At 60.8% G+C, this 131,773-nt stretch overlaps 5 protein-coding genes and 1 non-coding gene across 7 annotated transcripts; 2 read left to right on the forward strand and 4 right to left on the reverse strand.

The window, feature by feature from the left end:
• Positions 1 to 9,620: 9,620 nt before the first annotated feature.
• On the reverse strand, positions 9,621 to 26,648 carry NCLN (nicalin). Of its 2 annotated transcripts, none has more exons than XM_044254587.1 (15): positions 26,408 to 26,648; positions 21,809 to 21,999; positions 20,840 to 20,984; positions 20,004 to 20,098; positions 17,400 to 17,480; positions 15,465 to 15,568; positions 15,007 to 15,095; positions 14,782 to 14,921; positions 14,453 to 14,631; positions 13,021 to 13,108; positions 12,900 to 12,938; positions 12,658 to 12,818; positions 11,570 to 11,623; positions 11,406 to 11,484; positions 9,621 to 11,226 (listed from the first exon to the last, which is right to left on the reverse strand). In XM_044254587.1, the coding sequence occupies exons 1-15, from the start codon at positions 26,589 to 26,591 to the stop codon at positions 11,167 to 11,169; spliced, it is 1,689 nt and encodes a 562-aa protein (XP_044110522.1). In that variant the 5' UTR covers positions 26,592 to 26,648; the 3' UTR covers positions 9,621 to 11,166. The 2 variants fall into 2 exon arrangements, with proteins under 2 accessions (XP_044110522.1, XP_044110521.1); XM_044254586.1 differs by having other exon boundaries at positions 12,658 to 12,821.
• Positions 26,649 to 31,026: 4,378 nt separating this feature from the next.
• S1PR4 (sphingosine-1-phosphate receptor 4) lies at positions 31,027 to 32,184 on the reverse strand. Its single transcript, XM_044255461.1, has one exon. The coding sequence runs from the start codon at positions 32,182 to 32,184 to the stop codon at positions 31,027 to 31,029; it is 1,158 nt and encodes a 385-aa protein (XP_044111396.1).
• Positions 32,185 to 41,469: 9,285 nt separating this feature from the next.
• Positions 41,470 to 59,757, reverse strand: GNA15 (G protein subunit alpha 15). The gene is made up of 7 exons (XM_044255462.1): positions 59,598 to 59,757; positions 53,225 to 53,409; positions 48,882 to 49,036; positions 48,131 to 48,259; positions 45,732 to 45,861; positions 44,520 to 44,673; positions 41,470 to 41,696 (listed from the first exon to the last, which is right to left on the reverse strand). The coding sequence occupies exons 1-7, from the start codon at positions 59,740 to 59,742 to the stop codon at positions 41,470 to 41,472; spliced, it is 1,125 nt and encodes a 374-aa protein (XP_044111397.1). The 5' UTR covers positions 59,743 to 59,757.
• Positions 59,758 to 66,537: 6,780 nt separating this feature from the next.
• Positions 66,538 to 87,499, reverse strand: GNA11 (G protein subunit alpha 11). The gene is made up of 7 exons (XM_044254588.1): positions 87,350 to 87,499; positions 76,038 to 76,222; positions 73,858 to 74,012; positions 73,317 to 73,445; positions 70,408 to 70,537; positions 70,021 to 70,174; positions 66,538 to 68,969 (listed from the first exon to the last, which is right to left on the reverse strand). Exons 1-7 carry the CDS (start codon positions 87,483 to 87,485, stop codon positions 68,779 to 68,781), a joined length of 1,080 nt encoding a protein of 359 aa, XP_044110523.1. The 5' UTR covers positions 87,486 to 87,499; the 3' UTR covers positions 66,538 to 68,778.
• Positions 87,500 to 103,371: 15,872 nt separating this feature from the next.
• On the forward strand, positions 103,372 to 103,478 carry LOC122911026. Its single transcript, XR_006385365.1, has one exon. It is a non-coding gene; the product is annotated as a U6 spliceosomal RNA (small nuclear RNA).
• A 7,035-nt stretch (positions 103,479 to 110,513) lies between these two features.
• TLE5 (TLE family member 5, transcriptional modulator) lies at positions 110,514 to 118,861 on the forward strand. The gene is made up of 7 exons (XM_044254592.1): positions 110,514 to 110,620; positions 111,694 to 111,791; positions 114,327 to 114,390; positions 115,666 to 115,710; positions 116,218 to 116,280; positions 117,547 to 117,621; positions 117,706 to 118,861. Exons 1-7 carry the CDS (start codon positions 110,594 to 110,596, stop codon positions 117,925 to 117,927), a joined length of 594 nt encoding a protein of 197 aa, XP_044110527.1. The 5' UTR covers positions 110,514 to 110,593; the 3' UTR covers positions 117,928 to 118,861.
• The last annotated feature ends 12,912 nt before the right edge of the window (positions 118,862 to 131,773 follow it).

Here is a 131,773-nt window from a genome sequence, read left to right on the forward strand (position 1 = left end):
ATGCATACCCCTTTTAACTTAATTCTAATGTGCTACACACTTCTTTACTAATTAACCATATAGCTCTTTCCAGGTGTCAGACTTTATGCTAGGTGCCCAACACGTAGGGACTCATCCAATCCACACAACCCCCTGGGTGGGTGCAAATAAACAGACGCTTACAGACGTGTTTGGTCAGTGAAGCGTGGGATACTTGATCTTGGGATCATGAGTTCAAGTCCCATGTTGAGGGTAGAGATTACGTTAAAAAAAAAATCTTTAAAAAACACTTAATGCAGGGGATCCTGGGTGGCTCAGTTGGTTAAGCATCTGACTCTTGGTCTCGACTCAGGTCATGATCTTAGGGTCCTGGGATAGAGACCCACGTCGGGCTCTGTGCCCGGCTTGAAATTCTCTCTCCCTCTGCCCTCCTCCTGCTTGTGAGCTCTCTCTAGAGTGAATACATAAATCTTTTTTAAAAGCCTTTCTAAAAAAATAAATAAAAAGCACTTAAGGTGCTATTTAAAAGATCAAAATGCAAAAAATTACAATGAACAGGATACCATAATTTTTGAAAAGATTTTATTTATTTTTTTGATAAAGATCACAAGTAGGCAGAGAGGGGGGGGGGCAGCTGGCTCCCTGCTGAGCAGAGAGCCCGATGCGGGACTCGATCCCAGGACCCTGGGATCATGACCTGAGCTGAAGGCAGAGGCTTTAACCCACTGAGTCACCCAGGCGCCCCCAGGATACCATAATTTTAAATAAACACAGAATTAGTATTACTGAGTTTTCTCATTGCTCAGCATGGCACTGTTACTGGTCCTGGTTTTAATTTTTAATTTGTTTTATTTTTATTTTAAATTAAAAATTCTGTTTTAAAACAAAGACAGGACCCGTCACAATGCCAAGGTGAGCCAAAACGGAAACTCGGGATCACTGGTTCTATTTAAAGGGTTGACATTTTGTTCAATTATGGATTTGCTGGTCATCCGTGTAGACTTTTTAAAATTGCATTAAAATAATCTTTATCTTGATGACTGGGTTTTTTGGAGCCCCCCTCCCCCGCCCCCACGCTTAAGCTTTTTCCCCGCGTGAGCTCACCCTGGTCCCTCCAGCACAATCCTCAGAGCAACCAAATGTAGGAGGGGGGTACTGTTTCTATACCCACTCTACAGAGGGGGAAACTGAGGCTCAGAAAGGTCCAGTCACACAGAGAGGACTGGGATTTGAGCACAGCCAGCTGACTCTGGAGCCCACCCGCTTCCCACGATCCCACACCATCTCCTTCACCCTAAGGGTGGCTAAGCCTTGCTTTCCTCATTTGCCAAGTGACACCAAGGAGTGAACAGGGGGCTGTCCCTGCATGGATCCCGTGAGCTAACTGGTGAGGCTTCATGTAGTGCCTGGGACATTCTTAGCACTCAGGGAACGGCTGTTTTCATAATCATCGCCAGTAGCCCCTGTTCAACCGCAGACAGAAGCAGGACGTCAGGGACGGGGCAGGACATCAGGGTTGGCTGAGAGGCAGAGGTGGGGTGGGGTGGGGTGGCGGTGAGTCAGGGGTCCTCCTACGGCATCCCACCCCTCGGCCCTGCCCAGCCCCTGGTTCTCGGCTCAGCCCTAGGACCGGCTGGTGGAGCGGGGCTGGAGACAGGTTCTGTCTCCATGGAGACCAGAGCGCGGCGCCCGAAGCCCTGCGGGCCTCTGATGTGCCAGGAGAGTTGGTAAAAAGGACAAAAATTAAACCCAGCAGGCACCCTGTGAGCTAAAGATGCATTTTCCTCTTGCTTCTACCCACAATGAACTGGTGTGGGGAGGGAAGGGGCTGGAGAGAGCCCAGACCAGCTCCCGGCCGGCCCTGGGGAGCTTAAACTCAGCCACCCACCTTCCGAGACACGCGCGCCCCCAGAGTTCACCCCCTTCCCGGGGCGGACGCAGCTCAGCCCCGGGCAGGGCGGGAAGAGCAGCCGGTGCGTCTGCAGTCCCCACGGCCGCTTCTCTGACTTGCTTCCAGCCGCGGTGCAGGGGGAACGTGGTCGCCATCGGCGTCATGGCAGGGGTCCCGCCGGTGGGGACAACACTGGGGAAGCATCACAGGAGCACAGCCTGCCGCGGGGGGGGGGGGGAGCTCCCAGCAAATCCCTCGGCTCGCTTGTCTTCAGGGCCCGTCCACGCCGCGGCCAGTGTCTCTTCCACCAGGAGGATGGACACATTGTGGATGCCTGGGCTGCTGGGAGCGTGGGTATCTGTTCAAGTCCCTGCAATCAGCTTTTTTAGAAGATTCTATTTGTTTGTTTGTTTAGAGAGCGAGCGGAGGAGGGAGCACGGGGAGGGCAGGGGGAGGGCGGGAGAGCATCTCAAGCAGACGCCCCGCAGAGCGTGGAGCCCGATGCCGGGCGCGATCTCACGAGCCTGAGATCGTCATCTGAATCGAAACCAAGCGCTGGACAGCCCAACCGAATGAGCCACCCAGTGTCTCTCACCAGCTCTTTAAATACAAACCAAAACAAAGCAAACTTACATAAATTGATCTTAAAGGCTGGGGCGCCTGGGGGACTCAGCGGGTGAAGCCTCTGCCTTCGGCTCAGGTCATGATCTCAGGGTGCTGCGTTCGAGCCCCGCAGCGGGCTCCCTGTGCAGCGGGGAGACTGCTTCTCCCTCTGCCCCTCCCTCTGCTTGTGCTCGCTCTCTCTCCCAACAAATGAAAAAACCTTTACAAAATTCATCTTGAAGGCAAAACTACGTTGCTGCCTTAAAAGGGAATGAGGTTGAGCAGATCTATGAGATATTAGAAAACTATACTCATCCGTGGGTTTATTTTATTTTATCCGTGGGTTTATTTTTATTTATTTTTTTAAAAGATTTTATTTATTTATTTGACAGAGATCACAAGCAGGCAGAGGCAGGCAGAGAGAGAGGGCGAAGCAGGCTCCCTGCTGAGCAGAGAGCCCGATGTGGGGCTCGATCCCAGGACCCTGGGACCATGACCTGAGCTGAAGGCAGAGACTTTAACTCACTGAGCCACCCAGGCGCCCCTCATCTATGGGTTTAAACAGGACGGGGATGCTCTTGCTCCTGGTTCAGAAGGGCGACCAGCAGGCATCAGAGGCACGAAAGACCCACTGGCTCCTGAGAGACTTTCTCCTGACTTCAGCGGAACGGCCGTGAGCTGGAAGTTCTCACACTAGAGTCTTTCCATCAGCCCCGCCCCCCATCACGGTTGGAGTCCCACCTTTTGGGAAACCCCGGTTGAGGGGACAGTGCTCTAAGCCTAGCGGAAGGTGCTCTGTGCTGTGTGGCCTTGGGTGACGCCCTGTGCTCTCTGTGCCCCGCGGCATCATCCGTACGCTGTGGGGAGGGGCAGGGACGGTCCTGCCCAGCGGAGCTATGAGGCTCCCGTGATACCGGGGACGGGCAGTGGACTCAGCCCCAGCCCCAAAATAACCCTCAACCTCGAAATAACCAAGAAACACCGAGTTTTTAGACTCTCTTCAAACTCACTTAAATCCCAGTTCTTGCCCCCAGTCCTTCCCCTGGCTGGCGGGAAGCCCTGGGGACGGACATTCTTGTGTCAAGACCTCCTCGTCGGGACGCCCGGGTGGCTCAGTGAGTTAAGCCACGGCCTTAGGCTCAGGTCATGATCCCACGGTCCTGAGATTGAGCCCCGCATCCGGTCCTTGCTCAGCATGGAGCCTGCTTCCCCCCCTGCCTCTGCCTGCTTGTGCTCTCTCTCTCTCATTCTCTCTTTGACAAATAAAATCTTTAAAAAAAAAAAAACCTCCTCGTCCCCAAACATGCAGGAGGTGGCCCTGAGCACTGCCCCCAGCCCCTGCGTGGACCCTGAGAACTCCCCCACGTCGGATTCGGGACCCGTCACTCAGCACCCAGCAGCGTGCACTTTGCAAACCGTAAGGAGACGTCAAGAGGGGGCTGGAAGGCGCCGCAGTAGCTTTCTAAGGGGCGGAGAGCAAAGCCCACAGGAAAACCCCGATGCCAGGCAGGAGGGGGACACCTGCTCACCTTGCATCAGCTGGCCAGGGCCGCGTGGCCGCCTACGGCAGACTCAGTGGCCGGAAACACGTTCACGGTCTCACGGCTTCCCTGGGCCAGTCCCTGGAGCACAGCGAGCCCCTGGGCGCTCTTCCGAGTCTCACGAAGCTGCAGTCGAGCGGGTCGGCCGGGCGGCGTTCGGAACGGGAGACCCTCGTCCAAGCTCCGGGGCTGCCGTTCCCACTGAGTCGCCCAGCTGCGTCCTCACCACGCGGCCCCCTCTCCGGGCAGCGCCGGGGCCAGCAGGCGACGCGCAGAGAATGTCCATGTGCCCATCTGCGCATCCTGCCGGCAGTGTGGAGCCGGAGCCTGCTGAGGCCTGGGGCTCTGCATTCCCAACGAGCCTCCAGGGAGAGGCCTCAGGCCTGGGGCGATATCTGCGCTGTTCCCGTCTGGACTTTTCACCGGATGTGGGCATGAAGAGGGCTGAGCCCCAGGAGGAGGAATGAGAAATGGCTCCTTGTCCTTTCTGGGTACCTGCCCAGCCCCGTCCCCGTCCCCTGCTGCCAACATCCCGGCTTTCTGCTGGTGGGGAAATAGCCAGTCCGCAGGCAGGGGCACGGCGTGCGGGTGACAGGCAGCCTCACCTTGTCCCGTTGGACCCCAATGCCCTTCGGTCCCGCCCCCTCCACACCCCCAGCACCCCCAACCCCCCCCCCAGTGGGCCACAGACCCTGGGTCCAGGGGTGGCCACTTGCCGCACCGGGCCGCTGAATTCTCCCGCTGGGAATCTGAGTGTGAGAGCAGGAGGAGCCCTTTATGGGGCCGCGCGCGCGCTGGGCTGAACCTGGGAGTCATCGATGTTGGGTTGGTTTGTTTTTCTTTTTTTCCAAGTCAGAATGAGAAAGATGGATAATAAACTCTCTTTTCTGAATGAGCCTGCCCCAGTGTGTTCCTGGACTGGTCATCGGAACCACGCGGCTCGGAACCGTAGGATCCTGTGCCTGCAAGGGTCCACGACGGCAAATCCGATGCGGCTGCTGGGGGGTGGAGGTGGGGACAGGGCGTCCCTTGGGGTGATGGAAGATTCTGGAATTAGGGCTGAGGGAGGCGCGACTCTGTGAGTATACTACACACCACTGCGATGTACCCTTGACATGGGTGAATTTTACGGTCGGTGATTCGGTCTTTATGACACCGTTTTGTTTTGAATTTAACCTAAAAGCCAGCCCTGTCTCCCATTTGCCGTTTGACCTCAGGGCAAGACACTCCCCGGGCTTGAATTTCTCTTTTGTCCTCTGTAAACTGGAAACACAAGTGGGCATTTAATCCAGCAGGTAAACGTAGGAGGGACGGAGGGAGAAGCGACCCGGCTTGTCAGCCATCAGAGGATCTCGGTTTCGGGCGGGCATCCCCAGCAGCTGGGTCCTTGGAGGGGCACGGCCCCCCCCATTGCCTGGCCACAAAGGGGACGACGGTTACTCCCCGGTGAGGAAATCCCAGATGCCACATCATCCCCGCCGTCGCGGTTCATGCCCTGGGAATGACACGGCATCTGGGCTGCGGACTCGCCCCCACAGAAGCTGACCCCAATCGTGTGGGCACACCGGGACACTCAGCCTGTGGTCACTGTACATTGTACCTGGCCAGGACCCCTAAAAGGGTCCTGATCGTAAGACACAAAGACAGGGGAACATTCCAGGGTAGAGGAGTGTAAAGAGACAAGACCCAGAACGCAGACGTGATTCGGAACGTTCTTTCCCACGGAGGACGCTGCTGGGGACAACCACCAGCGCTTGTCTGTCATTAATCTGTGTCCACTTCTTGAGCTGGGCGAGGGCTCTGTGAGGAGGGAGGCGCGCCCTGCAGTGAAGGAAATGCCCCGGGACAAATTTAGGAGTGAACCCGGTGGGGACAGACAGGGAAAGGGAAAAAGGGACGACACAGAGGTGACACGTTCGCGTTCCCAGAGCACACGAAGAGGTTAAAGAGCTCTTCGTGGCATTCCCGGAACGTTTCCTGAATCTGAAATTATGGCCAAATAACAAATTAGGAAACAGGGTTTTTTCTTAAAGCCCCGGGTGGCGTCCCCATCTGTCCCTCGAGAGCCCGCCTGGTTTGAGCCCCTCTCCCTGCTCCTCCCGGAGGTCTCCGGTCTGGGGGCAGGTGCCAGGCGTGGACGCAGGATGCCCCTTGTGTCCTGGGCCACCGGTGGAGACATTTCTGCGCCCCCTTGGAGCCACGCGTCCTTGAGCGACCCCTGCCACCCCTCCTGGAGGGATCAGAGCGGCTCTCGGAAGCCAGGAGTGTGTGTTCTTGCCAAAGGACCAGAGGTCCACTCTGCTCTCTGGCAGTGGCCGGTCCCTCCACAATGAAAGAGAGGAAAACCGGAGCGCAGATGGGGGATCACAGGCTGTTCCTGGAAAGAGCTGGGTGGCAAACATTTTGGGTTTGGCAGGGCACAGGGTCCCTACTGCTCAGCTCACCAGCAGCTGCAGGGGAGACATAACCAGGTGGGCGGGCCACGTGCCAATAAAACTTTATTTAGAACCACAAGCAGCAGGCTGGACCAGGCCTGGGGCCCTCCCGCTGCTCCGAAAGGCCCCTGTGAAGGACTGTGTGGCGGAAGTTGGGGAAAGCTGTGTGTCCGTCAGCAGGAAATTGGGTGAGTAACTCCAGGCACCTTCTGGGGACAGAATACCATTCGGTGGCAGAAAGGGTGGTGTATATAAGGAAAACTATAAAAGCCAAGTTAATACAAACCGAGGACAGTATGATGTTTATGCAAAATGTTTAAACCATACACAGAATAGTCCTGAATACGGTCCGTGTGTTCCTAAGGATGAATGTAAAAACGGTCTTTTAAATATTTATTTTATTTCTTTATAATTTTTAAAATATTTTATTTATTTGACAGACAGAGATCACCAGCGGGCAGAGAGGCAGGCAGAGAGAGAGGAGGAAGCAGGCTCCCTGCAGAGCAGAGAGCCTGACGCGGGGCTCGATCCCAGGATCCTGAGATCATGACCTGAGCTGAAGGCAGAGGCTTTAACCCACTGAGCCACCCAGGCACCCCTAAATTTTTATTTTTAAAAAAACACGTTAAGTCCTCTCGACCCGCAACGTGGGCCTCAAGCTTACAACCCCGAGATCAAGAGACCCACGCCCCACCGGCTGAGCCAGCCAGACACCCCTAAAAGTGTTTTTAAACAACAAAAAAGGGGCCCCTGGTCCCTTTTCAGTCGGTTCGGTGTCCAATTCTTGATCTCAGCTCAGGTCTTGATCTTAAGGTCATGAGTTCAAGCCCCACACTGGAGAGTATGGGGGGAAAAAAAGGAACAGAAAAGACAGAGATGGAGAACAGTGTCTCTGGGGAGAGAGAGAGGGGGGGTCTGGAAGGAAGCTCACTTTTGTTTTATCGCCTTAAAACACAGACCCCTGGGGAGAGGTCAAAGCCACCCCCTTGGGGTCCTCATGGAGGCCAAGGGGCCCTTGCTGGAGCACACCTTGGCCCAAGTCATTGGCTGCCGCTGCCCAGGGCTGATGACATTGAAGTTGAAGCTTACCGGCCCTCATCTTCCTAACTGTCCAGGAGCCACTGACCTTTCCAAATGCAAGTCAGGCCACATGGCTCCTCCCCTTGGCCTACCTCCTCCCCACAGTTCCCCATCACATTGGGTGAGAGGCAAACGCCCTGCCAGTTCCCGCCAGCCACTGCGTGGCCCTCCCCTCTCCCGACTCCCTCTCTCCCTATGGCTCACTTGGCTCCAGCTAAACCCACGAGGCACAGTCCTGCCCCAGGGCCTTTGCACAGGCTATGCCCAATGCTTAGACCACTATCCCTAATTTCCACATGGCTTAATCCCTGTCATTCCAATTTCACTCAAAAGCCTCCTGAAAGAATCTCACTGTCCACACCCCATCTGTTTTCACTTGCTCCCCGTCTCCCCCAGTGGACAGTGAGGCCCCCCCACGTATCCCCAGGCCCAGCATGGCCCCTGGCATGGGGCAGGGGGAGGCAAAGGGCAGCAAGGCAACAACTGTTCGAGTGTGACTGGGCCGTTGCCCGCCCCGGGGTGTTGACGGAACCGCGTGTTCTCGCAGGACACGACACCCCCACACGCATGCCTCTCGCGACACGCCCGCCTCGCCTGCAAAACGCCGTCTCGGTCCAAACGTGGGTTTGGACGGCGTGGGGCCACCTGTCCCGGACCTTTTACAGGACGGCCCGGGGATGGTTTCCTCCTCCTGACTGGTTTGGTAACTCTCTCTAGCTGCTTCAGGGACCCGGCAGGTCACACACGGGCCGACCGACGGCTCGTGCCACGGCGAAGGCGGACTCGGGCTCTGGACAGCCAGTGCGAAGGCTCAGCCGTACCCAGAACCACGCGGGAGCCCTGCTCTCCAGATGAGATCCCGCACACCCACCGGCGCTGAGCAGCCGGACGGAAAAAGCCCAGCCGGGGTCCCCGGTGGCTTGTTTTCCTGGCGTCAGTCAGTCAGGGGAACTTTCTGGGTAAAAAGGAAACCTCTGTGTATGTTAACACAAGCAGATCTCGGCTGGTTTTCCCTCCAAAACTTGGGGAGATTGACGCAGGGGGCCAACACTGCCTTCCAGCCCAGGGGGTCAGAAGGGAAATGGCCTGAGTAGAGGTGGCTGTGACCCCAGGGGTGGGGGACCCAAGCCGCCCCGCCCCAGGCCCCAGTCGGCGCACCTTGGTCACGCAGCGCGCTCTGGGAATGCAGAGGCTGCCCACCTCCCCCAGCGGCCAGCCCGGCCCTCAGCCTGCAGCGCGGTCACTGGCGTCCTCCCCGCGGCGGCCACCGGAGGGCGCCCGTGAGCACCCCGCAGGGGGAGCGTCGCACAGCTCACCTCCGGGGTCTCCCCACCGCCCCCCGGAAACCCCAGCAAACCCCGAGACCATGCGTGGTCTGTCCTCCCCCGCACCCAGAACGGTAAGCACCGAGGACAGACCTTTCCTTGTTCTGAGTGTCACAGAGCCGGACACACGGTCACTGCCGGAGGACTGACAGATCAGGGTGACCCCGAGAGGGATAAGCCCCGGATGGGGTCCTCCCCGTGCAGCGGGCAGGCAGTGGGGGCTCCCAGGCCTGGAGCGGAGCGCCGGGCCCCGGACACCCCCTCCACCAACCTTGAGTGACCGCGCCCTGGCCACGACCTCCCTGGAGCCTGGTTTGCGGCTGGGACGGGCCTCTGCACAGCCTGCTGACCCCCTCCTGGGTGGAAAGCGTTCCCCCAAGTCCATCTCCGCAGGAACGTCAGTGCGTGACCTGACCAGGAAGGAGGGTCTGCGGGTGCGACGAGGGGAGGTCGCGGAGCTGCCACGGGTGGGCCCGACACCATGCCGGGGCCCCTACCAGCGAGACACAGGCTGCCTCGCAGAACGTGGAGGCGGAGGCGGGAGCCGAGTGCGCCGAGAAGCCCCCACGGCCTCGGGAGGAAGCAGGCCTGCGCGCTCCCTGACCCCCGACTTCTGGCCTCCCGCACTGGGAGCAGCACCGTCTGCGGCCCGGCGCGGTGCCAGGGGCCGACGAGCTGGTCTGCACCCCCATCTGGCAGCTGGGGGGCAGGAGGGGCTGGGAACAGCCAGAACCTGAGCGCCAGCCCCGGACAGGACACGCGAGGCTCATCATTCGATATGGCTTTATTTTCTGATCGTCCAAGTGTCCCACACCCGGCCGGAGCCGAAGGACACCCACTCGCCAGCAGCCCGCACGGGGGGCCACGAGCCTACACCAGTCCCCGCGTCCTGCCCGCCAGAGGTGGCCGGGCTGGCTGGGCACTCAGTAAACAGTCTGGGGGAAGACGGGCCACCCAGCAGGGCAGAGAAAGCGACACAGGCAGGAAAGGCTGTGGCTCCCGTGCCGGCCGCTCCCCTGGCCTGGGGAGCCGGGACGCGGCCCTACCAGGGAGGGGGCTTGCCGAAGGCAGGAGGCTCAGGATGGAAACGGAGACGCAGCCCCCAGGAGCCTGTCCCCCACAGCGAGCTGGCTTCTGAGGGTTGGCTGGGTACGCATGGGGGGATCTAGTCCCCCTGCTCCTCCCTGGAGGCTCAGGCAGGGGCCCAACCCCCTTCTCCCTCACCCTGAACCCCCGGCACAGAACACCTAATTGATTATATTGCTAATGAATCCGTTCGCCTGGGTCTCCCTGAGATCAGTCTCAGCAGCGCTCGACGGCCCCTCCGTACCCCTTCCCTTCCAAGGAGCCTGACTTGTGGGGTTCACGCCTGACCTTCCTCCCCAGGTCCCAGGCCCCGGGAAGGGCAGCCCTGTGGGGCCCGCAGCTGCACCTTCTCCAGCACAGGCTCTCCCTTGACCCCAAGCCTGGACACCCTCCTGGTGGCCCAGAACACACCCTCCTTTCTGTGGATGAGGAGGCGGAGGCCCAGTGAGCCCGAGGTAAGGGACAAGAGGGGTGGGGCCTTCTCTCTCCTCCAGGGCCGCCTCCTGCCCCAGGGGCTCCGAAGATACCCAGGTTCCTGGGGGACAGGCCCCAGCTCCCCGGGGCCCGGCGGGGCGGGGGCAGCAGGCGGCAAGAAGCACACACGAAGGCGAACGGCACAGGAGCCGGACCGGGAGGCCGCGGGTCTTCAGGGCACCAGTGTCCACTAGGGCTCAAGGGAGTCACGTTCCAAGGCTGCACCCTGAGGCGGCTGCCCTCGGCCCAGGCCAGTGTGGCGGAACGCGGTGCTTCCGAGGGAGGGGCCGGAACCTGGGGTCCTTCTTCAGACAGGACGAGCACCCGCGTCACCAGAGCAGGGTCGGGGCGGGGTGGCGGGCAGACCAGGGCCGGCGAAGGCGGGCCCCTGCCCCGCAGCCTGCGGTTCCCGCTCAGCATCATGGCCAAGAGGAGGGACGTGGAGGACGTGCGGGGGCATCTCCTCGGCCATCCTGCGGCCAGCGAGCCCCGATCAGGGGCAGCGGGGCCGGGAGCTCATCCGCGTACTTGTCCCCAAGTCCAAGGCCCGGGCCCGGGCCCTCCAACAAAAGCTCCTCCGAGGGAGTTCGAGGACAAAAAAGAGAAAGAACCCCCAGGTCCTCAAGAGCAACACAGAAAAGCTCTGTAATTCAGGGCCTCGGCCGCGGAGCCCGGGGTGCAGCCCTGGCCTCCTGCCGGCCGGGAGCGGGGAGGGGCGGCAGGCAGGGGCTCGGCGCCGGCGAGGGGCCACGTCACTGCGTCTTGGCCTTCACGAGCAGTCTCTGAACTGTTTTGTACAGGAGGTCGAAGTGCTGGGGGCAGCGGGGAGGCTCCCGTGAGGCCGGGGCCCCGCCACCGTGAGGAAGGCCCAAGTGCCACCGGGGGGGTCGTCTGCTTCTGGGCAGGGTTAGGGCCGAGGACTTGCCTGGCCTGGTCGACCCCCCGGCAGGGGCCCCGCCTCCCACCTGAGCCTCTACTCAGCAGTGCTCACCTGGACCGCCGTGTAGGCCATCCCGAGGTAGGCGCCGATGCAGACGGCCAGGAGCAGGTCGAAGATGGCGGGCTTGACCCTGGGGGAAGCGGGGCACCAGAGAGTCGGGGGAGGGTCTGCCGCTGGACCACGTGTCCTGGGCCGTGACCCGGGGCACCACTCACCTGTAGGCGTTCATCACCTGCTTCAGCTGGTCATAGAAGACGAACTCGGGGTCCCTGCGAAGACAGCGCGCTCACCCGGCTGCCCCGCGGCCCGCCACAGCCCCCAGACGTCCCACCAGCCCAGGATTGGGAGGCCGCGCGCGTGCCCATCTGTGTGCATGCACGCCCATCTGTGCGCACGCACGAGGCTACGCGGACCCTCCTGGGGCAAGGGCTGGCCTCTACTCCCTGTTGCTTTTTTTGGGTGTCAAATGGTACTCGTTAAAAATGGAATAGGGGTCGCCGGGGTGGCTCAGTCAGTTGGGTGTCCGACTCTTGGTTTCTGCTCCGGTCACGATCACAGGGTTGTGAGATCGAGCCCTCCATCAGGCTCCATGCTCAGTGTGGCGCCTGCTTGAGATTCTCTCTCCCTCTGCCTTGCCCCTCCCCCACCGTGTGCATGTACACTCTCGAGACAAATAAAATCTTTTTTAAAAAAAAGGACTAGTGTCACTGTGTGAGAGTCTAGTGGTCCACAGAACGTTACTACCGAGGGGAGATGGTCAGCATCTGGGTATCGAGACCCTGGCTCCACAGCTGGGGGTCCACTCTGAACCTCAGTTTCTTCTTCTGTCCGAGAGTCCTGTCTCCCAGGCACACCATGAGTAGGGAGAAGGCAGAGGGCCAGCAAGGCGTCCCCAAGCAGTGTGGGCTATCTCCCATCTGTGCACACCTGCAGGTTCCCGCCCTACCACGAGGCCCTGCGGCGCTAGCTCGGCCCGTGGTGGGAGGGGCATAGGCCAGATGAGGGACCCAGGCACAGAAGGACCAGAGAGCGGGTGGTTTAGGGCTGCCCGATGAAACGCAGGATGTTGGTTACGTGTGGATTTCAGATGAAAGACAACTGGCTCCTGGCGTAAGTATATCCCAAATGCTACATGAGATATACTTACACTAAGAACACACTCATTTCCGTGGAACTCCCGTTTAATTGGATCCCCGTACTTCCCATTTTACTCTTCGTCCTCTGCTTTCACCAGCTCGACCTTGCCCCTTGGGGGGCCGGCCGCGCGGCCACGGGGTGCTGGCCAGGGCAGCGGCGGACTCACCGCTTGTCGGCCTTGATGTGGTGCGGCTTGACCTCCTTCAGGTAGCGGCTCAGGTAGTGCTCGAGCGTGCTGAGGAACGTGCCGTCCTTGTCCACGAGCTGCGCGGCCCGCGGCTGGTTGGTGAGCCAGTCCATCACCGAGTCCAGCTGCTCCTGCTGGATCTGCTGCGGGGGGCGCCGAGGTCACGGGAGCCACCCCCCCGCCGCCCCTGCCGCCCCGCCCCGCCCGGCCCCCGCCGTTACCATCTGCTCCGTGAAGACCGGCATGTCTGGGGGGGTCCCCTGTGGAGAGAGAAGGGGCGGCCCTGAGTCCGACCCTCGGGCTGGGGGGCGCCGGAGCCGGGGGGCGCGGGGGGCACCTCACCTTCTCCGTCAGGTTGTAAATGACGCGGGTCAGGGCCTCCGCGATGAGCCTGGTGTTGCGGGTCAGCGTCTTGGAGTCGACCCGGGACCTTAGCACAGGGGTGGGAAAAACGCACGTGGGCATCTGGAACCCGCGGCCGCCAAGCTCACCGGAAGAGCACAGCCGTGTCTCCAACGACAACAGGAGACGGGCCGCGGCCTGCTCGGGGGGCGCCCGCCCTGCGTCTGCTGGAAGGACCGCGGCCCTGGGCCTGCTTTCTCGCTGCGGATGCGGGGGTGGCTGGGGGACCCCCGTCCACCGTTGTCGCAGGCAGGGCTGAGGTGATGCCGCGGGGGCGAACGGCACTACCCACGCTCACCCCGACCGACCCAGAACCCAGGAACGGGGCCTGATTTGGAAGCCAGGCGTCCTCGGACGTGGCGAGTGCCCGAGCACACAGCTCCACGTGGGACGGCGGATGTCCTCATGCGAAAGGCGGAGACCATCTGTGACCGCGGGAGCAGACTGGGGGACCACAGGCCAGGGGTCACCCAGTATAGCTGGCGACATGCAAACCCAGAAAAGGGGCTTGGGTGCAGAACAGAGCCGGCCACTGGTTGCTGCCGGGAGCAGGTGAGGGGGGCTGGACCGCCGGGGGGGAGCCGGGGGAGCGCTCTCCTCGGCTCTCACTCCCTCCACCCTGGAACGCGCTTCTCCAGGGCCATGCCCCTCAGCATCACCTCCTCCAGGAAGCCTCCCTGATGCCCCAGGAATGGTCCACAGCCCTGCCCACAGCTGCTCTCTCTCTGGGCCTCGCCTGGAGCCAGGCAGCGCCTCCTCCAGGCCGACCTGCTCACCCCCCAGCAGACACATGCCAGGAGCTGCGCCAGGCCCAAGGGGGGCCAGAGAGTGCACATGGCCAGACCGGCCCAGCCCCAGCCCCATGGCCACCATAAACCCTGGCCCTGCGGAGCGCTGACACACCACTGGGAGACACGGACGGGAAATGAAATCCTCCACTGGCAGAAGCCAGAGGAGCCCAGCATCTTGACGAGAGCTAACGCGAGGAAGGAGAGGTGGGGCGGGCTCCGAGGAGGTGTGAGGAGACGGGGCACCTTTCCAGGCCTCCGCGTGGCCGTGCAAAGGCCCAGGGGCAGGAACCACAGCCTCTGAGCCACAGGGCAGACCGCAGTGCTCGGCGTCTGAGGGTCCCAGGTGGGGTCTGGATATCACGTGTGGGGGCCAGAAGACCCCAAACCTCTCCCACGTGCCCCCCGTCCCTAGTAAGGGGGGGCTCCGTCACCCGACCCCAGCTGCCCCGTCACTGGGCTCAGGCCCGCCGTCCTCCCCGCCACCCACATTCCACGTCTGCTCCTTCCAGTGTCTGTCCACGCCGCGGCGCCGCAGAGACCCCCGTGGTGGCGGACAGAGGGGAGGCCCGGGCCGCGCTCACCTCACGTCCATGATGCTGCTGCGCTGGCCGTCGCGGTGGCTCTCCAGGTGGGACAGGGTGAAGGCGGGCAGCCGGCGGATGGCGAAGCGCTCGTGCTCCCAGGCCAGGATGTCCTCCGCCAGGTTGATCTTCTTGTGCACCATGGAGAACCGGACCTCCGGGAACTGGTGGGCCGCCACCTGCGTGCGGGGGCCGTCAGGCTGGCGCTCGGCCCCGCGGTCCCGCCCCGGCTCGGCTCGCGCATGCTCACGGGGCCCTGATAGCCGGGAGTGTCCGAGCCCTGGATCCCACCGCGGCCCCGGGCCGGGCTGCGGCGGGAAGGCACCTACCGCCTCCAGCTCGCGCAGGAAGGCGTGCTGCAGCGTCCCCTCCCGCGGCGGCTTGGACACGTGCAGGTGCAGCCGGTCTCCGCGGCCCACGGTGTCCAGGCACAGCACGAAGGCCACGTTGTCCTGGAGCAGACTGGAGTCTGTAGGGCGGCAGCGATGGTCGGGACGGGCGGGGAGCAAGGACCCTGGCACCCCGTCCCCCCAGCTCCCCCGGGGGCCGCTCACCCGTGTGGTCCAGGTTGTCCTCCAGCCACCGCTTCGTGCCCTGGTAGTTGAACTTGCCCCCTCCAGAAGCAAAGAAGAGAAGGTTGTACCTGGCGTGGGGGCAGCAGGGGGTCGGCGGTGAAGGAGAGGAACCAGGACCCCGGCGAGCAGGCGGTCCCCCCCAGGTACTGAATCCCGACCAGCCCCCAGAGCAGGGTCTCCCCGTCCCAGCATGGCTGACTCTCTGGGCGGTGGGGCCGCACCCCTGCCCCCCACTCCCTCGGAGCCAGGAGCGCCCCCAGAGTGGCGACCACAGATGCCCCCAGACAGGACCCTGTGGGCCTGCGGGACAGGATCTGGGCAGGGCTCAGCTCCAGGCCCATGGGGGAGGGGGCCTCAGCACAGACCCTGTTACTCCAGGGTGCCCGACCCCAGCAGGCAGCAGCCCCTCCCACTGCAGCCCCTCCCGCCGGCCGTACGCCGCGTGCGTGCGCTTGTAGGTGTAGAGCCTGGAGAAGAGGCGGGCGAGCTCCAGCAGCACGGAGATGCCGCTCCCGTTCGAGTCCGCACCATGCGACAGCCACTGCGGGCGGGAGACAAGGCCAGTGGTGAGCCCCAGGTCCGGCCCGGCCCCTTGCGGTCCCCATCGCGGCAGCCAGAGTGGGCCCGGACAGCCCCGCCTCGCCACCGGACGGCTCCTGGCTCCGCTCCCACCCCCAGGAGGACGGCACCCCGTGTTGCAGGGCTGAGCCCCCAGGGCCCGGGCCCTTCCAGCTCCCCTGCTGGCTCCCCAGCACTCTGCCCCGGGGCCCTGGAGCCCAGGGGGGCCGTCTCCGTCTGGAGTCAGCGCCTGCCCCAGGAGCACGGCACGCCCATACCACTGCGAGGGGGGTCGGAGCAGGTTCCCTCCACTGGGACAGACCCCGACCCATCCAGCTCCTATGATCTGAACGTGCCCAACCACGTGATAAGGGGACCTTGGAACCCTCCCAAGGTCATGGTCCACATGCCAACATATCCCACATCGACGTATTAAAATTCAGGGGCGTGCACGGGGGGGGGGGAGGGGGACCAGACAGGAGGCCACACGAGTGTGAGTCCACGCGTGACACGCCCCGACCAGGCTCCTCCAGGGACGGGAAGGGGACCGCGGATGCGGTGTGACTTCTGATGGGGACAGGGATTCGTTCAGGGGAGACGGAACCTTCAGGAAGTCAGTGACCATGGCTGCACAACTCTGAGTGTCCCACTAAACTACGCGGTTTAAAGGAACAATTTAAATGTTACAGGGCGCCTGGGTGGCTCGGTGGGTTAAGCCTCTGCCTTCGGCTCAGGTCATAATCTCAGGGTCCTGGGATCGAGCCCCGCTTCGGGCTCTCTGCTCAGCGGGGAGCCTGCTTCCTCCTCTCTCTGCCTCTCTGCCTGCTTGTGATCTCTGTCTGTCTAATAAATAAATAAAATCTTAAAAAAAAAAAAAATACTCTGTGGTAGGAGGCAGAGATTGGGACGAATCATCTCGAAGGGCTGCCGGTCAGGCGGGCGGGAGAGGAGGACCGGGCTGAGCCTTCTGCGCAGACCGCTGAGGCCCTGGCCTCCCAGGCGGGGTAGCGCTTGGGACAGACGCACTGTGGGCCCCTGGTCAGGACCTCAGGCCGCTATTGGCAACCTCTTTGCTCAGGTGGTTTTACTTCCAAAGCAAGACCTTCCTGAGGAAGAGCAGACACCGTTCACGCTCTGGCGTGAGCCCTAACCTCACCGTGGCGGGGCTCGGAGAGCATGGCCCACAGGAGGCAGGTTCGCGAGGCTGACCCTTCGCGGTGTCTGGAACTGGACTGCGGGCTCCGGCCAGCCTCGCTGCGGGGGGGCTCGGGTCCCTGGACCGTCTGTGCAGACGCGAGGTTCGGGCTGAGCACCTGCTCCCCTCCCCACGTCGGGCAGACGGGCCTGCGAGACCGACCCTGCAGAGAACCCGGCGCTGGGTCTCTGCCAGCCCCTGGAGACCGTAACCACACACACACGGTGCGGTCTCGTTTGGAGGGAACTAAGCGTGTCTGGTGGGACACCCCGAGGGAGAGGTCTGGGAGCTCCCGCCTGTGTCCCCCCCCCGCCCCCCCCCACCCAAGGTGAGCTCATTTTGCTTCCTGTCCTCTGCCCTCTGTCTGTACAAACAAGGGCCGTGGGGACGACCATCTGCTGGGCCCTGGGGTCCTCCCGGTACATCCCTGCACCTGGGCCTGGGGACGGACAGGGACACCTGGTCTCGATCCGCGGCCCGGCCACCTATCTGCCGTGGGACTCTGGCCACAGGAGCTGCCTCAGATTAGCCTGTTTCTGCTTCAGGAGAACTCCCGGCCCCGGGGCCCTCCGAGGTTCGGCCAGAGCTGCACGGGGAGGGCGGGCGCTCGCATACGTACAGGGGCCACTCCGAAGGCATCGTAGTGGGCCACGATGACGATGGTCGGAAGGTCTTCTCCGCCTAGCCCAGTCAGCCGCCCCTGCGGAGACACAGTCTGTGAAGGGGCTGCCGGCCGGGGCCCCGGAGGCCAGAAGCAGCCCGGGCCAGGCTCACAGGTAGGGCAGTGCTCCCGACTTTGCGGACTGTCATGGACGATACATGAACGAATAGCTGTGCCCACGTGTCCGTAAAACTTTATTTGCAGAAATGGTCTAGAGGGCCGTGGCCTGCTGCCCCACCCGGAGCCCAGCCCGTCCTTCAGGACGGAGCCGCAGGCCCCCGAGGGTGCTGGCAGGAGCGCTCTGCAGGTGAGGCCAGCTGCCAGGACGGGACGTGGCCACAGTCCAGGTCCCGGCGCCCATGGCCCAGCTGGAGTCTCTTCACATAGGGACTGGCCCTCGCTAAAGTCACGTGTGGGACAAGCGAAAACGACCTCCCGTCGGCAATGCCTCGGCCTCCCCCGTCTGAGAGCTACTCGCAGGGGGGGGCCCACAGCGCGGCCCAGGGGTCTGTGCCGGCGCATGGCTGAGGCCATCTTCCTGTCTCCCATCGGAGGGCGAGCTCTGCGAAGGCCTTGGCCGTGTCAGAGGGAAGGTGCAAGCTCTCTCCGCTACCGCCGGAGACCCGGGACCACATGCTGGCTGCGGATCCTAGCGCGAGACTGTGGACGCGCGAGGCGCGGGCCACACCGCTGCCTCTAGGGGCTCGGGGCCCCTTTCCCAACAGGTAGGCCAAGGCTAGGGCTGGCCAGGTGGCCTGACGGGGCCCAGAGAAGCAGGGGCCAGCCCAGCACCCCCACCTGCGTGCTAACAGCAGGGACGGCGGAGGGCTCAAGCGGAGCAGGGGTTTCCAGAAGTGAACGCCAAGGCAGCCAGGCTGGCAGCTGACGCAGACCCTCTCGTGGCGAGGAGGGTCCCCTGGAGCCAAGCCGGCTCCGGCTGCTACTGACTCCAGCCGACCAGGCCAGCTGCGGCTCGGCCCGACCCAACCTTCAGGAGCCTGACTACGAGGCCTCTGGTCCCTGGGGCCTTCCCTGCCCAGACCACCCCAGTCCCTCACACGGCAGGAAGAGAAGGATTCCTCCTAGTTTCACTGACTGTGTAGATGCTGCGGTGGCCTCCCCACATCCTGGATGGGCCCGTCCAGCTGCACTGACCCGCCCGCCCTCCTCCTGCACCCGGTCTGTGCAGGGCAGCCCAGGAAACCCTGGGCCGGGCACGGTCCTCGCTGCCATAGGCCTGCAGCCTGGACGTCCCCGAGGGCCCCTGCGCATGCCGGACGGGGCCGCTAGGGGACGGGGCTGCTAGGGGAAGGCACCTACTGTCCTGCCAGAGCCCTTCTCCGCTGTGTCTCAGTGCCTGTTTGCTGCCCTCGGACTCCCCACCTGCCAGTGAGGCCTTCACAGAACGAGGGGCACGTTGCCCGCTGCCGCCGCCGGCACACGGGGCAGCTCAGAAGGCGCCCACGGAGAGGCGGACTCAGTCCCGCACAGGGAGGCTGCGAGCCTGGGTCTGCCCAAGTCCCACCTGCGCCGACACCAGGTGGGGGCAGGGCAGCCGGCACCATGGGGCGTGAGCCACCGGGCCGGGGTCCTGCTCGCTCCCTGACGCGCGCTCGCGGAGGGTCCCCGTGCTCCAGAACCCTGGGTAGGCTCCAAGGACACGACGGAGGCCGCGACGTGCGGTCCCAGAGCCTCCGGACTCGGGCTGGCGGCAAAGAAACGGACGACACGCGGCTTCCCGACGTGGGTGGGACCATCACTCGAGAGACTGAAGCCACAGCAGGTGCAGCGCAGGGCTCCGGCCCCAGGCGTGGACAAAGGCCTCGCTGGAGGGCTCCCACAGGGCAGGCCGCCCCCGCTCCAGACTCGGGCACAAGGCACGAGCAGGCGGGCGGGCCGCCACCGAGCCCTCGCCCCTCGCCCCCTCGCCCCCTCGCCCTGCGCCTCCATGGCCGGGGAGACCCCCTCACCGGTGTGCGGACACGACAGACGCGAGGACAGCTCGGAGCAGACACTGCCCGCCCCACGGCGTTCCACCCTCGCCCTCCCCCGCCCAGGGTGCACCCCACCACCGGCCTGCTGTCCGCCCCCCTCCCCAGGTGCACAGGGGAGAGAGAGCCGCAGAGTCGGGGACACCTGTGCCCTGGACGCTAGTTACACCACCACCGGGCGTGAGGACAGGCCCGACTCCTTCACGTCTGGCTTGCGGCTTGAACCGGCTACTTCCCCACCCAGAGCTCGGCTCCCTCCGCCATCAGCAGAGCTCTGAACAACAGGGGGTGTGCGGCCCCAGAAAGTTCCTAGGAATGCAACACTGGGGACGCTGTAACATGACGAGAAGGGGCAGCCGCCGTGCGAGGGAGACCTCTCTGCAAGGCAGGGACCACCGGCGCAAAGGCCCTGAGGCAGGACGAGGAGGCTTGATGTGCGGCGGGGGCTGGTGGGAGACTGGACCGATGTCCCGATCAAAGGTTCCCCCCGGGGGGAGGCGTGGGAGTCAACTCAGGGAGCCCGGAGCCCCCCTCCCCAGGTCTCCGTGTGGCAGGCAGGGCCGGCACTCACCTCCACACTGGTGATGAGCCAGTCACTCACGGCCTTGCTCTGCACCCCGCTAGTGACCATCTGGAAGCCGTTGGCCGTGGCGGTGTGGAGCAGCACTGAGGACAGGTGGGGGAGGTCAGCCCGTGGGGCTTCCTGGGCCCGAGCCGGCCTCCCCGCGGCCCCCATGCCTCAGACGGTAGGGGTGCGGCCTAAGCCCCCCTGTATACATATGTGACCCCGTGACCTGGAGCACAACTTGAGACCGTGCCCGGGGAAGGGCCCGGCGTCCAGCGCGAGAGCTGCTGAGCCACCGCGCAGCCCCAGGCCGGCCGGCAGGGGAGACTCCGAGCGCCGCCCTCCTGTGCCGCCCGCCGCTCTGGGGCGTTTCTTCGACTGCTTCCGCTAGAGCATTCCCCACAGCCACCCACCCCTGCGCCAAGCTCCTGGACGTCCCCAGTCCCCGGAGCAGAAGAAACCTGTGTTCTCCTCTCCCCGAGGACACGGCTGCCCCACCCGACGGGCTCCAGCATGACGGGGACGCCCTGTCCTCAGCAGGTAGAACAGACAAAACCCACCTGATGCCCACAGGTTCGACAAGCCAGAGGCCGGCGGGGACAGCCCTCCCTCCAAACGAGCATTTCCCAAGCTGCTGTTTGCATGCAGTCAGCAGCGGTGGGGGACAGGGGGCCGGAAACCGCACAGCCTCGGCTGCAGCCCTGAGACAGGGGCGTGGTGGGCCGGGGTCGGGCCCGCTGACCCGCACGGCTGGGTACTGCGCCAAGTGCTCGCAGGGAGAGGGGGCCCCGGAAGCGGCCTGGCGTGGCCACAGCCCGCCCGCTCCTGCAGCCCGGGCCTACCTTCGGCGGCGGAGGCAGAGCCCTGGGCGGCGGACGCGGCCTGCGTCTGCTCGTAGATGGACAGCAAGGCCTCGTCCTCCACAGCGAAGTAGACGGGGACCACGGTCTCCATGGCCAGCATCTCCGGCTCGGTCTCCATGAATTGCTGGGGAAGAGATACCCGTTTAGGGGGCTCCGAGGCTGGGCGAGAGGCTGCCCAGGGGCCTGTCCCCAGGGTGCGGGCACACCTCCTCCGCAGTTGGCCAGCAGGGCCAGGATTGTGCTGGAGAACAGGACGGAAGGGGGGCCGAGGGTACAAAGAGGACGAGGACGGAGGGACGGGTGAGGCGGCAATGCCCACGGGCCCCCGGGCGGGACCCATCAGGGAACGAGCAGGTCGGGAGATCGGGCGAGGGCCCAGCCAGGTCGGGGTCAGATCTGGTGTCCCCGTGGGCTGCTCCCAGCCCCACCACCCGTCACACCCGTCGCTGTGGGCGGATGACAGACGCCGGCACCCTGGTCTGATGGCAGGGACCCCCACCACCGATGGGCACACGGTGCCCGGCACTGAACAGGACGTCGGTGAGCATGAAGTCCCCTCTACCACCCGCCACCTGCTCGTCGGCCACAGCGTCTTCAACTGAGCTGACTCCCGGGTCCTGTCAGGACACCCTCTGCCCCGGGCACTGTGACCATCGGGCAGGTCACTCTGTGGGGCGTCCTGGGTGCTGGGGGAACTGAGCAGCGCCCCCCAGCCCCACCCGCTGGATGCCAGGAGCTCCCCAACCCCTGTGCGCACAGATGTGCCCAGACACAGCCCAGTGACCCTCGGGGACAGGATCCGTCTGGACAGGAGGGGGCGATGACCAGAGGTGAGCCGGCACCATCCCACCTCCTGAAGGGAAGAGGAGGTGCAGGGCCGCACCCAGGGCCTCCGACCACCCCCAGCCCAGCGCCCTTCCTCCGGCCGCAGGCGGGGCGGACACTCACCCGGATGACGTCCTGCGGCACAGCGGCCATGGCCCGCGGCAGGATGATGACCACGGCGCCGGCCGACTGCCGCAGGGCCTTCTGGTACCGCCCGTAGGAGAAGTCCAGCAGCCGCATGAGCACGCAGCGGCGGCTCAGCACGTCCGCGTCGATCGTGCGGGCCTCCGTGTTGAGCACTGCGTTCCGCGTGCCTGCGGGAGGGCAGGGAGGGCCTCCCTCAGTGGGGCACCGGGACCCCCAGCCGAAGACCACCACGTCCACCACGGCCAGCCCCTCACTGCCTAGCGGTGCGGGGTCCACTCCAACCCTGGGGAGTCGCGACCCCCTCCCCGGGCACTGTGGGGGTCCGGGCAGCATCCCCCACGTGCTTGGTCCCACTGGCAGCTCTCCCCGGTGCGACTACCACAGATGTCCCCAGACGTCACCCAGGGTCCCCTGGGATAGTATCACCCCGGGCGGGAGCCCCTGCTCCACATCCAAGAGCCCTGCCCCACCTCTCTTCCCACGGCTGAAGAAAGCTCCAGAAAATCAGGAAGAGAGCTCCAGCCGGAGTTCCTGGGGAACCAGACCCCGCCCCCACCCGAAGAGAAGTGGGGACTCAGAACCAGGTTGGTGCACTTTCTGACGGCCAGCGCGGACCTCCCCCCGACACAGGGCACCCCAGCGCGGACGTCAGACGCGGGACGGAGGAGCCACGCCATCGACTGCTTCCCATCGGCGCTGGCACGTGGCTGACCCTGAGGGCCATCTGTCCCCGTTCGCTGCCGGGAAAGCGGGCCCAGCCAGCTCCCAGGGTCCCGGCGCTCAGCTGCCAGAAATCCCAGCTTTAACATCCAGTCACCCAAATGGCAAAGGTAAGCCACGACTCCAAATGCCTCAAAAGCTGCAGGCCGACCCGGGACGCACGAAACAAGCGAACCACGAGGCCCGTCGGAAGGACACGGCCCCCGGCCCCCGCCCCCCGCCATGGGGCCTGCAGTTTGGGATGCGGACAACCAGCCCTCAAAAGAAAGACGCAGGGGTGCCTGGGTGGCTCCGTGGGTTAAGCCGCTGCCTTCGGCTCAGGTCATGATCTCAGGGTCCTGGGATCGAGTCCCACATCGGGCTCTCTGCTCAGCAGGGAGCCTGCTTCCTCCTCTCTCTCTGCCTGCCTCTCTGTCTACTTGTGATTTCTCTCTGTCAAATAAATAAATAAAATCTTTAAAAAAAAAAAAAAAAAAGAAAGACGCAGAGAAGCGGTCCCACTCCCTGACAGGAGCTCGGCCGGCGGTCCTGGAGGTCAAGGCTGTAGGGGGGAGGCATCGCCCGTCCACATAGATGAGGACCTACACAAGGTCACTAGGGGCCCCCTCAGCTCCCCGCCTCTGCTTTCCAGAAAGGTGCCAGGTAGGTGGGAGCGTGGCCAGCTTCCAAGGGAGCGTGGTGTGGGGCAGGGGCAGGGGCAGGCCATCTCAGGAGCGGGGGAGCAAGGGTGGGCCACGGGTCCCAGGGCTGGAGGGGGTAGTCCCTGCCTCTACCCTCCCAGCCCTCCAGAGGCCTCTTCTCTGAGGCCACGGCCGTGAGAGCCCCAGGAGGGCTGAGCAGGGAGAGTGCAGCAGACCTTCAGGCCGTCCTTGAAGCTCCTGGAATGCCGGGAAGGCCGCTCCCCGGGCCCCACCTGTCCCGCCGCTCAGCGTCCCCGGGGCGCTCCCGACCAGCAGGGGGGTGTGGACAGGGAGGGCCACCTGTAGAGCCTACTGTGCGTGTCCCCCGCCGGGTGCCCCTGCAGGGCTGGAATGCCGCCTCTGCTGTCCAGAGGGAGGAAGCCAAGGAAAGGCAAGGGGGAGGGCAGAGCTGGGTGGACGTGGGTCCCCTCAGGGCTGAGACCCTCTCGTGCTGCTGGAAAGCTGCAGCGTGCGCCCCGTCCGGACAGGAGGAGGCAGGCTTGGCAGACGCCACAGGGGAGGGCACCAGGCACCCGGACGGAAGTCACCGCTTCTCTCCACAGGACCAGACCTGAGCAGGGGTGGCGAGCTGCTCCGCCGAGGGCCAGAAGGTCGACCCTCTCACCTTGCTGGCCACACGGGCTTGGTCTCAACGGCCTGAGACGCAGGCCAGACAGTGGGAGAGGCCACGAACCAGCAAAGCTTTACTCACAAAAACGGGGGGACAAGGCGGACGCGGGCGCTGGGGGACCCTGTGTTAGCCCAGGGGATCTGGTGAGACCGTGAGGAGCTGCCACTCTGTGCAGCCCGGTCACCCGGGAGGGCCAGAGTCTGCCGGGCGGAGGCGGGAGCGCTGAGGTCACACCCCATGGCCTTGCACCCGCGGATTACCCTGGCCCCGCTCACCCCGCGGCACAGAGCACACCCTCCCCTTCCCAGCAGCCAGTCAGCCTGCATTTCTCAAGAGGAGTGAACAGGAAGTTAGGAAAGAAGAGAGACCCAGAGCAGGGGTTGCACCAGGGGGCGGGGAGCCTGCAGGCACCGAGAGGGGAGCCCGCACCCGCGGTGACCCAGCAGAGCTGCTCTCGGGGACAACGCCGTCCGGGAGACGCCCGGGCCCCCCTGAGCCCCACTAGGGGCCCCCGCCTCCAACCACCCACCTCCCCCATGGGCAACGGCACCCCCTCGGCTTCTCCCCAGGTGAACGTGCCTGCTGTGCCTGGCCGGGGCCGGGAGGTGTGAGCTGCACGTGGAGAGCCGGGCCATCGCCAGCCCTTGGCTGGGGCAGGTGGCCCTCCGCCCCCAGGCCCTGTGCGCGCCCCCAGAGCCCAAGGTCTCCACAGACGCCGCGCGCGAGCAAGGGACGGGGGCGCGCAGGCGAACATGTCAAGTCACAGAAAGGAATGGGAGGGCACCCCAGGGTTGGGGACAACGGACCCAGGGAAGGGAGGACAAGGAAGAGAAAGCAGTACGGAAACCAGCTCGGATCCCGAGAAATGGGTTATCTCAAGTCCCGGGACCTGGGCCTTGGGGAGGGCGATTCCTCTGGGAAACCCACAAAGGTCTAGACCAGGACAGCAGCCGCTGGCCACACCGGGCGACTTCAGCTCGTCACAACCATCCAGCACTCGAAACTCCCCCCATCCCGCCTTGCCCGGGCCACAGCTCAAGTGCCCAGGGCCCCCTGCGGCTTCCAGGTCCCACATCAGCACACATCCACCACCCCAGAAAGTTCCACCAGACGGCGCCGGTAAAGACCCTCACCCAGGAGAACGGGAAACACCCCGTGAAAACGGGCCCACGACATCGGGGTCTCCTGGTCTTCCCTCCCACCCCTCCAGAGCCTCAGGTTCAAGGCCATCACTCACCCACGGTTGGCATGTGGCACTGCGGGCACGCAGGGCCGGGTGGGTCACTGTGGGGGGCGTCCTGGGCGCTGTGGCATCTCCGGCTCCCACCCACTCAACGCCAGGACCCACGCCCCGACTTGTGACAACCACGAAGTCGTCACCCAGTGACCGACCACGGGGTTGACAACCACTGCTCTAAACAGCAACGGCCTTTGGGGTGAAGAGGGATGTGAGGGGAGGTCTGGACCTGCTCCAGGGACTGGGGCTCCCCAAGGACTTGGCTGGGGGTCCACAGGGCTCAGGCTGAGCCTGAGATGTTCTAACAGGAGGGCCCAGTCCAAGAGCAGATGGGCTCGGAGCGGGAACCGGGGACCAGGGACCGAGGAGGGGGCTCCCTTCTCGCAGGGACATGAGGCCGCAAGCTGGAAAAGCCGGAGGCCGGCAGGTCCGCCAACACCAGATACAGCTCCGGGCGTTCAGAATCCAGGCACAGGGGCTGGGATCAGGACCTCGACAGCAGATGGGACTGGAGGGGACAGCAAGGATCCGTGCTGGATCCAGGCCCGGGGGGGCTGAGGGAGAGGAGAGCAAGGGCCAGAGACCATCCAGGACTCCCAGAGAGAGGGAGCACGCGGGGACCCGGAGGCCGAGACCAGGGGGTGGGTGTGCACAGAAGGAAAGGTCGACACGCAGGGTCCGAGGACCCCCAAGAGCCCACAGGCACGGGGACTAAAATGGGTTACGGGTGCCTGGCTCGTGAGCTGGGCCCGGAGGGCAGGGAGCCTGGAAAGGTGGGCCTTGGCGGGAGCCAGGCCCGGTGAGCGATCAGAGCTCTGAGCCCCCCGCCGCGGAACACGGGCACTGAACAGAATGGCCCGGGGTGCCCCTGGGGGCCGAGGACGGTCAGGGCTGGCGGGACCTGCCCACCGGCTGCCTCCGCCTGGCAGGAACTAAGCGAGGAGGCTTGCCTCCAGCCGGGCTCGCCGAGGGGGAGCTCGGGGCTCGGGGGCACGACCCGGCGAGGACGGACCCCGGTGGCGCGCGGGAAGGGGGTCTGGGCAGTGCGCCTCTGGCCCGGCTGGGCATCGGACAGAGGGGACGAGGCCCGGAGCAGAGCGGGAGCGTGGCCTGGGGGTCGGAGCGCGGGGATCCGGGGCGCGCTGCCCTGTCCGGCGCGGGGGCTGCGGGGTCCGCGCCGGGGGCGCCGAGAGCCGGGCGCGTCGCGGGGCGCAAGCACGCAGGTGACTCGGCGGGGCTCGGCCGGGCTGCAGCCGGGCCGGCGGGCGCGGCGCGTCCCGGGGCCCGCGGGGGCCGGCCGCACGCACCGTAGGGCTGGCCCTGCAGGTCGTACTGCTGCATGCGGTAGACGGTGAACTCGTGCGCCGCGTCGGCCGCGGGCAGCGGCGGCGCCACGAGCAGCAGCACGGCGGGCAGGAAGACGATGAAGCCGAGCGGCAGGCACGACGCCTTCAGCATGTTCTCCAGCACCTCGCCCGCTTCTTCCAGCATCCTGGCCGGCGGCGGGGCCGCGCGGGGCGGCGGCGGGCACGGGACGGCGGCGGCGGCGGCGGCTCCCGCGGACTCACCTCAGCATGGGTAGCCGCCGGGGTCCTGCGGGCGCCGCGCCGGGGTCCTGCGGGCACCGCCACGGGCAGCCCCACCCGCCGCGCTGCCTCCCGGGAGTCGTAGTCCTCCGGGCGCGCGCGGTGCCTCCTGGGAGTGGTAGGCCCGCTGGGTTACCTCCCTGTGGAGGACGCTGTGAAGTACCGTATGGCTAAACCTGAGGATGAAGTTTGACGTAACACGCGAGTCAGAAAAATACGGAGACTTTAAGGCAACTATTTGAAGTGGAACTTTCTCAAAAGCTGTCTTTGTGGCGGGGGGGGGGGGGTGCGCGAGAGGTGGAGGCAGGACGTAACCTTGCGACCCGGAAGGAAGTTGGAATGAGAGCCGAGTGGGGCCAGCCTGGGGCGCGCAATCTCCTGGGAATTGTAGTCCGGTGGCGCGGCGCAGGGCCTCATGGGAGCTGTAGTCTTCCTGGCCGAAGTCAGAAATCCCTTAAAACTCCCAAGGAACATAGATGCTGAACTCCACGAGGACAAAGACTTTTGTCTGCTTCCTGCGTTCGTGTATCCCCAGAACCCAGTGCGAGGCCTGGCACGCAGTGAGTGGGTTGTAGCGTTTTTGGAAGAATGAATGAAAGAAGAATAAAGAAATCATGATAGACGTTTCCTAAAGGGATGGCGCGGTGGGTTATGGGACTTGTAGTCTGGCGCGTGGCGTTGGGGAAAGGGTTGGTGATCGGCTTCCTTATACCCGTGTATACCTAAGGCTCACTCGTATTTGGGGCATACGCATAGGAAGAAATAAATTTCGTTGCTCATCAGAAATGCAAATTTAACTGGGGGTCCCAAACTTCTATTTTCGAATCTGGCAACCCAAGAACCCGCTGTGTTCTGCCCAGGGGTCGGAAGGAGCGTCAGTAACGCACCCCCATCCTCCCGATGGGAAGACTGAGGCCACGGCGTGCAGAACGCGAAAACCCTGGTGAGCTGACGTCCAGCCTCCAATACGGCCGCCTCCCTTCTGTCTCCGGTGCGAGGTGGCGCTGACTTGCAGCATTTTGGATTCAGGTCCCTGTGCCTCCCCCGTCCCCGGCTGTGTGACCTTGGGCAGATGGCTGCACCTCTCAGAGCTCCGTTTCCCCAGCTGGTGCATAGGATGACAAATAATCCCACACCCTCCATAACCCCTTACTGAAATGACCTCTGGCTGCTTGTCACCCCCAGCAGAGTGCGACCTTTGTGGGAGCAGGTAGCAAGCTGTGGACAGGCGCAACCGCTGCACGGAGGAGAGCCTGGCAGACGGTGAATGAGTGAGGGAGACAAAGGAGAAGCAAGCCCACCCCTCCGAGTCCTGTCTCGCCCAGGGAGCTCCTGGGCCCGGGGGAGTCAGGGGTGGCCTGGCAGGGTGTGGGGGGGGAAGGACCAGAACTCATTCTGGCCCGTGTTCTCTTCACACCTGTTCCTTCTGCCCGCACACCGGTTCTTCCAGGTCGGGCTATGAGCGCACAAGGTCTGCACACGCTCACCTGGAGACAGCCCGAGAAAGGAGCCCGACCTGGCTCAGCTCACAGGGTGCGGGCCCTAAAGCTGCTCGTGCTTCCTCCTCCCCGGAGGCCAAGTTCTTCTGTCTGGAGAGCGGAGAGATTCAATGAATCCCTAACAGGCAGGGATGAAGAAGTCACCAGCCTGCCGCGGCCACCTTGAATCCCAGTGCTGCCCCTTCCTTGCTGTGTGACCTTGGGTCAGTTACCTAATCTCCCTGGTCCTCAGTCTCTCCATCTGTAAAAGGGAGTTAATAGCGGTATCTTCCTCCTAGCGGATTACAGAGGAGGAAACGAGTTAATACCGAAGCGATGGGAGCCGTCCCACCAGCAGGAGTCAGGATTCTGGGGACAGTTGTGCTGCTGTCAGGGAGGGGGGCTGGGGACTGGAAGAAGGAGAGGAAGAGATTTCTAAGGTTTGTAGGGAGGCATGCTGTTGGGTCCAGTTCTCCCAGAGCTCTGGCTGCAGTCGTGACCCAGAAACTGCCACGGTGTCCATCCTCGTGGAGCATTTAGTCTAGGGGAAGAGGGGGAGGAGTGGCCAGAAGTGAGCAGGGCGGCCATCAGTGCGGGATGGGCAGGCAGCTGTGCGAGCCGAGAAGAAACGTCAGGAGGAGAAGATCAGGGAAGACTTCCTGGAGGAGGTGATGCCAAAGCCCAGACCCGAAGAAAGGGCGGGGGGCAGGCAAGTTAGGACTGAGGGTAGGGACATGCCAGGCAAGGGCGCTATGGTGGGGACAACAAAGCAAGTGCAAAGGCCCCCAGCTGGGCAGGCCCAGCGAATAGTTCAACTCACTCCGAAGAGAGCCTGTGAGAGCAGGGGGGGCAGCCGGGCCCGCGCACACAGGCCCAGAGCACAGGCTGAGCACTTCAGGGTGGCCCAGGCTCTACTGACCCCCCGATTCCACCGAGTCCCTGCCCTGCCTGGTGCTGTCACAGATAAACATGATGACAGGAATCAGGAAAACAAAAATATCCCAATTTATTGTGTACCTGGACACGTGCTTGGAGCTTTATCCAAACTTCTCGGATGATGGACATGTCCCGCGTCTACACTAGCCGAGACAGTGGTCGCAAGCCCCAGGTCACTAAACATTATGGGCTGGATCGTGTCCCCTCAGAGTTCACATGTTGAAATCCTCCGCATGGGACGGGGTTTGGAGGCAGGGTCCTTACGAGGTGATCAAGCTAAAAAGGAGTTCCTTAGGGTAGGCCTGGCATCCTTCTAGAACGGTGGCATTCGGGCACAGATACCCAGGGAGGGCACCACATGAAGGCATGAAGGCGGCAGTTGGGATGGCACTTCCTGGGGCCACGAGCCTCCGAGGACGCCCGCAGAATCCAGGAGAGTGGGGGGCACAGGCTGTACCTCGGAGCTTCAGGTGCACCAGCCCCGCGGGCACCTCGGTGTCAGACTTCCAGCCTCCAGGACCACGAGAGGACCCTTTTCTGCCCAGCCACCTGTTCTGTGGCTCTGAGATGTGGCGCCTCCAGCCGACCAATGCACCAAGAAGGTGAGTGTTTTGTATTTCATTTCGTTTTCCGGCGTCGTGAGCAGCCACACGTGGCTGGTGGCTGCGGGATCGGCCAGCATGGCGAGCAGCTCTGGGCCGGTGCGCCCTCGTCACGCAGAGAAGCCCAGGCTCAGAGAAGAGAGGCCCTGTGCCTAAGTGGCAGGCCAGGTGCTGCCCCCTGAGCCCGGGCAAGACTTACAGGCACTGGCTTGCCTGGAAGGAAGGAGAGAGAGCGAGCTGTCCACCAGGAGAGGTGGCCATGCGCGCAGGGCTCATCCCTGTGCCGTCCGGTATGGTCACCATGAGGGCCACGGGCCATTTAAGCGTGACCAAAACTCAAAGTTCACCTCGACAGTCACACCGGCCACTTGTCAAGCACACCGCAGCCTCCGGGGCTCCCGAGGGGGACAGCATCTACCATCGTCAGAAGTTGGACATGCAGGACGCCATGTGCCACGGCGGGTGCTGAGTGTGTGCCCACAGCCTCGGGCTACGCGGTCCATCCCCGATCCGCCCATTTCACAGGAGGGGAGATTGAGGCAGTTAGCGCTAAAGGGAACAGGAGAGGAGCGGCAAGATCCCCTGAGGCCAGGGGGCCAGGCGGCTGCGACTCTGTCACCCCCAGATGGGGCCCCTGATAGGGCAGAGGCCAGAGATGGGGAAGCGGCCGCAGGGGCCCCAGATGAGCAGAGGGGGAGGGGAAGGGGAAGTGGGCGAGAGGGGTGGGGACCCACCTGGCAGCCCCCAGCAGCTCTCACACACGTGTGCACACACAGACGCGCCCCAGTCTGTGCCCACCTCCCTCCCTCCTTCTCCCTTTCTCTCTCTCCCTCTGTCTCTCTTGCACACACACACTCGCCCACACCCTGCCGCGGCCCCGCACAACCACACCCCCAGTCCCCACAGAACCACAGCCCCCGGCCACGGGTCCCTGTGCTTGCACGTGTCCAGCCGACCCACCGCCCCACACCGTCGCCCCCGAAGCCCACAGGTGAATAGGAGGGAGGCTGGGACAAACCGTTGTTGAACTTCCGTGTTGCCGGGCTGTCCAGCCCCACCGCCCCCGAGGCTGGGCAGGGACTGAGACTCCCCAGAATCACAAGGGAGCTGGGGTGGGGGGAGGGGGCGTTCATCGCAAACCCACTCACCCCCACTCCAGACCCCTCCCCGTTCCCACGAGCAGCCGCCTCCTCCAGGGAGACCTCCAGGGAGACCTCTGTGGGCCCAGGCGCTGTGAGGGGGACCGTGGAGCCTCGGGACCCACCGCCAGCTGGAGACCCTTTTTCCTGCCTCCCCCGGGGAGCCCCCCCACCCCCGCTCCACCTCAGACGCTCCGCACGCTGGAGATGCTGGTCAGGGGCTCTCGCATCCGGAAGCTGAGCGACCGCGAGCCCCGAAAGCTGTCGCGGGGCCTGAGCGAGCTGTCCGTGGTGGAGGCCGCGGAGTGGGCCTCGCCCACCTGGGCCAGGCAGTCCCGGGGCCCCCGCAGGCCCAGCCGGAGGCAGCCGCAGCAGAGGAAGGCCAGCACGGCCTGGCACACCTCCCTGCTGCGGAAGGAGTAGATGACGGGGTTCACGGCCGAGTTGAGCACGGCCAGCGCCAGGATCCAGTCCATGCCGCGCAGGTACTGCTGCGCCCAGTCGGTGGAGCTGAACACGTCGGCCAGCAGCAGGCCGAAGAGCGGGCCCCAGCACAGCATGAAGGCCACCAGGATCATGAGCACCGTCTTGAGCAGCCGGCGGGCCTTGCGGCGGGCCGGGGAGCGCGGCGCCTTCTGGCCGTTGGCGCGCACCACGCGGAAGATGGCCCCGTAGAGCGCGGTGACGGCCGCCAGGATGCAGGCGAAGACGCCCACGCAGAAGAGGATGTAGGCCTTGGAGTAGAGCGGCAGGAGGCTGGAGCAGCGCGCGAAGGCGCACACGCAGTTCCAGCCCAGCAGCGGCAGCAGCCCCAGCAGGCCGGCCAGCAGCCAGCACAGCCCGATGAGGCCGTACACGCGGCCGCGCTTGCTGGCCCCGCGCTCGGCCACCGGCCGCACCATGGTGGCGAAGCGCTCGGCCGCGGTGAACAGGAGGCTGAAGGTGGACGCGGCCAGCGCCATGAAGAGCAGCCCCTCGCGCAGGAACCAGTGCGCCGGGCGCAGGCGGAAGGTGCGCGCGCCCGACAGCAGCACGTTGGCCAGGTACGCGACGCCGGCCAGCAGGTCGCTGAGCGTGATGTTGACCAGGCAGTAGTAGACCCAGCGCCGCGAGCGCATGTGCGTCGCGATGGCCACCAGCACCACCAGGTTCTCCAGCACCACCAGGCAGCTCACGGCCACGAAGACCCCCCGCAGGACCCCCAGGCTCGCCTCCTCGGGGCCCCCCCGCCCGGCCAGCCGGCCCGAGTGGTTGTAGTGCAAGACGATGAGCCGGCTGTGCCCGCTGGCCGCCAGCTGCTGGCAGGACTCGGGGGCCCCTGGCGGGGACCCCGTGCTGTTCATGGCGGTCCCCTGGGGCAGACTGAGGCCCCCGGGGTGGCTGGGGCCCGGGGCAGGGTGGAGCCGCCCGCCACCGCCCGCCGCCTGCCCGGCCTTGGTTTCCTGTTGTTTCGAATTTCCTGTTATGTTCAAGGTACCCCCCAGGCTGGGGTGAGGCCGTGGACAGGGAGGGGCATCCCAACCGTCGGTGGCTCCCACCCAGGCTCCACCCGGCTCCCACCAAGGAACCGTGTCTCTGCCTCCTTGTGGTCCTAGAAAGCCCAGGGAGGGGTGGGGGCACCAGTGGGGCTGGGAAATGGGTCCCCCCTCCCCGGGGCGCTCGCCACCGTTCCCTGGGCTGGGCAACTCCCTCGCCCCCACAAGCCACCCTCTCCAGGCCCCAGCTGCTCTCCTGGACGGCTCCAAGCCTGCCTGGCACACAGTAGGTGCTTAATAAGTGTGTTAAGTGACGGCACACACGCGAGCACCTCATTGGAAGCATAGGTGCCTCCCGTTTCATTCCCAGGATGGACCAGCCGCGTGTCTGTGCGCAGAAGAGGAGGCTGAGGCCTGGAGACTTGGTACCAGTGGTCTCCAGTGGGAGGCAAACACCTGCACAGGGACCCACGTAGGTCTTGGCCAGGACCCTCTTTACTGGGGTGGCCTGCCCTGCCTCCGAGCTGGTTCTGCTAGAGCAGAGCTGCTGTGGACACCCCCCCCCATAATTCCCCCCCCCCTCAAGACAACCCCTCACCTCTGGAGGGGGAGGGGCTCATAGAAAAAATGGGAACTCACTCCCCCCATGCCTATCTGGGGATCTGAGGACTGGAGCTGGGAGGGGAGGGTGCCCGGGGGGGAGGGGTGAGAGTAGAGCCCGTGCTCAGGAGTCTGTGTGGGGGAGGCACAGGGGCCCCATGAGGGGCTCCAGGATCCCCATCAGGGGCAGGGCAGTCAGGGGACTGGGGCTGAGGGCAGCCCAGCTGCCTGTGGCCGCCAAGCAACAGCCCTCCCTTTGCTCACTGGTCAGCCCTGGGAACAGCACAGTTACAGGGAACCACTGGCCGGTGCTGCCTGGCAGAAGCCATCGCGTCTTGTTACTGGGGGTGACCAGGCAGAAGCAGGGACCTGAAGACGAGGCTGTGGGGACAAGGGCTACCCAGGCAGTGGGGCTGTGAGGCTGCAGCAGGGGGGCAAGCAGCCACGTCTCTCTCAAGTACCACCCTGCAGGGCTGAGAACTGTGCCTTGGTCTCAACTTCACAAGGAACCACCCAGTCGGCGCATTTGAAGAGGGACACAGTGTGTTCTGAGGCTGATCCTGGACCCTGAAATGGTACCTGATCCCAGACTGAGCCCTGATCCCAGACTGATCCCTGATCCCTGACTGAACCCTGATCCCTGACTGAGCCCTGTTCCCAGACTGAGCCCTGATCCCTGACTGAACCTTGATCCCAGACTGAGCCCTGATCCCAGACTGAGCTCTGATCCCAGACTGAGCTCTGATCCCAGACTGAGCCCTGATCCCAGACTGAGCCCTGAGTCCAGGCTGAATCCTGATCCTGGACTGAGCCCTGACCCCAGACTGAGCCCTGATCCCAGACTGAGCCCTGATTACTGACTGAGCCCTGAGCCCAGGCTGAGCTCTGATCCTAGACTGAGCCCTGATTCCTGGCTGAAACTTGACCTTGGCTGAGTGTGTGGCTATAGATCAGCCACAACTCTGATCCAAGACCCTGACTGAGACCTGGCCCTGGACTGACCCCTGAGCCCAGGCTGAGCCCTGGTTCTAACTGAGCCTCAAGCCCCACTCCAGCTGCATCCCTGACTCTAGGCTCAGAGCAAATTCAGGACTAAAGTAAATGTAATGAGAGAACAGAGTGTGACTAGCAAGGCCAAGTCATCCAGCAATGATGCCATGAGTTACCTGCTGCCTGGCGGAAGGCCCTGTGCGTATTTTACCTTATTTGATCTCACAATTACCCCACGCTACAGAAGAGAAACCCCCCTCTCTAGAAGCCTGCCCCGGGACAGCTCTGACCATGCACAAGCACGCCTCCAAAAGGTTAGTCGTTGTTGTTTGTAAATGCAAAATATCAGAAGCAGCCCGAGCGTCCGCACACAGGGGAGACACTGACCAGCCACGCGCACCACAGCGTGGAGTACCACACACAGCCACGAAAAAGAGTGGATCAGATCTCCCTCCATGTCGTATTGTTAAGTGGGGGAAAATACGAAAAGGTATATGTGATAAGCTGCCTTCTATGAAACAAAGAAGGGGGAAAGAAATATATACACAGGGGCACCTAGGTGGCTCAGTGGGTTGGGGCCTCTGCCTTCAGCTCAGGTCATGATCCTGGGATCGAGCCCCACGTCGGGCTCTCTGCTCAGCGGGGAGCCTGCTTCCTCCTCTCTCTGCCTACTTGAGATCTCTGTCAAATAAATAAATAATAATAAAAAAATCTTTAAAAAAAAAAGAAATATATACACAGCTGCTTGTTTTCTCGAGAGAAACACAGGAAAGATAAACCAGGAAGCAGCGAGATCGGTTCCCTCTGGGGGTAGTAGAGGGAGCGGAAAGGGGATGACCGCCTCTGGACATCGCTGCTCGCGTGATTTTCAAACTCTGTTTTTGCTCTCTGTATTCTACAATAAAATTAAATCCACAAGGTGCGGGGAGGAAAGGTCGAGAATGGGTCATAAACCGAAAACAGAGGAACCGAACTGTGTTTCAGATGAAAACCACAACCACACAGAAATGGAGGAGAAGGAGCCCATGCAACTCTGGCCACGCACTTGTTCTAAAGACCAAAGGAACTACAGAAAAAGAAATATGAACTTTGTGTTGTCGGCTTGTTTTCAGGAGGGGTAGAGGTGTAGTGATTCTGAAACTCTCGTGTGTATTATGGGACGAGCAAAGTAGCAAGTGTACGGATCTTACTAAGAACCGGGTCCCTTGGCGGCACCTGGGTGGTTCAGTGGGTTAAGCCGCTGCCTTCGGCTCAAGTCATGATCCCAGGTCCTGGGATCGAGCCCCACATCGGGCTCTCTGCTCAGCGGGGAGCCTGCTTCCTCCCCAACCCCTCCTGTCTCTCTGCCTACTTGTGATCTGTGTTTGTCAAATAAATAAATAAAATCTTTAAAAAAAAAATCCGGGTCCACGCTGGGCAGGAAACATGATGTAAATTCGGAATGGGAGCACACATCACTCGACCCCATGGCAAGTATCATCAGCGTGGGCCCATGATTCAAACAAAAATCTGTTGCATCACTCTGTGTGCTGAGACAAGCCAGGAACAACAGGCATAGTTCTCCTGCACCCAGATCTCAGGTTCTAAACACCACCTTTGGGGCTCCTGGGAGAGATGGATGATTCCAGGACCGGGGCAGGCAGGGGGCCTGATGGGCCTGGAACATCTTGGTGTGCCAGAGAGTCAGGAAGTGCCCTGAGAAGGACAGGGACTGGTCAGAGACACAGGAGCCAGCCTGGCGGGGCAGCTGCTGGCTAAGCCTAGAGCCGTGTGGGCATCAATACTGAGTGACCGTAAGGTTGGAGAGACGGGAAGTGGTGGTTGTGCGCTGCAGGGGGGCAGGGGGGATCATCGGTGTTTGCTGGGGACAGAGGTCAGGTTTACAAGATGAAAACAGCCCTGGAGGGGGGCGGGAGGGGGATGGTGTATGACATTATGGACGTGTTTAATGCCACTGACTGAAAATGCTTAAAATGGTGCATTTTATGTAAAGTGCATTTTACCACAATAAAATAAATTAGTTGGCAAAAATAGAACATTCTTTCTGTATGACTCAGCAATCGCACTCCGGGGCAACCCCCAGTAAGCCAACGGTCATCATTTTGTGGCCGGGACAGAGTGACCGGCCCAGGCAACGGTCAGTGCTGGGGGTTAAGTTACCGGGTAGAAGTTGGTTGAGGAGCATGGTCTTTGGGTAATCGCAAAGTGTCTTCCAATGGGTTCCTTTTTTTTTTTTTTAATTTTTAATTTTAATTTTAATTTTTTAAAAGATTTTATTTATTTATTTGACAGAAGGAAATCACAAGTAGGCAGAGGCAGGCAGAGAGAGAGAGGGGGAGGCAGCTGAGCAGAGAGCCCGATGCGGGACTCGATCCCAGGACCCCGAGATCATGACCCGAGCCGAAGGCAGAGGCTTTAACTCACTGAGCCACCCAGGCACCCCTATTCTTAATTTTTAAAAAATATTTTATTTATTTATTTGACAGAGAGAGACACAGCGAGAGAGAGAACACAAGCAGGGGAAGTGGGAGAGGGAGAAGCGGGCTTCCCACCGAGCAGGGAGCCCGATGTCGGGCTCCATCCCAAGACCCTGAGATCATGACCCCAGCTGAAGGCAGATGCTTAACAACTGAGCCACCCAGGCGCCCCAATATTTAATTTTTTTTTTTAAATAGGCTCTGTGCCCAGTGTGGAACCCAACACAGGGCTTGAACCCACGACCCTGAGATCAAGAGTCAGTCCCTTAACCCACTAAACCACTCAGGCGCCCCCTACAGATCACTTTTGAGTTAGAAAGAGGAAACTGTCTTTTTGGGGAAGCCCAGTGAAGATGGTGTTTACATCACTAGGACTGTGATAAATGGGCATCCTGGGCGGGAAAGGGGGGGGTTGCTGCTGGGATGTTCCCACGGGAAGTGTGTATCCCCCATCTGACCGAGGAAATCAGCCCCCAGACCCACCCTGAGGCACATCCCACAGAATAAGTGGCCTGCACCCTTCCAAAGGTCGAGGTCAAGAAAAGTCAAGAAAGACAAAGGAGCACTGCTGCGTGTCAAGTCTGGGATGGAAGGGGACCCCCTTGCCCCCTGACCCCAGCCGCTACGGGGCCCGGAGTTAAGTGCGGGAGTGAACCGGGACGGGACTCGAGCGTGGGGGGAAGGTGCCAGAAAACACGGTGTCAGGACGACTGATGGGATTTTCACTTGGGCTATAAGCTGTATATAAGCGAGATTGCCTGAACTTGACCATCGTCCTTTGCTTACATAGCAGAAGGTGTTTGTTCATGGAAATGCACGGTGTTTTCCAGTGAAGGTTGGTGATGTCTCCAACGCACTCTCAAATTACTTAGAAAAATGGAGAAAAAGGAGGTGGTTTCCTATAGAATATAGTGTATGCTTTTAGATCATGCTTATAGGCAGAGACAAAGCAAAAGGTTAACCCCGGGTGGATCCAGCTCTAGGATCTAGATTTCCTTTCTGAAAAGGGATAAATAGTAAATATTTTGTGCTTTGCGGGCCAGACTGTCTCTGTCACAGTTACTCAACTCTGCTGTCATAGCGGAAGCTGCGGGGGACAGTATGTAAACGAATTAGCGCTGTGCCGGTAACACTTTATTTGCAAAAAACAGGCTTGGCGCAGGTGGTTTGTCCATCCCCGACCTAGATGAGGGGCACACGGAAGTTCATTGTAATCGTTTTGCAACTTCCTTCCTAGCTTTGTGATCAGATTGTGGTCCCTAAATATCGCCTCCCAAGAAGCAGGGCTCCTTGGAGAAATGGCGGGGTCCGGGGCCAGGGCAGGGTGAGCCCACAGCATGCCTCGGGGCTAGAACATGAACTCTGGAGTCTGGCGGGGGCATGTCAGAAGGACTGAGGGGCCCACCTGCTGTCATAGAGCAGGACAGTCACCGTCGTAACCGTTATAACCGTCTTGGAGTGCACGGCTCCGTGGCGTGAAGCACTGTCAACACCCCCACCCTCCATCTCCAGAACTTTCCATCCCCCCACATGGAAACTCTGTCCCCATGAAGCACGGACTCCCCACCCCTGCCCCAGCCCCGGCTCCCACCCTCTCCTCTCTGTCTGTGCGGAGGGGACTCCTCTGGGGCCCTCCCGGGAGTGGGGACCTGCAGGACGGGTCCTTCTGGGTCTGGCTGCTCTCGCTGAGCCCCCTGTCCTTGGAGTCTCTCCGCATCACGGCAGGAGTCCGGGTCCCTTCCTTTCTGAGGCTGGATCGTGTTCCCGCGTGGGGACAGACTGCGCGGGGTTTGTCCTTCCTCCCCAGGTAGACACTCGAGCTGCTCCAACCTCTCGGTGTGCAACGTGGGTGTGCAAGCAGCTCTTCAAGACCCTGCTTTCAATCCTTTCAAGTGTGTGTGTTTTTTTTAATAGAACAGTTCCAGGCAAAAGATGCAGAGAAAATGAAAGCATTAGGATATCACCATTTTTGCGGTCCCAAATGATGTCTCTGAAGAACGTTCCCCAATGGCTGCTAAGACCCTCAAGAGAAAGGCTCGTGGGCGAATTTGTAATCGATGAATCAGACTGATGCCCCCTAAACCCAGGGATCAATTTAAACACAGAAGACAGAGAGAATGAGCTGGATGTTCCACTGTGTGTCTCCTGGAGAGGGGCAGAGACGCAGGGACCGGCGCCGAGAGAACCAAGCAGAGGTTCAGTGTGGAGGCTCGCAGGCCCCCCTGGGAGTCCCGTTTCCAAACAGGTGAGTTTGCAGGGGTTACGGGGGAATGAGGAACACATCTGTTGACACTGCGGCTGCCCCTTGCCCCATCCGGAGGCTGGGAAGTTCTACGGGACAAATGACCTGGGTGGGTTCTTCAACAGAGAAATGACCAAGAAGAAAAGGTAGGGGGCTGCTTCCCGAGGAAGAGAGTTACAGCAGCTAATGCCACGTGCGGGCTTGGTTTGTGAGCAAACGTCTGTGACTTGAGCCCATCAGTGACGAGGGACCCTGTCATCGTGGACCCAGGGAGGGGTCAGTACTGGCCTAGAAGGGCTGGGTCTCTGGCCTGGCTTCGTGGCCAACTTCCCCTTTAGGGATCTGTGCAAATGTTTTTAATTTCTTAATACAGCAATCATGAATACGTAATGAGCCCAGTCTGGGTTTCATTGATCTTTTCTACCAACATGTGCTGAGCCCACAAACGTCCACATGCGGCCCTGACTCTCCTCCCTGCTTTTGTAGGTTTGATATCTTCCATGATTTAAAAAAAAGGGTTTTCAAAAGAGTTGGAGGACTCCTCGGCCAGGTGACCGAGGTCCACAGAGGTGGCAGGCTGACGATGCGGCAGAAATGGCCTTCTGCTTCGGTGGCCCTAAAACCCGTAACCTGAGCCCAATCGAGAGAAGAATGCCAGGCAAACCTTCACCAAGGGACTGTCCAGGAGATATGGTCACGTCCTAACCCCCGGGATGTGGGGATGTGATTTTCTGTGGAAACAGGGTCTTTGCAGACGTCATCAAGTTAAGATGAGGTCATTGGGGTGGGCGCCCATTCAGTATGACTGGTGGCCCTATAAGGGACGAGAATGTGGACACAGATACAGACGCACACAAGAGAGGGGTCCACGCGAAGATGGAGGCTGTGATGGAGGGACAAGTCCACAAGCCAAGGGGTGCCTGGAGCTCCCCGGGAGCAGGGAGCAGGGAGGGGCCCTCCCAGCCACAATTTTTACTTCTGCTCTCCAGAGCTGACAGACCCAGTTTACTTTGTTCTAGAAGCTGGGGGAACAAATGCAGTCCCAGACCAGCGTGCTTTAGAACGCCCAGGATCAGCAAAAACAGGGGAAGTCGGGAGCTTTGGTCTACCCGCTAGACTGGCTGCTCCCCGGTTCATGAATCTCGGGGAAAAAGCCAGGAATTTCTCTAAAACTCACAAACGAGGCAAGTCTGAGAAACTGCCATAGCTCAGAGATGCCTCAGGTTGCGTGGTGTCCCGGCAGGGGTCCTGGGACAGGAAAAGGACACGAGGGGGAAACTGAGGAAATCTGAATCTCGGGGGGACTTCAGTTCATGGCGTGTCAATGTCGGGTCATGGATGATCAAGAAAAGGTGCGTGTGAAGGTCGATGTTTGTAACAGGGAAACGCGCCATTTCACGGGGGGACACTTCTCCTTTCACATTTTTCTCTGTAAATAGGACTATTCTGAAAAATAGTATATACTTTTAAAAATAATAAAAAAAAAGAGGTTCTTGGGTGACTCAGTGGGCAAGCCTCTGCCTTTGGTTCAGGTCATGGTCTCAGGGTCCTGGGATTGAGCCCCAAATCGGAGCCCGCGCTCTCTGCTCAGCGGGGAGCCTGCTTCCCCCCGCCTACTCCGCTCCCTGCCTGCCTCTCTGCCTACTTGTGATCTCTGTCAAATAAATACCTAATGTCTTTTAAAAAAATAAATAAATGAAAGTTTAAAAAAAAAAAAAAGCGTGCAAAGAATCAGTATCTTGATGTCACCAAACCACAGGCGGGAGCCTCGGTCAAACGACTGCATGTCTCTGTGTGGGTCTCCCCGCTGACAACAGAGGTGGGCTGAGGACTCTGGGGCACCGTGGTCTGCGGCAAGTGGGACCATCTCCGTCCGCATCTCCACCTTCATCAGAGGTGGATGGTGGCTCCTGGAATTCGGGGTGAGCAGCAACGCGGCTGGGCTCCAACGCCAGCCCCCATCGCACCCTCCCTACCGCCCCAGGCCGGGCAGAGATGCGACGCCACCTCCACGCTCCAAGCGCGTGGGTCCCGCACCAAGGACGTGCCCTGCACGGGTGGATGGACTCCGGCAACTTGTCCCCACCTTCTCCACGCGGCTACCCCACCTGGGACAGGCGCCCTGAGAAGGGGCCGTGCAGTGAGACCCAGGACGCCCCCAAGAAATCACAGGTGTCCGGCCTGTCCTGTTTTTAATGTCTCGCAGGGGCCCCGCTGGGGGGTGGGGGGGGAATAAATAGAGAAAGGTCGTGAGACGCAGCGCCGGGCCCCCAGCCTGGGAAGTGGGGGAAGCGCGTGGGCCTCGGCCTCCCTGGTCTGTAAACAGGGCGAGACACGCTTGGAGGCACAGACTCTGGAAGGAGCAGCGTTTTCGGGGTCTCTCTTCCCGCCGGGGACAGGGAAGTCCCCGCGCTCTCCGGACTCAGGCCGGCAGGCGCCGCCTCCCGTCCGCCAGGGGGCGCCAGACTCCGTCCCTGGGACCGAAGTCGCCCCCCCGCCCCGCCCCACGCCGCCGCCCCCAACACCGGGCTGGCGCGTCGCCTCCGTGGGGTCCCCGGCCTCCGCCCCGGGGAGACCCTACCCAGGGCAGGGCCCCCTCACTCTGCCTCCGCCCTGCCGTCCCAGGCGGCCCGTGTGCTCCCTCTCCCGGGAGGTAAACGGAGGCAAGGGAGGGCCTGGGGAGGGCCGGGAAAGGGGCAGGCGGCGACCGGCCTTCGACCCGCGACCCACTCGCCGCCCGCACCTGGGGCTGAGCGACGGGGGCATCCGGGCTCCGCGAGCCCCAGGCCGCCCGCAGGTCCCGCCCGCCACGCGCGGGCGAGCCCGGGGGCAGCGGCGCCTGGGTCACAGCAGGTTGATCTCGTCCAGGTAGCGGGCCAGGACCGAGTCCCGCACGTCCTTGAAGACCTTGCGGATGTTCTGCGTGTCCGTGGCGCACGTGTAGTGGCTGAAGAGGCGCCGGGAGCGCGGCCCCCTCCTGCTCCCGTCCGCGCCGTCCACGCAGCCCGCGTACATGCCGGTGTACATGTCCAGGATGAACCTCTTGGCTGCCTCCGCGTCCTGCTTCGGGCCTGCGGGGAGAGGAGTGGCCAGTCAGGGTTCGCGGTCCGCGGCGCGGGCCGGACTCTCCCTCATCAGGGCGGCAGGGCCGGCAAGGACGACGCAGCACGGCGCAGGCGGGCGCCATCTTTGGTCTTTCTACAGGGTCACATGACCATCAGGTCCAGCCAATGGGAGCTTCAAGAATGGACTCAGTTGTGACACATGACCTGGGATGAACCAATAAGACTGGGCTCTGGGACTTTGGGCAGAACCGTGTTAAAGAAAGAAGCTCACGTGTCTGGGTTTGCAACTGAGGGGCTGGGAACCTGGAGCTGCGGACAAAGGTCTCTCTGAGAGGGGCAGATGGGTAAACCGAGGCCAGGAGAAGGGGAGGGATGGCCACCCTGGGGAGGCTGCTGACATGCTCAGCCTCTCTGTGTCTGTCTGCGTCTTTGTCTCAAGCCAGAGCCCACGGCCTGGCTCTGCTACTTCCTAGTTGGGTTGCCTTATTCAGTCGTCCCCGCAACTGCTGCGAGCCTCAGTTCCCTCACTTTTAAAATGGGGATCCCAACCGTCCCCAGCCGCCCAGAGTTGTGAGGATTCAATGCAGTCCTGTAGAGGGCTCTGTACTCAATAATGAGAAAGTTGTTGGCATTCTTCCAGAAAGTTAGGATCCCCAGCGGGTAAGTCTGCTGGCTCCTGATCCAGACTGCCTGGGTTCGAATCTTGCCTCTGCCACTCCCCGGCTGTGTGGCTTTTGGCAAGTGTTTGCACCTCCTTGTGCCTCGGTTTCCCCACCTCTACGTGGTGAGAAGAAGGAATTCTGCTGCACTAGGTGCTTCCAATGGGGTTTGATACGTGAGCTGTTGTTATAATCACAGATGTTATTTAGTACAGAAGAGGGAAGGACTGAGTGCCAGAAGTTGGGAAAGAGTTCTCCAGCCTATGGCTGGGAGAAAAAGGTGAGTCATGAAGGTTTCCTTTGATGTGAAAGAAATAATCCTTCAAAACTCTCCACTTTCTCCACATCCCCAAACTCTCCTGGTCGTGTCTGTCATGCTGGAATAAGCTGACATCTGTCTCCCAGGCCCCCAAATCTGATTGGCTGATTGGTCTGATTGGCTGAGAGGGGCTCCCGTGGGCTCTGAGACCTGACAAGGCCAAAGGTCACACCCATGGTGATGTCACCAAGTTTATAGCGGCATCTGCCATGGTTGCCTGTGTATTGGGGTGACTAGCATTCCCCCAAATCCCTGTCCACCCAGAACCTCAGAGCATGACCTTATTTGGAAATACGGTCTTCGGTTGTCATTAGTTAGCCCGCCATGGCGTCATACTGGATTGCGGTGGGCCTGGTAGCCCATGACTGGCGTCCATATAAGAAGAGGAAACACACACACACACACACACGGCCGCGTGACGGCTGAGGCCAATTGGAACGCTGTGTCTCTAAGTCAAGGAACCCCAAGGATTGCAGGCAGCCCCAGAAGCTAGGGGAGATGCCTAGCTCAGATGTCCCCTCAGAGCCTCCAGAAGGAACCAGTCCTGCTGACGTCTTGATTTCGCACTTCCGGCCTCATTACCTGAGGGGGATACACTTCGGTGGTTTCCTGCCACCTGGTTTTTGGCCCCAGAAAATGAAGCCAGCTTGTCTCCAGGATCAGCCATCACTCCCCTCCCTGTACGTGGGTGCCATCTGGCCATCGAGAAGGGAGTCTCTTTGGCTCCTTTTGAGTATGATCTGGCCCCAGTGACTTGGTTGACCAATAGAGTGAGGCATCTCTTGCCATCTGAGACTTCTGAGGCTCCCCCCTGCCAACCCCCTGAGGTTGGAGTCTGGTCACCCCAAAACAGTCATGCTGTGAGCAAGCCCAAGGTTCATGAAAGGACCTGGATTAGGAGACACCAGATGGGGCCAGGTAGGCATGTAGAGGGAGACGGGGGGAGAAAGAGAGAGCAGGAGAGGGAAGGACGGGGAGGCAGGGAGGAAGAGGGCATAGAGGGATCAGACATACAGTGTTGGAAGTCGAAGGGGTATCTCGCTCGCGGCCACCTCAGCTGATGCCAGGCGCATCAAGGATGAGCCCACCCGCCTCAACCCTTCCCAAGTTCCTGCAGCGCAAAAACTTGAGTGATGTCAAAGGGCTATGTTAAGCCCCGATTTAGCGGGCGGTTTGTCGCTCAGCTGGGGTACTTCCACAAGTCCCTTCACAGTGGCCCTCCAAGGAGAGTTCGAGCCCATTCACCCCTTCCTGGGACGCACCCAAACCCCACTTGCCCTCTCTTTAGAATATAACCTGTTCCTGCCCAGGGTAGGGTTATAGTCCTGATTCACGCACCCTCGCCAAGACACGACCGTTGCTACGGGTACCGCGTGTGAGACGGTTGCCGTATCAATGAAAACTGAGCCCTGTGCCTTGGAAGGACTTGTCCAAAGGTCAGGCACTGGTTTCTTTTTGCATCTTCTATCTTAGATAGAGATGACTACGAAAGATTAAAAAAAAAAAAAGAAATCTCCAAGGTCTAGGCTGATTCTGGAAATAGTTGTTGCCACCTTTCAGGTGTGGCTTATGACAATGAACTCTACGGCAGACCGACACAAGAGATCTATGACACCCGCCTCCTTAGAGGCCCCTGTTTGAAGGCACCGCATCAAGAATGATGGCAGCTGTCACTTTCTCCCCATCCTGTAGAGGGGGGCACTGAGACTCAGGACTTGGGTCTGGACCTCAGGTCTGTCCCATCACATATGAAACTCCACTGACTCTAGCCGAGGTAGAGTCTGAACCAGCATTTGTCTTGGGAGCTGCTTTCGGGAGATGAAGGGTATAGAAAGTTCTAGAACCACTCACCCTGGAAACTGGGGAAGTAGGTGGCCAGGTGGGAGGTGGGGATCTTCTCCTCGAGGATGTCAGTTTTGTTGAGGAAGAGGATGACAGATGTGCTTTTGAACCAGGGCAGTTCCAGGATGGTGCCGAACAGGGCCAGGCTCTCCTTCATTCGGTTCTGGGTCGGGGGAACAGGTAAGTTATTACTCCAGTGGCCAGCTTGGCCCACAGAGGAGCACTCCTCCCCATGGGGAGGTGGGGCTGTCAGCCTAACGTCCAAGAACTTGGGGCTCCCCAGCTCCTGCGTGGGTCAGAGGGGCTGTGCCCATGCTTTTGTGTGCCTCTACTGGCTTGACTAGTGTCCCCACCAAGTTCATTTCCCTCTAGAACTTCAGAATGGGACCTTATTTGGAAATAGGGGTTTTCTAAGATGTAATTAGTTGAGAACAAGTCACAGTAGATTGTCACCTCCCATGACAGAGGTCCTTATAAAGAGGGGACATTTGGACAGAGATACATGGGGCTAAGACCATGTGACCACAGAGGCAGAGATGGGGTGTCGTGTCTCCAGGCCAAGGGACACCAAGGACAGCCAGCGACCCCCAGAAGTAGGGAGAGCTGGGGACAGAGTCTCCCTCACAGGCTCGGAAGAATCAGCTGACATGCCCATCTGGGGTTTGTGGCCTCCAGCCCTGGGACAGGAGATGTCTCTCTGTGGCTCCAGCCCTCAGGCTGTCACACTTTGTCACGGCAGCCCCAGCAAACCAGGACATGGCAGGGGTGGGGGTGGGGCGTGCTGCATTCGACCAAGATTTATAGCAGAATGACCTCAAGTTTATTCTGTTGCATTTGGTCTAACAGTCAAAATTTTAGCATCGACCCTTGGATTCCCGAGACTGGGTGTGTGAAACTTTAACCCCTAAAAGCGCAAATGTCTGAAGCGAGCCAGGTCCTAATGAGGAGAAGGGTTCACAAAGGAGCAATGCCCAGCCTTTCTGAATAAAAGCAGGACGCTCTCCCTGGGGCATGACCCATTTTCCCAGGCCAGCTGCATTGTGCTTCCTGGGGCCATGTCTCAGGATGAGAGAGAGAGAGAGAGAGAGTCCGGGGTGTTTATGGATCTGTATCTTAGACTCCATATTCTGACCACGGAAGAGTGGCGGTGGGGTGTTTTGCTCAGCTCCACATCCCGAGCCAGCAGGAGGCAGCGCATCCTGCACCCGCGGTGGCCCTCACCTCCTGGTTGTTCTCCTCCAGACACTGGTCGTATTCACTCAGCGAGGCCAGGTAGATGAGGGCGATCACGTTCTCGAAGCAGTGGATCCACTTCTTGCGTTCTGACTTCTGGCCCCCGACGTCCACAATCCTGCCAAGGATCACCCCCATCAGACCTCATCAGGACCCCCTGCCATGGCACCCTGGACCCCAGGCACATCTGGGGCGTGTCAAGATCCATATTTAATAGCAGCAGGAATGAGGGCCAGGCTCCGGGCCAATGCCTCTGCTGTGTGAGTGCATTTCAGCCCCGTGGGGCAGGTGTTACTCTTGGGTCATTTACACATGGAGAAACTGAGGCATGGGAGGGAAGACTTTGCTGAGCTTCTGTGCTGGGATGCCTGATTTCCACCCCGTGGCAGAAGACAGCAGGCCAGACACATCCAGGGTCTGCCCTGGTTCTGGCAGGTGACCTGGAACCAACTGCAGAATAGTCCAGGACTCAGTTTCCCCATCTGTGACGTGTGCACTGTTCTGTCGGGACCAACACCATCCTGTCTGTGTGTGGCCCAGGACAAGGGCCCAGACTCCACCTCCACACACCGCAACAAAAGCCTGAGCCCTCCCGTCTTCCTCTTCTCTCCTCTAAGAAATGTGGGTCACTGATAACAAGGCTTGCGTCATTTTCCCAGGGACGGGACTGTTACCCAGGCAGCCAACAGGAAATGCCAGAAGCCCCAGAGCAAGAAGGGACTTGCCCCTTTGTATGGAAAACCGGGCTGGTGCCTGTGGTGCCTGTGGCTCCCTGAGTCCAAACCAAACCCTCTTGGCCCTCTTGGGACTCCCTGAAAGCTCAGAGCGGAACGAGGGGTGCATTGGCTGAGAGCAGGGCTCTGGGGATGGAGACGGGTGTGAGGGATGCCATTGCCAGCCTCCCGTCTCGGAGTCTCAGCTTCCTCTGAGCCCTCACTCCACGGGTTAGCTCTGTCCTTGGCCTAAGAACACACTCAAGGCTTCCCCCCTGAAAATCAGCACCTCAGCGCGGGCTCTCCTGGGAGCTTCCCCAACCTCTATTTTCATTCCTAAACTTTGACCAATTCTTCCACCCACATGCCCACCCCCCCACCCATCCGTGCGTCTGTCCAACCACCCACCGTCTGTCATCCATCACCCGCGCACCCCTCCATCCTTCCATCCAGCCGTCCGCCCATTCATTCGCCCACGCACCCACCTCGGCACACCTGCACGCACAGACACTCCCCCGTCCGTCCACCCGTTCGCGTTCCATCTGTCCATTCATCCCCCCACATTCATCAACTTCCACTCTAATCTTGAGCTGATCACCACTAGCAAAGCAGGAGAATCAAGCTCCTCCCCTGGCCTTCTGCGGCTCTCCCTCAGGGGAGGAGGCCGACAGCAAACGGAAAATGATGAACCATCCTTGTAAAGACTATGAAAAGGCCAAAAGAGCATGTTTGAGGGGTCCATCCGGGGAAGCGTGGGAGTCAACATGGGGGAAGTGAACACAACCCCTGTGTCCGGCCCCCCCTCTGCGCCCTGCACAGCTCCCCGCCAGGAGCCCCCGGACACCGAGCTTGCCGAGATCATCAATCCCAGAAGCCACTTCTCTCAGCGTACTCTTCCTGACCTTGCCTTAGTCTTTGACACTGGCCATCATTCTGCCTGGATAAGCCCCTGTTGCACTGGCTGCTTATACCTCCACCTTCCAGCTAAGGCCTGTGTGTGTCCAGCCACCTGCCAGATGCACCAGACTCCTCAGACCCTAGTGCCCCAAATGACTTCATTGTCTAATCGAATTCCTCCATGCTGCTGCCACCACCATGGACCAACATTGACCCCATCACCTTGATTTTCAGATTCTTCCACTCATCTAGTCCTGCCCCTTCCACATGCAAGACGATTTTTGCACCACCCCTTCAATACCATCCCATGCCCGCTGCGCTTGCCCTTACCAGCCCTTCCTGCTTGGATCATGGTTCCTGCCCCCTCCTGCGTCTCCTGACCTCCATTCTCACCCCCCAAGAGGATCACCCTCTGAGCTTCCCCAGCCCTGAATCAATCCCTCTGGAGTACCACTGACCACAAAGTCGCTGTTCCCCCTAGCCAGCAGCCCTTCAAGATTTATCCTAATGATCTCCTACTCATCCTTCAATGCCCTAATACCAATGTCCTCTCCTTAGGAAAACCTGCCCTCCGAGAGCTCTGGTTGCCCCACTCTGGGATCTTCCAGCCTCAGACTTGGCTGTAAGGGGGCTGAGGGTGTCTAGATCTGGCTCTGCCCCCTTCAGCCTGGAAAGCCCTTGAGGACTGGGACCAGGAAACTCCTCTTCATCCTTCAGGGCCCCAGTTCCTTTGCCCTCCCATAGGAAACTTTTCCCAACTCTGGGCTGTGAGCTCACCGCAGGTTGGTCTTCTGCACGGAGAAGCAGTACTCATTGATGCCAGTGGTAGGCATGCGGCTTCGGAGCACGTCCTGGGCTGTGGGGATGTAGCCCTCCTCAGTGATGCGCTCCAGGTGGGACAGGTAGCTGTGGAGGGAGGAGCCCTGAGGCCCAGTCTTGCAGCCTTAGTTTGTTTCTCAGACCCCCCACCCAAAGCCCAGTGAGGCCCCTGCTCAGGGAGGGGCCAGGATCTCTGGCTCTGCATGTGGCCCAGAGCATCACCCTGACCTGGAGGAGCATCGGGAAGAAGCAGTTTTACCCTCAAGCTGAAAATCAGCATGACCTCAAGGACAGTATGAACTCAAGAACAGTCTCACTTGGCGGGGGGAGGGGGAAGTCACCTTCGGGGAGCTGTCACCCAGTGAATCTGTCCCAAGAAAAGTCTCAACTGTCAAATCACCCTAGAAGCTCAACATCGTACTCAGGACAGTGTCACTGTGTGATGATGAGCAGTGTCACCCCAGGAATGAGGTCACCGCTGGTCAGTGTCCCCCTGAACGACATCACTCTGGAGGAAGACCGTCCACAGCCAGCCCACCCCACAGCATGTCCCACAGCCGGAGCCCACCAGCCTGGAGCCTGACTGTCCAAGAGCGATCCCCGGGAGGAGATCCTCACTGGCTGCATCCCAGCTGAGCCCTGCCCCCCACACCCGCCGCCCGCAGCCCCACACTCACTACACACCCGCCGCCCGCAGCCCCACACTCACTACACCGCCGAATCAAGCAGGTGGAACTCTCGGCGGCGCTCGTAGCACGCCCGGATGCCGGCGTCGCTCCACAGCCACTGCATGGCCACGGCGTAGTGCTTCTCGAAAGTGGTCACCTTGTAGGGGTCCTGGCTCATGACCACACCGGCATAGTGCTGGGGAGGGAAGCACAGGGAACTTCAGGACAGCCTGGCAGGGCAGGGTCACACACATCCCTGCAAGTCACTGCCTCTCTCTGCTAGGGAGCCCCCCACACCCACACTGCAGTCCTGCTCCACCCCTCTGCTCTGCTCCGCACCTGTGTGTCCCCGGACAGAGGGCAGAGAGGCAGCAGAGAACACAGTGGGGACATCAGTTCTAGTTCTTGGATGCCTAGGGGGCAAGTTGCTACGGGACCCCCCACCACAGACCAGGTAGTGCAATGAAGCCCTGTGGCCAGGTCTCTCGGGGAGATGGAGGCACGCGCAGCCCGAGCTGCCTGCCCAGCAGCCCTGCGTGTTTCCCCTTCTTCCTCCCAGCAACCTCCACTCCATCTCTCCTCCTTTCTTTCTAGCAGGAGGGCGTCCGTGCCTCTCAGACTTCCTGTGTTGGCCTGTGCATGTGCGGGTGTGTGCGCTGGTTTGTGCACACACATGGGTGTATGTGCATGTGGGCTTGTAGATGCCTGTGAATCTGCATGTGTGTGGTTGTGCATCTGGGCACATGCATGTGAACTGTGTGTTCCTCCGAGAGTGGGAATGTAACTCAGATTTCCACAATCTCTAATTAACACCATATTGAGGTCCTTGCCAGTGCTATACAACAGGAAAAAAAAAAAAAAAAGGAAAGGTATCAGGTTTGGGAAGGAATATGTTATGCTGTGGTTATTCACAAGTAACATGACTATAGGTAGAAAATCCCAAACAGCCTAGAGATGAGCTGTCAGAATAAACAAGTTAACTTAGCAAGGTCCCTGAATGTGAGATCAATAAACAAAAATCAAACGGGTGGCTGTATATTAACCATTAACCAGTGGAAATTTTTAAAAATGTAAATCTCATTTACATGTTAGTTAGTTAGTTCTGAAAGATATCAAATACTGAGGAATAAATCTAACAGCAGATGTGAAAGCCCTCTACACTGAAATATAGAAAACATGGCTAAGAAAAATTTAAGAGAGCTAAATAATCGGAGGGCTGTGTCATGTTCATGGATTGAAAAACTCAGCATTTTTGAAAGCTTCCAGTTCTCCCCAGATTAATCTACAGATTCCATGCAATTCTACTAAAACCCCAGAAAGATGTGAAGGGGTGTGTGTGTGTGTGTGTGTCTGTAAAAACTGAAAAGGTAATTCTAAACTTTATGTAGAAATGCAAAAGGGCCTGGAGTAGCCCACACAATTCTGGAGAAGAACAAAGTGGCAGGATTTACACTAGCAGGCTCGAAACCTAGATATTAGGAAGCTACAATTGTTAACATGAAGTGATAGTCACTCAAAGGTACATAAAAAGACCAATGGAACAGAACAGTGAGCATTAGTGGGTCCAGGTACATTTGAACACCTGATTCATCACAAAGATAAGACTGTGGTACAGTGGGAAAAGCATAAGAGGTATTAGCATGATTGAATATCTGTCCTGGGGGAAGCAAGGCAAGGGGGGGTGAAAGAAAAGCAACATAATCCCTGCCTCACACCCTACCCCAAAATCAATTTCAGGTGCAATGTAAATCTAGATATGAAACAACAAAGCCCCCTTTAAAAGACAGCAATAGAGAGTTTTATCATGACCTTGGGGTAGAAAAACATCTCAGTCTGGCTTCAACCTCCCTCCCCCACGAACAACACATTATTAACCAGAAGACTGACACGCTTCATTCAAATTAAGAGCTATTCATCCAGACACCATGAAAATGCAAGGAACGGATGGGGAGAAAATATTTGCAAAATACATAACAAAGTTCTCATATCCAGAACACACAAAGAATATGCTACAAATCAGTAAGAAAAAAAACTGATATTCAAAAAAAAAGGAAAGAAAGAAAAAAAATCGGCAAAACTAAAAACAAAAACAAAAATGGGCAAAAGTTTTGAACAGGTGCTTCACAAAAATGGAATATCCAAATGTCCAACACACATATGAAATGGTGTGCAACCGCCTTATTAACCAGGGAAATGCAAATCAGAACCACAATCAAAGATGACCAAGAACGCACCAGAATGGCTACAACGAGGGGACAGCATCAGGTGTTGGCTAGGATTTGGGGCAAGCAGAACTCTTTACACACTCCTGCTTGGAGACAGTTTGGTGTCTCCTCCTGATCTAATCCACTTTCTGACCCACATCGACTTCTATGCAGATACCCAACAGAAATGCACAGGTTTTCATAAACTATATATGGTGGAAAGGAAAAAACCACAAGTATACCCCCAACGATGGAGGAATTACAGATGCGCTGCACTGTGCAGTGCCAGAAGCCAGACATGGCAGAACCTTCCATCTAATTCCATGTAGGAGAAGTTCAAAAATAGGTGAGATGCTGATGGAAGACGGGATAGTGGTTAGCCCTGGGAGGGGGGTTGGGTAGCGATGTTGGGAAGGGGCCTCTCTTCTCCTTCTCGCCCCAGGCAGTGGTTACACACGTGTCTTTGCTTTGTGATGATTCACTGAGCTCACCATCGGGCTTCTCTGGCACGTGTGTTTTATCTCAATAAAAACATTATTCTGTAAAGCAAAGCGGTGTAACCAAAGGTGGTGGGGTGGATAGCAGGTGCTGATCTTTGGTCTTCCACTTGTGGACTGTGAAAATTTAGCCAAGTGTCTCCCCTCCTTGAGCCTCCTGTTTTGCATCGAGGAGATGGGGACGATGGCTCCCAGCCGGAAGGGGTTTCCTGCTTACTGTGCCCTACTACATTCCAGGCACATTTTGAGAGCTTTCATCACTTTTAATAGACCACATTCTTTTACCAGGTGCTACCAGCCCCATTTGGTCTCCCAAAGTCCTTGGACCAGCTCAAATTCAAAATCAGAAGCTTTCTGGTTCGAGAAAGGTGAGGTCATGTCACACCTGTCGGGATGGCTATTATGAAAAGCAAACAAAGGACAGGGCTGGTGTGGATGTGGAGAAGCTGGAGCCCTTGTGCCCCACTGGGGGAAATGCAGACTGGTGGAGCCGCTGTGGAAAACAGCATGGAGCTTCCTCCAAAAAATCAAAATAGAACTACCCCGGGATCCCGCAACTCCACTTCCGAGTGTTTGACCAAAATAATTGAAATCAGGATCTTGGAAAGATATGAGCATGCCCCGTGTTTCCTGTAGCCCCATTCCCAGCTGCCAAGGTGTAGAAACGACCTAAGTGTCCACCAGCAGGTGAATGGATAACGGAAACGTGGTGCGCGCACCCACACACATGCACACGCGCACGCACTCACATGCACATGAGCGTGCACACACACACACACACATCGGAATATTACACGGCCTTACAAAAGAAGGGGATTCTGCATTAGGTAACCGGTCGAAAGAATGTGGGGGCATCACGTTAAGGGAAATAAGTTGGTCACAAAAGGACAAACACTGCAGGGCCCCCACTCACATGAGGCGTCTAGAAAAGGCAACCCCCATGGATGCAGAGAGCAGAATAGGGCTGCGGAGGTGGGATTTGGGGAGCTGCCGTCCAAGGGGCACGACGTTGTAGTTAGGCAAGGTGAATATGTCCCAGGGATCTGCCGTCACCAGCCCTGCCTGCTGCACATGGAGATCGGTTACAAGGGCAGAGCTCGTGGGGAGCGTCACCGAATAAAATTTAATGAGAAAGGGATGTGACATGTGCGTGCGCAGCGGCCCTCCCGCAGCAGGACAGGCAGGACTCAGTCCAACATTCCTCTGGTGAAATAGGGGCTGGTTCAGGACTCCCGCCCTGGCCATCGCGGGGGCCAGAGATGACCGAGCCGGAGGGTCCACGGGGGAGGCAGGAGAGGGGAGCCACTGCCAAGTCACCTGGGATGCACGGAAGACCCCCAGGAAATTGCTGGATGAACCCAACATGATCTGGGGGCCCAAAGGACTCGGCCATGCCCCACATGCTGACCTGGGGATCTGAGGGGACGTGGTCCTGACCTGGAGGATCCGAGGGGACACAGTCCTGACCTGTGGGGGCCTGAGGGGACACAATCCTGACCTGAGGAGTCTGAGGGGACACGGTCCTGGACTTTGGGGTCTGAGGGTGCACTCCTGCCCTGGGGGTCCTAGTGGATACAGCCTGGGTTTGGGAGTCTCCAGGGACGTGGTCCCATCCTGAGGTCCAGGGCCCCCTCCCGCCCCCGCCAGCTTGAAACCCAGGAGGGGGGGCCCCAGGATGCTCACGCTGCTCTCAGGCCTGCTGAACGGGATCTGCAGCCGGTCCATGGCCTCGATCATGGCCCGCATGGAGACGAAGATGTTCTGGTAGACGAGGGGCCGGAAGCCCTTGCGGTCCTCCTCCGAGTAGCCCGCCCCGTGGATGATCCGCATCTGCTTGATGAACGTGCTCTTCCCGCTCTCGCCGGGCCCTGGGGAGGCAGACGGGCAGCTCAGCCTTGGGGCTCCCGCCGCGCTCCCCGCCTCCCCCATGCCTTCACGGCCCCAATCCTGGCTTGGCCAGGGCCGCGCTCTGCGACCCGGGACCATGGCCTTCACCTTCCGGGCCTCAGGCTCCCCCGCTGTAAGCCGGGGTTTGCGACAGACCCTGCCCGCCAGCTCCCAGGAAAGGAGTTCACTGTGAGGGGCTCCCGGGGGTGGGGGGGGCAGCGAACTATCCTGCGGGCCGGGGCTCCCGGGGGTGGGGGGCAGCGAACTATCCTGCGGGCCGTCTGTTTCTGCGTGGCCGGCTTTGAAACCTCGGACGCTTTTTACGGTTATAGTTTTTAAATTTTTAAATGATGGAAAGGAATTTTTTTGAAAAAGTCTATTTTGTCACATACAGAAATGATGTGAAATTCGTGGGTCAGTGTCCACAAATAAAGTTTTATTGGCACACAGTCGTGCCCGTGTGCATACAAACGATCTATGGCTGTGTCCTCGATACAGGTAGATGGGCCGTCCGGCCCCCGGGACTGAGAATATGTACTGTCTGCTTGTACACGAAAATTCGTGGAGCCCTGGCTTACATGATGCCTAGACAGTGCGAGCTAGGTCAGCCTAGGGTTCACTGTTAGCAGCAGTCAATGCCCTGACTACAGTACGAATCACTATTATTACTATTTGCTGTAATTCTGGGGGCAGAAACTTTAATGAAGGAAATAGAATAGAATAAATCGTGTTTAGCTGATTCTAGCTGAATGTCAGAGAAGGCCTCTCAGGGGAGGTAATTTGTAGAATTGAGATCTGAAGTCTGGGAAGCTTGCTCTTGTGCCAAAATGTGGAGGAAAGGCACATCATGCGGAGGGCGCAGCCCGTGCAAAGGCCCTGGGGCAGAATCAGGCCTGGTAGTCTGGAGGAACAGAGAAGAGGCCATTTGGCTGGGGCAGAATGGGGGAGGGAGAAAGAGGGAGAGGGGGAGGGCAGGGAGGGAAGGGGACTGGTGGTGCAGGGCCTGGGGACCAGGAGAGGACTTGGACTTTGACCCCAGGGAGGTAGGAGCCCTGGAGGGTGGTGGGGTGTGGAACACCTGACCCAGGTAGCAAGGATAGACTGTGGCGGGCAAGACAGGCCGGACCCAGGTGGAGAGAAGGGCACATCTGAGAGCTCTTCGGGGGACAGACTCAACAAGACCTTGCTCAGGGATCAGAGGGTCCTTGTAGGGCCGACTGCACGATTCACGGGCCAGGTGCGAGAAGAGGCCCTTCTGAGCCCAGAGCGCTGTGGGCCCACCCTGGTCCCACACCCAGAAAGCCAGCCCTGGGCTTGCGACAGCGTCACTAGGATCTCCAACAGCCTGGGCTGGAAAGTCAGACACACAAGGCTCAACCCCGCCGCTGTCCGAGCTCTGGACCCTCGCTCCCGGTGTGCCTCTGTTTCCTCTTTTGTGCAGTGAGTGTGACAGCCAGGCAGGGCACGTGGTACCAGGAGGTCCCGCCAACACCTTCCTGCCCTGCCCAGCTCCTGGGGGACACTGGCGGTGGGTCCTTCCAGGGACAGGATGGCGGACTGGAAGGAGGAACAGGAAGCAGCAGAAAAGGAAGGGGTGGTCTGGTTGGAGCCCAGAAAGAGGAAACGGAGCAGAGGGAGCAGAGGGAGGTGTGGGGGGGGGAGGTTTTGTCTTGCATCAGCCCCCCAGAAGCTCTGTACCCCCACATATCTGAGGGCAACAAGGGCAGGCTGGGAGAAACCGGTATCTGTTAAGTCCACGGGACTCGAGGTCCAAGAGAAAGACCAGCTTTTCTCTTGCCCTGAGGGACACCAGCAGGGAAAGGGGAGAGCAGCTGCGCCGTGGGTCGGGTGTGCGGGCTGGGCTGGTGCCAGCCTCCGCCGTCACCTGCTCCTGGTCCTTGCTGCTTGGCGGGGGGACCCAAGCCCGTCAAGTATTTAGGGGTAAAAAGCCGTCAGGCCTGCCACTTACTTGCAAGCAGTTCCGGGGGAGACATGAGTACGGATTATTAAAAACGTGAATACATAATAAAACAAATTGTAGATACGATAATGCCTTGTCTAAAGGAGGGCCATACACACATGTCTGGTCACGCAGAGTGTGTGCACATTGAGAGGGGGACCGAGGCCATTCGGTAAAAGGCCAACATTTGCAGAAGAATCGGGCGCCCCTTTTCCACGAGGTTTGAACGTGTCTCAAATTGCAAAGCGAAGGGGGTGGAAAGCTTTCGTGCAGCGTGAGCTGGAGGTGCTGGAGGCGACCGGGGAGCGGAAAGTGGCCCCGTCGGAAAACCAGTGACGTTCTCGGCCGTGACAAGCGTGCTGCCCTCTCCGCTACGCGAGCGCGAGGGGAAGCCGTTTAGGAGTCGACAGAAACTGTCTGCCCTACCTTTGCCATTTTCCTGTACCTCTAAAATTATTCCAAAATAAGGCGTTTCCCCGCTCCCCGAGCACCCGAGCAGCCCACGCCACGGGTCCACGGGCTGAAACTGTCCAGCGCGGAGCCACACGGGTCTGAGGATCACGGGGTGTCTTGGGTTCTACGAAGGGAGGCGTCCAGCTCAGCCAATGTCCCTGCGGGGCAGCGTGGGAGTAACGCAGCCCTGAGCCCAGCACGCACCGCCGCACCAGAGCCTCCCCGACCGGAGGACGGCTCTTGGCTCCCTGTTCGTGTGGGGAAACGGAGTCCCAGGTGGGCTCATGGGCCTGTTGTGGGCCATGCAGCCGACGGTGGCCGAGCTGGGACGCAAACCTCACTCCACCTGAGCCCAGAGCCCCTGGGTTTTAAGTGGGACACCGGGAAGTTCCCATCACGATAATCACGGCGAGCGTCCGCCCGGCCCTGGGCCAAAGCCACCTGCGCCCGTCCTCGGTCAGTCCTCTCGCGACCTCACTGGCTTACCATCTGCAGAAGACGCCCAAGGGTCAGAGAGGGGAGGTGATTTTCCTAGGGCCACACAGCCAGCAGCAGACTTAAGCCCTAACCGCTCTTAAACCAACAAAACGGGGTGCGGCCCGCCAGCCAGGTGAGGTGTCACCCCAGTGTCAGACGACATCATCAGAGTATCAGGTGACATCATCCGGCTTGGGGGGCCTCGGTCTCCCCCGGGGGGTGCGGAGAGCAATCCCAGGCCTCACAAAGCAACAGCTAACTTGATGTTTCTCTCTTCTCCTCTGGTTTGTTAAAGGGAAAAAAAAATCCTGGTCACCACCCGCACCACAGATCCTGTGACTCATGAATGGGTCACAGACAGAAAACTCCAGCCGGTGGAAACCCCTCTTTGCAGCCCAGGACCGTCCTGAAGCCACGAAGGGTGCCGGGACTGCTCAGCCCCAGGCTCCCGGGCGGCTTCGGGAAAGCCCCTGGTGGGGCGGGGGGAGGGGGGCGCAGGGACAGCTCTGCCCACCTGGCGGGCCAGAAGGGAAGTGGCTGCTTCCTTCTGGGGACGGATGAGGAAGTGGAACCTCGCAGACACCGGGAAGAGCTGTGCCAACCCTGGTCATCACGAGACACCCGTGCGGCTCCTTCCCTAGGGGGTGGCAGCTCCAGGAAACGGGGCCTCGGGGGCTCGGGGAGTCAGGTCTGGGCAGCTGGAGGGCCGGCGGCTCAGCGTCCATGTCCAACTCAGGCTCAGGCTGGCTGCCGATCCCAGACCGATCCTGTCACCTCCCTGGGCCTCAGTTTCCCCATCCGTCACTGAGGAATCAGGGCTTTTCTCTCCAGGGGGCACGTTCGCAGGGAGGTCAAGTGCATGGGCTTTGGACCCAGAATTCTAGGTTCTGACCCAGGCTGCGTGACCTTGGGCTCACTGCGTCACCTCTCTGAGCCTCAGTTTCCCCATCTTATCTACCTCCGGCGCTGCGGACAGAGCCAGCTCCTCCGATGGCTTCGTTCGCTCTGATGCGCCTCACTCCCCAACACGTCAATGGCTCCCTGTCAGGGACAGGCTCCTGGCCCCTCAGCCTGCTTCCTCAAAAAGATCAACCACCTCCAGGAAAAAATAACTTTTGGATTCAATTCCTGTTTTCAAGAAGGGAGGGGGGTGTGGAGGCCACCCTCAGGGCTGGGGATGGGGGGCAGGTCAGGATCACAGACCACAGGGCCACCAGCAGCTCATGGGACGCGGACAACCTCCCCTCCCCCCACCTGACTCCAGCAGAAGGGGCTTCCTGAGTGGGGCTGGCTGGGCAGCGGTCTGAGCTGTGGGGGCCGGGGACCTCTCCTCCCCAGGTCTGGCACAGCTCTGGGGATCATCGCCCTGACACAGGACTCACCCATTCCCTTATTCATTTATAAAGTTTACTCTGAGCATCCGCTCTCTGTCGGGGTCACCGTGCTCCTGGGCCGGAAGCTGGGGACCAGGGAATGAACGAGAGAGACACGGTCCCCACCTTCGTGCTGTTTGCTGTGTCCCTGGCGAGACAGACCATGGAAAACAGTGAACCAGTCTAAGAGAGGGTCAGTGAGCGGGTGCTGGGAAGAAAGATCACATGGATCAAGTGGAGGAAAGAGAAGGGTTGGGGGCCTTTGTAGCGGGTGAGTCCGGGAAGACTTCCCGGAGGAGGCGACGCATGGGCCATGCTGCCTGGAGTGAGTGCACCAGCCGTGCAGAGGTGTTCTGCTTCCAGAAGAACAGCACGTGCAAAGGCCCTCAGGTTCGGGCATGTGAACTTCAGGTGTGCAAGGACAAGCTCACCGGCGCTGATAAGCCCGAGCCTGATGGACGGAGGGAAAGCAGGCAGACAGCACCGAAGAGAGGGCACCGCCCCAAAGGCTCACGGCCTGGAAGGGATGATGATGGGTTTGGTGGACAACTGAACGCCCGTAACTTCGACAGCTTCGAAGAAACGGGCAAGGCATTTAAAAGGCATTGACAACCAAAACTCACTCAAGAAGAAATAGCCTACCTAGCCCTAATCATATTATTATTAAAAGGTAATCAATCACACATCACGTACCATACCTACCATTACTGGAACAGCCTACCCGGGCTGAAGAAATCCGAGACAGCTATTAAAGCAATTAAATTCCTAATTAAAAGCTTCCAGGCTCAGACAGCCTCATTGGCGATTTTACCAACATTGAACGAAAACAAAATAGTCCATGAAAAAAAGCAAAGAACCCAAGTGGTCACCCACGGGTTACAGGAGGGAGAAGCAGGAGCTGGGGTCCGAGAGGCCACGGGGCCGGAGGCTGGACCTGAATGGCCAGCTGCCTTGGAAAACTAAATTGCCTTTTACCAGAACTACGTATAAGCCTAGACTGAGAAGGGCCTGAAGCAGGTGCCGTCCCGGGGTCCCATGGCTCTACCGCTCCGGGCCCCGCCCACTGAGCCAGGAAAGAGCGAGGCCACCGCACAGACGGCCAGCCTCCTGGCCCGGGGCCGGCCGGCCAGCCCCCCTGACTCCGGGACACCCCACACCTGCCCAGCCCACCCCCCTCCCGTCCCTGCTAGGGCTCAGGATGTCCCGCGCAGGGTTAGGCCTGTGGGGAGCGGACACGTGAGCTGGACGAGACCGCGAGCTCTCCCGGGCCTCCCTTCCAACGTGCCAGCCCTGTCACTCCTCCCTTCTACCCTGTTTTCTCCTCCTCCTCCTCACTCTTCTTGCTGCGGAAATTATTTTGTCTGTTTGTTGGTGTCTGGGCTAACATCAGTCTCCCTCGTGGCAAGAGATGAGGTCCACGGCGGCTGGGACATTGCCCCTGCCCGTGGCTGCTGTGCCCCAAGAGTCACTCACTGTCTCTTGAATGAACGAATGAACGAAGAGTCCATCAGTCCGTCAGTCCGTCAGAGCCCACTGGCAGTGCTGGGCCCAGGGCACTCGGCGGATAGTCAAGCCCTCCGTGGGGCAGGCCCGCGGCCGGGGAGAGGGCGGGAGGGCCTGAGTAGACGCAGCCGCCGGGAGGGCCTGGGCGGGCTGCAGCGCGGAGCTCATGGCTCCCTCCCCCCCCACACACCGAGGCCGCCGGAGCCGGTAGGGCGGGCTGGGCCTGCTGCCCCGGAGGCCACCTCCACTGCAGCACCTGCCCCTCGAGGTGGCCGGACCCGGATGTCTCTGTGCCTCTGCCTCCTCGTTCCCAGACGCTCCCGGCCTGGTGGGGGGTCTGGTCGGCACCGTGTCCCCGTCCCGGTCCCGATCCCTGTCCCGGTCCGGTCCCCGCCCTGCTCACCCAGCAGCAAGAGCTTCAGCTCCCCACGGTCCCGTTTCTTCTGCTCCAGGAGGATCCTGTTGATCTCCTGGTCGATGCGGGCGGCCGCCTTCTCATCCTCCGTCAGGCACCACGGGCAGCAGCGCCAGGTCAGCGAGCGGGCCATGGCGGGGGTCTCAGCGGGCACGAGGCCGCATGGCCCCGGCCCCCGAGGTAGGGCGCCCCGCCCAGCCGGCCCTGGAGAGGGCTCTTGGCAGTGGCCCGTGGGGGGGGGGGCACCCCTAGAGACCCCTGACGTCCCGGCCTTGGGCACCGGGCGCCCTGAGCGGCGAGGCCTGAGTGCCCGGCACAGGCGGGTGGGGGCAGGAGGAGGAGCCCGGGAAGGTGTGGAGGCTCAGGGCTCCCCGCCCATCTCCAGACCTGCCTGCCCGGCCCTGCCAAACTGGTTGAGGGTGGGTGCCCCCGGGGAGGGCGGGCTGCCTGCGAGGGAAGGACCGGACCGCAGTCTGCCTCCCGCAGCGCCCGCTGGGTCCTCCTTCCTCATTCTGGAGGAGGCGTGGACTCCATCCTCCCTGGCCTCTGACGCCGCCTCCAGGCTGGCCCCAGGTCCACCCCTTCTTCCCCTCCTCCGAGCCAATTAGGAGAGATCATCAGAACGCCAATAACGATATTTTTTGAAAAGCGGTGAAGGCTGGGGGCTCCCATGTGCGGGGGTTCCTGTTACCCGCCCGTGTGCGGATAAGCGAACTGGGGCCCGGGGTCAGGAAGTGACCTGCGGGGGCAGCCCCCGAGGCAGCGGCGGAAGGACACCCGGGCCTGGGAGCGGGTGAGGCCCCAGGCTCTAGACGCTGACCAAGCAGCCCTGGGGAGGGGCCCTTCCTTCTTCCTGAGGACATTTATTGACCGCCTACTGTGTGCCAGGCACCGTTGTATGCAGGACAGGGAACAAAAGGACAAAATCTGCGGCCTCCCCCCCCTAACATCCTAGATAGAGACCCAGACAAAACCCAACCCAGTTCTCAGACATATTCTAGCCTGTCGTCGGATGGTGCTAGGCTCTGAACAAGAAATAAAGCAGAGCAGGCAGAGGGTAGGGGATGTTGGGGTGCTGGGGCTGGGGCTGGGGGCGTTAAATAGGGGGTTAAGGAAGGTCACCTTCACCAGATGACCTGCGGCACTAGGAGAAGGAGCTGGACAGGCAGCCTGGGCACAGGGGGACCTTGGGAATCTAAGCCATGCAGGGAGAGTTCAGGGATTCTCCCAACAAGGGCATGGGGCCACTAGAAGCAGGACAGTGACACAGGGGGAGGGGGGAGTACACAGCTGCTTCCTGGACGGACACTCACAGCAAAAGGGGAGGTCTTGGGTTGTCTCCAATCCCAGAAATCTTTGGGTGCAGCATCCCCTTTGAGAAGTTCTAGAAAGCTCTAGAAAGTTGGTGAAAACCCCTGCCCCCAGAGATATCGGGAGCCTCTGGACACCTCTCAGATGGCGGCAGCAAGGCTCAGAGAGGGTGAGTCAAGCGCCTGGATCACACAGCAGCCGCCGACAGCCCTACCCCCCCGCCCGGCCGGCGAGATCATGCGGTTTTCTCTGCTGTTGATTCATAACGAATGGCAGATGGGAAGTTCGATAGGGGCCCCCAATGGGTCACCGGGGTGCTAGGCGCTGCCCTGCTCACCCGCCCTCCCGCCCACAACCGGATGGCTGTGAGGAGAGGTGCTCCCTGAGGCAGGAGGCCTGAGCAACTGATTTCCCAGTCTTGTGGCAGATGAAGAAAAGCAGAAATAAGTCTGAGCCAGGCAGCGCTGGGAGGGCCGCGGAACAGAAAGAACCAGCTTGGCAAAACTGGGAGACCCGGCTGAGTCACCGACACAGGAGCAGGAGCGGAGGAAAGTGCCAGGTGCAGGACACGGAGGGCCCCCTGGCCCCCCACTGAGTGTTTCCCAAAGGGACACCAGTCCCCCACATGTCACAACAGGACCAGGCTGTGGGGCCTTGGCTTACCATCCTCCGTGGCTCCCAGGGGCTTCAGAGGAAACGACCCAACTCCTCCAACCACCCCAGTCCCTCTGCCAGCCAGAGGCCTGGCCTCTGTGAATCTCTCCAGCTTGAAAAGAAATCTCCCTTCCGGTCCCTTAACACAGGCGAGCTGCTTCCTTTCCCCCACGAAGGCCGCCGTTCAGGGTGTCTGTCACGTTCTGGTTCATTCGGGAATTGTGTACATGTTTTTAAGACACACACAGACACTCACAATGCGTAAAACATGAATGTACCATCTAATAAACTGTTGTGAAACGGACAGCCACGTGATCGGCACCCAGGAGAAGGTGAAGGATGTCATCAGCTCCAGGAGTGTGCCCAGATGTTCCTTCCTTCTGCCCAACGGCCCTCACGGCCCCGACTTCCATGGCACCCTGTGGCCAAGGAAGACTTTTTGGTAATAAGATTTCTCTTGTCCTTCATTTCTAAAATCGACATGGCACTGTATTCACTTTCTTGGGTGTGCAGTCCTAGGAGTTTCGACTAAGGTCAGAGTATGGGAATTATCACCTGCACAGTGGCCAGAATGTGGTTCCAGCCCCTGAAAATCTCCCTCTGGGTACCCCCTCCTGGGTCATCAGACCCTCACCCTGGGGCCCCAGCCCCCAGAAACCACTGATCTTCGTGGCCATGATGTTTAAAATATTTTTCAGGCTGTCGTATCAAGGCAAGCCTGGTCTTAGGTAGCTCTTCAGGTTGGGTTCTCTCCCTTAACGTTTGAGATTCCAAGCGTCTAGGACCCCTAGCTCCTGCAAGCGGGGCGTGGGGCACCTCCCAGCGAGGTTTACGCGCAGAAGACGGCGCAATCTCTCCCGTGCGGAATGATGAAGACGGCTACGACAAACACTGTGCTCGTTTCTCCAGGATAAATCCCTCGAGGTAGGATTTGGGGGCCCAGGGTCTGCACCGCACCGCTCAGGGCTTCCCAAAGCCGCCGCACCACTGCGCGCGGCCCGCTGGGAAGGAGGACACGCCTGGTTGCTCGGCGTCCTCTTCAACACGCCGTGGGGCGCGCACGTTTCATTCTAGCGCTTCTAAGACATGCGCGATGGCGTCTCCTTGGGGAGTTCATCTACCGGACCAGCTAACGGTGTGTAGGCCCCATCCGTGCATCCTCCTGGGGGAAGGATCTAGTCGTGTAATGTACTGTTTCTTTTGTGCGTTGTTGTCTTATGACTGTGTCTGGAGAGTTTCTGTATGGTCTGGATACAAGTCCTTTATTGGGTATGCCGTCGGCAAATATTTCCTCCCGGTTGGCGGGTGGGCTTTTCATCCCCTTAACCCTGTCTTTAGTGGAGCAAACTTTTCAATTTCTATGTTGTTCAAGGTACCCATTTTTTAAACTCTGTGGATCATGCTTTTGGTGTTTTTTCTGAGAACTCTTCCCCAAACCCAAGGCCATGAAGATGTTCTCTGTTCTTTCCTTCTGGGAGTTTTACCATTTTACACATAAAATTAATTAATTAATTAATTAAATTTTAATATTTTATTTATTTGAGAGAGAGGGAGAGCCTGAGCAGGGAGGAGAGGGAAAAGCAGGTTCCCCGTGCAGGAGCCCAGTGCGGGACTTGACCCCAGGACCCTGGAATCATGACCTAAGCTGAAGGCAGTCACTTGACCCACGGAGCCACCCAGGTGCCCCTACAGGTGACATTTGGATCTATGATCCTCCTGCTCATTTTTGTGTAGGTCAAGGTTCTTCCTCTTCTCCCCCTCTTGCTTCCCTCCTCTCCTTCCTCCCATACCCCCTCCCCCTCCCTCTCTGCCCTGCCTGTTGTCCCTCCTCTGCCCTCCCTTCTCCCTCCCTCTCCCTCCTCCTTCCCCTCTTCCTCTCCCTCCTCCTCTTTCTCCTCTTCTCCTCCCCCCCCACCTCTTTCTACACTACTTCTTCTTTTCCTCCTCCTCCTCCCCTTCCTCCTGGTTAAATTCCAGCTTGGGGCTGCCCTGAGGAACCAGCAGTGGGCACTTGGCACACACCATCTGATGACCGTCCTCCATCTGACTTTCTGGGGGTAAATATCTACGTGTGGCAGGGCTAGGTTATGAGATATTTCCCAGATACTATCTTTTTTTTTAAGATTTTTAAAAAATTTATTTGTCAGATATATAGAGAGCGAGCACAGGCAGAGCAGCAGGCAGAGGCAGAGGGAGAAGCAGGCTCCCTGCCGAGCAAGGAGCTCCATGTGGGACTCGATCCCAGAACGCTGGGATCATGACCCAAGCCAAAGGCAGCTGATTAACCAACTGAGCCCCCTGCCGCCCTCCCAGATACTATCTTTTGCCAAAGTGCATGCACCGATTTGCACTCCCACTGGCTCTGGTGAGTTTTCATGGGCTGCACTTACTCCCTCTCTCTCTCCTTTATTCATAGACAACATACTCCTCGCTGCTTCTCTGGTATTAAAAATGTCCTTTCTGCTTGGGGCACATGGGTGGCTCGGTTGGGCGGCCAACTCTTGGGTTTCGGCTCAGGTCATGATCTCAGGGTCCTGGAATCAAGGCCCATGTGGGACTCTGTACTCAGTAGAGAGTCCGCTTGGGATTCTCTCTCCCTCTCCTTCTGCCCCTGCCCCCACCTTGTGCTCCCTCTCCCTCTCAAATAAATAATGTTTTTCAAATGTCTTTTCTGGGGGTGCCTGGGTGGCTCAGTGGGTTAAGCCTCTGCCTTCTGCTCAGGTCATGATCTCAGGGTCCTGGGATCGAGCCCCACATCAGACTCTCTGTTCAGCAGGGAGCCTGCTTCCCCCTCTCTCTCTGCCTGCCTCTGCCTACTTGTGATCTCTGATTCCGTGTCAAAAAAATAAATAAAATCTTAAAAAAAAAAAAAAAGTCTTGGGACGCCTGGGAGGCTTAGTTGGTTAAGCAGCTGCCTTCGGCTCAGGTCATGATCCCAGCGTCCTGGGATCGAGTCCCACATCGGGCTCCTTGCTTGGCAGGGAGCCTGCTTCTCCCTCTGCCTGCCATTCTGCCTGCCTGTGCTCGCTCTCTCTCCCTCTCTCTCTCTCTGATAAATAAATAAAATCTTTGAAGGAAAAAAAAAGTCTTTTCTGCTTAATGAGGAATGAGATATTTACACCATTTCCAAGTACCTCCCACTCCTCCGATGCTGGGTGTATGGCCCCTGAGGGCCATGGCTGTCCGTCCCTGGACCCTGTCCTTGGCCACAGCTGAGGTCATGCGCCGCCGAGGTGGCCCAGAGGCAACCTGGGATACCAGGTTTTCAGTGGATGAATCATTTCTTTGGAGGAGGCAAGAAGTCTTCATCCAGTGGCCCCACTGCTAGTTTTACACTTTAAAGACAGGTTCTCGCACACCTGTGCTCCTGGAAGCATCCTTCCCAGCAGCCCAGGTGTCCGTCCACCGGCCGGCAGGGCAGGCTTCGTGGGCGTGGGAACGCGGCTCCGCAGGCCTCTCGCCTTGAAATTCTCCTGATGGCTCGACAAAGGCCCCGCGCGGCCCTTGAGCCCCGACCTGCGCCAGGCGGGACAGCCGCGGCTGGTGCGCAAGTCTCGCAACCGCGGGCCAGCCGTCAGGGCAGGCGGCTGACCCCTCCGTGCCTCGGTTTCCCTGCGGGAGCGGAGGAGAGGCCCTCCCCGGAAGGACGCGGCCAGGCTGCAGGTGGGCGGGGAAGACCGGAGGCTGGCGAGCGGCGCCTGCCGGCCGCGGGGGGCATGACGTCCAGGTGCGCGGACGCCCGGGCAGGGCCTCCTCCGCCTCCCCGCCGCCCACTGCCCGGATCCTGCCCCGTCCTCTGCCTGCACCGGGTCAGCCCCCACCGCGCCCTCAGGACCAGCGCGGACCCCTTCGCCCGGGATCGCTGGCTCCCGCCCTCGCCCTCGCCCCCGGTCCGGCTTCCCCGCAGCGGCCACCAGAGGGCGCCCACGAGCTCCCGAGTCAGGTTCCCGCACCCCTGCTCTGCCCACACCCAAGGCTCCCCACCTCCTGGAGCCCAAGTCCTTCCCCTGTGACCCCCGAGGCTCTGCACGACCTGCTCCTGCCCTCTCCGTCCGCCCTCCCCTCCTCCCTCTCTAGCCCTCGCTCACTCTGCTCCAGACACACAGGGCCCCTGGCTGTGTATGCCCAATGTTGCCCCAGGACCTTTGCATAGGTTATGCCCTGTACCTGGAATGCCCTGTCCTCATGTCACTATTGTTGCCCATCCTGCCCTCCTACTCTACTTTTCTTCATAGACTAAGCCCTGGTGCTAAGTGCCGGCCACGACACGAAGGGACCCGAGGACACTGTTGAGTGAGAGGACCCCGACACAGGACACATCCCGCGGGACCCCACTCCCAGGAGGGCCCCAGAGGAGTCCCGTTCGCACAGAGAGGAGACTGTGGGAGCCGGGACTAAGGCAGGGGTGGGGAGTCCGGGCTTCGTGGGGACAGAGTCTCCATGAGGGGAGATGGAAGGTTCTGGAGACGGAGGCTGGGGGTGTGGGAGTGCTTCACACCGCTGGGCAGTGCACTTAGAGACGGTTAAGGTGGTGAATTCTAGGTTATGTGTACTCACCATTTTTTAAGAAGGAAAAAGGCCCGAGAGAAGATCGCCGAGACGGACCCAACCTCCTCATTTTACGTAAGTAAATACAGAATGTCCAGGACGCAGGCTCCTCGGCCCGGGACCCCCAGTCAGGAGGCACGTCTGGCCAGATGCTCCAGCCCCACAGTCCAGACGAATGAACCGGAAGTCGGGGCCAAGTCACAGAACCTCAGAGCAGGGGGCCCTGGAGCCCGAGCCCGAGCCCAGGGCGGGAGGCACATCCCAGGGCCGCTGTGGCGGCCGCACCCATGAGCTCACACAGCAGCCGGCCGCGCGGGGGCCAGGCAAGACCCTCCAGAGCTCGGGCGCCCCTGCAGTGCCCACCGCCCGCCTGCTATGGCCAGTGAGAGGAAATAAGCCAGAGGGGGCCACAGCATTTAGGAACAAAATTTATTCCAATTTAAAACAGAATTCATTTCAGGAGAAAGATATGAAAAGTCAATTTCCATCCGCTCTCTCTGGATTAAGGGGTCAGGGCCCCGACGCGCTGAGCGGAGCCTGCTGCCCCGCCCCCGCCCCGCCCTTCCATGGCAGCCTTGGCCCCGGGAGGTTGGCACTGAGCTAATGGGCCTGTCCGCCAGCGCGCACAACAGTACATGCATTTCAAATGACAAAAGGTTTAAAAACAGTATTTTTATATAATATTCTTCTTTAAAATAGGTTAAGGTTGAAACCGTCTGAAATCAGGACTGTATAATATACAAGTATAACCAGAGGGGGCCAGCGGCGGTTGCTCGGGGGCACTGGCACCAGGCTGTCTCTTGGGCGAGCGGGGGATGGGGGACCAGGGCCCCTCTGCTGGGACCTGACACAGTCCGGGAGGGGGATGGAGCTCCCCAGGGAGGAAAACGAGAAAAATAAATCCCACACAATGGGCGAGGGAGGGGCCCGGGCCACCCAGGCTCCACTGGCACTGGCACAGAGTGGGTCTCCGAGCCTCTATGGCACACAGCAGTGTCCCCGTTCTCCAGCCCTGGGCCCTCGGAGTTCCAGAAGCGCAGGGCGGGGGTGGCGCGGCGGTCCAGCCAGACTTTGGCTCTGGGGTGCTTGGCACGCTGCTCCCTCCAGGAAGAAGGAATACTTTGGCCCAGTCACACCCTGCGCCCCCGAGACCCAATCCACCTCCCTTGTGATCTGGGCCCGAGAGGTGCTGAGACCTCCAGGTGCCCACCCTGCGAGGCCCCCCGATGTCCCTGGGCAGGCCCCACCCCAGCAGCACCCAGGGCACACGCTGTGGACTTTGGCACGCCCCCTCCCGGGCAGGACTGTCCCCAGAGAGGGCTGATCACTAGGAATGTCGCCGCCCCACCCTGCAGAAGCTGCCTGCAGTCGCCGCCAGCCCCCTCCTTCCTGTGACAGCATCAGGAGAGTGCAGGGAGCGAGGCCAGGCCTGGCGTCCTGGCGTCCGGCTTGCTGTTGCTTCTCCTGTGGGCGGGCGGCCCGGACCAGATTGGGGGGGAGCAAGGCATCACTGGCAGCTCGTTCCCGCTACGTTGTGCAAATCAAAACAAAACAAAACCCACAAAAAACACTGTAGTGCTCAGTCTGCGTCAGATAAAAACGCATCCCCCCAAACACAGCCCCCGCTTGTTCCCACCCTCCGAGCCCCTCAGAAGGAGGGGGCCCAGGCAAGGCAGCCCGTGGCTCTGGCTCAGTGCGTGGCCATGGCTGTGGCCAGGCCTGGAAGCCACGCGGGGCCGCGGCACCAGCAGCCGCCAGCCCTCCACGGCTCCAGGCAAAGTGCGCGTCGTGCTCGCCTCCCGGGGGCCGGGGGCTCGGGGGGGGGGCAGAAGTGGGAGCAAGGGTTTGCGCCGGAGGCCGCGCCTGGGAACCGCGGGCAAGTCCCTTCTCTGCCGCTCGGGGACTGACCTGAGAATATTCTGAAAGAGCCCCCCGCCCCCACTGCTTCCAAGTTAGCTTCAAAACAGAACACATCGAAACCGACTCCCAGTCCGGCTCCCTGGGCGCAGCAGGGTGCCCACGGCCCCTCGGCGGTGTCTGGACAGCAGCCTTTGGGGCCCCAGGGGAGCCCCCCAGGCCCCCGGACGTCTCCTTAACCATGGAGCCTACGCGCTGCCTTCATCTCCTCACCCAAAAAAAAAAGGTTAGGCACTTCCCAGGGCGGGCAGCGGAGGGCGCCGCCCACCCCCACTTCTTGGAGTCCAGGACGTCAATAACTTAGGGAGCGAGAGAAAGAGAAGTCACAGTCCTGGGGCCTCGGGGTGAAGGCCAGGAGCGAGGGGAGGGCGGGCAGGTGGCTCTGTCCCCGCGGAGCGCTGGGGTGGGGTGGGGGGGCCGCCGGCCCGGGGCGCGGCCTGCAGGGGGGCGCCGCACTCCTGGGCCTCTGCTCCGCCGGTCTTGTCTCTTTCTTTTCCTTCTTTTTCTTTTTTTCTTTTTTTTTTTTTTTAATAGAAAAAAGCGAGCCACGAGTCAAGGCCAGGAAAAGGCGGCCTCGCCGCTGACACAGGTGAGAAGGTGCACGAGGTGTATAGAAAGAAAGACGTAGGTCCCCTGATAACTGTGAAATAAAAACCCTTTGTTAAAAATATGCAAACGAAATCAACTCTTCCGGAGCAGAGCCGGCGGCCGGCGGCCGAGCTGTCCCCGCGGCGGCGGCTCAGACCAGGTTGTACTCCTTCAGGTTCAGCTGCAGGATGGTGTCCTTGACCGCCGCGAACACGAAGCGGATGTTCTCCGTGTCGGTGGCGCAGGTGAAGTGGGAGTAGATGATCTTGTCGCTGTCCGGGTTCAGGTCCACAAACATCTTCAGGATGAACTCCCGGGCGGCCTGCGCGTCCCGCTGTGGCCCTGGGGAGGCGGAGGCAGGGGCGGGTGAGCGAGGCCGGCCTGCACCCGCCGGGAGGTCACAGACACGCACAGGGCGCAGACGGATAGCTGGGCGCACGCAGAGACACCCACCGGGCACGGACAGACACAGGGACAGACACCTGCACGGCGAGGACTGACACCCGCGGTCTACGGCCACTCGCCGAGCACGGACAGGGCACTGGCCAAGCAGGGGCGTCGCCTCCTGCCCCCTCAGTGGGAGCCCCGGGGCTGACGGCCAGGCCCAGAGGGGAGCTGCTGTCCCCCGAGGCAGCTGCTCCGCCACCGCCGGCCGGCCTCCCCCCGGGGGCCCTCGGCCTCTCAGCCGGCAGCTGCCCACAGACACCCCTGACCACCTCCAAACTGCCACGAGCTTCCTGCCCAGCCCCACGTCCCCCCACTGCTTCCCCCCCAACACCCACACCCCAAGACGCACGGGTGCCCACACGCGGGCACATACGGAGCCACGTGCCCCTGCTGCCCTGGCCTTGCGCACACAGCCATCGGGCCACGGGCATGTCCCTGAGGCTCTGGACTGGCCAGGCCCGGACTGCCCTAGAGTCCCTTGTCATTTCCCCGTCCTGCTTGTGGGGAGGCAGCCGCGGCGAGGCCACACAGCAAGGGTGCCGGAGAGGGAGCTGGGGATGGTCCCTGCTGTTCTGGCTTCTCTTAGAGCTCAGACTAACTCAGAGGGGAAGAGGGTCCTGGGTCTCCCCCTCATTCCCAGGACCTCATTCCCCCCCACTCAGGCCCCGGGCAAGCAGGGACCTGGGAGCAGAGTGGCCCCGTGCACCCCTCCGGCGGCTGTGTCCACGAAGCTGCACCCCTGGGAACACAAAGACCTTCCGCTCACCGAGGCTGGGTGGGGGGCGGCACTGAGGTGCGGAGGAACACGGAGGCTCTCCAGCCCCCACTGGCCGTGCCACCAGCCTCCACCAGGGCCCGCATCCCCAAATCACCGACACACGAGGCCCAGAGAGCACCGGGGGCGGCGAGCCCGGCCCCGCCCCGGCCCCCGCGGCCCGCCGCTCACCGTCGAACTCGGGGAAGTAGTCGACCAGGTGGGAGTGCAAGATCTTGTCCTCCAGCAGGTCCTTCTTATTGAGGAACAGGATGACAGAGGAGTTCTGGAACCAGGGGTAGGTGATGATGGTCCGAAACAGGGCTTTGCTCTCCTCCATGCGGTTCTGCAGGAGGAAGTCGTGAGCATGACGGGCGCCCGGGCCGCAGGGTGGGGACGGGAGAACGGGGGACAGCGGGGACGGGGGGACGGGGGACGTGGGGACGGTGGGGACAGCGGGGACGGGGGACGTGGGGACGGTGGGGACAGCGGGGACGAGGGGACGAGGGGACGAGGGGACGAGGGGACGGGGGGACGAGGGGACGAGGGGACGGGGGGACGGGGGGACGGGGGCCTTACCTCGTTGTCCGACTCCACCAGCACCTGGTCGTATTCACTCAGGGCCACGAGGAACATGATGGACGTCACGTTCTCGAAGCAGTGGATCCACTTCCTCCGCTCAGACCGTTGTCCCCCCACATCCACCATCCTGCAGGAAACGGGGGGGCTCAGCACCGCTGTCCCCCCAACCAAACCCTGCCACCAACGAGGCCGGCGTCTGCTAGAGCCTGGAAGGCCCCCGAGTCTGTGAGAACCGGCAGAGCCCCCAGGAGAGCCCCTGCGCCCGCATGTGCCAGAGCCAGGAGGACACGCCGCCCCCAGCAGCTGCACCTGACGGAGGAGTCACAGGACGGGGAGCCTGGGAACCCGGGCGCTTACAGGGACCAGATACAGGCCAACCCTCGGACCCGAGGTCCCACATCTGGAGACCCAACCCCTCGCCTGGGCTACATGCACAACCGTCGGCCAAGCACCGTCCGTGGAACGCAGCAGAACGAGACAAACCAAAGACACCCGCAGGCCGGTCCCGCCTCGCCACTGAGGAGGTGGCCCCTGGAGCGACACGCTTCCCCTGCTGCCAGGAGCAACAGCAGGTCACAGCTCCCGCTGGCACGAAAAGCACATGCCATCTGACAGTCCGGAGGCTGGGCTCCCGGGCAGAGGGGGCAGCCGGGGGACGGGAGCCACACAGACATGGGGCAGGGGCTTGCCGCCTGCTACGGGAGAGTTCCTCGGCTTTCTACGATGAGGAAAGACGCTACTTTTTAAAAGATGCCAAGAGCAGGCAAGCAGAGTGGCCCACAGGAGGCAGGGGTCCCCCCAGCCAGGCCCTGCCAAGGGTGGGGGGATGGTGGACATCAGGGTCGCGCGGGGCACAGCCAACACCAGTGCGGCTGCCTGGCGGGGCTTGCCCCGAGGAGACTCCACCAAGCACAGGCGGACGGTGGGCGTGCCAGGACACCGAAGGGACAGCAGGGTGGTGACAGGAGAGGGTGGTGACGGGCCAAGGGCCCCATGTGAGGCCTCAAGGACCGCAGCAGCTGTGGCCGGTCTGGGGCATGCCACGGGGGCAGACAGGCACCGGGCCCAAGGCCTTTCTGGGCCACATGTCTCTCCAATTAAGGTCCCCTGCCCGGGACCAGATTCATCTCCTCACATGGCCAGGGCAGCTGGGCCATGACCCAATCCCGCTCCGGTCAGGGGACCCTATGGGCGCCCAGCTAAGAAAGGGACTGGCCGGCAAGGGACTGGCAGTGGCAGAGGGTGTGGACCCACGACAGAGCCAAGTGCAGACCGGGGAGGGGCAGCAGGGAAATCCCGCCGGGAGGCGGTGACACGCACAGCCTGAGCTCACAGAGGGGAAGGGCGGGGGCCGGGCACTCCGGGCAGAGGACCAGCAGGCAGAGGCAGCGCCGCAGTCAGGGGGAGGCCCGGGGGAGAGCCCACACGGGGACCGGGAGCGTGCTCGGCCCAAGCCCCAGCCTATGCCCCACAGGCCTCAGCTCCGAATTCAGAGGTGGCAGCCCCACCAAGGACCCAATTAGACAAGAAAGAAAACCCAAACCCTGAACCCTCACCAGGAAAACGCACATCAGACCCGCATAGGGCGGGGGCGTAGGGCTTCCGAGGCTCCTGGGACTCACACAGGGATCTGGCAGAGGCCCAGCCGGTGAGGGAGGGTGCAGAGGGCCAGAGGGGCACCCGGCTCTCTCCCGGCAGGTCCCTGTCGGGGGGGGGGGTGTCTCAGGCCAAAGGCTCCTCAGTGCTCTCCAGAGCCGGCGCTCCGAGGCCGCAGGGCAGAAGGCCATGGCCAGCGACAGCTGCCACAGCTGCCCACCCCTCTGGGACCCCTGCTCCAGGAGCACCAACTCCTTCCCCAGCGGGAGCCTAAGCAGGGAAGCGGGGGCACCGTGATGGGGAGCTGCGGGGCCCTCCCGGCAGGCAGACAGGACCTGCCCCACCTGGGCCTCGGGGCACCGGGCTGAAACCTTTCCTCCAAACTCAGTGCCCCCAGAACCCGGGCCGAGTCCCCACGATGTCATCAGTTCAAGGACACCAGGCTAGAGTGGGGTGGCCCTGCAATCACCAGAGGGAATTCCGGACATGGACACACAAGGACAGGCCGTGTGACCGCGGGGGCAGGGATGGGGCAAGGGACATGGAGGACGGCTGACGACCTCGGGGAGCCGGGAGATGTCCCCTCACCGCCTCAGAAGGAACCGGCCCCGCCCACGCCCTGATCCTCGGCTTGTGACGCTGGGACCACAGAGATGCCTGTGGCTTCAAGACACCCATCCGTGGTCATCCGTGCTGGCCCCAGGCGACACGCTCGCCCTTACCATCCAGCGGCTCCGTGGCCTCACTGCATGGCGGGGCCCGTGTCCTCGAGGATGGCCCCAGGTCTACCCAGGCCACACCCCCTGCCAGGATGGGGCCCCATTCTGCCCACATGCCAGGAACCCCCCATGGGCCCAGGAGCCGGAGTCTGGAACCGCCCGTCACCTGGCTCCGCACAGGTCCCCAGGCCCCTCCACCACCTGAGACACCCGCAGCTCCGGCCCAAGTCCAGACCCCTGCCCCACCGACACACACCGGCGCCCTGCCCCAGCCACAGGCCCGTCACAGAGGCCCCCCAGAAGGCCCTCCCCTCCAGGCTGGCTCTGGCCAGAACAGCCACGGCCCTTACCGCTTCCGGGACATGGCTCACTGCAAAACCTGGCGACATTCATGAGTCTATCTCTCGTCCTGGTTCGGAAGCTCCCCGAGAGCAAAGACCGAGACCCAGCGAACCTGTCGTGGTCCCCACCGCAGGTGCAAACAGCCACCACCGTGGCGCACGGCACCCACGGCAGCCCCGGCGCACAGACCCCGCGCACGGCCACCCCGGCACATGGACCCCCCGCGCACGGCCACCAGGCCACAGGTACCTGAAGATGATGTTCTCCAGGTCGAAAGGGTACTCGATGATACCAGTGGTGGGCACACGGACCCGAAGCACGTCTTGCTGGGTGGGCAGGTAGCCCGAGGTGGCAATGCGGTCTACGTCGGCCAGGTAGCTGCGACACAGAAGGCACCGGTTTGCGCGGGCTGGCAGGCAAGGCAGGGGATTGAGGGGGACAGCCTGGCCACTGTGGTCCCTGAGCAGCAGGAAGGGGCCCAGTGCTGAGCCTCACCAGCAGGGGCGGAACAGCCCGGGGCACTCGGGACAAGGCAGACCCGGGACCCTGCAGAGGCCTCCCCGCCCCGCCCCGGCTCTCATGGGACAGAAGTCAGGCTGGCTCCGGGGGACCCCCACGGGGCTACCCCAGGACAGCCGCGGCGGCGGGAGAAAGGGGACTGGCCGGGCGGCCGGGCTGCAGCCTCGCTTCTCCAGATGAACGTCCCTGCTCCAGCACCGGCGCGGGCCCAGGGAGGGGCTCACCAACGCCGGGAAGCGCGCCCGGCCCTCGGGCCCCCACGGCCACTCACTACTTGGCGGAGTCGGAGAGCTGGTACTCCCGCCGGCGGTCGTAGCACTCCTGGATGCCGGGGTCGTCCCACAGGGTCTTGATGGCGTGCACGTAGCGGTGCTCGAACGTCGTCACCTTCTCCACGTCCACCTCGCGGATCAAGAGCGCGTTGGCCTGCGGGGCAGGAGGGAGAGCCGTGGCTCGCCGGCGCCCGGGCCCCACGGGGCGCCCCACCAAGCGGGGACCGCCGCCCCAGAGAAGCACGGACACACGTGGGCACCGAGCAAGGGGGAGCCGCAGGGGCCGTCCCTCAGTGGGCGGTCCCCGTGCCAGAGCCCGGGAGAGAGGGGGCTCCTGGCACCAGGCCGCGTGCTGTGTGCCCCACACGTGTGCCCCAGCGTGAGGGCAGCAGGCGGCCTGGGAGCAACCACGTAGACGAAGAAGCAGACTCCGCGAAAAGTGACCGAGGGTCAGACCCAAACCAAAACAGGCAGAGCAATGAACCCACCCCCCGCAGCAGCCCCCCGCCCCGTTTCGCAGGTGAGGCGACGGGACCACCTCCGGTGTCTGTCGGGCCTGCACCCCCACCCCCGGCACACGGCTCCTCACACCCCAGCGGCCTCTGAAGGGAGTGGGGGCGGGGCGGGGCGCTGACCGGGGAACCTCCGGGGCTCGAGAATCGGGAGACCCCGCTTGTCCACGTGCCTGTCGGGACAGGGCGGCCCGGCCCACACAGCCGGCCACAGTGGAGGGTCTGGGGAGACACACCTGGGCAGAAGCCCAAGTGGGGAGTGGGGGAGCCCTAGCCCGCGCTCTGAAAGCCGGGAGAGATGCCCCGCACCGGTGCCTGCGGCCGTGGCCTCCAGCCCTCGCCTGCCCCACAGTCTGGAGCTGCAAAGGCCAACGCTGGCCCAGGAAGACGCCCCCAGCTGTCGACGTGTGACAGCCTCAAACATGCCAGGGGACAGTGCCTTCAGCTTTGTGGCTCCATCTCCGTCCCTGTACCCAAAGCCATCAGGGACGACACGTCAAGGAGCAGGCACCGTGTGCAGCAACAAAACCGCACGAACCCAAAGAGGTGCCGTGGGCGACCGCTGCTAGCCACAGAGGGACACGGATGGTCCACACACCGGCCTGCGGTCGGACACTGCGGCGGACCCCAGCTGAGCACACCACCCAAACCCCGCCCCAGAGGGCCGCCCACCCAACACCGGGCCCCGCTGGGGGTCCCTGGTCATCTGTGACCTGGGGACAGAAGGAGGAAGGTGCCAAGTGGAAACGTAGCAGCGGCCTGGCTGACGGCCCTTCTTAAGCCTGAAAGCGAACGGATTCACTGAACGCGCCCGGTGTAAGTACAGACTCCCGTGCCTCACGTCAGCCCAGGGCAAACCTCCAGGGCTGACCAAGAAACCCCCAAAATCAGACCTACAAAAGCCAAGCCAAGAGGGGCCGCCGGCGAGAGCCCACTGCCGCCCGGCCGGGGGCACGCTGCATGGAGGAGCCGGCGGCTCCGCGCGAGGGCGGACACCCCACTGCCCCGTGAGTCCCCGTCTCCCGGGGACACGGCCGGGGCAGTGACGACAGGTGTGCACACAGACGCTGCACGTGAGCGTCACCGCGGCAGCCGTCCAGGAGCCAGACGCGGAAACCCGGCGCCCGTCCGCGGGCGAGCGGATGTGCACAGCACGTCCACCCGCACACGGAGCGTGACGCAGCCCTCGGGCGCCGGACCGACAGACGTGTGAGAACAGCCGGAGCAGGAGCGAGGCCCCCGCACAGCCCCGAGGACGGACCCCGAGGCCACGACATGCAGGAAGGGGACCAGACACAGGAGGCCACATGGGGTGTGAGTCCACGCGTGTGACACGCCCTGACCAGGCCCCTCCATGGACAGGAAGGGGCTCATGGGGGCTGGGGGAGGGACGCTGACAGCTAACGGGGACCCAGGTGCCTGGTGGTGATGGAATGTTCTGGAACTAGACAGAGGTGACGGCTGCACAGCTGTGTGTGTCAGAAAGCCGTGAACTACACACTACGGGGAGACCTGCCCCGTGAGTGACTCTGGTCTCGAGGAGCCGTTACTCTGGAAACAGGAGGGGAGAGGCCCTGCCCACCGGGAGGCACACGGGGCAGACACGGCGCGGTGGGGAAGGCAGGGGCCAGCGGGCGGGCGAGGGTAGGGCGGCCCCCAGGCCTCACCTTGTTCTGCTCGTACTTGTACAGGATCTTCAGGGTCTCCATGGCGCGGATCATGGCCTGCATGGCCGTGAAGATGTTCTGGTACACGAGCTTGGTGAAGCCGCGCTTGTCCTCCTCCGAGTAGCCCGCCCCGTGGATGATCCGCATCTGCTTGATGAACGTGCTCTTCCCGCTCTCGCCGGTGCCTGCGGACAGGGCCGTGTGAGCACCAGGCCGGAGCCCGCCCCCACCCCCTCGCGAAGCAGGGTCACTGGGGTCGGTGCCCGGGGACTTGGCGCTTAGGGGGCCGTGGGGCACCCTTGGCCAGCAGCGGCCGCTTGGCAAGGGGAGTCCCCACTGCAACCTGGTCACACCCCAAAGCGTACGGCCCTTAGACCCAGCGGGAAACCGAGGCCCAGCGTGGGCAGGGGGTGTCTGCAGGGCACCCAGCACCGAGGTGCGGAGCAGGCGGGTACCCCAGGCGTCCGGCCCGGTCACACGGCAGACGACGGGCCTCCACACGCACTCAGCGCCCCAGAGGCCGCCGTGAGGCACAGCCGTGCGTCTCCGCCAGGCACCACGGCCTCCTTGACCAGTCAGGCCCACCGGCCCCATAGGACCGGCCCACTCCCACGGTGGACGGCACGTCCAGTCAGACAACGTCTCTGTGGACCCCAACCACACTCCTCATCCGGGGCCCCATGAGGGTCACCTGCACTTTGGGACAAGAGTTTAGTGTCTGCACGGAAGCCAGGGTGGTCTGAGGACAGAATCTGTCCCTCCCCGTTAGCTGAGACCTCACAGCCCCACCCACCCGGACGAGTGCTAGGCCCGCAGTCCACGCACGGAGGCCCCCAGCTACCCCCGAGCCCGGCGTCTGCTCCCTCCCGTCCGCCGGTGCACACGGTGTCGGACCCCCTCCCTCTGCAGGCGTGAGGGGTGCGGGGCTCACCGGGCTCTTCCAGGCCGCACGCTGACCCCCACCTCAGCCTCGAGGGGTCGGAGGATCGGCCGACAGGCAGGAAGACCACCCGGAAAGTGGCCACCCAGCCACTGTGCCCTCAGCCCAGCCCCGCCGGCGCCTTGAGCCGCGCGCTCTGTTCCACTCCCGCGCCCGCTCAGTGCGGCCCAGCGGCCCCTCCTGCGGCGGCCTCTCCCCACCCCCCTCCCCAGTCCAGGGGCCAAGCGGCACAGGGTCCTCCATGGCACACACCTGGGCCCCAGGTGGAGACGGACCCCCTGCGGGCGGGCGGGCCGGACTCCTCGACTTGCTTCCAGCTGGCAGAGCGGGACAGACGACGGCAGTCGCTTCTTAGACTGGGTCACAAGACGCACCGCGGCTTGCGCCACGCTGTCCAGCACCACGGGCAGAGGGGGATGGGAAAGGGCAGCCGCCAGGCCGTGAGGACTGGAGCAGCGCTGGGGGGGACAGGGGCCGCGGCTACTGCAACCTCGTGAGGGACCCGGAGCCCGGGTGGCCCAGACCCCGGACCCTCGGAGACTGTCCGCCGCGGGAGGCCACGCTGGGGAGCAAAGTGACAGCGGAGGGGAGACAACGTCCAATGTCCAAGCGCGCGTGGCCTCCGACGGCCGCCCGGACCCCCCGCTCACAGGCTCAGAAGCCCCCGCCTCCCCACCTGCTGCCGAGGCTTCCTTCCACCCCGTGCCCCCATCAGCCCCGTGGCTGCCCGCGTCCCTGTACGGCCTGGGCGGGATCCCCCGTGCGGCCGCTGCCGGCTCCCACACCCGTGACGTGGACAGCACTCCGGAAGGCCCCGGCGCCCCGCGGGCAGGCAGCCCTCCCAGGCCCCTGGAGTTGTGACCGTGGCCCGAGGGGGGAGCCTGTCTGCAGGCATCTGCCGCTGGCCTGCTCGAATGACCACGGCCTCTGGGACAGACCAGTTCCGTGGGCCCCACGTGTCCCCCTGTCCTGCAGCCGGGAGACACTCGGCCCACACCCGAGGGACCGACCACACTCGGGGAGACCTGAGCCCCAGGGGCCTGGGCCGTGGTGCCCGTGCCTCTCTGGTGCTTTCACCAACTGCCTCGGGGCCTTCCCGGGCTAAGCACGATGACCGCGGGTCCATCATCAAGGAAGGCGGCTGCCTTCGCGCCGTCCCGGCCGTCCTACTTCAGACGACTCACCTCTGCTCTCCAGGTGACACAGGACACCTGCTCACTCTGACCGACACCCCTGAGTTCCAGGGACAAGAAGAAGTGGAAGGGGCGTGCACAAGACCCCACGTATCCCCAGAGGGACCCACGCTGTGGGGACGCCAGGAATGCAATTTCCAATGCAGTTTCCTCTTGACCCGGGTCTGTGCCCCTGGGTCTGTCCCTCTTGGCGCTGCGGACCCCAGGCACAGTCATTCTTCTGGGAGTGCGGCGGAATGTCCTGGGTACTGCGGGGGGCTGAGCAGCGTCCCCAGCCCCAGCCCAGGACGCCAGGAGCACCGCTGGTGTGCCAAACACAGACCTTCCCAGACACCGTCCAGGGTCCTCTGCGAGGCAGGATGGCCGAGGGTTCGAACTCGTTTTCGACAAAACTCTGTTACAGAAAGGAAACCGCCCCGCCGGTCCATCAGGCCGCGTCCCTCGCAGACAACGGCCGAACAGATGCACACGTGCGAGCCAAACCACGAGACGCAGCCCACGGGTCAGGCCGAAGGGGAGACGAGGCAGGTCCCAGGCGGAGGCCACTCGCCACTGGGAAACGCAGGCCACGGCTCTCGCCACGGGGGGTGGGGAAGACCCACCGAAGAGGGTCTGCGAGCACGTCTGGTGAGAAAGGGACTGGCCTCACCCCTGCTTTTCAAAAAGGAACTGGGAGGCACCACTGGTTAAGCTCGACTCTTGGTTTCGGCTCAGGTTGTGATCTCAGGGTCAAAGATCGAGCCCCACGTCGGGCTCTGAGCTCCGGGTGGTCAGCCTGGGCTTCTGTCCCTCCGTCCGCCCCTCGCCCTCACGTGCGTGAGCTGCTCTCTCAGAAAAACAAACCTTGGAGACAGAAGCAGCCCCCGTTGCACCGCTCCAGGGGCAGTGCACGCCCGCGGAGGGCTCACGCACACGCATGCAGTGGTGTCGGTCAGCGTGACGCCTGCCCCGGGACCCCGGAGGCCATGGAAGGTGTGGGAGGCACGTCTGTGAAGCGGCCCCCGGTCTGGCCAGAGAGTGGGTCAAAGGAAAACGGGCGTCTGGGGCACTCCCCTAAAACTGAAGCCTGAAATGCGGGATCAGCCTCTGGAGATGTCAGTGGGTCCTGGACAGGGGGCATGGCCGAGGTCACCCGGCGTCTGGTCTGCAAAGGCCCCCACGCGGCAGAGTAGCCACAGCAAAGACCACCGCCACGGCTGGCCTGCAGAAGAACCAAAACACAGACACACGGCGCGGCCGTGGGAGGTGACGGGTGTGCGGCCTGACCTAACGGAGGTGACCGTCCCCCGGTTCCTCCACGTATCCAATCAGCGGATCACACCCCACCAACTCGCACGATACTCATGTCAATCAAATGTCGATCAAGCAGGAAGGGAAGGAGGAAGCCAGCGGGCACACCAGGCACCCTGTCTCCATCGGATCAGTGACCCCGCCCGGGGCAGCCACCACTCTGCGGGGAAGGACAGAGAAGGGAGGGTGTGGAGGGGGCGGAGGCAGGGAGGCGCCACCCTGGGAGGAGAGAAGCGCATCTCACGGTGGGTACGCTCCGGACCCACGTCAAGGCCGGGTGCACTGGCGTGGCGGGCAAGGGGGCCCTCCACCCTGGCACAGGCCAGGCCTGCTGCCCACGAGGCGCTGGGCCATCGCAGCGTCCGGGAGGGAGGGAGACAAGGAGACTGGGCTCAGCGCAAGGCTGAGTCGGCCAGAGCAACCCAGTTAGTTTTCCAGATGCCCTGCTTCCCGGGCCAGCTGAACCACGGCCATATCAGTCATCTGGGAGCTGGGACTCAGGCCTGTGACAGGATCCCTGGCCCCGGGAACCGCCGCACACGTGACCCAGTGTCCACCTGCCCAGAAGGGTCTCGGGGCAAGGCCTGCCTGGACATTATGGCCGGGCCCCCCAGCAAGCAGCCGCTCACCCGGCCCCTGGGGCCCGGCCACCCCTGCCCTCCTCGCCTCCCGTTGGATTCTCTCCTACAGACACGCCTGGGGCCCTGGCCCTCCGCCTCCGACTCAACCTGCCTGACCCTCGGTCATGCTCCCCCGCAGAGACCTGGTCCCACGTGCCCTTCCGGCTCAGAGCCCTCGACGGCTGCCCAGCAAGTAGAAAAGCAAGGCTCCAGCTGAGGTACGGGAGGCTCCCAAGCCCGAGGCTCACTGTGCGCACAGGCCCCGGCCCCGCCGGCGCAGCTGCCCCGGGCGCACGAGCTCCTGAACTGTGCGCCCGGCCCACACCGACGTCCACGCCAGCACATGTGTGGCCGTCAGAGCAGCGTTCCCAGAGCCCGAGACGTGGCGTCGGCCCAGAGGTCCCAGTCCAGGCAGATGGTCACAGCAGTGGCCCAGCCGTACCGCGGGGCGCTGCTCAGCCCCGAAAAGGAGCCCCGTGGACACAAGCGACAGCCGGATGGGGCCCAGGGGCCTCTGCCACGCGGGAGGGCGTGGAGGACACGCTGCTGGGGGCCCGGGACGGGGATGGTGTGGAGAGAAGGGGGACAGGAGGGTCCCTGCCGTGGAGGGACGCATGCACCGGGACGAGGGGTGAAACCGCAGCCCCTCCCCGGAGGGAACCGTGGGGCTCCAGGTCCCGGCTGTGCACATCCCACCGGCGGGCTGCCTGGCGTTCACAGACACGTCCACGACCCCACCCGACCAGGAAACAGCCTTCCCGGCATGACAGGCGCCTCCTGCATAGAAACTCAAGCTCCCGCCTCCAAGAAGCCCCCCAGCAGCCGGCACCGCACCTGATCCTTCTCCAGAGGACGCCAGCCCAGCCGCCCCTCCGTGAGGTCTGCTCCTCCCGGTGTGCACACTGGGCTGGGGCTCTGCTCACAGCCCCCGCCCCCGGCCCCTAGCACGGGCCGGCTCATGGAAGGCACAGCACGAGTGTTTTATGAATGAGTGGAATGAACTTGGTCCCAGCCCAACATGCCCGCTCGTCAAGCATCCCCCATGGGGCCTCCGCTACCCTGCGCCGGGCAGGGGACTCGATGGGCCGTCACCTCCCAGAGCAGGGCCCTAGCACACAGCCCAGCCTGGCGCCTGCCCCGCGGGGTCAGTGGGACACAGCAGGGACAGGGAGCCTGTGGACGCCCTCCGGGCACGCTCTGATACATCACCCTCAGGAGGGCCAAGGCTGACCTGTGCCCAGAAGAGACCAGCTGACGAAGAGGGAGGAAAGCAGAAATCCACTGTCCCACCCTCTCCAGGGTGGGGGGGCTGCTGGGGAGAAGGAGTCTGAACCCAAGCCCCAGGCGGGCAGGGAAGGGACTCCGGACGCCAAGGGCCGGGGCCTCTAGGGCAGGAAGCTTGTCTCATCCAGGGGCTTGTCTCATCTCCCTGAGACTCAAAGTAAGCCATGGAGCCCTGGGCCCCAGGGGCAGGCAGCCAGGCTGCCCATGACTGTGGGGTGTGGGCAGTGAAGCCAGTAGCCGCCAGGACCACGGAGAGACCAATGAGAGCCCCCTGGGGACCTGGGACTCCTGAAATCCAACAGGGACCTTGAGTTGTCTGGACAGGCCTGAGATCACAGACGGGACCCAGACCTCTACCTGGGGGGACGGAGAAAATGGAAACCTCCAACGGCTGAGGATGGTGGTTCCCGGCAACTCCCTGGTCACAGCCCCTACGCACTCATTCATTCGGTGACGGAGCTGTCACGGCACCCGGCACCGCCTCTGCGGAGGTGCAGGAACCGAAATGCAGAAAGGGTGGGCAGCTTGGCTGAGGTCACGCCACCAGTGACCTCGACACGGAGCCACCTGGCCCGGGTGCTTGGCGGAGCACCCCTCTGGCGGCAGCGGCTCCTGAGAGAGCACAGGTGCCGGGGGCAGCACCCCCCAGGAGGGAGGGGCGCTGGACACCCGGGCCGTGTCAGCGGGGGGCTTCCACCTTGACAGCGGCCGCCCTCCGGGTAGGCCACGACGCCTACTGTAACCAAGGCCCAAATGTGGGAGTGGCTGTCCCTGCTGGTTTGGGTGGGCGTCCTTCACTTGGCCCATGTCTTCTGAGCCCCCACTTTTGTCCCCAGGTTCCTAGTGCCGCCCTTCCCGGGGCACCCAGGCAGCCGGGATACTGTGACCACCACCCCCCGCCCCCGGCCCGGCCCAGCCCCCCATCCACCCAGCTGAGGCGTGGGGACAGAGCTCACGACTCCTCCTCGGAGGCGTAGCTGAGGGACAGAGAGCAAGACCACAGCGAAGGAGAGACCCTCGGGAGCCCCGCCGGCCCCCCGTCCGCTCCCGCCCGCTGCTCCCGACTCGAAGGCCCGAGCTCCCACCCGGCCCACTGGAGGGGTTTACGCTGCCCCCCCACCCCGCCCCGCACACGGCACCACCAGCGCCAGCAGCCGGAAACCGTACGGAGGAAGGGCATCCAGACTCCCTCACCTCTGCCGACCAAGCTCGAGACCGGAGGCCCTGCTCAGGCACCGAGGGCTCTGCTGGCCAGGGCGGACCATCCCGGGGGAACCCCCTACCCCGTCTGACCCTCGCAATCATCCTGGAAGGTCACCGGGATTCTCTCCATGTCACGGGAGTCAGACCGGAGCAGACACCGCATTCCAGCACTTTCTGGCTCGGCCCTGATGGGGCATAATGCCTCCCAGGGCAGTCGTGGTGGCTTTCGCAAGGGGCTGCCACTAGCAGTGACCAGACAAAACAGCTCCCTCTACCTGCTGAGTGCCCGCCGTGGCCCACGGGCGTCCGTGGCACCATCTCACTTAGCCCCACGACCGTCTTTCGGGCCCAGGGCGCCATCCCACGGGATGGACGGGGAAGCAAGGCTGGCAGACACAGCCTCGCCCCAGAGCGAGTGCCCCCGAACTGCTCCGAGCCGGCTCCACGGGGAGCCCTCAAAGCCAGCCCCCACCCCCCCCCACGGCAGGAGGGCCTCACGAGGAAGGCGGCTGGAAGCTGTGTCCCCAGCGTCCCCGTCTGCTGACATCAGAGCAGAGTGCTGCACGCATGGTGGCAACGGGCACGCGTCCGGGCGGGCTGCGGGCGGGGGCAGCGGCGGTCCACGTCACTCCCACCCCACTTCCCTGGGGGCTTCCAGTCCCACTAGCTAATCGGTCACCGATGGCTCTGGCCTGGGGGCCAGGCTGGCGGGGACCCGGAAGCGGGGAACCGCGGCAGGAACCAGCAGGAGCCCTGCAGCAGATGAGCAGGGGACCACGAAGACGGTCAGACGCCCTCCGGAGGACAGACACACGGCCCCCCAGGACGACAGGGAGACCCGGGAGCACAGCAACTACAAACCCCTGTGAGTGGGGCCACAAACTCCCCGAACCAGCGAGCCTGGGGGCTGGGGTCCCGCCTCTGGGAGCAGCCTGAGTCCCGCCATCCCCCCCACCGAGGAGCGCCCCTCGTCTCCCCCCAGCTGTCGGGGCCCCGGGCAAGCAGGCCACCGAGGCCGCACGTCCTCAGTTGACAGGCCACCACCGGCCGGGACAGCAGCAGCCAGCAGGGCACCCGCGCGGCGACCACTCCTCCCGCTGCCCGATGGCCATCAGGCTCTGGCCACCCCGCCCACCCGGGGCTGAACTTTGCACCCTGCGCCGTCTGGGACGGAGAGGGACAAACACCACCCTCCCTCCTCCCCGAGTGCTCCTGGAAGCTCTGTCTGGCTTCACTGCTGCGCCCAGACACCCGGGGCCGCCCGCCGCAATGCCCGGGGCCACGACGCCGGGCTGCTCAGAGCAGGGCTCCACCGCAAAAATACGAAAGTGAAACCTTCTGCGGTCGAGTATCCAAGACAGAATGCTTCCTCACGGCCCACCGCAGCGACCCGCCCACCAGCGGTCCCCGGCACGCAGGGAGGGGGCAGAGCAGGGAAGCACGGCCAGATCACTGTGCCAGCGGGAGTTCGGAGGCTGGGCCGGCGCCGGCAGCCCCAGCGACCCCAGCGACCCCAGCGGCAGGACACACCCGGCAGCTGAGCCCAGGGGGGCCCCACGCTAGCTGACCTCTACCAGGCCCCACGGCAAGGCGGGGAGAGAGCTGTGGGCGGGCACCGGCATCTCCGGGTTCACGCAGGGAAACCGAGGGAGGAGGAGACCTCAGGGCAATTCTGCGACACTTCCAGACACTGTCCCCAAAGAAAGAGGACCATTTGGACAAAAAAAAAAAAAAAAAAACCAAAATTTAAATTCAGGGGCACACGGCACATCCCGGGGGAGGTCACGGTCCTACCACAGCCCAGGGGTAACCCAAGGGGGCACAAGAGGCTCCCCGAGGGGGCTTCCCGCTCTCCCGGGCAGCAGGAGATGCAGCCCCGACCCCTCTGCCCAGAGCCAGCCGCCGCGCGCCCCTCCGGCCTCCCAGCACTGGGAGGCGCGCCCTTCCCACCGCGGCCACCACACCCCACGCCAGATTCCGGGCCTTCTCGCTGCGCTCTGGGGGCCGGCGCAGCCGACAGGAAGCCTGTGGAGCGGACCGCCCTGCTTTATTTAGAAGTCCCAGAGCCGCCGGCGCGGCCGGGCCAGCGCGCTGCCCCCGCAGTAACACGGTGTCCATGAAGACCAGTTTTCAGACAGGAAGCCTGCCTGCCCTAAGGAACAGAGAAGGCGCCTCCTCCGTGGTTTCCTACCAAGCGACAGACCCACGACAGCAAAAGCCTCGCCCGGCAGAGGTCACAGGAGGCAGAAGCCAGCCAGGCCGGCCTGGGACCCCTGTCCAGGAGCTCCTCACCGGGTCTGCGGCCCCCCGCTCCCCAATCTCGAGTTCTCTTCCATAAAATGGGGGAACGGTAGCTAGTTCTCAGGACCGCAGATCCCGGGGCCTGGCAGGGCGCACTCGCTGCCCGGCCGTGCCCTCAACTCCCGTCCCCAAGCAGACAAAAGCCGAGCAAGACGCCGCCTGGACAACAGCACCTACGGAGCTGGACGCCCGCCTTCTACATGTTCACACGCACAGTGCGAACCCCGTGCACACACACACGCGTGCACACACACGGCTTTGCACACACACGCCCGTGCCCACTCTGTAAGCAGGAAACAGCCGACAAGACAACGTGCACGGTCTACACCCCAGCTCTACAAAGCGCACCTGAGACCCTGTACTCCCGCGGGACACTGGCTGGCGGGGTGGGGTGGGGTGGACAGGTCCCAGACGGGGGCGATTCTGTCTCCAGGGCACTCCAGGCAGTACCGGGGATGTCTGTGGCTGTCACCACCGTGGGTGCTCCTGGCGTCCAGTGGGTCGGGCCAGGGATGCTGCTCAGCCCCCCACCCAGCCTTCACGCCCATCTTCCGGTCGCAGACCCCCACTTTGGACCTGCAAGCTCACTCCTTCCTCCTCTTCCCACCGGCCCCCCCCATACCCAAAACAATCCCCTGAAACGGGGGCATGACTCCCCACAGCGCAGGCTGGCAGGGAGAGGGCCGGGTGCCTCTCCAGGGTCACAGGGCAGCGGCAGTGCGGGACCAGAGACAGGTGCTGCCGTCCACACCCCGCCCCCAGGCAGGCACTGGACCCTTTGGGCAGGTGGCCCCGCTGGGTCTCCCAGTCCAGGGAGACTGGAGACACACACCAAGGCTGCAGGAGCGTGAGCCATGCACTGCTCCCGGAACCCCATGTCCATCCAAACCTCGGGGGCTCAGGACAAGTGCCGGGGCATCCAGAGGCTCACAGGCCCCCAGGAAAAGGCCCTCTGACAGTATCCTTAACACGCCAATCACTTCTCCGGTCCCCTTCCCATAATAAAGTCCGCGTCATGCTGCAAAACCAGCCACAGCCACGCCAGCCTCCCCAGAGGCCCCCAGAACCCACGGCAAGTCTCCTCCAAACTCGGAGCTGACTCTCTGCCTGGATTGTCTGCAAAGCTGGCGTATTTTATAGTCTTTGGGTAAACTGAACGCGTCTGTTTAAAAAAAACACACAAAACAAGGAAGATATTTCATCAAACGGAGGGCCCAGGAGGGCCGCTGCAGGCAGGAGGAGCAAGGCATTCCCGCCAAGACCAGCGGCCGCCCACGAGGCCACGGACACGGCTCGTTCACCGGCAGACTCGGCTCTGGGTGGTCCCCACCCCCCCAGCACAGCCCTCTGAGCCAGCGCCTCCTCCCCCCTGGGCCCGTCCACGCTCCCTCTGAGGGCGAGCAAGCACTTCCAGCCTTCCCTGCACTGCGGGAACCGAGCAGAGCTCAGGAGAAGAGCAGGGCGAGGGTTTCTGTTTTGTAAACGACCTTCCTGCCTTGGGCAGTACAGTCCTTCAACAACCCTCCTCTGGGCGACAGCACTTTGCCAGCAGCTGGGCCGACGTGCTCCCTACAACAGGTGTGCCCTGGGGAGACGGAGACTGGGACCCTGGTGACCGGGACAGGAATCTTCCCCAGGACGGGGAGGACCCGGCAGAGGGGCTCCCCGCAAGACGAAAGGAATGGGTTTGGAGAAGGGTGATGAGCTGGCCGGCTCTGAGGACCCCCACCCAAAACGGGAGCCCTGAGGGAAGGAAGGGCTGTCCTCTCCCGCAGATGGTGTGCCCCGATGAGGAGGGGATGGGGTGCTCCAGGGGGACAGACCCTGCGTGTGCGAACAGCGCTCCACCTGCTGGGAAGAACCAAGGCGAGATCCTGGGAGGTGAGGGGTACGGCTAATGGACTGCAGCCCAGAGGTCTGGCCCTGAGCAGATGCAGGGTCAGCGAGAAGGGAACAACCCGCAGCCCACGGAGGAAGGGCCGGCTCTGCACGGGCAAGGGGCTTGCAGGCTGAGAAGTGGCATAGGACCGGCGCTCCAGGGTTCTGGGGAGCCCCCACCCCCGACAGTGGGGGCAGGGGTCCTCGGTGGAAGGTGCCGGGGCCCTAATCTGGGCAAGAGGGGCAGGGCCGTCCCCACGAGGACCTGGACGCCTGATGTGCACAGAGAAGCCGGGCTGGCTGGCCCCGGGGGACTCCGGAAGCCCCACACGGGCAGCGCAGGCACGGCTGACCCTGGAGGCTCCCGGGCTGACCTGCGCGGCACCGGCAGGGCCGACCCCCGCCGCACACCTCCCCCAGGGACCGGGGCTGGCGGTGGACAGCGCGGGCGGGGGCCGGCCCCCCGGAGCCCGGCGCGCGCTGCGGACGGCGCGGGCAGGGAGCGGCCCGGGCGGCGGGCAGCACGGCGGGGGCGGCCGCGCCCGGCCCGCGCCGACACCCGCGCCCGGCCCGCGGGACCCCGGCAGGCTCGGCCGCACTCACCGAGCAGCAGCAGCTTCAGCTCGCGCCGGGCGTCGCGCTTGTCCCGCCGCAGCTGCTTCTCGATCTCGGCGTTGATCCGCTTGGACTCCTTCACCTCATCGCTGAGGCAGCACGCCATCATGGACTCCAGAGTCATCGTCCCGGCCCCGGCCGCCCGCCGGCCGCCCCCGCCGCCGCCGCCCCCCGGCCCGGGCCTGGCCCGGAGCCGCCCCGGCCGCGCCCGCCTGGCCCTCGGCGTTCGGCCCCCGGGCCGGCCGGTCCACCTCGGCCGCCTGCGAGCGCCGGTCCCCGCCTGGCCGCGCACTCCCGCCCCGCCGCCCTGCGCCCGCGCCCGCGCCCGCGCCGCCGCCGCCAAACCGCAGCCGCCGCGACCAAGCGACAGCGCCGCACAACCTAACCCGCGCCCGGACAGCGCCGACGGGCGGGCGGCGCGGCCAATGGGAGGGGCCGGCGGCCCGCGCGCCCGCGGCGGGGGCGGGACTAGCGGCGGCGCGGGGCGGGGCGACGCGCGGGCGAGGCGGGGCGCGGCGCGGCGGGCGCGCCCGCGGGTTAGGTTGCGCCGACGTGGGAAGGGGGACGCGCAGCCGGGAGCCGGGCGGGGCCGCCCGGGATTGTGGGAATGTGGCGGACTCGGCGGGCCGGCTCGGCGGCGCTCGGCTCCGCTCGGCCCCGCTCGGGTCCCTCGGCCCCGGACCGAGAGGTGTGGACCCCGCCGCGGCAGTAGCGGGACCGGGGGACCTCGCACTTCCCTCCCCCGGGAGGCGCTGGGGCATCAGCCCTCAAGGTCTCCGGGGAGGCGCCCTGGCATGGCCAGACCGGAAATGAACCTTCCTCTTGTCCGTTAAGCATTAAGGGAACGCCTCCTGTATACCGGGCCAGAGTCCAGCATTAATGCAGCACCTGCTATATACCAGATGTGGCCCAGGCGTTAAGGAGTGAACTACCAGACACGGCCAAAGCCTTAGGGAGTGCCTACTGTAAACCCTGCATGGGCCAGGCATTAGTGCAGTGCCTGCTGGGTTCCAGGCGGGGAACAAGCATTAATGAGGTGCCTACTTTATACCAAGCCCCGCTTTAAGCCCTTTAAACCAGCCCTACTACCCGGCTGATTTTATTGGAACGTCGCCAAGCCCTTCCCTGTGCACACGGAGCCCGAGGCTTTCACCCGGTACCCGCCCAGCCGTGCGGTTTCAACAGCCCTAAACCACTTGCCATCTGGCCTCGCACAGAAAGCGACCTAGAGCAAGGTTCAGACACAGAGAAGGCACAGAGAAGGTGCTCAATCAATGCGTTTTGAATGACGGAAAGAGAATAAGAGAGCCTGCAGTGTTCCTAGGACAGCAAACCCATTCTACAGACAAATAAGCTGAGGTTCCCCTGGGCACTGTTCTCTGCTATGGCCCCTCTCCCAGCCCTGACCCGGTGGGACACCCCCCCACACCTGGCCGTGCCCAGACCCCATCACACACCTTCCGGGCTGCACCTGCTGTTCTTGCCTATCTTGAGATAGGAGGTAAGAGGAGGGTCAAAGTCTCCATTTATTAGTTGAGCGGGGGTGTGCGAAGATTCGCTCCTTGAAGCTTTCATCTCTGGGGCTTGCATCTGCCCCTTGCTGGACACACAGCCAGGGCACGGGGGGTGGGGGCGTGGGACTCCCCCCCCACAAACAGAAGCTCCACGTGTTGAGGGCCGTTCTTAGTGACCAGCAGGCCATGAGCTCCAAGAGGGCAGCGACTGTGAGGGTCCAGGTCACGAAGGGGTCCTCTGCCCCTCTGCAGCGACACCCCCGAGCACCAGGTCCAAGATGGAGGGAGGCAAACAGAACCCCTCACCCCTCGTGCAAGTCCCACGCATGCAGGGGACTTTGTCCATCTCCTTCTCTGCGGTGTCCCCGGCCCTAACACGGCACCTGGCAAATACTCCGTATTTGTGCTCTGTGAACATTCCCGAAACCAGAGAAGGAGCCCAGCTGTCTTGCATGCTTCTCTTTCTCTGGAAAAGAAGTAATCACTGTACTTTCTTCCCTTCTGTGCTCCTGGTCTTGCTGCGGTCGGCCTCCTCCTTGTCCAGGGCCTAAACCTCACCACAGACTCCTTTTTTTTTTTTTTTAAAGATTTTATTTATTTATTTGACAGAGAGAGATTACAAGTAGACAGAGAGGCAGGCAGAGAGAGAGAGAGGGAAGCAGGCTCCCTGCTGAGCAGAGAGCCCAATGCGGGACTCGATCCCAGGACCCTGAGATCATGACCTGAGCCGAAGGCAGCGGCTTAACCCACTGAGCCACCCAGGCGCCCCCCACAGACTCCTTTTGCTGCTTACTCTGGGTCCGTCTGTAGGTGGCCGGCTCACCTTTCCCAGGCCTGTGTCCCCACCTGCCAAGTGGGGCATAATATTAGCTCTTGCTGAGAGAGCTACAGTAAATAACCAAGGAGGAGGTTCTTGAGTAGTAGAAGTTTAATGTTTGCTTCAATGTATCAGTCCTAAGGGATGGTGGTAGATAACCTCTAGACTGACCCACAGGGAGACCCGCTTCCCGGTATTCATGGCCAACCCCTCTCCCCCCAGCCTGCCCAGCTACGATGTGGATTGAATGTAGTGATTTACTTCTGAAACAACTATGAAAGATAGGACTTCAACGATTGGGTGACCAAATATTTCTGGGTTCCGGGGGGCTCCTGGGGGGCTCCGTCGGTGAAGCGTCTGCCTTTGGCTCAGGTCCTGATCCCAGGGTCCTGGGATAGAGCCCCGCATCGGGCTTCCTGCTCAGTGGGGAGTCTGCTTCTCCCTCTGCCTGCCGCTCCCCCTGCTGGTACACTCTCTGTCTCCCTCTATCAAATAAATAATTAAGTAAAAATAAAATCTTGAAATTAAAAAAATAAAACAAAATTCTGGAAAAATGTGGATTTCACTACGGAAATCCACACTGACTAAAAGCAGGTTTCTGGTTGCCTGGGGATGGGAATGGGGACGGGCAGGGGCACAAGGGAACGTTCTAGGGTGATGCAAGTGTTTTCCCCGTTTTGACTATGCCAGTGGTGGCACGGGAGTCGACACAGGGCGGAACCCCACTGACGGTGGCTCTTACACATGAGCAAATCATTGCACGTCAGTTACACCTTTATAAAGCTGCAGAAACAAGAAAATGTCCGAAGAGGTGGTACTTGGAGAGTACACAGTAGGTGCTTAATAGATGCTTACGTGTTTACAAGAATCCTGAGGCAGGAGCAGGCAGGAGCATGGGGCTGTGGCAACATGGGCAGGGAGAGCCGTTGCATTTTCATTCACGCCACCCTCTCCCGCCTCAGCTCTGCCCTGGACACTGGGAGGAGGAAGTGGGAGAGGCGGCAGGGAGCAGATCCACAGGGGCTGGGGGGGCTTGGGGGACTGGGGGGTGTCTCCTCCTTCTCATCCACTTGCTGCATGCCTACCACGGGGCCAGGAGCTGGGCAGGCACCAGGAAGGCCCCGATGGGTAAGATACGGAAACAAGGTCTGCGGAGAGATGGTGAACCGGCCCAGGGCCCAGCCAGTGGCTAAATGCTGACTTTGGCTTCCCCACCCAGAGGCCCAGGGAGACAAAGTCCGAGGCTGCCCCACCTTGATGGCTGCGAGGCCCTGCCTTCCGGGCTCCCTGCAGCCTCCTGGCCTCATCTGTCCTTGGAAGTTGGCCTCTCATGCCTTGAGGAGTTCAATTTTATGAGGGGTCCAGAGGCTGGGGAGCAGGCCGTCTCCTGGCACGGAGCAAAGGTGAGGGGGCCCAGGCGGGGGCAGGCAGTTTGCTGGGGCCCCCCAGGCTCCCTGTGCCAGCCCTGGGATTGGGCGACAGGTGTTCCCGCACCCCAGTGCCTGACCTTCTCCAGGGCTCGATGCTGACTTTCTATGAACGAAATCATCCGGATCACGTGGACACTTGGTATCTGAGGAGCCTGCGGGAGCCTGGTATCCTTGTCCTGCCGTGCCCTCGGCAGCGTCCCCAACCCGCTATCATGGAGACTACTGCTTTGTTTACTTTTTCTCTCCCCCCCCCCACCAAAGATAATGCCTGAAATAAAGACTGAACTAAACACTGAGGGGTGCTGCGTCTGTGGGTGCTCCCAGCACCCAACCCTGGGCCGGGGCCGTGCCAGGCACGCAGGGCACCTGCACAGCTCCGTAAACCTGAGTTTGTGCTCTTTAACAAAGAAAGACATTCAGAGGGCCCAGGGGCACTTAGGAAAAAGCAAATTAAAACCACAATGAGATGCCACCTCCCAGAAAGGCTAAGCCGCAAAGTGCATGCTCTCCACTTTCTCTGGAGAAGAAAAAACCCCTGCCCTTTCCAAAAGGCCGAGACCATCCTAAGCGCCGCAGAGAATAGGAGGGAACGGGAAATCCCATCGGCAGCGGGCAGACGTGCAAGGTGGTAGAGCCACGTGGGAAACGGCTGGGTAGGATCTCAAAAGGTGGACCCCTGACCTATCAAGGGATCGAACTGGTTCGTTCCTCAATTTGCCAGCGACAGATGTAAACACATCTGTCCCTACAAACACTTGCCCAAGGATCCTCAGGGCAGTCCCACGTTAAGTGGTCAGCGAATGAGAGTCAGACTGTCCGTCCCATCCCTGCGGGCTGTGGGACACTCGGGAAGCGGCTGTCCTTCTCAGAGTCTGTTTCTTCTTCTGTTAGCATTGCAGGGGGTGGGGGGGGGGTGATAAGAATTTCCACCTACAGATAAGCACGTGAAAAGGAGCTCTGCCCCCTGTAAACACCCCATAAATGCTGGTTTGTGTGATTAAAAAAAAAATGATACCCAATATCATTTGTTATCAGGGAAATAAAAATCAGGACCGCACTGAGACACCATTCCACACCCCCCAGGGGAGCTATAATCAAAAAGACAGATAGCGCCAAGTGCTGACGAGGACGTGGAGAAACCGAGTCCTTGTGCACCTGCTGGTGGGGCTGGAAAAAGGTGAGCTCACGGGGGAAACAATTCGGTCGATCTGCAGGAGTAATGCGCGATTAGCGTCCCACCAGCAACGCTGGCTCTAGGCATCTATCGGCAAGGGTCGAAAGCAAACAGAATTGTGCACACGTGTGTCCCCAACAATGCGATTCATATGGGCCCCAAGTGTCCAGCAAAGGGTGAGCACCTCAACACTGAGTTCCCCGTGCGTGGGCACGCCCCCTCTGCTGGGAGCAGGAGCGAGGCCCCCACGCACGGCCCCAGGGACGGACCCCGAGCCCACGACGCCCGTGACACGCCCAGACCGGGCTCCTCCATGGACGGGAAGGGGGTTCGTGGCGGCCAGGGGCTGGGGAGGGGATGGCTAATGCGGACGGGGCTGCTTTTTCAGGCGATAGAATGTGCTGGAATTATTGGTAATGGTTGCACAACATAGTAAATATACCAAAACCCACTGAATTGTACTATTTAAAATGGTGAATTTTGGAACAGCTTGGGGGCTCCATTGGTGAACTGGCTGCCTTCAGCTCAGGTCGGGATCCCGGGGTCCTGAGATGGGCTCCTTGCTCAGCAGGGAGCCTGCTTCTCCCTCTGCCTGCCCCTCCCCCCCGCTTGTTCAGGCACGTGCTCTCTCTCTCTCTCTCTGACAAATAAATAAAATCTTTAAAAATAAAATAAAATGGTGAATTTTATGGTCCGTAAGCTATATTAAACAATAGCTTAAAAACAGATACATATACAAATCAGTGGTGAAAAGAAAACCTCCCACACGGCCTCACACACAGAAGGCAATAAATGCTCACGATTACCATTACGATGGGCTGGATGAACAGAGTGGAGCCGGTTTTTAATTCTACCATCATTTATTAAGCACCTGCTGTGAGCTGGGTGCTGGGGACACAAATCCAGGCCCTCAGGGAGCTGGCTTGCTTTCTCTCGCTCTCCTTTTAAGATTTTATTCATTTATTTATTTGACAGAGAGAGACACAGCGAGAGAGGGCACACAGGCAGGGGGAGTGGGAGAGGGAGAAGCAGGCTTCTCTTGGAGCAGGGAACCCGATCCTGGGCTCAATCTTAGGACCCTGAGATTATGACCCGAGTCGAAGGCAGACGCTTAATGACTGAGCCACCCAGGCGCCCAGGGGCTGGCTTTCTTAGTGGAGACACACAGATAATAAACATAAATAATTAAAAATACAGTCTATCCTTGGACACAGTCTATCCTTGGGATTAGGGAAGGGTTCTCTGAGGAAGCAAGCAAGGCACGAGTATATCTAGCAGAAGAGCATTCTAGTAGCAGAAAGAGCCAGTGCAAAGGTCCTGGGGCAGGACTGGACCTGGAGTGTTGGAGAAAGCGTGAGGGGGCCCCTGTGGGTGGAGCACAGTGAACAAGGGGGAGAGAAGTAGGAGGGGAGGGCAGGGAGGGGCCCAGGTAAGTCCTGTAGGGTCTTGGGAGCCTCAGGGAGGGTTTGGCTTTCACCCAAGGGGGTGGGAGCCCTGGAGGGCTGTAGACACAGAAGGGTGGAACCGGAGTCAGAGGCCCACAGGCGCCCTCTGGTGGCTGCTGCTGCTGCAGGGAAGATGGACACCATGGTGGCGGAGAGTGGGATCAGGATAGACTCCGCTGCTGGTACAGGCTGGTGAGGATGAGGCTGGACCAGGACGAGACCTGGGCACGACGGGAAGTGGACTGGTCAGTAATGGCCCGGATTCTGCAGCCACAGTTTCTGGACCCACATCTCAGCTCCATGACCTTGAGCCATGACCTTGAGACCTCAATCTCTCTCCATTTCCTTTTTGGTAAAACAGAGCAGTTACCTATCTCAGGAGATTTAATTTATGCAAAACGCTTAAAACAAGGCCTGGTCCACAGTAAACAGGCTGCAAGTGTTGTTTCTGTTCCAATAATAATAATGATCGTGATTGTAACCACTCATAATGTCAGCGGTACAGCTGTCACCCCAGGACCTGGTTCACACTGACCCCTCCTCCCTCAATTTGCCTCCTGGGGAAACTTCAACGACCATTTCCAGGCAAATTCCTGGAGGACAAAGACCAGAGCTTTGTCCTTTTCATGTCCCCAGCTCTCAATTCTGGGCCAGTATCGGGAAGGAGGCACGGCAGGAAGGGATGTGTCCCCTGACTCTTGCAAGCAGAGCCCTGCCTGCCCCTACCGGACCCCACCTGGGTCCCTTTCTATCCTGGATCTTTCCACACAAACTTCCTCCCTAGTTCAGAGGCTGCTCAGAGGGACTAGCAAACTCCTACTCATCCTTCAAAACCTCGGCTCAAAAGCTTGGCAGAAACTTATCCCCTCCCCATGGACTCCCTAAACCCCAGACCCTCCCTCCACCTCAGTCCTGCATGACCAAGCTCCAGAGAATGTTACCACCCTAGCATCCCCCAGAAACTCCCCTCCTAGCCTCTTTCCTCTCAATTAGACTGAACTTACTACAGTCCCCACAAACTCTCCATACAGGCTCATACTTTGAGCATTTGCATATGCTATTCCATCTGCCGGGAACATCCCCTTCACCCTTCCTGCTTTGCCAACATCCAATAGCTCCTTTTCCACATCTTCTCCTCCAGGCAGGCTTCCCTCCCTACCCCTGCACACAGAACCCAATCTTCCGCTCCTGAGGATCCCAGCCCCAAGTCCCACCCTCTGCTCCAGCCCCCACCCTGCAGAGCTGGGAGCATCTGTGACTGACTAGGGTTTCTCCATAGCTAGAAGTGGCGAACTTCTATTTACCCTTCAAAACCCCAACTTGAATGTACACACCTCTGCATCATCTTTGCCAGTCTCCTTCTGACAATTGTTTCATTCTTTCCGTGGAATCTCTCCAGCCTCAGGGGTGGCACATCGGGCTCCACGCTGGCATGGAGTCTGCTTGGGATCCTCTGCCTCTCCCTGCCTCCTGCTTACTCACTAACAAGTAAAATCTTCAAAAAAAAAAAAAAAAAAGGACACGATTAATTTAATCTAGGATCCTTTTGTAGGAGGGCGGTATTTAGAGCCCAACTTCTGGGTACTAAGGGTGCTCATTGGTCCTGGAGTATCTCTCCCAAGGCTGTCTCAGTGAACAGAACTGGAGAACACATCATTGGAAATAAATGTATACAGAGCTGGTCCTCATTATTCATATATTGTATGCTTGCAAATTTGCCTACTCACTACCTTTTATTGGCAGCCCTAAAATCACTACTCAAGGCACTTCTCAGTCACCTGCAGGTGTGCACAGAGAGGCAAAGAGCAGCAGCTGCCCCACGTGCATATTCCTACCTGGGGTGGGCAAAGGTGACACTCTGCCTTCTTGCTTTTTTCTTTTTCTTTTTTTCTTTCTTTTTCTTTTTTTTTTTTTAAGATTTTATTTATTTATTTGTCAGAGAAAGAGAGAGAGCACAAGCAGGGGGAGCGGCAGGCAGAGGGAGAAGCAGAATCCCCGCCAAGCAGGGAGCGGATGCCAGACTCTATCCCAGGACCTCAGGATCATGACCTGAGCTGAAGGCAGGCGCTTCACCTGCAGAGCCCCCCAGGCACCCCTGCCACCTTGTTTTTCCAGTTCAGACTGTAAACCAGCCTCCTTTTCATGGTGCTGAGTGCCACACTGTTTGCCTTTTTGTGCTTTTTGTGGATGATTTTGCTCCCATGCTAGCTGGTGTCCCTAAGCTCCAGAAGGCTGTGACTTGTCTTACAGAGAAAGTGCCACCCTAGGACAAGCTCCATTCATGGAGAGCAACCGCGCTGTTGGCCGCGGGTTCAGGGTTAAGAACGCACAACCCACATTAAATAGGGACTCTTGAAACAGACGCACACATGACCCAAGGTTCCATATCGATGGGCTGATGAAGTGTTGGGACCAGAGGCTCATCGGAAGCACACCCCAAACCTCCTTCTGGAGCCCTTCTTCCACACTCACTTATTCTGTGTGGGCAGCGGCTGGACTTGGCCGCCAATCACAAGCACGGACCCTACTTACCTCTTGTCTGGCTATGGGACGCCCCAAAACAATTGCTAAGCACCCACCAACCTCCCACCGCCGTGTGCATCAGAATCAACACTGCGCTTCCGGGATAACCGTGGCTCATCGCAGAGCACAGTCGTCTGGCCCTGCCCCATTCTCCAGGGAGGGAAACTGAGGCACGGAGGGGGGACATGGGCCTGGCCCGGCATCCGTCCCCAGCCAGCTGGCCGGCCTGGGAGCTCTCCAGGGTGTGACTGCAAAGGCGTTTGGTGCTGGGCTTCCTTAGGACTCCTTATCTGTGACCCCTACAAGTCACCCAGGTTCACGCGCGGGCGGGGCGGCGCGCAGATAAGGACAGACGCTTGCGCCCTGGGCAGGCAGGTGCCGCAAGCTTCCCTGGAGCTCTCCCGCCGGTCGCCTTCCCCACAGCCGCATCTCGTCCTGCGGACCGCCGCGGGCGGCGGCCGGTCTTCCCTTCTTGCCCGAGAATTAGGCCCGCGAGGGGCTCCCGCGGAGTGGGCGCAGGGGTGGGCGCAGTGCAGCCTCGGGAGCACCGCTGGACTGAGCCTGGAAAATCTACTGGACGCCTAGTTACAGGGCGACTCCAGATAAGCAGTGAATAATGCTTTCGAGTAAGAACATCCCTTGCTCATTTAACCGGGTCCCCCGTAGTCCATCTGGCAGCCAGAAGCCCAGGCAAAGTCCTTGCCCCGCCGGCACCCCTCTCCAGCCGCGCCCCAGCCGCACCCCAACCCCAGCCCCTCCCTCGAACCAGCCCGAGTCCTACACAGCTCTTTTCCCCTACCCAAGAAGGGTTTGGGCTTCTTCTTTGTGATAGTTTTTCTTAATACTGTTAAGTTATAGTAAAATATACATAACATAAAACTTACCACTTTAGGGGCGCCTGGGGGGCTCAGTCGTTAGGCATCTGCCTTGGGCTCTGGTCATGATCCCAGGATTCTGGGATGACCCAGCATAGGGCTCCTTGCTCGGCAGAAGGCCTGCTTCTCCCTCTCTCTCTCCCCCTGCTGTGTTCCCGCTCTTGCTCTCTCTCTCTCTCTGACAAATAAATAAAATAAAATCTTTAAAAAAACAAAACAAAACACCAAAACTTACCACTTTAACCATCTCTAAGTGCACAGCTCAGCGGCGGGAAGCTCCCTCACACCGTCCTGTGACCACCCCCACCCTCCGTCTCCAGAACTTTCCATCCCCCCACACGGAGACTCTGTCCCCACAAAGCACAGACTGCCCCAGTCCTGGCTCCCACCCTCTGCTGTCTGTGTGGACGACACTCCTCTGGGGCCCTCCCGGGAGTGGGGTCCTGCGGGATGAGACCTTCTGGGCCTGGCTGCTCTCGCTGAGCCCGTGTCCTTGAGGTCCCTCCACGTCATGGCAGGGGTCAGGGTCCCTTTCTGAGGCTGGACCTGCGTGGGATGCACCCGCCGTGTGTGTCCATCTACCTGTCGACGGAAACATGGTTTGCTTCCGCCTCTCGGCTGTTGTGAGTCATGCTGTGGTGAACACAGGTGTGCAAATATGTCTTCAAGTCCCCGCTTTCTTGTGGGTAGATGCCCGGACCGGAGCTGCCGGGTCAGACCGTCAACTCTGTTTACTCTTTCGAGAGACCGACCACCAGACAGTTTTCCCCAGCGCCGCGTGGTTTTCCATCCCCGGGACTCTGGGTCCTCACCAACCCTTCATCCTTTCTGTTTTTTATTATATTACTATTATTACTATTTCTCTAGCTGCCCTAGTGGGTACGAGGTGGGATCACTAGCGTGAGGACTCATGGTAGTGAACATCTTCTCGTGTGCTTCTCGGACGTGAGTAATCCCTCTGGAGGAAAGTTCTTCGCGTGCATTTTAACCGGGTTAGCCCGACTTGCTGTCGAGCCTCACGAATGGGTCACGGGGCAGCCAGCGTGCAAGACATGTCCACGCGGTCGCCCCATCACGCCGGCCTCTCCTGCAGTCAGAGAGCTTCCGGCCTGGGCTCCCCGTTGGGGTCCCAGCCTGTACGCCGAGCCGTACGTCGTTTTTGTCCATCTGCTGGTCAGGGGATATACGTCGTGAGTCGAGAGCCACCATTTCTCTTTGAAATGACATAGACGAGAAAGCACCCACAGGGCGTCGAGCATCACCAGGGCCAGCGGCGTCTCCTGTAACTCTTCCTGGGGTGACCCATGTGCTGAAATGTACGCCCCGCGTGAGTGCCCATAGGCGTGTATATATGTGTGTGCACATTTTTAAAAGATTTGATTTATTTGAGAGAGAGAGAGAGAAAGAGAGAGAGCACGAGAGGGGAGAAGGTCAGAGGGAGAAGCAGACTCCCCAGGGAGCTGGGACCCAATGCAGGACCCGATGTGGGACTCGATGCGGTACTCGATCCGGGACTCCAGGATCATGACCAGAGCCGAAGGCAGCCGCTTAACCAACTGAGCCACCCGGTGCCCCTGCGTGAACACATTTTTAACTGAGTGGAGAGGGCCTGGCCGAGAACAGCTTGGAGGCTCCCCGCCCCCCAGCTTCTTCTTGAAGAACTTAATCCTCCCGCGTCTGATGGGGTGACTCACTCAAATGGTGATTCTCTGCAGAGACAGTCAGCGATGTTGGTGACCTTCTGACCTCCTGATTCTGCCCGCTGGGGACTCTGGGGCCACCGTGTCCAGGAACATCCACGGTCATCACGACTGGGGTGCTCCAGGCATCCGGTGGGGGGGCGGACGATGCTCGGCCCTCCCCAATGCCCACCCCAGGGCCCAAGGGGATGTCCAGCCCCAGGGTCCAAGTGCAGAGGGGAGTCCCGGGGACCAGACTGCCTGCAGCATGGAGCCCCCGGACCAGGCTTGCGCCAGACCGGGAGGCTCCGGTCGCTGTGCCACGCTGCCCCCGTGTGGACAGTCATGCACACGCCGCCTGCGCGGCCTGACCTGGGGAGGGTCTCCCCGCCCCGCTGCCCCAACTTTTCTCCCTGGATGGAAATAATCCAGCTCCAGGCTGTCTGTCCCACATGCTGGGCTCTTGTGTCCGCCAAGCCCTTGCAATGTGGCCAGGGCAACTGAGGAACTGAGCTTTTAATTTCTTTTTTTTTCTTTTTAAGATTTTATTTATTTGAGACAGAGAGAGACAGAGGGACAGAGAGACAGAGAGCAGGAGCAGCGGGGAGGAGCACGAGAGAGAAGCAGACACTCTGCTGAGCGGGGAGCTGGACACAGGACTCCATCCCAGGACCCCGGGATCCTGACCTGAGCTGCAGGTAGATGCTTAGCGACTGAGCCCCGCAGGCGCCCCTGAGTTCTTAATTTCTTGTCATTGCCATTCATGGACGTTTAAGGGCTAACAGCCGGCGGTGGGGGGAGGGCTGTGGGGACCCAAGCAGACAGAAAGCGGACGTTCGCCCCTGGGCAGCAGGGGTCCACGTGTGCGTGTGGCTGTGGCGTCCCGGAGTGGCAGACACGCGTGCGTTTGGACCCATGTGTTGGAATTCTTCTCTATTTTGCGCGCCCCGGAACCAGACCGTGTTCTGAGCACTGAACTGCCATCACCTCAAGTCTCCACTCAGATAAGGCCCGACAACACGCCCATTTTATAGAAGGAGAAACTGAGTGTCAGAGAGAACAGCAGCCCAAGTGCTCCTGCCGTGGGTCTAACCCCAGCTAAGGGACCCTCAGGCTTATTTCGTTCCATCCCGCGACGTTCCGGAGCTACGGGGATGACTCCCGTTTAGCAGAGGGGAGACTGGGGCCCACTCGCTGGGCAGACAGAAGGCCCGCGGGACGGGCGCCGGGCGGCGTGGTCGGAAGAGTGGGTGACTCTTGATCTCGGGGTTGTGAGTTGGACCCCCATGTTAAGGGTAGAAGTGACTTAAAAATAATTTTTTTTTTTTTTTAAAGAAAAGAAAGAAAAAACAGTGCCAGAGGGAGGATTTCCCACCAGTCTATTAACCATGGCGCTACCTGCCTCCCGGGAATGGTCGCAGGGCCCTGGGGAAGGTCGCGGGGTGGGGGTGGGGGGGTACACAATGGGACGGAGAACGAGGCCGACTGGCGTGGGAACCTCGCCTCTGTCAGTTCCTGGCTGTGTGACCTTACGGAGGCGTCTTGCCCTCTCTGAGCTGCTGGGCCTCCTCAACTGTAACCATGCGCTCCTGGGGCTATTCTGGGGATTAAATCAGATAACTTGTTGTCTTAGTTTGCTGGCCAGCATAACCCAGGCTGGGTGGTTTAAACAACCAACATCTGTTTCCTCTTGGTTCTGGAGGACAAGGAGCCCGGAGGGCCGTTGCCTTTTCGCTGTGTGCTCACATGGAGGGGTCCCTCATCCCCTTCCCAGGGCGCTAATCGCCACCGGTCCCCAGCCTCATGCCCTCATCTGAACCTCAGCACCTCTCAAAGGCCCGACCTCCAAGTACCAGCCGCCCGGGGGCAGGGCTTCCACATAAGCCCGTGGTGGGGGACACAATTCACGACACAGCGCGTGTACGGCTGACCATGCTCCACAGGCATCAGAGGCTGGTGGGCCTGGCACAGTAACTGAGGTTCTAATCCTGACTCTTCCATTTACCAGTCGCGTGCTCTGCGGCCCGTGAGTCAAATTCTCTGGGCCTCTGGGTCTCGGTTTCCTCAGCTGCAGAATGGGAGAGAAGACTGTGCCCACCTCGAGCACTTGGAACAACACTGCGGGCACTTACGTGGGCACTTACGATGGAGGGCGTGTTCACGGGCTGGGGGTGGGTGGAGGGCATCTGGGCACCAGGGAGCCAGGACTGGGGCACTGGGTCCTGCGGGAGAGGCACTGGCTTCTCACCCACTAGATAGCTGAGAAAGAAGCCCAGAGAGGGACAGACCCTTATCCAGAGCCACACAACCCACCAGTCGCAAAGCTGCGGGTGGCCCTTGCCCGTGGTGTCTTTGGGGAGGCAGAAAGGCCCTTTGGAGGGCAGGGCAGGTGGGCAGCCACGCCTCCTGCTCCCCGCAATCCCCGCATGTCCCCATAGGTACCCAGAGACCAGGCCCCTGGCAGCAGCCTCCTAATCGCTGTGCCTAATTACCCCACAGCCCCGGGGAAATGCTGGGAACACCTTTTAAAGGCTCTTAAGCACCCCAAGAGCAGCTCCCGGCCCTGCCTACGCCTGGCTCCCGAGGGTGCCCCCAGAAGCTCCAGGGAAAGGCGGAGGCACGAAAACAAAGCCCAGTCATTGTCAAGGGCAGCCGGGCTGGTGGCAGCTGCCCTAGAGGCTTCGGTGCCCCCCACCGCCCCCAACCAGGTGGGGTGGCCCCCAGCTGGGCCACACTCTCCCCGAGCCTCTACTGCTCTCATGTGCAAAACGGGTTACTAGTGAGTGAATTAACACACGGAGGGGAAGTTGAGAGCGGCTCCCGGCACGCAGGAGACCCAGGCCCCACGTGTCATTAGGACTGTCCTCTGTCTGTCTGTCCCTGCCTGGCAACTGTCGTCTGTCTGTCCCTGCCAGCCACCTGCCTCTTGACGGCCACTCAGGGCCTCCCAGCACCGCGCTGAATCTCCATGACCCTGGCCCCTTCCCTGTACCCTGTGGCCCACCCCCCCAGCAACCCGCTCCCCTCTGCTCTCTGGGCGCTCTTCCTGCCGGCCCAGCAGGTCCACGAGGCAGTGCCCGGGGCTCATGAGAATTTAGGGGCCTATGAAAACGCTTTCATTTCCTCCAGAATCGGAGGCAACAATGAAGACGGTAATCATGAGTCTATCATCACACATCCGCCCTGGGTTGCTTCCGTGTATATTCCGATGCTGTCATGAAACACCATCTTTAATGTATTTTGTGGGGGAAGGGACCCGTGGAAGTCCTGATGGCCCCGCTCCCTGCGTCCTGCTCCCCTGGAAGCAGCCAGAGGGAGGTTTCGAAAGCCAAAGGGACGGTGTTGCCCTCATGACACCTGAAAACCTTCTGTGGCTCCCCAGCAGCCTCCAAAAGAATGCAGTGTCCAAGCTCCTGAGTGGCCTGTCCCCTCCTCTCCTGTCAACCCCATCTCCTCCTCTCTCTGGCCCCCCGCCCACTCCTCTCCAGGCCCTCCTGCTGCCCCTGGGCCTTGGCATGAGCCATCTCTTCCAACCAATCACTTGCCACCTACGTAACCCCCACGCCCTTCATTTTGGGGGAAGCACTCCCCACCAACCTCCAGCCCACAGCCAAGGTCAGTTCCATCGTCATAAACTCTCCTGGAAAGAAGCCCCCGCCCCACGGCCTCCTTCGCTCAGTTGCCATTTGGCTCTCCCTAGAGCCCCAAGGACCCCACCCCAGTGCCGCCGATCCCTCTCTGGGGCGCACACCAGGCTGCGGGAGGGCCGAACAGCGTCCAGGGCCCCACCCCTGTCGTGCCAGGAGCCCTGACCAGGGGGACAACCACAGAGGTCCCCAGATGTTGCCAAACGTGTCCTGCAGGCAGAACCCCCTGGGGACTGAGTTTTCCACCGACCTCAACGGCCACAGGCACCTTGATCATGGACTCTCCAGGCTCCAAGTGGTGAGAAATCAGTTTAGGGCCGTGGCACTCGGTTACGGCTGGGGATGTGGGGGGGTAGGGGGGTGGGGGAGGCGGCCCAGGCTGACCGAGACTCAGCCTGCTTTGCTGCGAGGCCTCATCCTGAGGAAGATGATCTTCTATCGATCAAGACTCACTGAGCACCTACTGTGTGACAGGCTCTGTGCGGGGAATGAAAAAGCTTTAACCCCCCCGCTTGGGGAGCTGACCTTGTGGAGGAGAAAGTAAACACATACAGGAAAATGTCAAGACAGAGCTAGCTGTTCCTATCAAGAAATATACAGACAGGGGACTGAATGCAAGTCAGGCTATTTTAGGGAGGATCACGGCAGCCTGCGTGAGGAGGTGTGGGTGCCGGAGGTGATCTCAAGAGGAAGAGGCTCCCAGGTAGCAGGAACAGCTGGTGCAAAGGCCCTGGGGCAGGACTGTACCTGGTGGGCTGGAGGAACAGCGAAGGGATCCGAGTGGCTGGAACAGAGTGAGCGAGGCAGAGAAAGGCAGGAGGGGAAGGCAGGGAGGGGACGGGCCATGTGCTGAGGGGCATTGGGGACCACAGGGAGAACTTTGGGTCTCGCTGTAGGTACATCAGGGCGCTCTCTTCAGCAACACACACACTAACACCGGACTGATACAGGGAAGATCAGCAGGGCCCTTGCCCAGGAATGTCACGCAGATGCATGAAATGTTCCACATTTTTAAAAATTTAAGTCAAGGGACGCCTGGGTGGCTCAGTGGGTTGGACAACTGCCTTCGGCTCAGGTCATGATCTTGGAGTCCCGGGATCGAGTCCCGCATCGGGCTCCCAGCTCCACAGGGAGTCTGCTTCTCTCTCTGACCTTCTCCTTGCTCAGGCTCTCTCTCACTGTCTCTCTCTCAAATAAATAAATAAAATCTTTAAAAAAAATTTTAAGTCAAAAAAAAATTTTAAGCCAAAAATTATAGGTTTCTTTATTTTTCACTAAACGGCCCATTGCGATACATGGTATAATGAAATGGACGGAATAAATATTCATTTAGTTTTCCCTCCATGAGAATCTCACAGCAAGATCAGTTATTTGGTCAAAAGGAAAGAAAGTAATGAAACCTAGGAGGGGATCCAGGGAGGGACACCACCTCGTCTCTGTTCCAAACTCTCCCTCGGAGCCTTGTCCCCCTGCCGGAGAAGGGGTGAGACTACGGAAAGGAGGGAAGGAGTCATCCTGGGGCTGTGCAGTAGGACTGCAGTGATCAGTGGGAACTCGCTGTTCCTAAGACAGACAGTGAGGGACAGAGGGACGGCCAGCGGGTAATAGATAATACAGTAAGTGGCCGGTGGCCGGAGAGATGGTCCTTAACCACGTGATGGACAACAGATAAAATCAAAAGATGCCTGACAGATTGACAGGTAGGTCGTCGAGGGAGGAGAACGGGAGCCTGTGGACCCGTTAACTCCCCTCTGCTCCCCGGAGACGTCCGGGAACAGCAAATCCCCGAAGTCTGAGCTCACCCAGCTCCCCGTTCTTGGTGCTCGGTTTCCACATACCGTTCTGCAATGAAGGCAAGCAGGCTCTTGGAGAGAGGGCCCAGACCAGGAGCAGAGCGGGAGCGACAAGCAGGGCTCAGAGAGTGGACCGCAGATCCCATGACCCAGTGGGGACAGAGTCGGGGACAACTTGATTCTTGGTGTATTTGTGAAGCTGGACCCACTGGGGTCCAGGGGGTCGCTCATGGATCTGAACAGTTTACCTGCTTTTGGTACTTAGTTAACGTTAAAGGGGCACCTGGGTGGCTTATCAGTGAAGCCTCTTCAGCGGGGAGCCTGCTTCCCCCGCTCCCTCTGCTGCTCCCCACTCTCTCTCTGCCAAATAACTAACTAACTAAAATCTTTTAAAAAATAAATAAAATTTTGAAATTTTGTTCATCATGGACATTTCTTCATTAACTTTGAATTGTTCAGATATTGCCGGAGGCAAGTCAAACTGCAATGAGCTACCTACACCCACCAAAATGGTTATTGTATTTTCTTTTAAGAGGACAACAGGGGCACCTCAGTGGGTTACGCCTCTGCCATCTGCTCAGGTCATGATCTCAGGGTCCTGGGATCGAGCCCCGCATCAGGCTCTCTGCTCAGCGGGGAGCCTGCTTCCCCCTCTCTCTGCCTGCCTCTCTGCCTACTTGTGATCTCTGTCTGTCAAATAAATAAATAAAAGCCTTTAGAAAAATTAAAAAATTAAAATAAAAGAGGACAACAGGGGCACCTGGGTGGCTCAGTTGGTCAAGCATCTGCCTTTGGCTGAGATCATGATCCCGGGGTCCTGGGATTAAGCCCCGCATCCAGCTTCCTGCTTAGTGGGGAGCCTGCTTCTCCCTCTCCCACTCCCCCTGCTTTTGGTTTCTCTCTCTCTCTCTCTCTCACAAATAAGTAAATAAAATATTTATGTTATTTTATACATATTATTTATATATTTTTATATGTATACCCTATTATATGTTAAATATATATTTTTAAAATATTTATATTTATTTTTTAAAAAATAAAAATAAAACACGGGGCACCTGGGTGGCTCCCTTGGTTAAGCGACTGCCTTCTGCCCAGTTCGTGATTTCAGGGTTCTGGGATCTAGCCCGGCATTGGGCCCCCTGCTCAGAGGGGAGCCTGCTTCTCCCTCTCTCTGCGGCTCCCCCTGCTTGTGCTTTTTTACTCTCTCTGTCAAATAAATAAATAAATAAACCATTTTTTAAAAATAAAAAAATAAATAAAAACAAAGAGGACAACAGCAAGTGTTGGCAAAGATGTGGAGAAATCTAACCCTGCCTGCCAGCCTGGGGGGCGGAGTAGGGCGGGAGACGGGCCACCCTGCGGGAAACAGGTGAGCCGGGCCTCACTATTGAAAGCAGAATTACCATGGCGACCCAGCAATCCCACTTCTCCATGTATAGCCAAGAGAAATGAAATGATTCATCCCCGCAAAGACAGAAGCAAACAGCCACAGGATTCACAGGACCCCAAAGTGGGAACGGCCCCAGTGTCCATCAGCTGGTGGATGGACAAGCCTGGCCTGTGCACCCCCGCGGAGGAGGTCTCTCCGCCGGAAGCAGAGGGAGTGGGAGACGTGGGAAGCAGACACAGGAGGCCACACGGGGTGTGAGTCCACGCGTGTGACACGTCCAGGCTCCTCCACGGACAGGAAGGGGGCTTGTGGGGGCTGGGGGCTGGGGAGGGGATGGCTGATGGGGATGGAGCTTCTTTTTGGGGTGACGGAATGTTCTGGAACTAGGTAGAGATGATCACTGCACAACATGGTGAATGGATTAAATGTCTCTAATGGTGAATTTTATGGATATTGTACCACAATCCAGAAAAATAGATTGTCCTAAAATAGTGTGTTTCATGGAAAGAGATTTTTGGTGTCCCCTTAAACTTTATACCTGAAGGAAGTTCCTCACCAGGAAGGGCACTTACCCTAGTCCCAGCCCTGCCAGAATTAAGTCGGGAAGTCACAAGGAGGCCTCACGGAAGGAACTGGCCAAAACACATTCGGAGATGCCTATTGGAACAAAGGAAGTCACCCATGCAAAGGCCCTGGGGCAGGACGAGGCCTGGCGTGTTGGAGGCACAGTGGAGGCCCGGCTAGAGCAGAGTGAGTGAGGGAGGACGAAGAGGAGAGGAAAATAGGGAGAGGATGAACCAGCTGAAGCAGGGTCCTGGGGGCTTTTATCCCAGGGAGGTCGGAGTCCTGGAGAGCTACAGGCCAAGGACAGACCGGACTTGAGTCAAGTTTTTAAGGCCTGTTAGCTCTGCAGGGGGAGGAATTTTCTTCCTCCCTAGTCAGCGCCCTAAACCTCCACTTAGAACCCTACTTGGTACCCGGAAGGTGCAGCAGATCCTTAGGGAGGGAGGGAAGGAGGAAGAGCTCCACCACGTGGGCGTGGGGAGGGAGGGGGAAGCACGGGGTGGGGTGGGCGACTCACACCGTCCCCAGCCAGGGCTGCGGCAGGCCAGAGGCTCAAACCCAGAGCCCAGACAGCTGAGGCCCCTGCCCCACCAGGCCCACCAGAGGGAGGTCCCCAGCCGAGCCGCCGGTGGCCACCTGTTTCCTCCCCAGCCTGTGATTAATGACGCTGCAGTCCATCCATCACGCACCAGCCAGTGCCTGGCTCTGCCCCGGAGCCTGTGGGGCCCAGCGCTCATTTGTAAGCAGGCTGCAAGCCTGGTCTCAGACGGTTGGATCCATGAGACAGATCCCCGCCCCGCCTTGCTCCCAGATAGGGCTCTGGAAGCAGGATGCAGGCCCGGAGTCGGGGGTGGCGGGAGCCGAGGGGCATGCTGCCGGACACAGTAAGGTCCTCGGAAGCCCCAAACCCCCCATATTAATTATGTAGTCAAGACCGTTCGGTCCTGGGCCGTGGCACTCTCCCTGCCTTGCCCTCACCCACCGCGCCTCCCCGCAGTGGCCCAGCGGGGCCTAGCCCCTCTCCTGAACCCTAGTGCGGGGCGTCCTACCCCTCGCCCCGCCTCCTGCCTTGCCTTCCTCCGTTTTGGCAACCAGCAGCGCCTTTTGCCTGGCAGACCCTCGGTGCTGCTCTAAGCCAGGGCTTCTCAGATGGGGGGGAGTTGGCCCCCAGGGACACTCAGCGACGTCTGCACTGTCAAGACTGGGCTCCGTGCCAGGAGCAGGGTGGGGGTGGGGGTGCTGGGGATGCGGCTCAACACCCCAAGTGCCCAGGATGGGCCCTCACAGAGAAAGAGCGGGGCCAGAATGCCAAATGTGCAGAGGCTGACTGAGACACTCTGCTCTAAAACCTTCCATGGCTCCCTAGTGCCTTCCACGCAAAAAGCCAACGTCTCAGTCCAGAATGCAGGGTCCTGCTTCCTCCAGCCGCCTGGCCCTCATACCGACATACCCCACTATGCCCCGGCTTCATGCCCTACCTGGAGGAGCTGCATCACCCAGGGCTAAAGACCCAAGGACCCGACTTTTTTTTTTTTTTTAAGATTTTATTTATTTATTTGACATAAAGAGAGTACAAGCAGGAGGAGCAGCGGAGGCAGAGGGAGAAGCAGACCCCCCCTAGCTGAGCAGGGAGCCCGATGTGGGGACTCAATCCCAGGACCCTGGGATCGTGACCTGAGCCGAAGGCAGCCGCCCAACTGACTGAGCTCCCCAGTCACCCGAACCTGACTTTTACATCCTGGCCCTGTCACCTTCCAGCTCTGTGATTTTGGCCAGGTCTTTACCTTGTGGCACTTTCCTTTCCCTGTCTTTCAAACGGTCCAAATACCTACGGTTAAAATCCTTAAAGCAGAGCCCGGGACGTAGTCAAGTCATGTGAGGTTGATTGGTTGAATCCTACTCATGGTCCGGGACACAATTCTGGGCCTTGTCTGCCTGCAGAAAGGCCCAGCCCTGACCCCACATTAGGCGGGCAGGGGGCGGGGGCAGTCTCTTGTGTCGGGCTCCGCCACTGCCAGCCTCGCCTGGGGTCTGCGAAAATGGGAGTGTTTGGTCCCCAAATAGCTAAATACTACATCAGGCTCAGACACAGGCTGAAAAAGGGTGTCCCAGGAGAAAGGGCATGTGGCATGGGGACTCATGCTGTCCCACAGGACCTGAACTCTGTTTAATACTCTTGTCAACATCTCAAAATTCCTTGGGGCGCCTGGGTAGCTCAGTGGGTTGAGCTGCTGCCTTTGGCTCAGATCATGATCTCAGGGTCTTGGGATCGAGTCCCACATCAGGCTCTCTGCTCAGCAGGGAGCCTGCTTCTCTCTCTCTCTATCTGGCTGCCTGCCTCTCTGTCTACTGTGATCTCTCTCTGTCAAATGAATAAATAAAATCTTTTAAAACAAACAAACAAACAAAATCTCAAAATTCCTAAATTCCTAATAACTTTCCAACAGGAGACCCTGAATTTTCATTTTGCCTTGCCCCAAAATTTGATAGCCCATCGGCTTCAGGGACTCTGGTACAATTTGCGGGGCCTACATGTTCCGAACCCAATAGGAATACTGAAGAACTTTCCAAAAAGGTTTTCCTTTCTTTTCTTATGGCATCGGGATGAGGGGGACCCACATTTTCCTTCTTATCTTTGCCCCCATCAAGTGCCATCTTCACTTAACACACTGATATTCTGCTCATAGTGATTTTTTATTTTTTGTAGGAATTTTTATTTTAAAAAAATCCAAGTAGCATTTATCTGGAAGGGTTTTGTTTGGGGGGGGGCGGGGGATAGGAGGAACCTTAAATTTTGCATATCTCATTCCTGTGCGGGCCTTTCATCTGCCCAGGAAGGGTGTCTGGGGTCCTAACTCTCTGTTTTGCAGTTCGGAAAACCCAAGGCCCAAAGAAGTCATACACACGCGGCGGAACTGATAATGATGGCGATGGTGGTGGTAATTAAGAGATTGCCTTTAGCCTTTGCCGGGTTAACTGCACATTCCTTCACCAGCTTCTTTGGGGCCTGCGCTCCACATGGCAGCAAGACAGATCCTATCAAAATCCCAGCTGGGCCGGCCCTGTCCAGGGCTTCCGCTTCTCTGCCTCTCTGGGAGTAAAAGCCCAAGTCTCCCCCCACTCCCCAAAGCCCTACGTCATTGCTCATGCCCCTGGCACCAGCCACAGAATTCACTGGGCCCAATGGAGGACAAAACCGCCAGACCCCTTGTTCAAAAACTAAGGAATTTCCAGCCCACAAGGGCAGGTCATGAACCCAAGCACAGGCCCTTCTGAGTGCAGGCCCCCTGGGCCAAGGCATGAAGCTGCTGGCCCTGGTTCCCCGAGCTACCTCAGGGCCCTTGCACTTGCTATCTCTGCTTCCTTGACTAAGCCTCCCCTGCCCCCACCCCTGCAGGGGCTCTCTCTCACCTTCAGGTCCAGGAGGCCTCTTGGCCTCTTGACCTCTGTGCTGCCTCATTTGCCCCAGAGCCGTTACCACCCGCTGACCTGCCAGGGATTTCGGCCTGTGCATTTGTGTGTCTCCTGTCATCTCGGCCCCGGTGGTGGCGCTGGGACTTTATACCCCCCACCCCCATGCCACCCCCAGGTCTTGGGGCAGGGCCTGGCACACAGTAGGCGCTCAATCCATGCGTGTCGAAGGGCCGGCGCCCACGAGGTCGGCGGGGTTACCGCGGCCTTTCTGCAGGAGAGGAAACCGAGGCTCGGAGAGAAAACAGCCGGCGAGCCAAGGTTACAGAGCATGTCCCTGGCACGCGTCCAGGTCGCGCCATGACTGAGTCGTCGGTTTCGATGGGGGCGGCCGGGCCCTTTTTCTGCCGGATGGGGAAACCGAGGCCCGGCGGCGGCCCGGGCCCACCCCGCCGAGAGGGGCCGCGGCCCCGGGGCGGGGCGCGCCGTGCCCAAGGTCACCGCGCCGGCCGGCGGGGGAGGCGGGCTGGGTGGGGATCCGCAGGCCTCCCCGGGCGCGCGCCCCCCTCGGCGGCGCGCACGGGGCCCGGGAAGCAGCAGCGGCGGCGGCGGCGGCGGCGGCGGCAGCAGGTGGAGCCGGAGCCTCCGCGCAGCCGAGGCCGCGGCCACTGCCGGCGTCGCCGCCATTAGACAATAGGAGCGGCGGCCGGGCGTGCGGGGAGGCGGGCGGCGGGGAGGGGCGGGGAGGGGCGCCGGGCGCGCAGGAAGCGGGGCCCGGGGCGCGCCGGGGCCGGGCGCGCGGGGAGGGGGCGCAGGAAGCGGGCGAGGCCGGGCGCGGGAGGCGGCGGCGGCGGCCCCGGGAGCTGCCGATCGGCGCCGGGACAAAGGCGCGGCCGCCCGGCGCCCCGGGCCTCCCGAGCCGGGGCGCACAGCCGGGGCGCAGCCCGCGCCCCCCGCCGCGACTGACATGATGTTTCCACAAAGCAGGCATTCGGTAAGCGGGGCCCGCCGGCCCGGCGCCCCCACCCCCCACCCCCAGGTCCGGGCCCGGCATCCCCCTTAGGTCCGCGCCTGGCACCCCCAGTTCTCGTGCGGGCCATTCCTCCCCGTCCCCCGCCCGGGTCCGGGCCCCGCGCACCTCCCCCAGGTCGGCGCCTGGCACCCCGGTTCCCAGCCGGGCCACCCCCCCCCCACTCCCGCCGGCTCCCTACTCGGCGCCTCCCCCAACTCCTGGGCCGGGTCCCCTCCAGCTCCCGGCCCAGCGCTACTCCCCCGCCCCCACCACCCGGGCTCTCCCCCACCGACGCCCCGTAGGTCCCGGTCCCTCTCCCAGCTCGCGACCCGGATTCGCCCCCTAGTTCCCAGGCCCCGTCCCCTCCAGCTCCGGGCCCGGATTCCCCTTCCCCCCAGCCCCTGGGGCATGCTTACCCCCCCCACCCCAGCCAGGCCGGGCCTCGGGCGGCCTTGGCCTCGGGCCTGGGGCACCCGGGGAGCCCCACCGGGCACCTTGAGCACCGCAGCTGGTTTTGGGGCCTGGGAGTGGGGGGAGATCCGAGGCGCACCCCTCCCGGAAGAGCGCGGTCGGGAAGAAGGGTGCTGGGAATCTGGGGTGGAGGCCCCCCCGGGTAATTTGGGGGCGCTGGGAGAGGATCCTTCCCCAAGGCGACTTTGCAGGGAGGCCTTGCGCCCCCACCAACTTGGGGAGGGGGTCTCTAGGACGCCTTCTCCCCCCTCGCAGAGGCACTTGGGCTTCTCCCCCCCCCCCGCGCTCTGGAGGGGCGGTAGAGGGCGCACGCTGCCCCCCACCAAGGGCGGACCTTAAAACGCACCCCCACAGCCTGGGGGTGGCGGGGAACGAGGCGGCTCTGGGCGCACCCACCCCCTCGCCTTCCCCCGGGAGAGGCGGGGGCAGGAAGCGAGGGCGGGGGCCGCGCCAGGGGCTGTAAACACGGGCCCGGGAAGTGGGGCGAGAGGGGGGGCCGCGCTGCAGCTGCGCCGACTGGCCGCAGCCTTGGGGGTCGCCCCGCCCCGCCTGGCCCTGACCGGGGCCGCTCCCCCGCCCCGCAGGGCTCGTCTCACCTACCCCAGCAACTCAAATTCACCACCTCGGACTCCTGCGACCGCATCAAAGACGAGTTTCAGCTGCTGCAGGCTCAGTACCACAGGTGAGCAGGGGCCCAGAGACCCCGCAGGGGGGATGGTGGGCGGCCCACCCCCCAGGCCTGGAGGGGAGGTTGTGGCCACAGCTACATACTCATATCTGAAAAAAACGTAGGTAGAGAGTGTCCTATTATGTGGTAGGCCTTGCCGTGAGCACGTTCTAATGTTAAACTCGCATAGACCTCAAGACAGCCCATTTTACAGGTAAGAACACTGAGGCGCAAAAAGTTACAATTATTTGCCCAGAGACTCAGCTGTCTGTGTGGCTTCAGAGTTCCTCTCCCCAGCCCACCACCCCCCCAGCCCCCCTTGGTTAAAAGACCTCCCAAGAAGTTGGGGAATGGATGGACCTTTCACGTCCCACCCCCAAAAGAAAACCCTCTGTAGCCTGTTCAAACCTTTCTGCTTAGTTTTGGAGAAGGAATTCCTGGCGTCCTAACAGATTCTCAAAGGCGGCTCTTCCTCCATAATTTAAGGTTCTCACATTGTAAAGGGCTTGCCACGTGCCAGAGCTGAGGGGAAGGACCTGGTATTATTTTCATCTCACCATTTAAGACATTTAAGCCCAGAGAGGTTAGAGATTTTCTGGGGGCTGCACAGCAGAGAAGGGGCCGACTCAGGTTTGCAGCCAATCTCTGGGTTGAAGAATGCAGATTCTCAAGGCTCTGTTACAGAGTCGGGGGGCTGTGCCTGGGAATCAGAAGGGAGTCCTTGGTCACGGTCACAATTCCCCACCGGGCCTTGGGCCCTCTTGGGACCTCAGTTTGCCAACACCAGAGTGTTCCAAGAAGGATCCTGGGTTTTCTCCTGAGAAGAGAAATAACAAGATACAGATTTATAGATAAATTTTCAAAAACCCCACCTTTTGGGGGGTACTGGCTGTGCTCCCCACGCCCTAAATACTGGACCAACATCCTCTTGTCCTGTTAGTGTGCCTGTTCTTCAGACAGGGAAACTGAGGCACAGGCAGTTGAAAGGCCCCATGAACTTTATTCTGGTCCCCTGGTTGGTTGGGGACTTGGCTTGGCGAACTTAGCTCTTCTGAGCCCCTCTAGGGGATGCTTCCCTCCCAGCCTGGCCCAGGCCCATCTCAGTGAGCACTGGCGCTGGTGCAGTCCCGTAGCTCCGGGTCAGAGTGCTGTCCTGTGCTGGGTGACTTTGGGGAAGCCAGACACCCTCTCTGAACTTTGGGGTCTCCATCCACTGGGCCTGGGTTTCTCTGGTACAGTGAGGGGTCCTGCCGCGTTGGGGGCACACCCAAGATTTGCCAGACCCTCAAGAAGCGCCAGAAATTCAGAGTTTGGGCTGAAATTGCCTGATTGGGGTTTTGCTTGGTTTTGTTTTGTTTTTGGTTGTTTTTTTTGTTTTGTTTTGTTTTTTGCTAATAGTGTCAACAAATAGCGTTTTTTAAAGAAAATGAGAGAAAACAAACTCACGGTGTGGGGGGGTCCACAGCAACAGAAACTATGGCTCACCTCTGACTCTGGGCATACAAGTCAGCTTGGTGTAGTGAAGCGTCAGGCCCCTAGGAGGACTTTAGGACCAAGCATTTATTGGGTGCTTACTGTATACCAGGCATCGTTCCAGAAGATTTTTTCGTCCTTTTTTTTTTTTTTTTTAAAGATTTTATTATTTGACAGAGAGGGAACACAAGCAGGGGGAGTGAGAGAGAGAGAAGGCTTCCTGCTGAGCAGGGAGCCCCACTCGGGGCTTGATCCCAGTACCCTGGAATCATGACCTGAGCCAGAGGCAGAGGCTTAACAACTGATCTGCCCAGGCGTCCCCAGATTTTCTTGTCTTAATCCATTTCCTTCTCACCACCCCACCCTGGGAGGTTGGTACTTCGGGATGCAGAGACCAGGGCACAGAGAGGTAGAGGGGTTTGCTTAGAGCCACATAGCATCAAGGGGTCTGGGCTGACCTTTGAATCCAGTGCACCTGGCTTGAGTCCGTGCTGTCAGCTTTCTAGGTCTTTCTCTGCCCTTCTCCTTGGGGACGGGGTGGGTAGGCTTTGAGAAATGGCCTAAGCTCATCCCTGCCTGAGAGAGGCCTGCGGCTCTCAACAGTGGGAATTTTTACCCCCTAGTGCAATCAAGGCTCACGAGACGGACCAGACCCCCTTGGAGAGTCCTTGGTGAATCCGACCCAGAGCCCAGCCTTCCACCCTCCACCCTCTCCCTACTTCTGTGGTTTCCGTTCTTTCCTCCCTGGCTGGATAGTTTTCCCCAGGGATTGGGACTGTGGCCTCCGAAGCCAGCTTTCTGGCTGTGTGACCTTGAGCTAATTACTCAGCCTCTCTGGGCATCCATTGCATCATCGGGAAATGAGGGTGACACCAATATTACTGATCTCATCGAGTCTCCGGACAGGGAAGAGTTTTCTTTGAGTCCCTGGCTGAACCGGAGTCTGCCTGTTCTAGGAAGCCTGAGCCGCGCCCCCCAGCCCCCTCGCATCGCCAAAGTTCTGTGCCTCCCCCCCACCCCACCCCCCCCCGCTCCGCACAACGGGCCCCTGGTCCCTCTCCCCTTGTTCTTTTTCAGCCTCAAGCTGGAATGTGACAAGCTGGCCAGCGAGAAGTCAGAGATGCAGCGTCATTATGTGATGGTAAGCTGGGCTCCCGTGGGGAGGGGAGGGGAGACCCCTGACCCTCCTGCAGCCCTGGCAGCTGCCTGAACCCTGGCCACCTCCTGTGGGATGGACAAGGCTGCGGGGTCTGTTCTCCATTCAGCTGGGCCCCTGGGGCCTGGCCGAGGCCGTCTTGCTGGCCTGGCCGCCGGCCCAGGCAGTGGCCCAGGTGCCAAACCACCGGGTTGCAGCCCGGGCCTGCCAGGTCCCCCGGCTGTCCTTGGCAGCAGAGGAGGCAGCCGCTGTGTAAGCCAAAGCCAGGAACTGACTGGGGGAGCAGCCGGATCCTTCCCTGCCCCCACAGTTCGGGCATCCCAGCCCTTAACCCCTCCTTGCCCGAGCTTCAGAAGGAGGACTCCTGGGGGTTGGGGGGGCATCGGGCAGAAAGCGGACGTCCTTTGAGGTTGGAGGGAGGGAAGGGGTGACACCCGCATTCTTTGCTTGACATCTGAGACCCTGCCTGTGAGCCATACCAGAATCCCCTGCTGGGATTTCTACCCACCAGGTGGCAGGTCTACAGCAAAAAGCCCCTGCCTCAGTCCAGCCCAGAGCCCAGCTCTCCCAGGCTGCGGGGGAGGCAGAGCCAGACGCCGACCCTCCTAGCTCTGGAGGGCTGGGGCTAGGACAGAGAGAGCAACCCAGGATGGGTGTGTTCGGCGGAGGGAACTGCCCAGGAGGCTGCATGGAGGATGGGGCACTGAGGCTAGGGTCTTGAAGAATGAGTAGGAGCTTGCTGGGCAGAGGAGAAGAAACCATAGAAAGTCCTGGGAATGAACTTGGCTTCCCCAGCCCCACCTCCAGGGATGATGGGGAGCCATGAGGGGCTTTCGAGGAGGAGAGGAGGCACGGTCAGATCTAGGGCGTGGGGGGGTGGGGGCGCTACTGACCCCAGAGCCAGACCCCGCAGGCTTCGTTTATCCTGGTTATTTATATCCAGGAAGGCAAACTTCCCCGGAGTCTGGGGCCACCCGCAGACAAGACACATAAAGATAAAAGATTAGGAGTCCTGGAATGTATGTGTGTTGGAGAGGGGGCTGGATAGTTATTCCAGAAACCAGGGAACCAGGCCTGGCTGGGGCCCCGAAGCCCCCCACATGCAGCCCCGCCAGGTGCCCGGGCTCCTGCTCCAGGTGTGGGGGACTCCCGCTTGCCCTCCTGCTCCCGCCCTCCGGGCATGTGTGTCTCTGTCCCTCTGTCACACAGCCCAGTCTTCGCCCACCCCCATTTCTCTTTCTCTGTCTCTCTACCACGCAGTACTATGAGATGTCCTACGGCTTGAACATTGAGATGCACAAGCAGGTACGCTCCCCCCACCCCCTGCAACTCCAGACAGGTGGGCCCGGCCCCTTGGCCGTGCCCCAAGTCCAGTCAGGCCTCTACACCTGATCCTGTGACCTTCCCAGCCCCTCCCCCTGTTCCTTCTCAGGCCTCCCTGGGAGGTTTCTCCCTCCCTGAGGTGGGGGGCCAAGACCTTTCCTACCCACTACTCCCCTTGCTGGCAGTGGTGGGGGGGACATGCCAGCTCCCGGATTGCTTCTCTCCCTTCGGCCTTCCTTTGCCTGCCGCCCCCCCGCCCCGCCGGCAAGCTGCCCTCTTAGCTGTGGGGCTGAGAGCTGGCCTCGGACCCCACCTTGGCTGCTGACCCAGTGCCCGTGGGCTCCGGGTGTTGGTCTGACCCTGGGCTGAGTTGGCCTCCTCGGAGGAAGCACCTCACAGGCCTCTCGGGGCAGGTCTGCACCTGCCCCCGCTGCGGCCCTGGGCTGAGGCCCGTGTGTGTATGTGTGTGTGTGTGTGTGTGTGTTACAGGCTGAAATCGTCAAGAGGCTGAATGGGATTTGTGCCCAGGTCCTACCCTACCTTTCCCAAGAGGTGAGTGGCGCCCTGGGGCTGCCAGGAGGAGGAGGTAGCTGGACCGTGAACTTGCCCCAGGGCCTGTCTCCCCCCTTCACCGCCCCCCAGCAGCTTCTGGATGCCCGCGGCACACAGCTCCACTCTGTGGACCTTCCAGACACAGAAGAATCCCCAGGCTGGAGAAACCCCAGGGTTCAGGGCGCTGGAGGGAGGGGCCTCACTCTGCTGTAGAGTTCCCGGCCTGAGTGAGTCATTCCATGGGTAAAAATGTCGGATATGCCCAAGACAGTACTGAGATTTTTTTTTCCCCCTTCTGGATTCTGCCTTTTACCCTCCCGAGGTTTGCCTGCCAGGCCCTGTGAGCTGCCTTAGGCCAGAAACCAGAGGCCAGGTGTGTCGGGAGGGCGCTCAGCTCGTGTCTGCAGACAGACAGACAGACACGTGCAGGTGCAACACAGACCGCGGGGACACACATGTGCCCTGGGGAACCACGTGCCGAGCTTTGCTTTTGTTTTTTTTGGGATTTTGAGTCTTGGTGTGAGGTCCACTCTGCATTCCCCGCTCTGCCATTCCTGCCCTCCGCCAGGTTTCCTGTCTGTTATTCATCGTTTCCTCTTTAATCCCTGACTTTATCTTGGGGTCCTTGCGGGTGACCTGCATGCCCAGAAGGACACTATGAAAACCCTAGAGGAGGAGGTTCTTGGGGCCCTGAAGACCTAGACTTGTGCTTTCCTTTCATGACAGGGGCTTCCTGGAAGGCAAGGCGAAAAGGGAGATTGGCAGAGTCCGGCATCTGAGGGCAGGAGAGATGGACTCATAGGGAGGGCTGGGGTGTGGGCAGCAGATTGCTCCAGGAGGGACTGTCCTGAACCTAGACTCTTACCCTGTACTGCCAGAATCCACTGTGCCTTCCCCAGTTGTAGTAGGAGAGGAGCTTAGATTAGCAAATCTCAGCACAATCTGTAAGCTCTTAGGATCAAGACTTCCCTGTACAGTTGGCCAGGTTGTGCACTGTACATTTACTTCTTTGTACTTGGCATTGAATAGGTCATGGTCCAGGGTTTCTCTCAGACTCGCACAATGGCGTTTTCTTAAGTATCTGGCACCAGTCCCTCTGAGTCTTCTGCGAATCTGGCTAGTGGCTGGAGGGAGGGGTTTTCTGGTGGGATGGAAAGCCACAGTGCGGGGCGGGGGGTGCCTTCCCCTGGGCTCTGTGCCTCAAACCCTCACAGAGATCAGGGCATATAGCTCCTGGCTCCTCTCTTTACCCCATCTCCCCTCTAGCACCAGCAGCAGGTCTTGGGAGCCATCGAGAGGGCTAAGCAGGTCACCGCTCCTGAGCTGAACTCCATCATCCGGGTATGTCTGCGTCTTGGGTCTTGGGTCTTGGGTCTTGGGTGGGAGGCCCAGGCAGCTCATGCTTCCCTTCCGTGTGCCCTGCAGCAGCAGCTCCAAGCCCATCAGCTGTCCCAGCTTCAGGCTCTGGCCTTGCCCCTGACCCCACTGCCCGTGGGGCTGCAGCCGCCCTCGCTGCCCGCGGTCAGCGCTGGCACCGGCCTCCTCTCGCTGTCCGCGCTGGGCTCCCAGGCCCACCTCTCCAAGGAAGACAAGAATGGGCACGACGGGGACACCCACCAGGAGGATGACGGCGAGAAGTCGGATTAGCGGGCGGTGGGGACAGGGAGGGTGGGGGGGACAGAGGGGAGACAGACACGGAGAGAGAGGGATGTTTAGTGCAAGACACAGTGTAGCTCGGGTTCGGCCGAACTTGGTAGTATTTATGGTAGCCGCCTGCTGGGGTCCTAGCCCTGCCCGCGCGCCACCCCTAGCTTCGCTCACACCCCCAGCTCCCGGCCTCCCCCACTCCTCTCCTTTCTCCTCTCCGCCCTCCCTCATCCTCCTCCCCTGCAGCCTGAGTGGGTGAATGCCCGCTCATTCCACACAGGAGGCCAGCTGAGGCCTGGAGGCACAAAGGGGAGGCCAGGTCAGAAGATAGCAAAGCCTCAAGAAGCCCAGCACCTCTGCACAGCCCTGTTCCGCAAAAGTGCACCTGACCGCAGGGCCGCCAGGCCCCTCAGGGCACACGCCCCCCAGCCTCCCACCCTGGCACTGCATGCAAACACCACTGCTAGCTGCCCCTTCCCGCCCCGCACCCCACGCCCCTCCCCACTCACCTCCTCCGCTAGTTCCAGAGCCCACGCCCACCTGTCCTCTCCCGGAGAGGGGGCGGAGACAGTGAGCCTAGCCAGGAGCAGGGGTGGGGGTGGCGGGCGGGCGGGCGTCCCAGAATTCCCTTTCTCCCCTCCCCGAATAAAGATGAGGGTACTCAAGTTGTCTTGGTTTTTATTTTATTTTTTTTCCCCTTTTTCCAGTATACTAGCTTGTCTTTTAAGAAAAGGGATATTAAAAAAAAAAGAAAAAAAGACAGAAAAATGTTTAAAAAAAAAAACAAGCAACACCCACACCTGTGTCTGTATATAGCCTCTTAGACTGTCAGCTTTTGTTGTGTTCAGTCGTTTGATCGCTGCGGAGAGAAGGGAGAATGCTGTATGGAGGGTGGGCTTAGCTGTGCCTTTCAAATAAAGATGTGAGAAGGTTGGTTTGCCTTGTTCCTGCCTCTGTGTTGCGGGCGGCCGCGCGGTGCCCCCTTCCCAGGGGAGGAGGGGGCTTCCCTGTGTCTGAGCTGCTCCTCACAGGACTGGATAGTGAGATCCTCCCCGCCCCCCGCGGGAGTCCGCCTTGCCAGCGTGTTTTATCTCCCCAACTTGATGGGCAGACCAGAAAGGGTCTCGTGGAGGCTCCAGGTCACACAGCCAGCCAGGGCCAGGTGCGCGCCGCGGAGCAGAGCTGATCTCTGCTCGCCAGGCCAGAGGGCTCCCAAGTGGCTTTCTCTTTCCTTAGAAGGTTTTAACACTGCAGAATCCATCCGAATCTGAGAACACAGACACCCCCACCACCCCCCCCAGCTGAACCTGACCCTCGGAGGACCTCTTGGTGGTCTCCCTGCCACAGCCCAGCTGGGCCACCTGGGGGAGCCAGAAGGAAAGGAGAGTCCCCCAGTGAGCCTGGCACTGGGCCAAGATGCCTCAGGCTGCCCACCAGGACGCGGGGCCAGGCTGAGAATGAGGCCCAACAATCTGGGATTCCTTACCCCAAGGACCTGGGCACCTGGGGACTTCTGCTAAAGTCAAGAAATTCTCACCTGCCCCCCCCCCCATCTAGTGGCTTCTCAAGGTGGACCCAGGGCACAGGGCTGTGGGGATGGAGTGCTTCCCTCTGGGGAAATGGTTCACAGGGGAAGAGGAGGGGGTGCCGACACGGCAACCCTAGCTCTAAAAAGGCCCGTGTGATGGGGTCCCTCCCTGCCTAGCCCTTATCCTTGGGCCAAAAACCAGAACTCACCCAGGACAGTCGGAGTCAAAACTCACCGCCAACTGTCACACCCTCTTGGAAGGCTGTTTGGCACCAGCGCTTCCCCTCCTGGGTCCACCCCCCAGAGCCACCGTCCGGTCCTCCACAAAGGCACGGGACAAGGGAGCTCAGAGCTGCTGTCTCTCCTGACTACCTCCCACCAGAAACCACCCACCACCCATCAACAGCAGAATGGCAGGCCTGGAAAACACTACGCAGCCACCAAACAGAGGGAGGTCCCGCTCTGCCTAACACCCGGGGCTCGCCATCCTGCCCACGGCTCGCTGACCCAGAGAAGCCAGGGACGAAAGCGCACCTGCTGAGGGATTCCATTTATATAAGGAACAAAATCAAGCCCAAGAGCCCAATAGTGTCAGGTGTCATGGGGTCACCCTTGGAGAGGGAGGGGGAGGGGCAGAGGGGGCTTCTCACCGGGCTGTTTCGGGGCCGGTGAGTGTGTTGTTCAGTCTTTAATCATCTGGTGGTTCACTTGCAATGTGCGCCCTCTTTGGTGTGTTATATTTCACAATTTAAAAATCCTACAAAGTGGATTTGGGGGGTGTCCACGGCAGTGGTCCTGCTTCTCACTCCTCCAATGACTCCAGACCGAAACATCTTGCTGTTCCTTGCTTGGAGGGCCTTGCATATGCTGTTCCCTCTATCTGGAACAGTGTTCTCTCTCTCTCTCTTTTTTCCCCCTCCCCAGGGTAGTAAGCTTCCAAGACTTCCAGATGTCACTTCCCTCAACTTCTCCCCAGACCCTACCCCAAAGCAGGGGTCCGTGATCCCTCCACCTGGGTCCCGTATGTCACGTGATGGCTGCAGGCACCGGGCCTCCAAACTCGATTTATTTTATTTTTTTTAAAGACTCTATTTATTTATTTGACAGATCACAAGCAGGCAGAGAGGCAGGCAGGGGGCAGGCGGGAAGCAGGCTCCCGGACAAGCAGAGAGCCCGATGTGGGCCCATGCGGGGCCCATGTGGGGCCCATGCGGGACAGATGCAGCGCTCCAACCCAGGACCCTGGGATCATGACCTGAACCCAAGGACGATGCCCAACGACTGAGCCACCCAGCTGCCTCTCCAGCCTCGATTTAAATTCTGGCTCTTGACCTCTCTGGATCTTGGATTCCCTATCTGTAAAATGGGTATGATCTCAGAACAAACCATTGTTATGAAGACCAAATTACTTAAGCCACGGAAATGCTCCTAGCACGTTCATTCATTCATTCATTCATTGGGACCACCTCTGAGCCCCAGGGACACAGAAGACAGAAATTCCTGCCCTCTGGCTGGAATAGACAGATAACTAGGAAAATCCAGAATGCCTCAGCACTCGTGTTGATAGACAGCAGGCAGAGAAGGGATGGGGAGTGTTGGCTGCATTTTTTTTTTTTTAATTTCCTCATAGAAGCAACTCAATAAATGTTAGCAAATTTATTGAGGGCAGACCTGAGTTTGTACCCGTCTCAGACCCTAACTAGTGATTTGAGGCAAGTGAAGTCACTTGTCTGATCTGTTTCTGGGAAATTGTTCCCGGGAATTAGCAGGAAGCGTGCGAGGGCTCACAAGCTGTCAGCTGATGTTATTACTGATGTTGCTGGGAGAGGAAGGGCGCCGTGGGTGGGTGGGTGGGTGGGGGTCACAAAACCGACACCCCTAAACCAAGGTGAAGGGGCGCCCTGCCCAGCCGCGAAGGGTGTGTGACCTGAGGGGTCTTCCTGTGGGCCTCGGAGCCCCTCCCCCCCAATCCCGCCTGCTGGGTCGGGTTGGCTCCCCCGAGGGTCCAGGAGCCCCCGGTGGGACATGGGGACCAGAAGGTCCTGGGGGCGCGCGATCGCGGCGGCGGAGCCAGGGCGGGCGGAGGCGCTGCCTCGGGAGCCCCCTCCCCGCCGCGGCCTCCCGCGCTTAACGACCGCGCCGCCGGCGACCTCGGCTAATTGATCCGCTAATGGGCCCCGCGCCGCGGCCGCGCCTAATGAGGCGGGAGGAGGGGGCGGAGGGGGCGGTGGGGAGAGCGCAGGGGAGGGGGTTCGGGGGAGCAGTGCGGAGAGGAGGAGGGGGCGGCGGGAGAGAATGCAGGGGGAGTGGGGCGAGGAGGGAGGGGTGGGGGGCTAGGCGGGGAGGAGGGGGAGCGGGAGGAGGAGGAGAGGGAGGGGTGGGGGGGGAGGAGAGAACGGAAGGCTGGTGGAGGTTGGGCGGAGGGGAGGGGAGAAGAGGAGGGGGAGAGAAGGGAGGGAAGGGACGGGAGGGGGTTCAAGGAAGAAGAGGAGGGGAAAGGAGATAAGAGGGGCCGGGAGGAGGGTGAGGGCGGGAGGAGGAGGGAAGGTGGTGCGCGGGAGAGACTGGGAGACGGGGGGGCGGGGACCAAGAGGGAGGGGCCGAGACGCTGGAGGAGGGGCCCAGGGAGGAGAGGGGGGAGGGGCGAAGCCCCCAGGTCTTGGGGCATAGGACCTGCGGAGAGGGGAGCCGTGGGGATGGGACGAACCCCCATTCTGACTACCTCAGCCCCACTCTGGCACCATCCCTTCAGGGGGTCCTCCCCTTCTCCTTCCTCTCCGCTTTGGAGAGTCTTTCTAGCAGGGGGATCTGGGCGCCTCAGGGGTGTGAGCCCCCCCATTTCCTGCCCATACAATGGTCCCAACATCCTCAGTGCCCCACAGTCCCCTGTGGTCTGAGCTGGACCCAGCCCCCGGCCCGTACACCTCTCGGCATGTCCATAGACCCCGAGGTCTGAGCACCCCAGCCCCAGAGAGCCAGCCCTCTTCCTCCTCCTCCTTCTCCTTCTGGTTTGAGCTGGAACTCCCCGCATGACGCACCGAATGGCCACAGTCCAGGCTGGCCAGGGACACCTGCTGCCTTCCTCCTTCCTGAGTTCTCTGGGGGTTGGCAGCTTGGACACAGTCTTGAGGGAGAAGCAGAAAGGAACCGGGCGGCCACCGATGGTGGAGTCTGGGACCTGGAGATGACGTCACTCTGCCCATTTTGCAGACAACAAAACTGCGGCAAATTGCCAAGGCCACAAAACAGGGCAGAGCCACGGCAGGTCCCCTGGCCGCCACTGAAGGCGCTCCTGGCCCTACTGAGGAGCAACCAGAAATAGGAAGGCCAGGCGGGTCCTAAGGGTAACGGAAATCATCAACAGCTATGCTTTGAACCTCTGTTCAGCACCGGCCTTGGCTAAGGGTTTGGAGTAGTCTCTGTTAATTCCCTTATTATTATTTTTTGGACATTTATGTATTTATTGTTATTTAAATTTACGCCCAATGTGGGGCTTGAACCCATCACCCCAGAGATCAAGAGTCACATGCTCTTCTGACGAGCCAGCCAGGTGCCCCATCCCTCAATTATTTCTTGAAAATAGCTGTGAAGGAAGGACCGTTTTACAGATGAAGAAACTGATGCTTGAGGCAGGTAATGCCTTGCCCAAGAGCACACAACCAGGAGCCTGGGTCCCCATGTAGGGAGGCCCGAACGACAGGGTCCAGGATCTTGGCCAGTCAAGAGAAAGAGGAAGCTTCTAGAGCCAGTGCTGGAAGGGAGGGCTTCAAGGCTAGGGGTGGCAGGCTGGTGAGGGTACAGCAGGCAGGGGCAGGGCTGAGGAGGGTGTGAGAGGTAGACAGGGGTGCTCCTTGAGGAACTGCCCCCCCCTTTGTGGAGGCCTTCATCCTAACCATTCTTGGCCTCTTTCCTGTGCCTGGGGGTGACCAAGCCTGACAGGACCTCAGGGCCTTTCCCTCTGCCTGGAACACACTGTTCCCAGCGCCGCACACTCGTTGCCATGACCAGCACCAGCACACCCTGCTGCCAGCTCTTCCTTCCCAGCATCAACCACCGCACACGACTTAAGTCAACACATAGTCCCTTGTTCTCCCCCACCCCCATGTGAGCTCCATGACAAAAGGGATTTGGTCTGATTTGGTCATTAGGGAAATCTCCAGGTTTAGCAACCCCCCATCCCCGCTCCACCACCCCCCCCCGCCCGCACACAGTAGGTGTTCAGTGAGGATTTAGGGAGCAAGAGACAAGATGGCAGAGGAAAAGGCCCCTGGGAGCCATGGCAGGTGTTGGAGGGGAAGAGGGGCACACCCAGGGACACGGAGGGGCCTGGAGGGGAGACCGAGGCAGTGGCTGAGGAGGACTCCTTGTGCATTTAGCTGCTTTCTGACAGCAGGAGCTGCAGGAGAGCCCACGCACCCAGCCCTGCCCGCCAGGGACCCCCTCCCGCTGCTCCCCCGGCCCCCGCCAGGGTCCCTCTCAGTATCTTCGCTCTTCTGTGTGTCTCCGCCCTTGGCTCTGGGTGTCCTAGAGTCTCAGTCTCCCCGTCTCTCTCTCCCACCCGCCCCGCCTCCCCCACCGTCCTCGAGGTCTTTCCAGATCTCTCTCTCCTCCCTATCTCTCCCTCCTACTCTCCCCGTGTGCCCCCCGCTCTGTGCCCCCTCCCCGCCATCCCCGCCTGGAAGCCGCCCCTGCCCTTGATTCCCCCCCAACCCCCCGCCTCTCAGCTCAGGCCTCTCCCACCCACCCCTGCCCCTGGGCCAAGGAGCTGGGCGCCAGCCAGACCTGGAAGCCCGCCCCTCCCCCGCCCTTGACCCTCCGCCCCCCTCCCACCCCTTCTCCCCCGCGCGTCCGCCCCTTCCTTCTCCGCCCCCTTCACCCTTCCCCTCCCTCCCACCCACCCTCCGCCTTCTCTTCTTCCTCCCCCTCCTCCCCTCGTCCCCCGCGCTGCCTCTTCCCCGCACCCCCCTCTCTCCTCCTCCCCTCCCCTCCCCGCCTCCCGATCCCGGCCCCGGGGAGGGGCGGGGCTCGCGCTCCCTTTGCCCTGCCGGGCCGGACTGGGCCTGTCTGGTTAGGAGAGGACGCGGCCCGCCCGGTTCCCGCTGGGTTTCCCGGCCTCGGGGGCGGGCCGCCAGGCACTAGGTCTGGCCAACCTGGGCGGCGCGGAAGGGGATGGCCTCGGGGCCCCCGAACTGCAGCCGCGGTGAGCGCACCCCAAGCACCCGTGCTGTGTGACCTTGGGCAGGCCCTTAAGCGTCTCTGGGCTCGGCTGCCTCTACTCTACTGGCTCTGAAGCCAGACCGACTGGCCACCAGCCTTTATTGGAGGCCTGCTGTGTACCAGGCCCTGCGGTGGCTGCCCAGGGACCCGGGACAGAGGTCCTCTTGACCCTCATGGAACCCACAGCGTCTAGGGAAGGCAGATAACAAACGGCAAATAAGAAAATTTCAAAGAAGAGCCAAATGCTACAAAGAAAAATCCAGCGGGGGCAGGAGACAAGAGAATGGCAGGGGCCTCTCTCCGCGGAGCTGAGACCCAGATGACAGGAGCCCGCCCGGGAAGACTGGTAGGGGGAGGGAGGGGGGGGCTTCCGGCAGGGAGGAGGGTGAGGGCAAGAGCCCAGAGGCAGCTGGCAGGTTCGCATCCCCTACTTTGCAGTCCTGTTGTGAGCGTCAGACACTAGGTCAAGGGAATTACCCCGGCGGCCCAGCGATCATGGCCTCAGGAGGCCGTGCAGTTAGCCCCTTTGCAAGATGAGAACACTGAGGCCCGTGAAAGGTCTCACAGCAAACCAGCGACTGGAAAAGCAAGATCCAAAATGCCCACACAGTCTGTTCCACACGCACACATCTGTGCAAGGCCTACTGAGGACTGGGCTGATCTGGGGTCCAGCCAGGAACCCCCCTCCCCCGCCACACCAAGAGTAGGGAAGGAGGCAGGGCTCACGGGCATACAGGCGCCAGGCGAGGCCAGGACTTGGGATGGATTTGAACCCAGGCCTTCAAGGCAAGTATGACCTCGGGTGGCCAAGGGTCCCTGCAAGCTATGTTAGCAGTGGAGCCCCTCCCTAAGCTTGCCTCTTCGTCCTCCCCACAAATACAGAGGGGGGCAGGCCCTGTGCGGGGCCTGGGCCGACCATGAAATAAGCAGTAAGTGTTCGGAGGGGGACGAGGCTTTACCGAAGGAAATCAAATGAGAGAGGCTGACCAAGTAGGAAAGTTGAGGGCTGCTATACGGCCAGCCAGACCAGGCCTCACTAGGACGTGACGTTCGAGCCAGGGCTGGAAGGAGGGGAAGAGTCGGCCACGGTCCAGGCAGAGGAAACAGTCCATACTAAGGTCCCCGGGGCAAGACCCTGCCTGGTGTGTTAGAGGAACAAGTGAGAGGCCGGAGCGACTGGAGGGGCATGAGGGAGGAGATGAGGACGGGCAGCGGACTGGGGCCCGATCATGCAGACCAAGTGGGGAGCTGCAGAGGAAGGATGGGGTCTGATCGTATATATTTATTTTGAAATAAAGAAATATAAATGTGTGTGTATTTACTTTTTTTTAAATGATTTTTATAGATTTTTCTTTATTTATTTGATAGACAGAGAGAGATCACAAGTAGGCAGAGAGGCAGGCAGAGAGAGAGGGGGAAGCAGGCTCCCTGCTGAGCAGAGAGCCCGATGCCCGGCTCGATCCCAGGATGCTGAGATCATGACCTGAGCCGAAGGCAGCGGCTTAACCCACTGAGCCACCCAGGTGCCCCTGTATTTACTTTTTTTAAAGTAAATCTGTATGCCCAACATGGGGCTTGAACTCAGGACCCTGAGATTAAGAAGAGTCACATACTCGACTCTACTGACTGAGCTATTTTAGTGAGTGGTCAGAGTTGAGGGAGGACGGGAGAGTGCAGCGCAGAGTCCCCCTGTGAGGTGTGAAGCTGGGGTGGGAGAGAGGGCCTTTGCGCCATAATGGCCTGACAGTGGGACAGTGGATACCCCCCGTGGAGCGTTTATTAGGAGTCTTTAAATACTTGCTCAGCCTTCACTTCTGGAAGATTCTGTCCTCAACCATCATTCTGCCCAGTAGGGGCCCAGGTGGATTCCTGTGACCCCTTCTTTTCTCTCCTGAGAGCCACCCTTGCCAAGTAGGAGAAAGGGCCTCTCAGGTCATGGACGTGTCCACCTCCCCCAACTTCACAGCCTGGCCTGGTCAGAGGTCCCCCCTGAAAGGCAAGGAGGAGTCAGGGCCCAGGACTCCTCCATCCCAGGGGAGGAATTAACGTTGAGTCTCCTTTGGGTTAGGGAGGTGTAAATGAACGGCTCAAAGGAGGCAACTCCTATGCGCTCTGCAGAACCCCAGCCTCAACACCTCCATTGGCCATCCAGGAAACCTTCCCAACCTCCCCAGCAGGGACCTCACTTCTGCTCTGTATCTGCCCCTGCCAGCAGTCCTGGCCCCTCCCTCCACCTCAGCCCTGACTACAGGGGGCGGAGAGGGTGCTGCCTGGTCTCCCCTGCTTTTCCAAACTTGGGGAACCCCTCCTTGAATCTCCAGCATGGCCTAGCCTGGCTGCGTGACTGCCGAGAGCATGGGTTTCCCGAACAAGGCTTGTCCCGCCATCTCTCTACACTGGTGAGTAAACTGAGGCCCAGAGAGAAGCCCGCAAGGGTCTTAAGGTCACGGTGGGGGGCGCTAGAAGCCCGGGGAGGGCTCCCCATGTTCCCAGGTGGAAGGAAACGTGTGTGACTCTTCTGACGGGGGCTCGCCGCCAACCTTGGCAGGAACAGAGGCTCAGAGGTCACCTGAGAGCCCTGGCCAGCAGGAGGGGACAGGCCTGGCTGGTGGCCCAGCAGCTCGGCTGGGGCCGGGGGGCCGGGGCGGGGGGAGCGGTAGGCAGAGGTTGGCGAAGTCGGAAGCCAAAGGCTTGGCCTCCCCGAGGGAGCCGCTTTCCCGGCCCGGGTCGGATCAATGGGCTGTAATTATACCGCGCCGGGCCCGGAGCCGGCGGGGAGGGAGCGGGAGCTGGCAGGCGAGAGGCGGCGGGCGGGGGAGCGCGGGCCGGGAGAGGTACCCACGTTACTTTGATTGACAGCCCCGGCGGACGCAGCGCGGGAGCTTCTGGGGCTCGTAGTCTTTCCGAGAACTCCGCTCTCGCCCCTCTCCCGTCTGCGCTCGGGGAAACTGAGGCACAGGAACCCGCGCCTCCCTCCCTTCCGCCTACACGTCGGCTCGTCCCTCCCCGCTCCGACCCGGGGACGGAAACTGACGCGTGCTGGGGGGCCTCCAGTCCCGGGTGCGAGTCTCCGCCCCTCCCGGGGGGTGGGATTGTCCAGCGTGATTGAAGGCTGCCTCGGTTTACCTATCTGTAAAATGGGGCGAAGGGCGCCCGGTCGGCCCCGCCTGCTGGCCGAGCTTTCGCAAAGTGGCGTAGCGGACAAGGGGCTCTTGCATTTAAAGAGAGACCCGCCCGGCTCAAGGGGTGGCTCGCTCCTCGGGGTTTTCGGATACTAATCGGACTGGACCCCCTCCCACCCCCCGCCAACGAGACAGAGTTCTGGCGTCCACGAGGCTCTCAGCGTCTCGGAGCTGGGGGTGGGGGGGCGGCACACTCTCCAGACCGCGCTGGCCGCCTTCTGATTGGCCTAGCCCATCCTAGCGCCTCCTGTCATTGGTTGCGGGTTTCTTGCTCCCCATTGGTCATCGGCCTCCGTGACGTCACAGACCCATGTGGGTGCGCCGCGGGAGGATTGGCTGGCGCACCCAGCCAACCACCGCGGAGAAAGGAATTTCCACAGTAGCCGAGGCGGCGAGGCTGATTTAAGGTGGTCTGAGCAATCCGGAGTCCCAGCGCTGCTTCTCAGATTTTTCCTTTAAAAAAAAAACCCAAAAACCAAAAAAAAAAACCCACATCATAAAAGCCCAGCCAGGAACCGGGGCTGAGCCTTTCTGTACAGTGGGAGGAGAGAGATCAGAAGCTAAGCCCCTTCCCCCACGTTGCAGCTTCCTCCTGGGTGGGGCAGGTGGGGAAACTGAGGCCGAGAGATGTGGGGCGCGAAGTCCTGGCGGGCAGCCAAGTTAGCTGGGCGAGGCCTTCTCGGGGGTCATGAGAAGGTTGTGATAGCCTGCCCGGGCTGTGACTCGCCCCTGCGGGTCGTTCATCGCCTCTGTCTGGCTGTGTGGGGCATTTCGGCGGGGACTCTCTTCTCAGGGCCTCCCTCCGCTGAGTCTCCCCAAATTCTCAAAGCTGCTCCCAAAGCCCGTGCTCAGTGCAAAGCGTGTCCTCCTTCCCGTCATCTCTTTCACACACACACACAGAAACGATCCTGTGTGTGTGTGTGTGTGTGTGTGTGTGTGGTCTTGTGGCTTCTCAGGCAATCCACAAATCTGTATTTACTGCCCCCCCCACGCCCCCCCCCGGGGGAGGGGGTATATGCCTGGTGGAAACACCTAAAGCCTGTTGGGTAAAGGTCGCCTCCTCCAGGAAGCCTTCTCTGGACTCACCAGGCAGAGTCCCTGTCCCCCTCCAGGTGCTCGCTCTGTCCTGGAGCCTACGGCCCAGTGCCCTGGGCCTGGGCCTGGGCCTGGGCCTGAGTCTGCAACCCTGCCCCCAGGCCCCCAGCCTCGGGGTGGGCCCTGTCTAGGAGCCCAGCATCTATCAGCAGGAGATGGGTTGGAGAGTAACTTCCTGCTGGAACAGCCTTGCTCCCTGCACGGAGAGGGAGAGACTCCTGGAGGAGATGCCTGCCGGAGAGGCTTCCGGGCTGGGCCTTGAAGAAATGGCTTTTCTCCAGGCAGAGAGGAGCAGGAGGGAACTCCAGGAAGAGGTAACTTGCAAGCAGAAGCCCAGAAGCGGGAGAGAACACGGAGCAGGTGGTGTGACTCGTGCAGCGGGAGCAGGGACAGTATGGGAGCAGGTGCAGGGAGGCCAGGCCAGGCCAGGCCAGGCCAGGCGGTGCAGGGCAACTGATGCTAGCCCCGGGTGTCTGAGGGTTTGTCCCAAGGGGCCATAGGGAACCATGGCAAGGTTTTAGGTGGGGGAGGGCCAGACTCACAAAAGATGGCAAAAGTCAAAGCTGTGTGGATGGGGGAGCTTGTTAGTTTGAACTCAGAGGGGAGAGCCAGGAGAGCTGGCACGGCCCAGAGCGGGGCACTGTGCGGATAGGGAGCAGGGGTGCAGGGCGGGTGAGGAGGCCAGAAGAGGCCAGGTTGGTGGAGGTATTGGGGTAGCAGGATGGACGGGGTGAGGAACAGGTCTGAGAGGAGGTGCTCCATGCAGCGACCTGGGGACATCCTGGGGAGGCATGGCACTTCGTGGAAAAGTTTTGGAATTAGGACTTCACAGACCCCCCTCCCCTCCCCCCCCCACCGGAACCTGGACTTCCTGGCATTTTAGAGCCTGGACACTCTCATTTCTTAGAAGTTCCCAGCAGGAGTGTGGCCAGTGATTTCCAGCTTTATCGGATCAGCTGCTTCTTCTCCCCTGGCACGCATGGCGCATGGCCTGTTCGTTTATTGAGCACATACTGTATGCAAGGCTCTGCAAGAGACAGGTTCTGCCTGCACACAGCCTAGCAAGGGAGACAAATATCAAATAGGACAACCCACAGAGAAACGGGATCATGCCAAAAGGAAAGGAAACAAACTCTGGTGGGACCTAGAAGGAGAGAAAACAGGATGCAGTGTTTTGAGAAGCAGTAGGTGCGATGAGGGAGCCCCCCCTTAAACGGTCGGCCAAGAGGGGGCTTTCTTAGGAGGTGACATTTAAGCTGAGACTTGAAGGACGTGAGGCAGAGGGAACAGTCAATGCAAAGATCCTGAAGCAGACTCCTATCCGGGCAGTTGGGAAAACGGTGAAGAGGCCAGAGTATTTGAAGCAGAAGGGAGGCGGGCAAAGGTGAAGGCTGTTGCAACAGGGGAGGGAAGGACAGGGAGGGGGTTTGCCCAGGGAAAAGGGAAGAATCTGGATTTTAGTTTGATGGCCATAGGGAGCCTCTGAATACTCCAGTACACACACACACACACACACACACACACTCTCTCACATCCTTGTCCTCAGGATGCCTCTTTTCTCTCCCTGCCCTCGCATCCTTCAGGTCTCTCCCAGGGGGCAGCTCCCAGACACCCCAGATAAGCAGCTCCTGTCCTGCCCCCAAACTCTTCTTTCCTACATGCACAGAGTTGCCTGATGAGCAGGTCCTGATCTTGTCTGGTCCCCAGAGCGCAGAGGAGGCAGGAATGGGTTCTTCGCGCACCTTAATATTCCTGGTACCTGGAAGGATGCCTAGCGTATAATAGATGTTCCATAAACATCCAGTGGCTGGGAGGCGATGTGGTTCAGCCCAGTAGGGTTTCCTACACTTTTGTGCCCTCACCCTACAGACCCAGATGCAGGCATTACTACTCAAGGCAGGGGTTCTCTCTGCTGTGTTCTCTGCTGCGCCACGGCTGTCTAGAGCTCTAGCTGGTCCCTAGGAGGTGCTCAATACATGCTTGTTGATTGACTTAACAATGGACCTGCGTTTTTTTATGAGCAAGATGGGAAGGAGAACGTCCCACCGGCAAGCTGAGCGTAAAAAACGCTCCCTGGACATCAGTGGTCTAAGGTGGGAGTGGAGCCCCGGCCTCGGAGACCGCAGTCTGATGGCAGGCGTTCAGTTGGCCGTTGTCAACGGGAATTCTGTTTTCTAGGCGCTCACAGTCCAAGAGGGGAGACAGCCCAGTCCGCTGGTGGTGGCAAGGGGAGCCCCAAGTCCAGTCTCTGGGAGTTTGCTCTGTGCGGGGCCAGGCCGAGGGCTGCTCAGGTACCATCGCATCTAAAAATGGCCCCATGTCTCTGCCATTGTACAGATGAGAATACTGAGACCCCAGGGGGCTAGGGCTCCGGAGCCGCCTCAGGTGTCCGCACCGGGCTCCTCCCGGTCCCCTGGGAGGCAGGTTTCCGGGCCTCCTCGGATCTTCAGGGCTTAGCCCGCTCCCTCAGAAAGGCCATTCTGACCCCAGCTGCCCCCACCCCATCACGCTGCTCCCCACAGCGGGCCCCAGGTATTTCTACGCTTCCTCGGTTCTCTTTGGGGCCCTTTTCGGGAGGGAGGGGGCGGCGACGGGGGAGGGGGAGGAGCCGAGCGCGAGCCTCAGTTTCCCCACCGGGCGCCGGCCGGGGTGGAGGGGCGGAACGGGTTTCCGGGGGCGCCAGCCGGAGGCGGCGGGGGCGCAGCGGGCGGGCCGGGTGGGCGGGCCGGGGGCGGCGGCGCCACCTTAAGGCGGCTCTGCCCGCGGCTCCCGGCCGAGCCCCGCCGGAGGGAGGCGGCTCCGCGCGGGGCCCGCCGCCCGCGCC

The sequence above is a fragment of the Neovison vison genome, chromosome 6 (assembly GCF_020171115.1).
Source record: "Neovison vison isolate M4711 chromosome 6, ASM_NN_V1, whole genome shotgun sequence".
Classification (NCBI taxonomy): Eukaryota; Metazoa; Chordata; class Mammalia; order Carnivora; family Mustelidae; genus Neogale; species Neogale vison.

Bases quoted from the DNA above. Each gene is read 5' to 3' on its own strand.
- S1PR4 (XM_044255461.1), bottom strand. From the start codon at position 32,184: ATGAACAGCACGGGGTCCCCGCCAGGGGCCCCCGAGTCCTGCCAGCAG.
- NCLN (XM_044254586.1), bottom strand. From the start codon at position 26,591: ATGCTGGAAGAAGCGGGCGAGGTGCTGGAGAACATGCTGAAGGCGTCG. The intron at 12,939-13,020 runs GTGAGGTGCCCC...CTCTCTCCACAG, and splicing joins TTTACAACCTGACGGAGAAG to GGGACCCCCCCAGACATGCC. The intron at 11,227-11,405 runs GTGAGCACTGCT...CGCTGCCCCCAG, and splicing joins TGGCCTACACGGCGGTCCAG to CACTTCGACCTCCTGTACAA.
- GNA11 (XM_044254588.1), bottom strand. From the start codon at position 87,485: ATGACTCTGGAGTCCATGATGGCGTGCTGCCTCAGCGATGAGGTGAAG. The intron at 70,538-73,316 runs GTACCTGTGGCC...CGTTTCCTGCAG, and splicing joins CTGGAGAACATCATCTTCAG to GATGGTGGATGTGGGGGGAC. The intron at 68,970-70,020 runs GTGAGCGGCGGG...CCGCCTCCCCAG, and splicing joins CTACTTCCCCGAGTTCGACG to GGCCACAGCGGGACGCGCAG.
- TLE5 (XM_044254592.1), top strand. From the start codon at position 110,594: ATGATGTTTCCACAAAGCAGGCATTCG. The intron at 110,621-111,693 runs GTAAGCGGGGCC...CCCGCCCCGCAG, and splicing joins TTCCACAAAGCAGGCATTCG to GGCTCGTCTCACCTACCCCA. The intron at 115,711-116,217 runs GTACGCTCCCCC...TGTGTGTTACAG, and splicing joins ACATTGAGATGCACAAGCAG to GCTGAAATCGTCAAGAGGCT.
- GNA15 (XM_044255462.1), bottom strand. From the start codon at position 59,742: ATGGCCCGCTCGCTGACCTGGCGCTGCTGCCCGTGGTGCCTGACGGAG. The intron at 48,260-48,881 runs GTGAGTGTGGGG...CTCCCTCCACAG, and splicing joins CTGCTTGATTCGGCGGTGTA to CTACCTGTCCCACCTGGAGC. The intron at 45,862-48,130 runs GTGAGCTCACAG...GATCCTTGGCAG, and splicing joins GTGCAGAAGACCAACCTGCG to GATTGTGGACGTCGGGGGCC.